Below are 129,624 nucleotides of genomic sequence, written 5' to 3'. Positions count from 1 at the left end.
TGTCCATCACTTTGACTAGAACTCACTTAGGCGGCAGTCTGACTAGTTCAATTCCTACACAAAACTCTTCTATCTCCTTCATCATTGTAACGTTCACCATCACATTTGCCTTATTCTGAAGTATTTTGTTAGCTCATAGCCCTCATACTCTGGCTATTAAATCATGCCCTCTTCTCTGCCGCCCACTAGAAAGACTTAAAAACACAAATTACAGTCCAAACTTGCTTGTCAAATACTGCGTAAACGTCCAAGTCATATAAACTCAAATACTAAACCTTTCTTACGCAATGACAGCGATCAAATTCGATCCTCTTAAATATTGGTTCTTACACAAAACGGAGATGAGCTACTTATATCTTGCATGTAGCATCATAGCCTGAAACTCAAACTTCTGATAACTTGAGCCTCAATGGAGAAACCTGCTACTGCTGCTGCTGACCTCTATGATAAATCCTTCATTCAGCCGTCGATGGAGAAGTTTGGACCAGATTATAGTGAAGATAATAAGAAGGTAATAGTAAGTTTACATCTACCATTTTCTTATAATCGGAGTTATTCATAGATCACTTGAATAGAAATTTCACATGTTCAACTACGTAGGAAGGAAGCCTATCAACTAGTCTGGTGAGCAATGGATGCGTGGACTTTCGCGGAAATGTTGCGAACAAAGAAACAACTGGAGGGTGGAAGGCCTCTCCGTTTATCATCGGTACTTATCTTTAATTAGTTAGTTAATAGGATTTGTTGCAAGTTCACCTTAATATTGTGAACATTTCATCAACTGATTTTTGCATAATTTGCATCATTGCAGTGAATGAGGTAGCAGAGAGGCTCGCTTTTTTCGCGATTGCAGTGAACATGGTGGCATACTTTGTGTTTGAGATGCAACAATCGTTACCGAATGCAGCGACTCATGTAACAGATTGGATCGGAGCTGCATACGTTCTCACTCTTTTTGGAGCTTTTCTGGCTGATGCTTACTTAGGCCGCTTCAAAACCATCATTATTTTCTCTTGTATTTACGCAGTGGTAACTAAATCTTTTTGAACTTCGTTGGGCTTGGCTCCGTTCTCATACATATAAGCATGAGGACTTATCGTCATGGGCCTAATTAAACGTACTCTTTCCATTTTACAGGGAATGGTTTTGTTGACTGTGTCAGCCTCCGTGGACAGCTTACGTCCCGGTCCATGCACGGCAAGACCATGCAACAAAGCAACCGACGGCCAAACATTGTTCCTGTACGCTGCACTCGGCCTCATAGCCCTCGGAACCGGTGGCATCAAACCATGCGTCTCGTCTTTCGGGGCTGATCAATTCGATGAGGCTGATTTTGATGAAGTCCAAAAGAAATACTCATTCTTCAACTGGTTCTTCTTTGGCATAAACATGGGTGCACTCTTGGGGATTACACTACTCGTTTACATACAAGACAATAAGGGTTGGACTTGGGGTTTTGCGATCCCAACAGCTGCAATGGTTTGCTCAGTTGTCATCTTAGCTGCCGGAATTCCCAAGTATCGTTACCAAAAACCAATGGGCAGCCCTTTTACCAGGTTTATTCAGGTCATCGTTGTCTCATTAAGGAACCATTCTAGAGGTGTTGAAGTTGGAAGCCAAGCAGCATTATACGAGGTCAGGACCGTGGAGTCTGATATCGTGGGTGCGCGAAAGCTACCTCATACTACACAATACAGGTAACTTACGTACTCATATTTAACTAAATGAAACATACACTTTCACTATATATATCGAGTTATATATTTTACAGTATAATTTAGTAACTGTAGCTCTATATCTAATATTTGCATACTTTCAGATTTCTGGACAAAGCAGCTGTTATAACAGACCTAGAGGACATCCAAAAGACTCGTTGGTGGCTTTGCACAGTGACACAAGTTGAAGAATTTAAATGCTTCGTTAGAGTCCTCCCTATATGGGCATCAACCATAGCTCTCTCCATCTCCTTCGCTCAGCTCTCAACCTTTTTCATCAGCCAAGCTGCCGTAATGAACCGCAAACTTGGTCCCAACTTCGAAATCCCTCCGGGTTCTGTCCCCATCTTCAGCGCCATCAACGCCCTCATTCTCGTTCCTATCTATGAAAAATGGATGGTTCCGATCATACGTACGCGGACAGGCCACCACCGTGGCATAACATCGTTGCAAAGAATGGGTGTCGGGCTCTTCATCTCCATCTTTGCTCTGGCTTCAGCCGCTTTAGTAGAGAAGAAGCGTCGAGACCACTACTCAAAGCCGTTTAGCATGAGTGTTTTCTGGTTACTTCCACAGTTCTTTCTAATCGGTGCCGCTGAGGTTTTCACGTACGTTGGCCAGTTAGAGTTTTTCTACGACGAAGCTACGGATGGTACGAGAAGTATAAGTAGTGCAATGTTCCTGAGTGAGATAGGAATAGGGAGTTGGTTAAGCACGGCGCTCGTTAAGATCATAGAGAGTGCAACTGGTGGAGATAAAAAAGGGTGGTTGAGAGGTACTCTTAATCAGAGCAGGCTTGATTATTTCTATTGGATATTGACGGGCATTAATGCCCTGAATTTCTTGGTGTATCTGTTGGTTTCACGGCGTTATAGAGGCAAACGTGGGAACGGCACAAGTGTGAGAGACGGGGAAGATGTGGACAACTGATCATGAGTTTGAACTTTGAAGGGGGGGGGGATTTTTAACCTGTTTCATGTATTGAATGTAAGTTTCTCTGCATGTAAGTTGTTGTTATTTTTATGCATTTGAGGTTTATACTATAGTTACACATTCTTATGAATATAAAATTCTTTTCCATAAGTCTTGTGTCTTTCTTTTTCCTAGATGGATGGACTGTGTATTATGGATGTCATTCACATCATTAAAAGAAAATCTACATCATAATAGAAATGCATGCTTTGAATAAAGTTTCCAATGTTATAATTATGGAGCAAATATAGAATATCTTAACATACTCTTTAATTGACGATGTGATATTGAGCTCAAAACCACAATCATATAAGGAATCTTACCTACGATTTTGTCACAATAAACTTTTACCCGAGCCGAAAAGGTCAAAAGGTTTAGAATTAGTTCAACCCAAATCTTTTCTCATTTGTTAAACGAAATGTAATTGACTAATAGGGTATATATATGGAAAATGTTATAGCGTAATATGACGGCATATCCGGCGCCACAATCCCACGTGTCATGCACGTCACCTTGTTATGTCAGTAATAACAATAATCACAAATTTCATTTTTGAATAAAAAAAACAATTTTATCCTTGTTAATCAACGGCTCTAAATTATTATAAACAAAATTATAGTTCTTTTTTATATCATTTATTTTTTCAAAATACTTTCAAAATGTAATAGATATATACAAAGTATGCTTGAAATATATAGATATATGTGTGTGTGTTTGTGTGTGGTGTTTATATCGTAATTGTATTAATTAATTATATTCATTAATTAATTATAAACATAAATTAATTAAATAAAAAAGTTATGAATCTTTACATATTTGTCACTAAAAAAGATTAACATCAACATAATTATATTAAATATGATATTAATTAAGATATGTATATTTTAAGAAAAATAATATTTGTTATCTTACATTTAAATTTCAGAAAAAGACTAAAAGAATTTTACTAAAAGTTTTATCTTATATGTTTTAATTATATTACATCATCTAAAATTTAAAAATAAATATATTATATACATATATATATATATATGAGCGTGCATACAGCATACACATATTTCAATTATATTTTCTTAAATTTTAAATTTTAAATTATATTTTAGAAGCATTATTGTGATGAAAAATAAAAAATGATTAAAATAATAAAAACAATTATACTAATTTAAATTGTTTGATCAACAAGATATAATTTTATTTTTAATTTAAAATAATATTTCTTATGGATTTGTTTATTATGCACCGATGTATGTTAATCTCTGATCCCACCCGCAATGACGCCCATAGGATTTCGAGGTCATAATAATTTTCATTAGTGTATCATAGAATTTTTCCAATCTATTATTAAAAAATGCTATTATTTCAACCCTTGTTAAGAAAACCGAGCTATTATTCCAAAGAACAAAAAATGCTTGACATTGGACGATTTGGGATACATAAACACAATGTAGACAATGCCTTTTTGTAGATCAAACCATACACCTAACATAATATTAAAGCATTCTCTGTGGTCCACATAGCTGACAATGATCATGATACTGATCCCCTCAGATCTCCTCTTTGATTTCCCCTCCCTCCCCGACTAAGAAAACGATTGAGTAAAAGTGCAAAAGCAACAAAAGAAAGGAAGAACACCTTCATTACACACTGAACATATCATATATAAGCTACTGTAGTACTGGTACTTCTTTTGAGTTCCTCCTCCTTTTCTTGAAGGACAAAAGCTGCATGTCGTCAATTAAAAGATTTAAGAACGAGGTGACCGGCATGGATGAATCAGACATTTTCTGTGGAAGGAGGAATGAGTGGTTGAGTGAGGGACGTCTTGGTTTGGCTTTTCCTGTTGTTTGAGTGCACATTATCACTAAGAGTCGATTGAATCGGAACTCTTAAGCTGGCCGCAGCAAACTTTCTTTCTTCGCTTTTACCCCACAACACAGCGTACAGTCCAACTATGATCAGCACCGCTCCGATGATCCTGTACGACCAAAATTACCATCCAATATTATTACCATCAATATGCATGTATATATGAACATTTGCTCAACTTCCAAGCCCTGATTCACTGTACTAATTGATGTTTGATTTAACTCTTTGTTTCTTTTAAGAAGGGCGTGCGCGTGTGTGCATTATTACTCTATGAATATGGATCAAAACATATGGGTCTGGATGTGTGTGTAGGCTTGTAATCCTACAACTGGGATTTTGCTTCATGAATATGGAGGCAATAAGGGCTAGCTAGCTAGGAGAATGATGGAATATGATTTTATGAATGGAGCCGGGACTACATGGTTAGGGCTTACCCTCCCAAATAGAACTCCTCGCCTAAAGCGACTGAGGCCATAATAGCGACAACGAGAGTCTGAACAGGTTGATATACAGCAACGAAAACAGGGCCCCCTCTGTCGATGCACCATATCTGTACAGCGAATGCGATCCCTGACGCAACCACTCCCTGCAGATTAATTCAAAACTGCGAGTTAGTGAATCACTATCTATCATCATCATCTCACTTTCGACACCCACCACCCTCCATCCTGCATTATTGCTACTCCACAGAAACATTTTTCTCTTTCTCAGAAATATCAGGGAGCCTAGAAACTACTGGCTCGCACAGGAACAAGGCACCCCTTTTGTTCGTGAGAATAGAGTTGAACGACGATCTTTGTGATCTGACAAACTCCCCTAACTAACTCAGAAAATGACACAAAGAGCTAGACGCCATGAGAGAGATAAACGATTTCGATCGACAAAGTATATCAAGGAGATTGAGAGATAGATTTCTATAGTACTGACCGCATATAAGATGCTGAAGACTTCTCCACCATTGTGGAAGATCCAAGCCTGAGCGTCTCTCTCGAAAACCGCAGCGATTATGATGAACTGAATAAGACCAAAGAAGCAGGTGTAGGAGGTGACAGAGAGCCGGGCCGGGTATTTTTTGAGAACCGGTGCTTGCAGGACGAGCCAGCCGGACCACGAGAGACAATGGCCGATCAAATAAAGGCAACCGAGAGTCCAGCTCTTACCCTTTGCATCACCAAGTACTGACATGGCGCTAGTAGTAAAGCTCGACATTGATGTCATTGATGATGAAGCACTGCTCATAAACATTGTCTCCAGTGGTTTTGTTGGGCTGTATATGGCCGGCCCTTTGTATAGAGTAATCACTGATGCTCCGGCCACACAGAAAATAGTTCCGGCAACCTTTGCAATGCCATCCTTGCGGTCTAGTCTTACTTTCTCGATTCTGTATGTATTGGCAAGTTACAAACAAATTAATTTGGGATATGAGCAAAACGGGAAAAAGAAAAAAGGAAATTTTTTTTTTTTAGAAATTAAAAAAAGGAAACTAATTGATTGTGGCTTAATTAACATACCTGAGTAAGGCTGCCATGAGAAAGGTAATGGCTGGAACGGAGTTTTGGATAGCGGAAGCAAAGGTGGGTGATGTGTTGTCTAATCCCAGCAAGTAGAATCCTTGGTTTGCTGTTATTCTGTTTAGCAACAAAAATCTCATCAGTCAATTAATTAATCTAATTAGCAGAAACTAATTTACTCGTACAAAAAGGCTCTCTTTGGCGTCCGAATGTGTATTTTTCTTTTCTCATACCCAATAAGCGCAAGGCAAAAGAACTGAACGAGAAAGTTGAGATTGATCGGAGGCCTGTCCTTCCTGATAATCACAGATCAAGAAGACTGTTAATTTCTAATCACATAATATTGTAAAATTATGCTAATTTTAAGAATACGCAAAAGGAGAGTTGTAGCTACGTACTTTTCCAGAAAATAGGCAAAGGGGAGAAGGAGAAGCAAAGCGATGATGTTCCGGTAAACCGGAAAGACAAGCTTAGAAATCCCCATATTGAGAGCAAATCTAGAGACGACATGGAAACCGGCATAGCCGAACTGCAAGGCCAGCATGGCTCCATGAAGCTGAAACTTCTCAGGCACCGAGCACCACACCCTCTTGTCAGAGCCACCTGGTTCGGCCATTTTTTTTCGAATGAGTGAGATCGATTAAACTTTAAAGATGAGGAAGAGTGATGGATGATGAGTTAGGGTGAGAATTAGAGGGTATAAATACAGAAGGATGTGAAGACTGAAGGTATAGGTGCTGACCCTACAAGGGCCCTGAAAATAAGTAATGTCAACTGTTGCTAGCCTTCATATGTTTTTGGCTGTCTCCCACATACACATATATTCCTACTCACTTCTTTCAAATATCAGTCACTCCCGGCTGACAAGACAACCCTAATCAATCGCGCTCCACACTATTATACATTACCTAATTTGAATTAAAGAATTTAACATACAGATTTGTGAGCATCTCTAACCGTTTTAGTATAAATCTCTATCATACATGAGTAAATCACAGACTCTATAAAAAAAATTATCAACTCCTTTTATGTATTTTATTCGAAAAAATTAAATACATTCTACATAATTTAATTAATATATGAGAATATTATATATTTATTCAAATTAAAGAAAATCAAAATTTTGATTTTATTAAATTTTTTCTTTTGTAGGAAGAAAGAGTGTATTGTAAAGACAAGTAATCAAAATTTAAAAAAAAATCAATAATTTATACAAATTTTGATAATTCAAATATAGAGATTTTTATTATCTCTCTTCCGACTTTAACTTTTGTGTATGATATGTAATTACATGATCTGAATTGGGTTGACAAGAAGGATTAGGCCTATCACCCTCCAATTCGGTATAAATCGGGTAATAGTACGTGTAACAGATTAACAGTTTCTGTTTTGGCACCACGCTATTAATGATAATAATTAAGCCGCCGTTGAATGCATATTTTCGTTTTAGGAAGAAAGATGGCGTGCACGAGGGGGAGGTGGAAGCACCATGCGGCATCATCCTTGATCAAAACCCTAAAACCCTACCACATCCACATATCCATTCCCTACCACCCTCAATCACAAACAGGCCAGCTTTATTTTACAACATTTTTCTAGCATATATTTCAATTATTTATTTCCTTTAATCATATAGGGTCATCATCATGAAAGTATAAATAAATCAATTGAGAACATTACGTTTCCTTTAGGGCGTATTTTAGTATGATAGATAGCGAATACAATTGTATTAATCTATATCGGCCGTACGTTCACACATATATTGACACTAGAGTTATATCCTTGGAATGATGTTTGCATTACCTTCAATTCCCTGCATGCCACAATATTGTATGCATGTATAGGTTATCAATTGTGATAGAGCAATTAAGTCGATTGGCGATTTAAGAAACTGACTAATATGCTAAATTGACTATACATGCATAAGGTATTTGAATATATATTCATCGGACCTGTCAAACTAGTCATTGCAGTATCAATCCCTTACCTTAATTTGGTTATCATAGTCAAAGGCTAGGACCGCATTCAATTTTGCATCCACAAAGCATGCTTCCATGTTTGTTTTCCAAAACTGTTCATTAGAGTTCAAAGTTTCTAGGAGATAGAAAGCGTTTTGATATGATTCATCTGAGCACCCATTTTACAGTATGCATGAACACAAGATCAAAATTAACCAGAGTATACAAGTTGATTAAGAATCAAGGGGGGCCTAGCAAGAAGTCATCTTTTGGATTAGGGTCACGTTTGTTTGAGATTGGAAAGGGAAGGAACAAACATGTACATTCCGTTTTCTTATCTCTAGCTAGCGAACTTAGGACCATTGGACTTTTCTTTTCTAAAAGAAAAGGTTGTAGCCAACAAGAGGAATCCCCTTCTTTTCTGCGCGCGCTTTTCTTTTGGGATATACACCAGCACATTTTTAAAATGACCTACAGAACTTAGAAACGTTAGGTAAACCTAAATTAATTGAGTTAAAGCTTCTTTAACTTTGATCTTATAATTAAGATTGATGATCCTCCTCCTAAGCAAAAACCCTAATCAATGAAATAGTGCTATTCCACTAAGTTGATCACCACTCCCACTCCCTCCAGGGCCGAGCAGTACTCCGATATGGAAAATGAAATGAAGCCTCTCTTCACTTTAAGAGACATGTTGCCGGCCACCCCTTCACTTGAGACCACCATCATTTCTAAAGCAAGGCCTGCCTTGCCCAGGAAGAAGATCGAATATATTTCTAGCTTTTCTGGATTTTCAAAAGGTGTTTTTTTTCTGACAGAAGGAATTTGTAATAATACTTGATTATTGTTCTTGGTTCATAGTTAATAATAATATTGAACTGCAAAAGTTAAGAGGAAGGACACGGGGGTCTGACCCGGCCTGCATGAACCGGTCGGACAACACCCTGACCAAGCCAGTCGGGTTGCTAATTACATTTGCCCTATTCACATATTTTTCATTTCTTTCTTAATAGTACGTACATGCCTGACAGCTAAATTTAGATTTGCTTTGCACGAGCGAATCTTCCAACCCAGTTTTTGGTCGAGACCCCTTTGACTCCTTCTCTTTGACTCCTTAAACACTAATTTGATTCTTCTCCATCAATAATATCTCAATACTGTTGAAGAATACATAGATGTACACACTTGATTAGGAAGGCTTCACCAAGCTTTTCTGGGATACTGGATCCTGCTGAGCAGAACTGCAGATATCTTTCAAGTTTCAAGTATGTATGGCAAACCTGCTGAGCTTTATGTGCGTATAGTTATATGTTATGGATATATCCTCAAATAAGAAATATCTATCCCGTGGGATATACTGATATACATACGATTCGAACTGTGGATATATAGATCGATGTGTATGTATATATGCAGAATTTTAGAGCAGAGGAACTTTGAGCTGCATATACTATACCAATCTGTGTTCGTCAAAAGAAAGAAAAAAGACTTTGAATTAACGTAGTGGGTGCAGCAATTATTTGCTGAAGAAATAGATCGTTATTGACAACGCTGTGTGTGGCACTACTAGTACTATGTATACATCATATATATCTTTTTACATTTGGTAGGGAGGCTTGCTAAAGTCTTTTTATTGTTTGGTTAAGAGGAACATAAGCTCTCTGATTACCTTGTTCTACTGATTGCGTACATGGTGAGTTGGTGACACCAACACTACATGTGCATTACTGGACAGCTAGCTCGGGTTTTCATAATCAACGTACATCTCATATTTAAGAGCTTGGAAACTTTAGCTAGCATGCAGTTTTGAATTGATTCAAATTATTAATGCTAATGATGTTGCTAATAGACTTATTAAGTGTAAGTAATGTTAGCATGGATTAAGGTAAAAACCCCGTAACTATTAATGCTAATGATGTTGCTAATAGACTTATTAAGTGTAATTAATGTTAGCATGGATTAAGGTAAAAACCCCATAATTAATTAAGATGTTGGAAAATCTTGGGAGGCAGCCATAATGAACTGGTTGAATGCAACTAGAGTCGTCTTCCTCATGCCTTCAGTTTCATGTTTAGCACTTCCGAGATAAGGTGTGAATCTTGTCTTAATTTTTCCCATATATGGCTAGCGAGCTAGGTGCTCTTGTACCTCGACCACACATATAAATGATGTTAAGTCGCCTTCAGTGTTTAGCTAGCTAGGGTTTCCTTCAAATGAATCTCAATACATAATTTGGTTGTGTTACATATACTTGAATAGTCCGATTCAATTTTTAGCTTTATAAGACAAACAGAAAAGAGATGTCTATCTTCATCGATTGTATAGGTTAAATTGTGGGTCATTATAGAGTGAATGCAACTTAACAAAGTGGTTCATTACGCCTGCTAGTCATTCGGCTATCACTCCCATATAGCTACAGTGCGATTAAAAAAAGGAAACTCAAACCTAATTTAGGGAATTAAAGTTTAAGGCAGCCTTGATTATTGACTAAAGTAAAGTTTATTGGCCCTTGGGGTCTTATATATGTGAATTGTGGCCATCTGCGGGGGAGCGTGTGAAGAGCCTAAGAACTGCTAAGTCGGGGTGCCCTCTTAGTAGTCAAAATAAGAAGCCTAAAAAAGATAATAAGAAGCCAGTGCCTTCAGAGTATATTGAGTTTTCAGGTATCAGTGATGACTCTAAGCCCTATCTCTAAGGGCAAGGTGAAAGTTTAAATTTCTTTTGGGTTTGTAATCTGCTTAATTCCTTTTTTGGGTTACGGATGAGTCATTTATGTTTTTTCATTTTTTTAGTTTTTGGTTGTGTAAGTTGTTTGTTTGGTTAGCCGCTTTTCCTGTTTTATTTGGGGTTAGTTTTTGGTTTTTCATGCATCGGGTTTTAGTTTTTAGATAGGTGGTTTATCATATATATCACTTTGGTGTTTTTCACAACAAAACCTTGTCTATCTTTCAAAAGTAATAGCGGGTGAATATGTTATGACTACTTGGTTTACGCGTGCGCATTCATCGAATAAATTAATTCTTAAAAAAAAATATATATGTGTGAATTGTGGTGGTAAACTGGTAATGATTTGTGGCATACTATCATTATTTATATGGTTATACGTTTATCATGCTTGTTCTTAATCTTTACTCTTAAACATGAAATTTGACTGACATATGTTATATATCAACCGCCGATCAACTAAATTTAGACTAACCTATGTAAAAGCTTTAATAAGCCAACAAAACATGTACAAGGTGATGATTTGAAGTCACAAATGACTAAACACCAGTGGGATTGTCCCATGCACTAATATTTCCTAAATTTCCGGGGATTCTAGCTCAAATAATTAGGATACAAACTCGTATCTTACTGTAGAAAAAGTGACTACCAAAATTTCGAAACAGTCAATTTGTATGAGCATTGAACTAACGAATCAGATCGATAACGCCACCAGCTAAAACTTTTAGAGTAATATGGCAAAATTGTTTGAAATTCTTGTGCAATAGGGCGATATATGTTCATTGGATCGATCACTAAAATACAGCAAGAAGAAAAAGATTTAAACGCCTATATATATCTTCATGTTTGGCAAGTGAAATCAGTGATGAGCCAAACCGATTGATCCAACCTTTGGAGAGATCCGTGTAGCTTTATGTGGGTTGGCTGATTCTTTTCAAAATATTTCAGTAGCTAGTGAGAGTGAGAAACCCACTAGTGTCTATTAGTGATGATCTATCTTTATTGCTTTTGTTTGGCATCTTTTGGCGCATAAAGTGATTCCCACTCCCCGCTAGGGCTGGATTTTTTGACACCGAAAAAATCGAAACCGGCCATAACCGAACCGCACTGAAACCGAGAAACCGGAACTGAACGGAATCAATGCGTCGGTGTCGGAAACCAAACCGAACCGAGTAATTGGTGCCGGTTATCGGTTTTATGCTTTCAAAAAACCGGTGGAAACCAAACCGAACCGATAATTGACATTTAATGTTATAACTTGTATTTGATGAACATATGTAATCGATTGGGTGCTTATGCAAAACATAAATTTGGTAATAAATATATACATGTATAGATATGTGATTTTGTACAAGGTAATATATGATTTTGATTTTTGTATGTGTACAATTATGCATGCAGAGATCTAATGTAATGTTTTTAGGTTTTGTCAACTAGCCCTCATGTTAAGACAAGTCTGAACATCTGGTGATGAAACTCACGGGGTTTAATGTTTATTTTGGTTAACTTGTTGTGTTTCAGCAAAACACTATTTTTGTTTACTTAATATTTGAGTTCTTGATATTTGGTGAATATAACTTAATTAAAGTATTGAACTTGTAGCTTACTCCTTTACTTTTAATATTTTTATTTTCACTAGTCAAGTACGAAATGTCAATAAGGATATTAGGTTTTGTAACCGAAACAAAACCGAAACCGAACTAAATTATAGATTAACCGAAACCGCGGTTTCTATGTATATTTGTCGGTTTCGGTTTTGGAAAACATGAAACCGAAAATTCGGTGTCGGTTTTCGGTTAGTGCTCATAAACCAAACCGTTGGCACCGAATCCAGCCCTACTCCCCGCAAACACTCATGTAAACATTGCAAAGACACTAAAGATATATGCATATTGCGTGAATATACTAGTTAGTTAATTAGTGTGAAACTATAACCAGCTAGTTATTTTGTGTTGGAGATCGATCGACGATCGCGACCCTACATGATAATTAGATAAGGGTTCATGCAGATTTTCATCAACTAGTTAAATTGCGTGTCTAATAGTGCAAAGAATGAAGAATTGCGACCAATTCGCTATCAATCCATCAATGTCATCAGTTGCCTTCCTCCGATCCCTTTTTGACCGGAAAATGTTCCATAGTAAGTGATCGATCAGGGTTTTTATACAATACGTATAACGTATATAAAACAAAACCTCTTGCAATATGTATGTTTCTTGGACGTCAAGGAATTTGATACACTACGTGGGGGAAGTAGCGAAGTATCCATTGTGTGCTAAAAGCCTAAAACACGTTTTCTCATAGATCGATATAGAGATGACAAAAACGGTATCATCTAAACCAATAATGTCCCCATATATATAGATTATCCATTTCATTTCTACCTACAATATATGAAGGAGGATATTAATCTGGTAAATCTACGTTGTATGGTAAGAATCGAAACTCGAGTCGAGCCCTAAACCAGAACAAGAAGCTGAAAGAGGAAGACATGTTTTACCGAAAGGTTCCTGTGTCATTGGCATCTTGTAGGGTTTAGATTTGATCTGTGCAACATGCTGTGGCAGACCATTTCCAACAGAGAACCATCCTTGAGATTTCTATCGACGTAGCTTTATCATCTATCTTCATTAACTGGTTCGCCACTTTTGGTATCCACGTTCATGCGAGTGACAGAGTTTCCATTACGCTTCACTTTCAATTGCACCATTGTGGAAAAGAAGAACAAGAAGAAGGCCGGCTAGGGTCCCAGAACTAAAGGCATATACATCTCAATAACGCACTAGTTCAGACTACTCTGCCTTATTAATGTGCATGGAGTTGGCCGGCCTCATTCATCATCGATCACCATCATTCCTCAACTTGATCATGAGGATATACCTTCCTCAGTTGATCGATCATATATTGATCCTTGATAAGATAGCATTGGAATCTTTTGAAACCAAACTAAAGGTGCTTCAATAATCTTCCAAAAATAGAAGATTCCTAGTTTGTCAAAATCCGACGTCCCCTCTTTGCGTGATTCTTAACATTTGACAAGGGCCGAACCTCAACGTATTTCTAACATGGCATGATGTCGATTAATGCAATTGAATTAAACCATGCCACTCCGGCCGACAAAGTAACTGAATTATCTACGATTCATTTTCATATCCTTTAATCAGTTAGATGTTCATTTTATTTGAGGAGGAACGTGTTTTGTTACATTACATGCAACTCAAACCGTTGTACATGTAGCAAGACTACCATGTACTAACATACTTGTGACTATATGGCTACTCTTTTCTTGCTTAACGATTTTAATTTATATGTTGAACTTGGCGAGCTTATGTATGGATTGGATATTCGGAATTAGATTAAGTGTGAGCTTATTCGATCACTTAATTAGCGTGGAACTAAGAAAGGGTAATGAGTTGATTCGAGCTTATGAACAAACTTTAGGTGATAGTGGTCGAGAAGGATTCCTTAGGTTATCTTAATTCATCACAAATGTCCGTGGGAGAAGACTGAGGTTCTATCTATCTCGGGAAGAGATAGTGCAAGCAATGATGATATTTGAGAAAGCTCACTAATCAGTCTACGGTCGATGTGTACGAGTATATCACACTCATTTGAGTAAGAGATATGCATGTTGCTTTAGTGGTGGTGCTAAATAAATCTTCAAACAAGTAGGGCTTACCGTCTTAGGTCTTTGATGTTACATTACATGCAGGTTGACGCAAACTCATTAGAAGCTTATTGAAAAACTTGTTATAAGCATGCAGATATGCGAATATTCATTTGATTGATTGATATGTTCTGTAACTGTGTTCCAAGACAATACGAGACTTTATTCCATTCCATCCAAATTTCTCCAGTGTAGGCAGGCCACATATGAAGAGGCTTGCTTGATTGAGAAACCCTTACAATTATTGATGCTTTCCACTGTTTTTGATATATCATAGTCACAGCGGCCTAATATTTGAAAATGTTATTAAAGTTTGAACGTAGTAGCACAATCACGGTTGCAATTGCGTTCCAAAACGTGTTCAGAATCCGATCCATAAACTGACGAACCCTCCCAAGTAGTCCAGCTCGTGGTTTCTTCTCCTTGCTGCGATTGTTCGCGAGGCACTGTGGCAGTTAAATGGGATTAGCCCCCAGTTTACTGGTGAAATCAGTAGTAGCAAACCAGCTGGAGGAAAATAATATCAGTGGCATTTGCATTTATAATCTTGTAACGATTTGATTACATTATAAGGGTTGTCGTAGCAAGTATTTCAGCTATCCTCAAACTAAAATACTACGCAAACCAGTATTATGGATTTATGGGTGTACACGTTAAATCAAACTGATGCTCGCCCTGTAAGTTTAAGGAAGTGTTTCTATCACCCGTCAGATCAAGAGAATATAACTGTGAAAGTTAAAGAGATGAAATGGAGACTACTTCTCGCATGTTTAAAGTTCTGGCTTGATGGTGTGACTTTCTCGTACAATTCAGGCGACCTTTCTTCCGCAATTGGGAACTTGCGGTTGTTGAAAGGGAAAGCGGATGATGCTTAGATGGCAAAGAATACTTATTCCGCAGGTGTATCATCAACAGATTTCTTATACTCTGGCTTAAGCTCATAAGTACCCTGGTTGGTTCCCCTTTTGTTGTATACACACAGCTCATTTAGTATCTCTTTCAGGAATTGCTGCGGATGAAACCATCAGACATCAATTAGAACGGAAACATTAATACATAAGCAAATGGGTAGAAAGGTAAGAAGACATACTGCAGGTTGATCAGTCTCTTGCACAAGCTGCTTTAATGCCCAATTTGGTTGTCTCTCAAATAACTTGAACATGATATCCTCCAGTTCCCCGCGATCCCTTCTGGTCCTCTTGACATCTGATTGTTTAACCGGAACAGGTTTCTTCTTATCCTGGCATATCAAAATTCAAATATTATTCTTTTTTGCTTCTTCAAAGAATGTGGCCAAAAGGGGAGCTATCATATCTGAACCTAAGATTTATATCTGCATTTAACACATCCGCACTCTACGACTAAAATGAAAATTTTTCATTTTAGTCGTTCAGTTTCCATCATTCTGAAAACATATTTGAGTAGTTTGGTTGGCCGGAGACATGAAGTGAGATTGTGTTATGTTTTGCGTAAATCACACGATCACCATTGGAAGCTAGAAAGTTTCTATGCTTAAAGAATGTATCTGTGGGTTGGACTTGCCAAGCTAACAGAATGAACTCTCAAAAACAGTAAGAAACAACAAGCAAATGGGACACACTTCTGATATTCTAGCATTAAATTGTGCAAAAAATGGAATGAAGAAAGTTGATACCTTGGCATTGGTAGAAATCAAGCCGATCATACCAGGCATGGGCCTCATATGTACTCCTCGGTCATTGTCGATCACCTTTCAACCAGCAAGAGAGAATATGAGATGAAATAAAAGATTTCGTAGAAATTTAGAATTGAGCTGCCATAATAGAAACATATGGAAGATATGGCTACCTGTATTTGTCTATTCTTGATCATGGACTTATTAGTCCTTTCTCGACACATCTTCCCATACTCCTCAAAGTTTGTACCATGGGGCTTCATGTCAAACTTGTGCTCAACTTTACCTTCAACAGCAATCTTGCCTAAAATGAAGCCAAATGTCAAGAACCATTATAACACAGCAGTTATAAAAGAAAAGGGAACCGCTGAAATGTGCAATATATGACACAGGTTTGAATGTTTGATAGACATATGGAACCTAAATAGTCATTACTCATTAGTTATTGCTTATTAGTTATTAGTTCTTACTAACTGTGAACATTAGCCAAGTAATGGGACTCCTAAATGCATGTTCATGATTTTCGATGACAAAAGAGTTTAAACCACCAACATAGAGATGGCAAATGTCTTCAACAAGACAACTTCCATAAGCATAACAAGTAATTGTCATATACCTGTTTCAAGTGTGTAGTCATTCAATATGAAGCAGTCATATGAAAATTAATAAACCTACTTCAACAGCTCGACAACCGATTGCGCATTTTATCTAGTATGCACATTGTAGCACAGAATCTACGTATAGCAGAAACCTAGTTTCCATAGTAAACAAGTAGGAGTACTAGTCTCTGTACAATGCATCGGAACATCTAATTTCTGAACCTCACCTTGATTTGCCTCAGAGAAAACACACATGGGAACAAAGTCTTTCGACATATTCATCGAATAACTCTTCGGCTTCATCCCTACCTCAGTCTGCGCAACCTCCATTTTAAACTGAATGCAAATTGTCGAAGGCATAAGCACCACATAAATAAGAATTCGAGCACAAGTATGCACTTCAAAACCAAACTCAGTCACAAACAGCGAACACCTACTGATCAAATTGCAATACAAATTTCAATGCAGCTTTTCAAATGTTCTAAGACAACACATAACATTAACCAATCAAATCGCAATATAAATTAGGGTTTTATTGAACAACACAGAGCTAATGTAAGAACAATTACTCTAATACTAGCTCTAATTCACCGAAATCTTCTAAGAATCAACCGATTGTAGACACAGTGAAACTTGAAGAATCAAGAGCACGATCGAATTGAGGGAGAAGAAGTGACTACCTGCACGGCGGCGGTCTCATCGGTTTCGAGCGGATCAAGGGAGAGGACGACTTTGGCGACGGGGTGAGGATCGGAGGAAGGGTGCGAGTTCCATGACTTGGCCACCACCTGCGGCAGCTTCATCAGCCACACAAGCTTATCGGCTTTCGCTGTATCCAAGCTTTTGCTGCCGCCGCCATGGTCCTCCTCCGTCTTCACCTTCTTCGCCGCCGCGTGGTCGTCCTCCGACTTCACTCTCTTCCCCGACGGCTTCTCCTCCATCTCCGATAAGCTCACCGGAGCTTGATTTGACCGGATTTCAACTCTAGTTTACCGCGAAGTCAAAATTGGCGAGTTTTTGCCTCTCCGGTCTTTGCAGCCTCTCTGGAGGTTTAACCGAACCAGAAGAGGAGGGTGTAACATTCGGTGCGTTTGGACACGTGTCCACCTAGGAGTGGCTATCTTGGAAGGGTAATGTCGGTTTTTTTTAACTTTCCATGAAATTGTTATACCGGTAAAATCACTCGCGGACTCGGGCCTTTTCCTCTGTTGTGGATCAACGGATTTGGGCTCTTTCCACAATCTAACAGTGCCCATTACCAACAACTCGATGAATGTTCTCGATCACTAGCCCAATTGAAGACCTTGTAATATTTAATCAATTTGTAGACCAGCCCAAAGACTTGTGAGAGATCTTACATATATTTTTGTCAGCAATAGGAAGCAAATACTACTCCGAGCCATTCCCATGAAAATTGGGACCCCTAGATAAGTGAAAGGGAGACTACCCAACCTTATTCCAATATACGTTTGGTCTTAGCATTGTTGTTTTAACTAACACACTTTGACAATTTTATTCACATACTCAGTAGCTGACCGTGAAATTTATTCTCAACTACGGTTTGATGTAAATCAAAGAGTTGAAAACAAAATAACTCAATTTTAAAAAGATTCTCCTCATTCTTGAATTTACGTCAAATGGTATTTGATCATGAATTCCATAGTCAGTCACTGACCGTGTGAATGGAAATACACCATTTGATGCCCTCATTGCTTAGAGCCTTTTTTTTTTTTAGAAAACATTGCTTAGAGCCTTAGGTGTTAGTAAATTCGAGAATAATACTCTAGTATAAAAACGCTAAAAATGTCAATCCTCTTTTCTAAGTTGTTGAATTAGTAGCTTTGATGACTACTTGCATGGTCTAATCTTGAGATGAAAATTTTTGAGTGGCCGTGGAGGAATATGTTCCACGATAGGTTTCCTTGACCGCATGCCTCCAACGTGAAAGTGAAAGTTAGAACAGTGATGTAATTTTGACTACTTCAAATTTTGAAAGAAACAATTGATGCTCTCAAGTCTCGATCACCACTCATGTGTGATGTACACTCTTGTACGTGCCAAGAGTCATCCAAATTTATAATTCAAATTCAAATGTGAAGTGAATAAAGAATGGCAAACCTCATTATCTTTCCATTCATGAGAGGCAGAATTTCAAGCAAGGAGCAAATTGGAGTGATCATACATGAACAAAAAAGGAGGGAAGTTTGAAGAAGACAAGCAACAATAATGGAGTAGCGCCAAGCCGTCACTATTGTTTTACATAAAGCCGTATGAGGCAAGACACCCAAACCAACCCCATCATTTTCTCCTATTCGTTACCAATCTCACCACTTGGTGACAAATACTCGTACCACAACAAACCACGTGTCCCCCATTTTACAAATTTCTGGGAAGCTCACTATGTCACCCGCACAAACCCCACAAATATCTCATCACAGTTTATATCCCTCATCTCCTTCCCCACTCTCCAACTCACTACAACAATGGATTACAATCATCATGCTCTCCTCCTCTCCCTATTTCTCTTCCTATCCTACACGGTCGCGTCCACCGCTGACGGCGGCGATTCACTGATCCGACAAGTCGTACCTAGGGCCGGTGAGGAGGATGACGACGCGCTCCTCCACGCCGAGCGTCACTTCTCAAGCTTCAAAGCCACGTTCGGAAAGAGCTACGCGAGCCAGGAGGAGCACGACTACAGGCTCGGCGTCTTCAAGGCCAATCTCCGCCGGGCCAAGAGGCACCAGGGGCTGGACCCCACCGCCGTCCATGGGGTTACGAAGTTCTCTGATCTCACTCCCAAGGAGTTTCGCCGGAATTTTCTCGGGCTCAAGAAGCGTCTCCGGCTGCCGGCCGACGCTAACAAGGCGCCGATTCTTCCGACGAATGATCTTCCCGCCGACTTTGACTGGCGCGAGAAAGGTGCCGTTACTCCGGTGAAGGACCAGGTACTACCGTACTACTGTAACGAATATGTGATAGTAAGATTAATCAATTAATTTTTGGAATTTATTTGATGTTTATGGAGTAGTGATTGTGTGTTTTGGGGTGTATAATAGGGTGCGTGTGGATCATGCTGGTCGTTTAGTGCGACGGGAGCACTGGAAGGAGCTCATTTTTTGACAACAGGGGAGCTCGTGAGTCTCAGTGAGCAGCAGCTTGTGGACTGTGATCATGAGGTTTGCTATCTCATAATTTTACAATTACCCTATATATAATTTGCTTCAAAGTATTGAAATTCATAAAACATAATTTGATCTCTGCTTTAATCAATTTGTAAAACATAAGGGCTGAAGCTTTAGCTAATTGCTTATTCATTATTATGTTCTGATCCTAGTTAGTTGATTTGACAGTAGTGTAATCAGAAACACAATGTATAGTATGTTACTGATGGCATAATAAGTTGATCCATAATGTGTCTGAATTTCATTATATTCAAGTTTTTCCTGTATGGCCTTGGAGTGAGTGTACATTTGAACTTATGAGTTTCTAGCGGGTTGGAATTACTTGCCTTTTGAAGCTTTTGTCTTTCAAGAGCAAATAGAAAGCCTAGTGTTGATCGAGATGAACCCTTTTAAATTATTCTTGCTTGAATTATGAGCCTCCTTACAATCCTGTTGTTGTTAGGACTTAGGTAGATTGTGATCTCAAGAAGGATTGATATGCATTCATTTTACAATGTCTGCTAAACATTTCAGTACTGGTGTTACAATATGTGTTTGTTTAGAATTATTGGTTGCTTGCTCATCTTTAATGGAACGGTGATGCTCTATTTAGATATGATTATTATGATGGTGTGGCATTTTCATATAATGAGTATGAGACTGTACATTTTGCAGTGTGATCCAGAAGAATATGGTTCGTGTGACTCAGGCTGTAGTGGTGGACTAATGACCAATGCCTTTGAATACGCACTCAAGGCTGGGGGTTTGGAGCAAGAGAAGGACTACCCTTACACTGGCACCGATCGCGGTACCTGCAAATTTGACAAGAGCAAAGTTGTTGCTACTGTCTCCAACTTCAGCGTTGTTTCCCTCGACGAAGATCAAATTGCTGCAAATTTGGTACACAATGGTCCTCTTGCAATTGGCATCAATGCAGTGTTCATGCAAACATACATAGGTGGAGTCTCATGCCCTTACATTTGTGGAAAACGTCTGGATCACGGGGTGCTTCTGGTCGGTTACGGCTCCTCTGGATATGCTCCGATTCGATTCAAGGAGAAGCCTTACTGGATCATAAAGAATTCATGGGGACAGACCTGGGGAGAGGAAGGGTATTACAAGATATGCAGGGGTCATAATACTTGTGGGGTTGATAGCATGGTCTCTACCGTTGCTGCTATGCACACATGAAACCAGAACCATTAGGAAATCAAGGAGTTTATTTACTGTATTAGACTTGTGGGGCGTTTGTACATTATCTTATGATCACCTAGACGATAATTTCAAAAGGATTTGTAATAAAGTCTGGTTATCTGATGTTGAACTTGTATAGTAAGACTCTTTGTTATGCTATTTTTTATGCTAGGGTTTGATGTTTAGCGCGTATGCCATGACTCTCTACAGTATTAGCTCTTTTATGCTTGAATGGCTGAATCCTTTTACCCTAGTTCCCGTCTTTCCGAACTGGTTTAAAAGTTGCTGAGTTAGTCCGTTCACTGCCTAGGAAAATCTTATTGGTTCACTGGTTAGTACAAGTACATTTTGGTTCATTGTTCCTTTTCGCAATCATGTATTCACAAGCACTAAACCCAAATATTAATTGTATCTGATTCACTGTTAGTAACATCTTGTGACATATTCATTCTCACCACTCAAACATTTCAATACTTCCTAGCACTGTAAAAAAAGTCCTTCTGGTATTCCAAGCTGATCACCCTGCAGCTGGAGGTCATGAGCTGAATGCCTGAAGGATATAACTTTTGCTTAAATGTGATTGGTGGGTCAGACCCTGTTGGGCTTGTTTGAAACCTAGTATGGTAAAAAAACGAAAAACATCCTACTTTCGGCCCAGAAAACTTTCTGCGGGTTTATGGACCCGAACAAGTATGTAAGCTTTGACGAGACATAATGACATTTAGGCGGCCAACAATCTGCTTTTTTGGTAAAGAGTCTCAAATCTAATAATGTCGAGGGACACCATGAAGGCATGAACTGCTAGTCATACCCACAACTTGACGTTGGACCCAGCCTACCCTACAAATGATTTCGATGTACCTCAACTACGTAATTTCTTGGAGGTATTTCTATTTTTTTGGATTGAGAATGTTAACAGAAAGTGAACAAGCACATACATACGAATTGAAGGTTTTCATTCATGATCGATGATTGAATTACGATATAATAGCAACACCTCATTGCAATTAGATATAATGATGATTTAAGCACGTATGAAATATACGTAATCTTCTACATCATCGTTTAGCTAGGTCTCGTTACATCAGTGCGCGCGGGAGACTTTTAATGATGATACATAATGATAATTTTGTATTACAATTTGTTTTCAAACTCTTATGATTTGTTTTAATGTGCGGTACGAAACAAAAGATGTATTCTGCTGCATCCGATGGACCTAATGGTCAATCTAGGAGAAGTGCATGCAAATAAAAACGGAATGTATACCAACCTTTTGCCCATGAGGGTGAGGGATGAGTGGAGCTGGGGGTTTGCTCCTTTCAGGTAAATATATATGGAGCTTTAATTTAGAAATTAAATTATGATAGAGAAGAAAGGGAGAAGGACAAGGATTTGGAGTCAATAGCAAGAACAAAGCTCTGGGCTCGAGAGCAAAAGAAACACAATAATTGGAACTTCCACACAGAATATCATTCATCTACGTCCTTTCCCTCTCCATCAATCTCTTTCTCTGGTCTTTTCCCGGGAACCCTAGCTGGCTCTGTTTTATTTCTTTTCCAGTTTTACCTTCCTGATTCTCAATAAATGGCCTCGTTCGAATGTTCCTAATCCGGCATCAAAAATACTCGCCTAATCTAGCTCATGAATCGAGATCCATGCATGTAATCGAGATTTGATTAAGCCAGAGTGTTGCCTTGGCTAGGGTCGCGTCTACTTTTCACCCTAGTTTCCAAAGTTAGGTTTTAAGATTTAGGGTTTCTTTCTTTCTTTAAGTAAACACTTTGTTGTTTGTTCAGTTAGAAAGTCGAATACTCGCACTCACCTCTCTCGCCACCAGAGAGTCAAGGGCACCGTACGGCGCAACTTCGGCTAAAGGCGGCCGGAGCTCGAACTTTTGAATTGTTCTGATATATAATTGAAATTCAATAATTAGTGGGCACTAATTTGGGGGATTCACGTGACTGTCTTTCATGAAAAAGGCGATTTTCTCATTACTAATGCCAGCTTTTGTCAAATGCTTTAATCTTCTACCACTCGCCTTGCCAAGCCAAGATTTGCTGAAGTACACTCCACAGCACGAACCCTATTTCCTAATTCCGATCCATATTGGATATATAGGTTAATGAGCTACCAATTGGTAATTATCGACTAATTGTTCGAGTACGCAAGGGAATGACATATGAGCGAGTTCTGCGATCAATTAACATAATTCAACTCGTTCATCAAAGGTATCAGATTAGAGAAAAGTAGAGAAGATTGTTAAAAAGAAAAGATGTGTTTAATTTGGGTCTAAACGTGTAGCCGGTCTAAGTTGATCAGTTGATATACATAAAAGATCAAATATAGATTGTTATTACTCTCATTTTGCAGATGGTTAGCACAAATAAATAAAAGTTAGTCATGTTTAAACACTTAATAGAAGATCGTAATAAAATTTGATATCTTTAAGAAACACATGCATGTGAGTTTTGTTTTCTTGGATATGTACATGCGTACAATTACAAAATCTGAAATGTATAGTTGTCCAAAATAAGTGATAGATAGCTGGAAACAAATAGCATCTAATCTCATCTTTTATGTTTCAATAAGTTATCCAAGCAAACAAAAACATTGGTCAACTCTACAAATTAGTGGACAATCTTTTGTTGAGTTAACAGTGAATTCTCGTATAACACTATAACGCTGTATTTGTTTGAGGGAAAGACAAGATTATAGATTCATTAGGTCGACAATAACAGGAAAGCAATTAGGGATTCAAGACCATTTTAATCATTTACTTCATTGAACAATCCTACATTGTTTAGTAGGGAGCTTATTTCCAGGCACCAAGGTGCTCCATCCACATGCCTTGCACGTGTTCCGTTAGTTGATGTCAAAATGAAACGGAGAAGTCGTATTTGAATATGTGATTCTACCTCTCTCACGGTCTCACCTCCATCCCCATTTGCAAACAGAAACTGTATCAATTTCAACCGATCAATGTCTCAGAGCTCACCTCTTTCCTATTTTCCATCAATCAATTAAATCAATCTCCCCAATCAGACCCGATTAACCATCAATCACGACATCAGTCGATACTCTGATTATTGCTTATTCAAACATATATTGAAAATTTAGAATTCTATAATTTCTTCTTCTTCATATTTAATCATGGCCATCAGGTAAGGTAGAATTGCTAAAGTCATATCCGATCCTAAACTCCCAATTCCTTTTATTTGGCCTTTCTCCTTCTCCTATTGCCTCTCAACGTAGGTCGTTTACGTCACCAGAAGATGTATCTATTGTCTCTATTTCTGGGTTTTAATTTCCAAACAAAGATGAAAACTTCGACAAAAGTTTGGTAGAGAGTAGAGATACATGTGCGTTCATTATGAATCAAGTAAAGCCATTGAATAAGAAGTAATTGAAATCGAAACATGAGGAATAGAGAATTTAAGCTGATTAATTGATGCGGGGCACTAACACTGTGTATTGAGTGTGTTGTGCATAAACCCATATTCTTTGAAGAACGAAGAATACATAAATCTCTAGTTTTTTTTTCGCTAGATTCACCTCTCTTAACGCCGTTAGCATGGAAGTTGTTGCTATGTATAAATTTAAAACATCAACGGCTTAGATTAAATTTTGGTAGTTGGTTCACTTAAACTTTGGTGCCTTGAATAAGTTTCCTAATAAGTTTCCTATTTAGTATAATTTCACTGTTTAGGGTACGTACAAAAAAACTAACGAAGAGTAAAGAGATATGAGTTGATATCAAGATTCCATAATATCATAAAATGTACAACGCTACTTTGACGAAACAATTGATCGATCTTGCTGCTTGCTGGCATATAACCAACATTTGCTCTGGGGTTCACGTCCTACACATAAGTACTAACACATAGGAACAGCCCATTTAAGCCTAATTCCGTTAAATATAGCCATCAAGCTTGTTGACCTTATCATCATAAGTGATTCAACGATCTCTAGCTCATCACCCCACTACTGTACAAAAACCCCATTTTTATCGTATCGATTAGTCAATCATAAAATGATTACCCGAAGAATTTTTGAGTGGAATACGAGGGCATTTAGCACAAGAGAACAAGACCCCCACAATTTCGTAGAGCTCGAAATTACGTTACCCTAAGAAAATGTTGTTTATTTTCATCAGAAATATATATTTTGTAGGATAATTAGTTTTACGCGTGATCGATCTGGGGCTACCAAAACCCTCGATCGAATGCAGTACATTATTGGCTAAAATTACACGTGGCGTGTGTCGATAGGATTGTGATGCATGTCCTCTTTTGGGAGGTAAGATTGGCTGGTGGAAGAAATGGGTAAAAAAGAAAAAAACTTGATAATTCATAGGGATGGTGAGAAAAAGAAGAAATAGTAAGCGGTTTTTTCGGTGTAATAACCGACACGTGGACGTATAGTGACCGTTCCGGCCTCATCAACCGGAAGAAAGACCAGAGAGGTGAATTTGCCATCCCTTTCTTGTTCTTTTAATCTAAGCTAAATCAGTACTGCTGAGTCTGAGTGAGTCTCTCTCCCAGTCACTCCCAGTCTCTTATCTCTCCCACACTGAGTCTGAGACCTTGTGTATATGTGACAGAGTTAGAGCTAGCAGAAAGAGAGATAGGTTTTCGTTTTGGCGTAGTTGTCTTAAATGGTCGATGAGGGTAGAGTAGTGAGAGAGAAAGAGAGAGAGAGTAAAGAGCAGAGTGGGTGCAGTTTCCATGGCGGCGTTGCAGGGCTCTAATTCCGTGCCATTATTGCTTAGAACAACGACACCACCAGAATTGAAAACCCAACCCTTCATCAATAACAAAACTACTACTTAGTTTTTCCTCTTCTTACCCTAAAATATTCCCAAACAATTAACCCTTCAAAAAAGCTGCCAAACAAAACCCAGACCTCCCCACCAGCATAGCAAAGAGATCACATAGCTAGATTTACACAGTACTCTATCTATTTATTTATCTATCTATCTATCTCACACAGAGAGGGAGAGTGATCAGTACCAGATCGGTCGGTTGACTCGGTTCAAAAACAGAAGTCGAAACCCTGGAAAACCCGGGTGTCAAAATCACTGATCCTCAATCAAGATTTGGGCTTCTGATATGGATTTTTACCCCAAATTGAGGTTATTTTCGTGTGCGAGAAATGGCTGGGTTCTTCGGTAGCTTAGGGGGAAGAGATCAAGGGGGGAGACACAAGCAAGACGGAGACGATGAGAGAGGAGGAAATTTAAACCTTTTCTCGTACGGGAACGAAGAGATCTACAACAACAAGGGGGGTTTCGAGTTATGGCCACAGTATCATCCTCACCATCCTCATCATCATCAGCAAAGCTTGAACTACTACGCGTTTGGAGTGGATCCTAGCCGTAGAAGCAACCATAACAACTTGGAGGGCAACGTCTCGGATGACTCATCTTCCGGGTTGAGGCTCACTGTGATGCAACAAGGTAGCGCTGGTGGTGCCGGTGGAGGTAGTGGTCTAGGATCAGGCGGAATGAATTGCCAGGATTGCGGGAATCAAGCTAAGAAAGACTGTCCTCACTTGCGGTGCCGAACCTGTTGCAAGAGCCGAGGGTTTCAGTGCCAAACACACGTCAAGAGCACTTGGGTTCCTGCAGCAAAACGTCGAGAGAGGCAGGAACAGTTCTCTGCTCTTCAGCAGCAGCAACAACAGCAATTACAGTTTCCGAAAAGGCCGAGAGATAATCAAGCAGGAGGTTCTTCTCTAGCCTGCGTTCGTTTACCCACTAACACGTCTGGTAAGCTTGTTGTTTACAATACAAACAAAGACTAATTAAATATGCACTCATACGATTTTCAGACTCCAAATTTGGACACTGGCCATCAGTAAATCCATGACAGAATTTCCAAATCCTGTTCAGTTTTCATGTAAAGAAAAAAGGAAAAACAGTAAGAACTTATGGCAAATCAGAACTTAATATCACTAGGAGTTGGATACATCCCATCAAATCCATATCCTTTGCGTGTGATAGAAAGTCCACCCCCTCCGGAACATAGTCCATATAAGTCACACCCACTCTGCTGTCTATCTTCTGTGTTCATTCTGTCACTGTTTGTTGGTAAAACTGACGAAAAGAATTCCATGAAATTCTTTGCACTCATACACTACTAACTGCTCCATTACTTTCCCTTTTGTTTCTTTGACAATTCGTTAAATATCATGAAAATAAAAATTAGGGTTGGAGCTTGCACCATTTCCAGCAGAGGTGAGTTCGCCAGCCGTTTTCCGGTGCGTGAGAGTTAGTGCAATGGACGATGTCGAGGAGCAGTACGCGTACCAGACGGCTGTGAACATCGGAGGGCACGTGTTCAAAGGACTTCTCTACGATCAAGGACTGGATGGTCATTACACAAGTGCAACCACCGCCGGCGAAAGCTCCTCAGGCCAACAAGACGGAGGAAGCGGAGGAGGGCATCCTCATAATAATCAACAGCAACTGAATCTTATAACTACCACAACAAGCACAAGCACCAACCCACCTACGGCAACGTTGCTCGATCCAACTATGGTGTTTCCGACTCCGCTGAATGCTTTTGTTGCTGGTACGCAATACTTCCCACCTCCGAGGTCTTAGAAAATAAAACAGCAGGGGCCAGCTAGCCATTGGGTCGGCTTCGTTTTTGCAACTCAATCTTCATGTCTCAGCTACTAGCTAGCTAGAACTAATATTCATTGTTCCTCTATTAATTGTTATGGCTTTCGATCATCATCGTAGATCATGTTAATTTTTAGCTTTTAACATGCCCTAGGAAACTGGAGATGATAATGATGATGATGATGAGAACGATATTGGGATGTTTGGTTTTGTTCCGAATTTCAATTATGGTTAATTAGAATAATTTAATTATGCAAGTTTGGCCTGGTAATTATTGTTTGTGCAGCAGCAGCAGCCGCTAGCTTGCATTATAATATCTGCTGTGTTTCCTTGGTTGACTTGTGTATTGTATTCTAGAAGTTCTCTTTTATTGTACGTCTGGGTTGGATATATTGAATGCGGTTTCTGGTGGTGGTGAACTCGAAACCCTTCTTTTCCCTGTTTATCCGGTGTCTTGCTGGAAATGTAAATGGGAGGACAAATAGGTTTCGTGTTCGGCTAACCATACATTTTAAATTCTTATGTCAAAACATGTCTGCAAAAGAAAACAGAGAATAATGAACGGTGCAGATATGCAGAGCCTTAAGATCTCATGCAATGCCGATTGGCAAGAGTGAAGATTGATTAGTTACCTAAATGTGTAATTTACAGAGACATTATATGACAACTACTTACCTGCCAAAGCTGTAAAATTTAGCAACTTGATATAGACGTTCGTGGATGGGAGTTAATGCACCTGAAATTAACCGATCAGATGCATGTGAACGTTTATACATATGCATTGTCTTTGTAATATGTGGGCTATGTAGCAATTGAGATATAGGGCTGAGCGAAGGAGGTACTTATATGTATGGAAGCTACTAAATGATGGAACCCTAGCCTGCTAGATTTGGTAGTAACGAAAGAAACGTACACCTTGTCAAAAAACTTCCATGCTCTTGTAAATTCTGACTCTTATCATGTGCAACCTCATTTCACTCTCTCTTCCTCTCTCTTTCTGGTTTCCATTTTGTGTTTTGCATTTATTTGTGTTAACTATAATCTCTCTCCTTATCGGGTACACAGTATTGGCACCTAAGGAGCTGAAATTGATATTTCCTATCTTTTAATTAGTATACGCTCTACATATGTTAATGAGCAGCATATACAATATGTAGAACTTACGGTTAGCAGGTTAAGATTGAAGATCGAATCTGTCATAGGAGAGCAAATCTAATCTAGCTGGAAATTAGAAACTGGATCAATGCATGGGGAGGAAATTAAGCTTCTTTACAATTACTGACTAATGTGATCAATGCCTGTATGGTATAATTAGTGAAACATTTGAGATATATGAGTTGGCTTAACTATGTGTGTTGCCTTTATCTGTAAGAGTATGACAAATGTAGGAAAAAGCTGGCCAGATAACTCATGCAATTGTTATTTTGTTAACATATATATGGTAAGGTGCTAAGGTATGGTGACGGAAGGCTCATGATCATGGGCTTGAGATGTTGCTTGCATGATAAGAACGCACATATATACGTAGGCGATCTCTTAAAGTGATAGAGCTACTTCATGAATTTATACTAATTATATAATTAGGGGGGGAGCCAAGATTTATAATGAGTTGAGCTAGCAAAAAATTTATAATTATTTATGAGTAATATATAAAAATTTGAGATAATATAGTATTTAAAATTCAAGTTTTTTACACTGCAAATTAACTTTAAAATATGTTTTTTTTGTAATTTGAAGTGAGCTATAAATAACTGTAGCCTGTAGCTATGCTATGAAGGATAAGAATTTGAGTATCTCGGGAAGTATACATACAATATGTGCACTAATTCTAGCACTGAACTATATTATACTGTTATTGACCAAAAAGAACTATATTATACTGCATCGTTCAAGGTTGAGATACGTGATATGTGTATCATCTATATGGTCCAGAAGTACTTCAAATTAAGTTCTTAACTAATGTGTAGATCGAGAAAGATGAATCATGTTTACTAACTATTAATTAATTTCTGACGATCGTCCACTTAAATCCACTGGTTTGCTCTCCTGGTGTGCGAGGTCACCAGTCTCTGTGTTTATGGAAGGACCTTCATTTTAGGTCAGGAAAGATGGGGGGTGGGGAACCGAAAGAGAAAGACGCAGTATTCTAATTCGTACTGGCTGGTTTTATAGATATTGATGATATTGCAGTAGCGAGTTACATAAAATGTCAGTCAAACAACCGTGCAAGCTAAAAAGCCTTGGTTAACTTGGAGTCTGGACATAGGCCGGCCAGACTATATAGCTATCTGATTTGACTTCCACGGTATACAGTAAACTTGTGATGATCATTCAAATTCTTCATAATGTAAAAATACTGTTCAGTGACTTCAGTCTAGACCACAAGAGTATAGTAGACCTGCGAATCCCTTTCATGTGCTCTCCGATAGCAAACTGTCAAATATATTTAAGTTCTGGAAAGTATATATGCAGATGGTTTTTCAAGCATTGTTTTTCTGTTTCCCTGAAAATCGAAAACTATTTTGAGATAGAATTTTACATTGGTTAAATCAGTAAAACTATTTTGAGATCACAGTTTTTTAACTCACTTATAGTTCAATAATTCTTTGGAGTAAGTAGTCCGTATCACACTCTTCTGGAAAAGCTTTTAGCATTAAGATACAGTACTGTATTGAATCTGGGTCCGTCATTGTGCTTAGGATAGGAACCTCTGTTCTGTCAATTTTCTTCTTTGTATGTCTGTTACTCTGTTATGTCATTTTCGAAATATAGATGAAGTGATGAACTGACTATGACTCTAGTGACCCAAATTAATTTGTATTAAGAACTGGGGACACATGCATAAATTAATCAGATGAAACATTTTTCTGTAACCCCACAGAAGTTCAATATAGACGTTAACGTTGAAGGCTCTACGTACTCTTCGTCATTTAAATTCTCTGGGCATCTTCTTCTCTGACTTCAATGTACCTTCACTGCTTGTGATGAACTTAATATATTGGTTGGTATAGGATTCTGTAAACAATAGAGTATAGAGTATAGAGGGGTATGTACCGTAATTAGATGGGACAACTCTTTGAATATATGTTTATACTTTATAAGCAATCAATCACCCTTGTTTTCTGGCTTTGTTCATAATAATATACACTTTCAAATCAACTACCTCCCGATTTAGCTAGGTCACGAGTCAAGGGATTGTGAAGCTAGCTAGAGCGACAAGCTAGTTAATGCGTGTTTAATAGTAGTAATAGTAACAAGTGGACCTAGGTAGTCTCATTACTCATGTATATGCATATATGGATAAATTGGACACGGCATGGATCTACATATCATATAAAAAATACAGGAATCGTCCTGTCGGAGTTCCGATCAACTTATCATACTTAATTGCCAATATGGTTCATCCAAATCGAATGCTATTGAGAATTGAGTATTGACACTCGGTCTCAAACTCAGTGAGCTGCCTTACCCTATACGTACCATGGTGTACGCCAAGTAGCCGATCGCAATGCAACTATGGTTAATCGTACGTGGCAGCGATGACTATAGCCAGTGGAACTCAACTTGATGCATGCATTATATCAGCTGAATGCAAAGCCAAGAGAAGAGAGGGCAAAGCTAATTATGGACCCTAGAAACCACGAAGGTGGGCAAATTATTAGTTAGCTGTCTCGAGCGTGGTCGATCTTGACTGACTGACACGAAATGGGCATGATTACGAGTTGTAGATCTCTGATCTGATGAATCGAGTGGTTGATTATCCTTTTCTAGATGGCCAAAACCCTAGCTGGCTAAGTAATATTTATGACAATGTATATAATGGGATTGATCGATCAGTAGTGTAGTTAATGTTTGGGGTTTTCGTTTAATACATAGGCTCTTCAGGGCTAGTGGAGCCTTTAGCAAGGTAGGGTTGCGGCCAGAGCCAGACGCATGCGAGTGATCCGATTGCTCGATTTCTCCGTTAGTTTATGAATCTCTTTGAATCATCTATGTATATATTTATATATCTTGCGCTTCTCTTGTTGCTAAGCTAAGCCAATCTAGGTTTATAACGTCAGCGTGGTCCAAACAAGTCTGTGTCTCCTACATAGCTTTGCCGCTATGAACAGTCTATATATTAGCTGTAGTTAATCCTTGTGAGTTTCTGTGTGAAAGCCGTAATGTCCCTGATTGATATCATTGTCTGCTAGCTACTAATTGTTTCAGTGCAGAGGTTAATTCATTTTCCACGAAAGTAATTAAAACCTATTGGTATGTAATATTTAGAGACCTTTCCTTGCAGCAATTAGGGTAGCTAAGCAAATTCAAACGGATCGAGACGTCTCTCAACTTACCTCATCCTCATCGATCTACTACGTACTCTGTCTCTCATTTCTATGGAAAGAGATGGGACAGAGTACAGACTAACAGAGGGGGGAGGTGATGGTGACCCAGCGGTTGTTAACTAGGTGTTTGTTGCCGGCCATTTCGATCCTCAAGATGTAGAAAAATAAGCAGTGTAGTTGGGTGACATGGTTGCATTTAAAGAGCATGAAGCTAATTTTTCAAACAACAATTGGATTGATTTTCATGTTGTCACACTTGTATCACAACTAGATAATGAGTAGGTCTCATGAGCCTCGTCGTAAGCTAATTTGAAACGGTGTATATGCAAGAAGACGAGAAGTATGAGGTATAGATATGAGGAGTCAAATTAAAAGCCCTCTTTACCTATTAGGCTAATCTACTCTTCCCCACCCAACCGATCCCACTCCACGGCAGTTGGAAATTCAGTAGCTGTACGTGTCTATTTTTCACATGCATTTGGGTATGATTTAAAATTTGGATTTAGGGGTCCTGCTGCTTCCGGGGACCTTTTTTTAGAAAAGATTTTCGGTGCTTCATCAGTTGATTTAAGGATAATGATGTTCAAAATGGTTATATATATTTGTGATCATATCATTGAAACTCTATCCAAAACAGTTTCTTTGTGGATGATTCACTGATCGAAGTACTAAATCCAGATTCTCTTAATGAGTATATTGTCTCACTTTTACCTTCAATGATCGAGTGTAAATGACTCAAACTCATACCTGTAGTTTAATTACCTACTGGTAGTTCTTTCTGCAATTCATATGACAACCTTTCCTGATCAGGCGACCGATGTTATTCTCTCATTCTGTCTTGAATCCTACAGCCACAGTGACCTTGTCAAATTATGTTCAAAGGTTTCTTTTGTGGATTATGTATTTGTTCATACCACAAGTCCACAACAACAGAAGAATGCAGCCCAATTTAGCGGGCCTTCTGATTGGCTTTGCTGTTGGGTTATTGGGTAGTAAACTCCTTTACTTCCCCGGTCCCTTTAGTCTTTACTTGATACAATCACCGATACTACGTTGTCCCAGACTCCCATCTCCCAACTCAATATGTGAAATGTTGTTAACATTGTCACATTGGGTCCTATCATAATTTATAAGCACAAGACTTGTTTGAGTTATAATTATTATATACCAGGGTAGTTCCATCATTTGCTTATCGCAATCTAGTCATATAACTCATGTAAACCTACATTCTTCATCCAAAGTAAACGCATATTTCAAATCAACAAATCCTAAATCCTTTCATGCCACCAGAGGCCTTGGTTATGATTTTGTCGATGTGGGTCATGTCCATTTGCTTCCACATTTCCTAGTTCGACCCAACTTATCATAATATCTTGCTTGACCATTAAAAATTCTTGATCCAAAAAACCATTTAGAGAAAATCCACTCTGGCCTAAAACTTGTGTGTCATAGTCCACATTTTTCAACACTTTTCTTTTTAGAATCATTCTTTCAAGTTCTAAACACAAATTCCGAATCTCAATTCTCATAAATTGTGAAAAACATGTGCCAAATATTAGTCATCAACTCTTCATTGAGAGCGACCTAATTGTGGGTTGTGAGTTGTGACTTTTGACCAAGTTTGAATCACAAGCCAAGTCCGCTTCACCCTTGAAGAGTCGGTGCAGACGGGGCAGTTACGTCATTCCGTCGTCCCTAAGATGGCGCGTCGCCGTCGCGCGCGTATGAACTTTCAAGTTTAAACCAATGGGCTTCCATCTCCAAACTCACCACACTCTATCAAAAAGCGCCACGTAACCGCACAATGTAAAAGTCAAAATTAAGTTCTCGTTTCTCCACCAAAAATGGTAGTTGTCGCCGTCGGGTAAACGCTTGAGGAATAAAGAAGAAAAAAGAAGAAGGAAAAAGCACGAATCATTTTGAGCCCCAGACTCGGATTTTGATCTGGGTTCGAATTAGGTATTAGAATAGAAGCAACCGCATTCTCTTCTGTAGCTCTCGTTGATATTCGTTTCTGTTAGAAACAAAAATGGGGACGGAGAATTGCTGGCCGACGATGGATCTGCTGCGGTCGGAGCCAATGCAATTGGCGCACCTCATCATTCCGATTGAATCGTCTCGCCGCGCCATCTCGTACCTCGGCGAGCTCGGCCTTTTTCAATTCAAAGATGTTAGTCCCTCTCTCATTTTTAACCGCACATTTTGGATTTTGTAATTTCCATTCATTTCATTGGCTGCATTTGTTTATGTCTGGTGGTTGAAGCTCAATGCGGAGAAGAGCCCGTTCCAGAGAACATACGCCGCTCAGGTACATTCCTCGAAACTCAATTTTTCACTTGTGTAGAAGGTGATTATGTAGAGTTTTGTGAACAATGCCATAGGTTTACTGCCTTGGTTTTGGTGTGAGGAGTTGGCGCAATGCGAAATCGCTGTGTCGAATTTGAAATTGATGTGATCTGATGGTGGTTGTGTGTAATGTAGATCAAACGATGTGGGGAAATGGCTAGGAGATTACGTTTCTTCCGAGATCAGATGAGGAAGGCGGGGTTGTCGCAATCTACAATGTCTTCGATGAGCAATGATACAGATCTCGATAGCTTGGAGGTAGTTTTTAAGAAGTTGATTTTTCAGTTTTCAGTTTTTTGAGACTATTGTAGTGTATATTGATTAAGTTTTAATTTGGGGGATTGTGGCCAGGTTAAACTTTGTGAACTTGAAGCTGATCTATTGGAAATGAATGCAAATAATGATCAATTGCAACGCACTTATAGCGAGCTATTAGAATACAAGCTTGTACTGCAGAAGGTACAAATCCTTTTATAACTGATATTGCACTGACTCATTGTTTGCATTTACGTTGATGTGATACTGAAAATTAGTTTGCCTCAACCATGATCACATTATCTCTGATACTTCTTACTAGACGGCTAAAGTTTTTCACTTATTTCAGGCTGGGGAGTTTTTTAATACAGCTAAAAGTAGTGCCGCAGCTCAGCACCAAGAAATTGAAGTGCAGCCCATGGGTGAAAAATCCATTGACAGTCCATTATTACTCGAACAAGTGCAGCTTTGTAGTTTTCTATTTCGTTTTGTTGGTTATTGTTAAAGTTCTTTTTCCTTTTCCCTTGAATGATGCTTAAAGTTTCATTTGCTGTAGGAAATGACTACAGATCTATCTAAGCATGTAAAGCTTGGGTCTGTGAGTGGTCTTGTTCCAAGAGAAAAGTCTATGGCCTTCGAACGGATTTTGTTTCGTGCCACCAGGGGTAATGTATTTCTGAAGCAAGCTGTAGTCAATGGCGCAGTTGTTGATCCTGTGTCAGGAGAGAAGGTTAATACCCAACTGTCATCTTAATGTTCCAAGATAAACTTTTAATTATGGTTATGCTGACAATGCATGGGATTTACATACACCTTTCTTCTCTTTGTTCTTAGAATTTTTTCTGCACTGAATGTTATAATCTAAGGAAGAGTTCCTCTTCTGTATGTACAAGTGTTAATAAAAAAATAAAAGAAAGAACTAAGCGTTAATCAGACAGAACTTATTTTCAATAAAACAAATCAGACAGAACTTAATGATTTACTTCCTCCTATCTATGATGCGTCTATTTTTTTTCTCTGCTTGGTGTGTTTGTACATAAATGTTCTAGATTTCATTCTCTTCCCACTAAAATGGTTAATTTTTCACAACTCCTCCCCCCTGTTCCGTATAGCTTTTCTTTTGATAATTGATAAATTACTGTTTACAGGTTGAGAAAAATGTGTTTATCATCTTCTATTCTGGAGAAAGGGCAAAGAATAAAATTCTGAAGATATGCGAGGCTTTTGGAGCAAACCGTTACCCATTTACAGATGACTTGGGAAAACAATTTCAGATGATTACAGAGGTACATGGTGTTCGTTTTATATACCAAGAACTTTAGGATAATACAAATGTTGAGATCTATTGACTAGTGGTAATCATGTATATTTGAAAAACACAGAGAGGACATATTTTCATGTCTTCCAAATAGTCATTAAGATTTTAATATGGTCAAGAGTTCTGATTCAGTAGCAATAGCGTGGTCACAAGGCATCTAGAATCATCCTGCAATCCACTAAATGGTGATTGAATGGTCTCATTTTCTCACTAATACCAGCATAAAAGGAAAACTTTTATTGCTTAAACCGCATCAAATAGGTTTTTGTCTCACATTTGTGTATTTCTAGAAAAGTTTTTTTAACTGCAGTTTTATTTTTATACGAAACTAAAATCACCAAAATCTCAAGCATCTTGTGCCCATAAAAAGATAATAGTAGCATTTTTGCGAACTAGCGTGAAGCACAGTGATGTGGATTAAAAGCTGAGCTTGGCAGATTTGTTAGACATAAACCATCATGTCCTAGTAAATACAGTAGTACACTCCGTTTTGTCTATTTGTGGATATTACGTTAAGAGCAGTCACAGTACAATCTGAACTCTATAACTCCTTTAATTTCTAGGTGTCTGGAAAAATATCAGAGCTGAAGTCTACCATTGATGCTGGACTTTTGCACCGTAACAGTTTATTACAGACAATTGGCCATCAATATGAGCAATGGAACCTTCTGGTATGTTTAGTTCTTCCAATTACCTACCGTATCTCCTTTCATTATATGATCTATAGATTGATGCCCATGTGAGTTTGGTCATTACCACCGAGTATAATTATCCTTAAGTTTAATTTCTCCATGACGTGATAGGTGAAAAAGGAAAAATCCATCTTTCACACCTTAAACATGCTCAGCATTGATGTGACAAAGATGTGTCTTGTTGCAGAAGGTTGGTGTCCTGTATCTGCATCAATTCAGGTTTGTTTTTGTTGTTCTGCAACAATTTCGTGGTGAAGCACATAACATTGTATTTATGCAATGCATCTTGGAAGGAATATTTATAAACTGCAAGTCTGAATTTTACAGATCCAAAATGCACTACAGCAGGCAACCTACGATAGTAACTCTCAAGTTGGGGCCATATTCCAAGTTTTGCACACAAAGGAATCGCCTCCAACATATTATCGTACAAACAAATTTACTACTATTTTTCAAGAAATTGTTGATGCATATGGGTGAGTTAGATGTGTAGGTTATGTTTCTACAAGATGTAAAACACATGAAGGGGTTATATACATGGAATAATTTGATTCAAGTACAATATTCACAGGGTTGCCAAGTATCAGGAGGCTAATCCTGGTGTATATACCATTGTCACTTTCCCTTTCCTTTTTGCTGTGATGTTTGGAGACTGGGGGCATGGTATTTGCTTGTTGCTGGCATCACTATATTTCATCATCAACGAGAAAAAGTTTTCTAATAAGGTAATGGTGCATGGCTTTCTGAAAGCTGATTGTCCACTCTTTCTTTGTAATTTGCATCGCCATGCAACTTCGACTAACTTAGGTTTGTTGACTGCAGAAACTTGGGGACATTATTGAAATGACATTTGGTGGTCGTTATGTTATTTTTATGATGGCACTGTTCTCAATTTACACAGGATTGATATACAATGAATTCTTTTCAGTCCCATTTGAACTATTTGGGCCTTCTGCTTATGCATGCCATGACTCATCTTGCAGGTACGCAATCTATCTGAGATACTTCAATATAGTTTTGGTATATCGTCCCCATTTGAGTTCATTAATAGTTTGTCTTTGTATTTGCAGGGATGCTACTACAATGGGTTTGACTAAGGTGCGTGACACATATCCATTTGGTTTGGACCCTAAATGGCATGGTTCCAGGTCCGAATTACCCTTTCTAAACTCGTTGAAGATGAAGATGTCAATCCTACTAGGAATGGCCCAGATGAATCTTGGAATTGTTTTAAGTTACTTCAATGCAAAATTTTTTGCAGATAAGCTGAATGTATGGTAAGCTATATTGCTCAACTTGATAGTTTCTGCATGTTAATTTATTATGCATCAGTATGTAGTATTAACTTTAAGTAGAGTAGTTAGCCTAATATTCTCAACTTAAAAGAGATTTTGAGGTATTGTATCTCTAATATGTACATCCAAACTTTTTGGTTTGCAAATACATGTATACTACTCCATGTTCCCTCTTGTTAATCAGTCTTCTGAACTTCTGAAGAATCAGGCATGTTTAAGTGTTATGAGATTCTAAATTTCAACCATCAATTCCTCATAACTATGTTTCTGTAGGTACCAATTTGTTCCTCAGATGATATTTTTAAACAGCCTGTTTGGCTACCTTTCACTCCTTATTGTTGTGAAATGGTGCACTGGTTCAAAAGCTGATTTGTATCATGTAATGATATACATGTTCCTGAGTCCCTTCGACGATCTGGGTGATAATCAGCTATTTTGGGGTCAAGGAGTTCTTCAGGTTTCATTCTCTTTTCTTCGATTATGCCAAAATTTCTAAAATAGTAATGATATTATATAATGATACTGATCCTAAAACGTTCCCTGTTTCTAATCATCAGATTCTATTGTTACTATCCGCTCTTGTTGCCGTGCCATGGATGCTGTTTCCAAAGCCTTATATCTTGAAGAAGCAGCATGAGGAGGTATTCTCGAAATTGTAGTGTTTCCCTTTATAGTCTAAGATATGGTTCTTGTGCCTAAACTCCCTCATTCATGAACTGGAATTCTCTTTTCTGTACATCCTAATGATCCTTTTACAATTTTTTGATACCCTGTTTCCTCAGAGGCACCAAGGTCAATCCTATGCGTTGCTCCTGACTGGGGAGGACCCTCTTGAAGATGACCAGGAAGACCATCACGACTCAAAAGGTCATGAGGAATTTGAGTTCACCGAGATCTTTGTACACCAACTCATACATACAATAGAGTTTGTGCTTGGAGCAGTGTCCAATACTGCTTCATATCTACGATTATGGGCACTCAGGCATGTGGCTGAAACTTAACCATTTTATAGCATCCAAGCTTATTTAGGCATCTTAACCTTCATGGACATGTGTAATTGTACATCTCAAATAGTTATAGATACTTCAGTTCAGTATTAAATGATGATCCTCTTGCTTGTCCTTTCTTTACTGTGTTCAGCTTAGCACATTCAGAGTTGTCCAGTGTATTTTACGACAAGGTTCTGCTTCTAGCTTGGGGGTAAATTCTTTCTTTCCGTGTCTTTTCTCCTGTTACAGAACTTTGAGATCTCAAAAGTGCCTAGTCTTGAATGAATCTCATGGTATTTGCTACTGCAGGTACAACAATGTCTTCATTCTGATCATTGGCGTAATCGTGTTTATCAGTGCAACTGTTGGAGTGCTACTAGTGATGGAGACCTTAAGTGCCTTCCTGCATGCCTTGAGGCTTCACTGGATGGAGTTCATGAACAAGTTTTATGAGGGCGGTGGTTACAAATTCTACCCGTTTTCATTTGCTCTACTCAGTATCGAGGATGAAGATTGAAACGTTGCGATTTTTTATTTGTACAATCCTACAAGTCTAGATGTAAAATAGAAATGTATTGATGTGATTCATTGTACACAGAAATATACTGTGGACTGTACAATACGAACTGTATTGATGTGATTCATTGTACACAAAAAATATACTATGTACTGTGTAATACGAAGTTACGAACTGACACAATGTATTCCTTCCACGATGTGGAGTTTTTGAGAGTGAGGAACTGTATTAGTTTAAGAGTGGGCCTTCCACCGTGCTACATTTAGGTCTAGACTTGAGGCCCATTGATATATCTTTGTTCGGTCAGTTTCGTCTTTCGTGTGGCGGTGAGGGTCAACAGTTGATTAGACATTTGAAACTTGAAATGACTTTTCCCGGAGGTTTGATCTTCGAACAACGTTAACAATGTGCAAGTTTCAAGAGAACAGCTTGCAGCTATATGAGCACACGCTTTAAAACCCGGGGAATATTACACCTCCTAATTAACCAAAAGAACAATGATTGACTTCCCTAGCTTTTACCAACTCGATCGATCTTACATTGTCGGAAATCAAAAGCTGCAAGATTAGCTATTGTCGAGGTCGCCAATGAACGAAATTAACGACTCACGACTTCTGAAGAATATTATCAAATATAAACCGTGTTCTTTTGTATTCCGGAGTACTATTAAAACCCTAGCAACATGAGTTGTGTTCCGGTTGATAAAACGGTCTAATAAATACGAGCTACAGTGAGAAGATCGACTTGTATGTTTGTGGGAGGAACTAACCTAACAGGCCTATCCTTGATCTTCGAGTCTCTCAATTGCTCAGTTACATCAAAACGGAAAACGGGGGATCGGACTACTCTCTAGGACGGAAAGTGTAATGATCATGGCGTATATTGGTCCCCACGCACGTCGAAATGCGAGCCAGTGAAGCAAAGCAAGAATACCATCTCCAAGTTTAGCTCTTCTTCACCTACATGTGAAACACCAATCCACAAACCCATTCCATTCTTGGTAATGTCTTTCTGGTTCTCTATCCACACATTAGTTTCTCTTTTCTGCTTATTAGGTTCTTCTGTGATCTAGAGCTAAGCTAATTCTGCAACTCAGATCGGTTTGGAAGCTGCTCATTCAGATCAGCCAAGGGTACAATGGCGAGAGGTAAGATCCAGATCAAGAGGATAGAGAACGTGACGAATAGGCAGGTCACCTACTCCAAGAGGAGGAACGGACTCCACAAGAAGGCCAAGGAGCTCACTGTTCTCTGTGATGCCAAGGTTTCTCTCCTCATGGTTTCCTCCTCCGGAAAGCTTCATGAGTACATCAGCCCCTCCATCACGTAATTGAATCCTTAGCTCCGAGATCTCATTCCGGTTATCAAACCCTAGCTTCAGTTTTAATTATGGTATTAAGTTTTTGTGTGTAGGACAAAGCAAGTCTACGATGAGTACCAGAAAGTTCTCGGCATTGACCTTTGGAAATCGCACTATGAGGTGAACCGATCTCTCTCACACTATCTCTGTATCCAGCTTTAGTTCTGTAACTAATTAAGCACATTTAATATGTCTGTAATCATTTGTACAGAAAATGCAAGAGAATTTGAAGAAACTAATGGAGACTAATAAGAGTCTCAAGAGGCACATCAGGTAATATCTATAATTTACAGTATGTGGGGGAAAAATTTAAAGTATAATGAGCTTGATGATCTAGTTCTAAACTTTGACATATATAGGCAAAGGCTGGGGGAGTGTTTGGACAATATGGGATTTACTGAGCTGCATAGTCTTGAGGAAGAAATGCAAACCGCTGTGCAAGTTGTTCGTGCTCGCAAGGTTGTACATATCGATCTTTAATTGTCCCTCCTTTTGTCGAGAAAATCTGTAGATCATAGTGGCTCTTATTATTTGTTTTCTATTAAAGAAAAATATTTACTGAATGATCAAGAATTACAAAGATAGGAGTAGCTGCATATTATAAATTTTATTTATTAATTAGATTATCATGCTTAAAATCTCCCCTAAAACAAGCGTATTGATAACATTTCAAATTAATATATGGCTGCCGTATAGCTCACTGGGTTAATCAACCAAGGATGTTGAGTAATTTCATATCCAAAGTATTAAGTATACTGTGTGATATAGGTGCAGCAAGTTTAGGGTTTAATTTAGGTGAAATTATAGGTGCAGGCTGTGCCGCATGTTAAACTCAATAGCCAGCTGTAAGTTCACTTTCTTTTCTTTTCAGTTTTTGTAGTAAAGTTTCACTGCATAGTTTGAGTCCTTTAGTGTATTGATAGTATGGGGATCAATTGCTGCATTTTTCGACGAAGTGTCTGTCTAATGTACTCTTTGTATTCCGTTTCGCTTCAATCAGATTGATGGCTTTGTTTTGGTCACTTCAATGTTAGATCATTTTACTAAGAGCCTGTCTACTTTTCAAGGTTTTATTGGAACATAAATAGGTGATTCACTGATTTGGAGATTTGATCGCATATATATATATAGGCGTAACTGGATAATATATATGTATATTTCAGTTTCTTCAATCAGATTGATGGCTAACATATATAACATCTGTGATGATTGACAGGAGAAGCTGCTCAGCACTCAGATTCAGACCAAGTCGAAAAAGGTAATCATGCATATTCACCATATCGCTAGGCATATATATATATGGTTGGCAATCCTTTTTTCGATGATGCATGGTTGGCAATCCTATTGTCCATTGACTCTTTTGATGTGATAATTAATATATATGTATCTAGAGCAATCTGTTTCATTTCTCTCCATTACCTGATGACAGCTTCGGAATGCAACAGCTTACAACAGGAGAATCTTTGAAGTATGCTACTCTTCAAACATGCATATATGTTAATCTGTTTCGAATTCTTTGCGCTATACATACATAGTTACGTACGTTAGATTAATGTGAATGCTTTCTTTAATCTGTATTATTCATAGGATTTGGAGGATCCGCACTACGGATTGGTTGATGATGGAGGGGAATATTATGATCCTGTCATTGGCTACTCAGCAAATGGAGACCCTCACAATGTATTTCCGTTACGGCTGCAACCTCCTTATCATCACCCTAATTATCTTCACCATGGTGGAGGTTCAGATCTCACGACCTACGCTTTGCTCTGATCGAGTATTATGCAAGCTGATCGATCAGGGCGAGAATATTAATCTTCAGTCGGCAATGAAGTTCAACCTGTGGTGGAGTATGCATTCTACGTACTGTATTAATTAAGACTAATATGACATTAAGCTTTTTAGCTAGATAGTACTACCTGTGGTGGATGTTATGAATGTTATATTGAAGGGACTGGTAGATATAGACGCATGTAGAGTACTGTACTGCGTCCATGAGATTCTTACTTGTGCCTAGTAGTTTCGATCATAAACCTTCGTCTTTTGTAATCTGTTTGGTATCTCTAAGTGGATTCAATTGAAGATCGAGTTCCTGCTCGTGAATAAGCAACTTTGTTTTATGTAGACACTCTAAACATCTCATACGTCCAAAAAGTGCATACGGAGTTTTCGAACTTTATTTTTGTTATAAGAAAAAAAAATGTATAGACCGAAAACTAAAATAGGAAAATTAAAAGAAGAAATGACTAAATGCATCTTCATCTTTTTTTTTCCTAATTAATTTTTCTAACTCTAAATACTAATAAGTATTAGAGTTACACTTAGTCATTTTAGAAGGGCAAATATAATCACCCTAATAAATAAAAAAACAAAACAAAAAGGACAAAAAAAATTAAGGAATAGGAAGCAATAAAAGCAGTTGTCCTCGGAAGAAGGGGCTATGCGGTCAATGGTCAAACCCCGGGCACTGAGCAGGAGAGTCCTCGCCAACCTCTTTCCCTTTCTTCTTCTTCTTCTTCTTTTGCTTCAATCCAATTCACTAACCCCAACTCTCCCACACAACCGCCGCACACCCGTCGCCGCCGACCGCCGAATTGACCACGTGTCACTAAACCTCTCTAAAACCCTCCCCCTAACCCCTTCCGCCTATATTTTCCGCCACTTCCTTTTTTCCATGTTCGAAGAGGCCGAGGCGTAGGCATGGCCGGAGACGCGGCTTTGGCGCGAAGCTCCCCCGTTGGGGATTGGATTCCGGCTGACGATGTTTTGCTCAAGAACGCCGTTGAGGTTAAAATTTTGAGTTTTTATCTTGTTATTTTCACCTATCAATTCATATAATTCGTTTTGTTACGAACAAATTAATTTCTTTTGTTACTGTGAAATTTGAATTCATGAGCTTTTTTTTACTGTGGTGCATGAATTGTATTGAAGAATGAGGCCAGTTTTAGGTTTTCTGATGATAAGTTTAACTGTGTTTAACTGTCAATTCCAAGCAATAGAATGAAGAAACTGATAGAATTTCAGCTGCATTAGAGTTCATTGTTTCCGGTTTCGCTGTATCGGATTAATGACTACTTGCCTCTATTAGGTGTGTCTGGTTAGGCTGGATTGTCCTGGTGTCTTATTCAGAGATGAATGAGAGTTTGGTCTTTTTCAAAGTGTTCATTTTTGAACCAGTTATAAGTTGTCATATAAGCTACACAGATGCATTATACATGTGCTAAACAATGATACAAGTTGTTCCTTTTCATGAGAACCTATCTAGGGATGTAGCATGTGCAAAAAACATGTCATTCTTTTTGTTATTTGGTTTCGCCAGACGAGTTGATGTATTGATAGGAATTTTCAATAGTTAGATTATGAGAGGGCTATGTCTTTAAAGTTATATCTATCTTGGGGCTAGATGTATTCTTTTGTTCTGTTTGCAGGCCGGTGCTTCATTGGAATCACTTGCTAAAGGCGCCGTTCATTTTTCTCGGAGGTTTACCGTGCAAGAACTGCAAGAACGCTGGTACTCTATCCTATATGATCCAGTTGTGGCTGAAGAGGCTTCTGCTCACATGACTGAGTTTGAGTGTTCCACTCCAAATTTTGCAACAAAGTTTAATAGATTAGGAAGTTCAAAAGAGAACACATGTGTCCCTGGAAAGAGAAAAGCTGAAAGTGTTCACAGTAGTTACCATGCTCTGCGTAAAAGGATCTGCAGTGAGCCATTTGACTCCATGGACCTCAATTTTATGCTTACTCCCAACGGCAGTAACTATATTGTAAATGGAGATGAGCCTCTAAATGAACACGTCATGACTGGAGGTCCAATCCCGAATCATTTTGGACTTGACGGACCAGATTTGGATAGTACTTTGCATCATACCTTTCCACACAATCTGATGCATGATAGCACTGCTATTGATGGTATTGAAATTGTGAATGCATTTCAGATTGGAGGATTTCAGAAGGCTACTGAAGAAGATTTTTTAGTTGAGCAAGATAATCTACATGAAGAAATTACTTACATTGAAGACAATTTGCCTAACACAAGGAATAAATCTGAGGTGAACGAATTCTACCAACCAAATGATTTGCCAGATTGCAGCATCTTCAGTGCTGGTGTTTTAGGAATGGAACCTCCCTGTTCACTTGATCAAATTAATAATGACAAGGTAAATATGTGTTCCCCATTTGAAGGGAATCAGGTTTTTAATCTAACTGCTTCAGAAAGTAGTTCGTCATTTCATGACTTGGAGTATTCAACTCAACTTCCTGAACCACATATCTGGAGCAGAGATCCAGCAACTTCCATGCCATTTGATGTTGGTGACAGAGAGAATGATACTTGCACCAGAGATTCGTTTGAACCTTTTGACGATATTAGTGCCAAGAACACTGCAAATTCAGGGTATGATGTTGACCTGGGGAAGGAAGTCAGTGCTGGTGATTTCAAGAGTCCGGGTATTTCTGAAGATTATTTGGCAGAATTGTCCAATTCCCTTTTAAACTTTACAAACGAGGAAGAACTCATGTTCAAAGATGAGATTGATAAGTCCTACTATGACGGTCTGAGCTCACTTTTGATGAGCTCTCCAATGGATGATGTTGAAGAACACATGATTGATCTAATTCAGCCTGGGACATCTATGACCCTAATGTACCCTATGAATCCCTCTTGTGCAGATCCTGCTGTGGCAGATGACATAAGAGGGTCCATTACTGGTGATATGAATTTTCATCCAGAGACGATGATGCAATCATTTCCAACAGCTTCAAATTCTCAGTTTCCTGAATATAAAGACGGAGTTGTATGTTGCACATTGAATACTGAGGTATGGGAAATTCCATGCAATGATGACGTGTTTCTTCTCAAGCATGTGTCATTGTCATCAATTTCCTGTAAAGTAAATGAATCCAGTAAGCCGAAGCCGAAATGTTCATCTGTTAAGGATCTCACAGTTGATCAAATTAAGGGTGATACTGGGACATGCTTTATGCAAAAAGAACAAAGGAATTGCGGAAAATCTCTAAGATCTTCTCCAGCTAATGGATCACATGGTACAATAGAGATGAGTTCAAAATCACCTGTTTGTAACATTGAGCTGCCGGAGATTGACCCTGTCGATGTGCCTTCAACAAGTGCATGTCATGTCAGTAGTAATTGGGGTCAAATTGATTCGGCTGAAGCAATCACAAATCCTCTTCCTGGAATTATGGAGGAAGACATTAGAGAATTCTCACGTCTTGATCATGATTGTGTTGGAAGCTATCCTCAGCCATATGCTACTGAATCTAATTTGGAACCTGATGCATCAGGTACAATTAGAGATCATCAATCATTACCTGCAGAAGTTACGCAAATGGATAATGCTGTCTCAGAACCAGATGTAAATCCAATTACACCAGATTTTGAGGGTCTTCTTGAAAGTGATGATGATATACCATGTTGTTCAGATATAGAGGCAATGGTGAGTCCTCAAATGTGTACTATCTAGGATAAGTGCTTCATTTGCTTTTCATTGTCTTCGCTATGTTTTGATTTCCTTATTTTGTTCCACCTGCAGATACTTGACATGGATTTGAATCCAGATGACCAAGAATTGTATTCTGGTGAGGAAGGTAATACTCGATCAAGCTTTTATTTGTCCGATGAGTTGATGGCCAGCTAACTATTTTGATATGTAGTTACGATATACTATTCGCCAATAACTAGTACAGTTTGCTTTATGTGTCTTTATCCTTATGAAATTAGGTTCTTTGGGTCGGCCGTATCTTGTAATGTACAAGATGGTAAGTACTCCATGAAGTAGGATTATTTGCTGTCTACACTAGTTTGCATCACAGCAGACAATACCTGCAACACTCTCTTTGAAATAGCTTCTGTTGATATGGAAAAAGATGCATTACATTGCTATTACTGGGTGCAATTGGTTTTCTTTATTTATTATTATTCCAGATTATATATAAAGTTTTTATCATACACTCTCCTTTTCCTCCTATTATCCTTTGAATTCACTATGTAAAAAGCCTTGTAATACTGAGTTCTCTTTATGTAGTCTTAAGATATCAGGGCGAGGACACTAAGAGAGCAATCATGAGATCGGAGCAGGGTGCTTATTCGTATATGCAAAGAGCCATTGCATCTCACGGAGCATTTGCAGTATTGTACGGGCGCCATTCGAAGCATTATATTAAGAAGCCTGAGGTATTGGAATTGCTCTTAAAATTCTGTTCGATCCAAATTGGGACCCTCTCTCTCTCTCTCTCTCTCTCTCTCTCTCTCTCTCTCTCTCTCAGGGTGGGTGGGTGGGTTTGGGTGGTTGAGCTTGGAAGATACCCATAAATTGTTGATTGTGATTACTCAGTTTTAACTTACTCTTCTAAATTGTAAAAGTGATCTATCTAGGTAAATACGCATTGGATTATTATTACTATTCTTTACAAAAGAAAAAATTTTGCCAAAAAAAAATCAATAGTAATGGTCTTGATATTTTAGTAAATAAACTTTTGATTGTAAATATGGTTTCTGAAATTAGTTTTCAAAATAGGTTGTAAGAGACCAGAGTAAGCTATCATGTCACAAAATTTGTCCAACTTAATCAGTCAATCAATCACATGGGTTGGAGGTCTGACTGTATAATAATTGGTCTCCGCAGGTGTTACTGGGCAGGACAACAGAAGATCTTATTGTTGATATCGATTTGGCAAGAGAAGGGCGTGGTAATAAAGTGTCTCGGCAACAGGTAAGAGTACAGATACTTATTATCCATGTCGCTGATACCATTATCCTTCCAACTGGTTCCAAACTTCAGATGTGTTGATATATATTTTACATCTATTTAGAACTCGGAAAACTCATGTGTTTTCACATTATTCTGTCTAAATCTTGTATTGAATCCTAAAGAGGCGTAAGTTTTTTGTCGTATTGAAATGGCTACATTTCCTTTTTCCTTTTCTTTTCAGGCAATATTAAAGATGGATAGAGATGGATCTTTCCTTCTGAAAAATCTTGGGAGCTGTTCAATCTCAGTAAATAGCACGGAATTAACCCCTGGACAGAATCTACGCCTTAGTTCCAGTTGCTTGATAGAGGTATGTTCCCGACAGTTCCTTAGCCTTTACCTGCACATGATTCAGATTTCTTGGGTATTTTATTTGCAAAGCAGTGCAGGCCTGCATGCATGTGAGTCATTATAGGCCAGGCTGTTTGTAGATTATAGTTATATAATTGAAGGATCTTAGGCCATCTCTAACCCATCATTGTTAAGGGCTAATAGGCTATGATTTAACATTTCTCATCTGTAATGTCTTTTAGCCTTTGAGTGGAGAACAAATTTCATTTGTTTATTTAATAGGTCCCCACATTTTATTAACTACATCTAATTTAAATTATAATTTTTTATTAATAAAAAAATTAATGATTAATATAATTAACTTTAATTTTGATGATTAATACAATTAATTTTAATTTTTGTTGATTAGTATAATTAATTTTAATTTGATGATTAGTACAATTAATTTTAATTTTGATGATTTGTACAATTAATTTTAATTTCTATGATATATACAATTAATTTTAATTTAATTGTTTAATACAATTAATTTTAATTTTGAGGATTAAAATAAGAATGATTTGTACTTAAATGGATTAAAGAAAACAATAATATATATGTATATAACTATATATATATAATAACCCCACTATATCCTTTTCTCTATTTGAAGAAAGTGGTCTATACAACCTCACTATGTATATACAAGAGAATATGTTAAATATATACTATCATGTTAAATATTATTGAATGAGAGGAGTGAGAGCCAATAATAATTTTAATTAAAATATATAATTAAAATATCGGAACTAAGCTCATTTCTTAATTGTGAAAACAACTTATATACTTGAAATAAGAATCTAATATAAAATTATAATACTTAAATATATGATAATAACCTCAAGCCTTAAAATATAATTTATGGCCCTATGGGTTTGAGACGATTGAGTCATGTCACCGAATAATAGTTCAACTTTTTAGGGTTAAATTTTTAGTCCTAGGGCTATTTTAGCCTTTCCGGTTGGAGATGACCTTAAGCACCTATATCATGTCAAGAGACCAGAGTCGAAGAGCACTAATTGATATCATAGTTAAGTTTCTATGCTTGTCTGAATACGATCTCCTTGTATGGTTAACTAAATATTTCTTTTCCCCCTCTTTTCCAAAAATGATCAATTTGCAGATACGGGGAATGCCATTCATATTTGAAATGAACCAAACTTGTGTGAAGCAATATCTAGATAGCGTACCTCAAGGTTAGAAGAAGACTACATCCACTTAGGTCGATGAAGGTTCCATGAATGTGATGCATGCAGAGGACAAATTTTTCAGCACCTCTTGGGCTCCCTACTCCCTAGTTGATTAACCACTATTTTTTCCTTTTTCTTTTTCTTTTTCTGTTTTGTATTACTTCTGTAACTACTGCTGATCAGCTAGGTCTTTCTTTTAACCTCCATGTAACAACAGAGAAGACGCCTGTTGAAGGCTGGGATTGCAATAGAAGCCATTTTTGTTCTTATGTTCACTTCTCTAATCTATGCTGTTTATGTTTGGGAATTGAGGTGTGGGAAGAACAGGACTCCTTCGATTGAGAGAATAAAGAAAATAAAATTGTAAAAATTGGAATGGTGAGGATTATCAGTAACTCCCCGGCTCAGGCGTGCGGACCTTTCTGGTTTTGAGAAGTACGAGTGTGTGACTCAGGTAATTGTTCGATTGTGTGCTAGCTCTTGGGACTTAGAGAGGCAAAGAGAGAAGGCGAACCCCATTTAGGGTCCTAATTTGGAGCTACCTAGCCTGGGCAGAAGAGACAGCTAGCTAGTTGCAGAAATATAATAGTCTAAGTGCCCCCAGTGGAAAGGAACCTAATGTCTGCAGAATGAAGAGCATTCTGTGTACAAGCTCGGGGCAAAAGCCTTATCCTATTCAGATCCTATGTTCATATTCAATTCATCAATTACAACATATATTTATATATTGTCATATACATTCAAAACTACATTCCTCCAGGAATTGATAAACTTGTAAAGATCTCTCACTGACCCCTAGCTGAGGATCCTTCTCGTCTTCTCGATCTCATGCCCATGCATTGCCCATCTTAACCTTATCATGGTGCTTCTGAGTTCTGAGATCTGACTTCTGAAAGTTATATATGGCAGAGTTAATTTACTCTCATCAATCTGGATGAAATGAATGCATGATGCCCTAGTCTGGAAGGTCCCAGAGAGGAGACTCCTTCACTGACTAGATAGAATTTATTACAATTTGTCTGTGTCTGAACTTTCACTTTCGATAAACACAAAGCCAATGTCTTCGATCACGTTGGGTTCGCAGAATGTAAGCATTAGGGAACAACAACTTGTTGATCGGTTGAACCTTCGAGTTTTACCACTACGTCTTTGTGCTAATGAACTTAAACAGTAAATGCGTGGTGTCGGGGTCAATTACTGTCAATCATGGGTTCGTTTAACTTTGAAGTTTGATGGAACAAATGTGGTGTATTAGAATGAAGTAATTAAAGGCTCAATCAATCCCAGGCTTACAGCTACCGCATTCTATATAGCTTCATCATGAAAATTCGAATATCCAGATTCCAGAGATATAATATATCTTGATCGAGCATGTTGCAATACTTTTTGTTAATGCAGATCTGTTTTCAATTCCAGATTGCCGTCCAAATGAGAGGTATAGGAATCAAACTTAAGCTGCAGATTCTCTCGTCGACTCTGATGTATTAATTCTTAATTTTATCTCAAGTCTTATCATGCAGACTTTTCTGCACTATTTCGGATATGATACCGGGATACCGATCGACAAGCCCCCTGTATTCCTTCTTGATTATGTCGATCATCTGATCTCAATATGCATTAATATTCATTTTGGCAGAACAGTGTTGATTTAGTCCTTGTCTTTGTCGTTTAGTACCTGCAAATAATGTATTATATTATTTATATATAACCTTCATATGCCATGGTTTTTAGAAAAAAAGACCTAATTGTGGCTTTTATCAAGTAATCATAGACATAGTTATGTCTATTTTAACACATTATCGATCATTTTCAAGAACATATTCTCTTTCATTATTTTGGGATCGTTTCAATTCACCCTACCTAAGTAGCTCACGGCCAAATTTAACCCTCTATGAGAAAGATTTACTATATATACTTCCCTCAAATCCTAAAGCCCTAAAGGCTGTTTGCAGATACTCAGATAGATAACTTTGGAGGCTAGCTATATATAATGCGATCATTCAGTCTGAGGTTACGCGATGATTATGGCAGTGAAGCTGACAGTGAGCATGGCAAGTGAAGCTAATGGTATGTACTTTTATGCAAACGAGGCGAACAATGTATAGTGGGAATGACAAGTATAAGGTTCGCAGCACATGCTCGCGATTCCATGCAAGTGAGGCTGCGCATGCATGAATTATATGTAAGTGAGACTAGCTAGAGATCGATGGCGATGCCCGCGCTTTGCATCAAGGCTAAGTATACAATAAAATGATGTGGTATTGCATGATTAATCCCATGGATACCAAATTAAAAGAGAAAAAAGAGATGCCCTCTTGTGTATATCATAGCCTTAAATAAACAGTTTCAGTGCGCAGCAAAGTTTCAATCTTCCAATACATTGTCCTATATATTTACATAATATATATTTCAGTCGTAGCAATACCAACCAATCTAATATATTTTCCATCCAAAAACTCATCTTAGATATTTTGATTAAATTGCATGGGGAGCTAGCTAGTTAATTAGCATTTCTAATTAACAACATTTAACTCGTCTTGAAACAGTCTTCGATCTTGATAAATAGATAAATTAGTTTCATTATGATTTACTCGTACTTGGGTATCATTCCTAATAATGGTAGTCTTTATTCTCCTCATCCATCGACCCTAAAGTCTCTCAAAATTGTCCATCATGGATTCGACATTTTAATGCAATAAAAAACTATTTAGAAAGAAATATAAAATTACTAAAATTAAATATAGTATATTTATTTTCTTTATTATTGGTTTTGGACTATAAACTGAATATTAGGTAAAATGTAATATATATTTTTTTTCACCCATTACATTGAAAAAGACAACCTTTGCCTAGCTATGAGTCGTTATTGGCATGACCCGAATTCAAATTGTAATGTGGTCCGAATATACCTATGCATGCACCAATAATTAAAGCAGGATTATTGGGTGTAACGACGTTCTGCCCATGCTGCCATTTATTGATTTATATATGCCTATTATGAAATGATAATAGAGATCAAATGTTGGGACATATGAAAAAGATTGGCCAATGTTTTTAAATTCTTTGCATTTGAGTTTTGATGATGGTAAGAATATATCTTTTTGGTAAGAATATATCTTTTTGGTAAGATAATTGGTTGGGTGAGCCTCTTGATACTAGTGTTGGAGTCAATGGCTCTATTCGACTTTATGATAAGCTGAATGATATTATTGTTGATTCTCATTAGGTTCTCTCAGTATATTTTATTTCTTCATTCCCTCAAGCAGTAGAAAAAATTGAGCGCATTGCTCTGTCTAATGTAGACACATCTTACTCTCTTTTATGGCCGCACTTCTCCTCAATAATTCTGACAGCAAAAGAAGCTTTTGTTTTTTTCTCAAATCATGTTGAGCATAGAGATTGGGGTAAAGTGATTTGGAGTAAAGCAATTCAACCCCTCAAAACTCTTGTTGTTTGGAAGGCTCTTCATTCCCTGATGAGGTTTTACAACGACAATGTTTTTCATTTCCATCTCGTTGTTCCTTTTGTGAAAGTCTTGCGGAATTGGGTACACATCTTCTTTTTGCATTGTTATTAAAATTATGGCTTTATGGAAATTGGTTTGCCTTATATTTTCTCATTCATTCTCGTCTTGGGGTACCCTTGATGAAGTATTTAACGATGTTGGTGTTTCAGTGTTCCTTAAACCTAAACGTCGACTTTGGTTTCTAGTCTCCTATAATCTAATTTGGTTTATTTGGATACTAGAAATCTGATGCGTTTCGAATGTAAGATTTTTAATGTGTTGGAAGTCCAACGTCATCTTTTGGAATTGTTAAGAGAGTATGCTCTGCATTCTTTTCATCCTTACAAGAAACATTACAATATGTCTATTTTCTCTATTCTTGGTATCTCATAACTGTCTGTCAATGCTACCAGCTTCATCCCGTCCTTTAATTAAGGGTTTCTTGGCTGAGGGTTTGTTATTTGCTAGGGGTTTTTATATCTATGGTTTTGTATGTGTGAGTTTACACATGCCATATTGAATTTTTGTTTATCTTCTTTGTTGGAATTTATCAAACATATGAACTCAAGTTCTTTTATAAAAAAAAAAATCTTTCTCAAATGAAGGACATATACTTTAAATAAACCACTGTTCCGGGAGAATTACTATTCTACCCTTGTGTGTGTCTTAGCCTAATAGGTTTCCTGTTAGGAGATAGATTAGCATCTCCGTAGTAGATTAGGACTCCGAATCCTACGGGATTGTGGTGTTGTAAATGCCTATATATAGGCCCCCATATCATTCAATAATATACAAGTAATTCATCCTCAAACACGTTATCAGCACGAAGCCCTAAAAACCCTGAATCTTTTAGAGCCTTCCGAAATTTTTCTTCCTTTCCTCCGCCGCCGCAAGCTTCCTGCCGCCGCCGCAGCCCCTGCCTGCTGTCGCCGCAACCCCCTGCTGCCGCCGCAACCTCCTGCCCTCGCAGCCCCTGCCCTCGCAGCCCCTGCCCTCGCAAGCCCCGCAGCCCTGCAGCCCTGCAGCCCCGCAGCCCTGCTGCGCACCGCTCGCCGCATTCGACGCTCGCCGCATTCGCCGTTCGCCGCATTCGCCGCTCGCCGCATTCGCCGCTCGCCGCATTCGCCGCTCGCTGCATTCGCCGCTCGCCGCATTCGCCGCTCGCCGCACTCGCCGCTCGCCGCACCTGCTGCTCGCCTCAAAGCATTCAAAATTGCTCGCTGCTCGCCGCTCGCCGCACCTGCTGCTCGCCTCAAAGCATTCAAAATTGCTCCTCCCGCATATTCACGCAAGAGACGTGAAAGTCACAAGCAAGGACTTCGCTCAAGAGAAGCTACTCCCGTATACTACAAACCTCCCAAGGTAAATTTTTATAAACGTTCCCGCTTTTGAACGTATAGATATATTATATCGGGCGCTATTAGCCTTCTTTTTGTCTTAATTCCGGCCTTTCTTATAACGCCGATGAGACTATAGAGGGATGGGTTTCCCCTCTTGGTCGATGTTTTCTGTGTGACGGTCCTGGGGGAGTCACGATTGTTTTGAAAGGGAAGTTAATCGATTTTCGTGTGATCGCCTGAGTGCACCGCTGTTTTGGGTGCGATCATGAGTATCGCCGCTTGCATCGATTTTTCATGTGACCATATACGTCACCCCTTCTAATTCCTATTATACTTGAATCTAATCGATTCCGTATTCGTTTTGTAGATGTCATCGCCATCTCGACCGGAATTTGGCCTTCTTGATCTAGAAGGGAAGGAATACCACCGCTGGGTTTCCGACATGGAACTCGCGTTTGAGAGCCGAGGGATTGAAGGCATGTTTGCCGACCCTCCTGCTGATTTCCCACCTATGGCTAAGACTCAGACTCTCATCTTTATGAGACGTCACATCCATGCAACTCTCAAGAGGCAATACTTGAACGTAAAAGATCCTAAAGAATTATGGGACAAACTACGCTTGCGGTACAACAACGTTCATGATAAGCTTCTTCCTGAATTGACCGTTAGATGGGATAACATCCGTCTATTGGACTATAAGAGAGTGGATGATTTCAATCAGGATATGCTATGCTTACAATCCGATCTTGGCACCGTTGGTGTCATCAAGACCGACTTAGATCTTCTCAATAAGACATTGGACACGTTTCCAATCAACTATGAGGTTCAAGCTCATACGTACCGCACTCATGTAGAGGAAGGGAAGATCCGGTCTTTTGCCGACTTAATGGCACTCTTAGCTAAGAAGGAGAGACATTCTGAAATTCTCCTCAACAACAACAATAGACCTGTTGGCACTAAAAGAATTTCTACGCCACAGGCTAACTATGGGAAAGCTCCTAAGCAAAAGAATCAATCAAGGAACGCTCCATATCAGCACCAAAATAACAACTCTCGTGGTGGGAGGCAACAAGGCCGATCTCGGCCTCGGTCCAATACATGGACCCGTGATGGTGGCGGCGCCGCACCCTCAGGGGGAGGCCGTCCCCGTCCCACACTCCAAGGAGGCCGTGCACCTCCTAATGCCTCCACTTCCGGTAATGGCAAGTCTCCATGCTTCAAATGTGGCTCCTTTAAGCACTTTAATCGCGATTGTCGCGCTAGCAAAGAGATGATCAAGGCTTACTCCGCCTACAAGAAGTTTCTACAACCCGAATCGAACCATGTGGATGAGGACCATGAGATCGAGACTCACCATATCTCCATGAAACCCGAGCCCCTTGCTTCTAAAGCTAGGCCTCCGGTTGCTACCATGGATACTCCCGACTTTGATTAGTCGTTTTAGCTTCTTTAGCTTTATGATTCAAGTATCGTTATGGCCAACCGCCATTGTTATTTTCATTGACTTTGTAATAGTCTTTTGATTTTGGAATTAAAAGTTTATGTGTGATGTATTAAAGATTGGCATTCAATAAAATTTCTCACTTCTTGCTTACAAGACGATCTCTTTGAGAATTTTATTTATCCGACACTTAGCATGATGATCAACGTGTGCAACTCACGTGGTTTTTAAATTGGACGCTTTTGGGTTACATGGGACCCCAATAGCACTACATTGTGAATTTGGAACTTAAAATTCGGAAAACGAACCTCGGAACGTCGAAAAACGACGTCGTTTTACCTTGGCCGGCCCCGGTTACTATTCCGGCGTTTCCGGCACGTTTTGCCGGCGTATTCGCCGTCTTCCGGCCATTTCCCGGCGTTTCCGGCACCGCCACTCGGCTACTGCCGGCGTCCCCTGTCGGACCTGAAGTCCCGGCCTCCATACCGGCCAGTTTCGACAGCCGCCGGCCAGTTTTTCCGGCAATAGGTGTCGGCGGTTTTCCACCGAGTTTTTCGACGATTTTTCGTCGTTTTCTCGTGATTCTTCCGGCATATTGCAGCAGCCCCTGCTGCCACGTTTTCCTCGTCCAAAATTCACCTGGTTTAGAGTTCTTTTGACATGGTTTTCCGGTTTGTTTTTCCGGTTTTCTCCAAGTCCGTTATATGCACTCACCGGTACTCTTTGTGTGTGTTTCCACACCATTATTGGATGGTTTCTACCACCCTCGTTTACTGTTTGGTATTTCACTGCTTCAATACCATGATTTCCAACTCTTTAGTTGAAGAATGTAGTACTATTGCCATGTGATACATTCGATGGAATCGCGCTTTGTTCCGATTCCCTTTCTTACAATATCCTACGGCGTATTGTATAGAATTGTTCCCGTGTCGCTGACTCTCTTAATTGTCATTTTGTAGATGTCCCGCGGTGAAATCGAATGTCTAGCTGATTGCGGAACCACCCATACTGTCCTACGGCACAGGCAGTTGTTCACGGATCTAGTGTTTTTGACTTCTTCGATGACTACAATGATTGGCTCGAAATCCATCATTCAAGGAAGAGGCACTGCTTCTTTCATGTTGCCTAATGGTACGACTCTTAACATCGTAGACGCTCTTTATGCGCCGAAGTCTCCCCGCACCTTGCTAAGTTTTAAGGACATACGTGCCAATGGTTTTCACCTCGATACTTATGTTGAGAATGGAGAGGAATATCTTTGCGTTACCTCTGAGAAAGCAGGCCATCGCCGCATCTTAGAGAAGATGAAGAGTCTTGGGAATGGTTTGTATCTTACTTCCATTCGGATCTTTGAATCATATGCGGTTGAACGCAACTTTTGTGATTCGGACTCTTATATGTTTTGGCATGCCCGTCTCGGGCACCCTGGACGTGATATGATGATTAGAATTCTTAAGAATTCACATGGTCATCCATTTTTCAAGTCCCGGAAGCGATTGGAGGATCACCTCACCCGTGCTCCGCACGGTGAGGCCGTGCCGACCCATGCACCTCATGGTGAGGCCGAGCATGCCTCACTCGGCAGCTCCACGGCTTTCATGCCGTCGGTGGCGGCATCCCCTCCTTCACAGGAGCTTGTGATGCCTCCCGTGCTTTCACATGCCTCCATGGCAATTTCTGATGCCCATCGCTCGTTTTGCAAAGCTTGTTCTCTTGCTAAATTTCAAGGAAGTCCTTCTTTTGCTAAGGCTTCAACCGAGAACATTCCATTCTTACAACGTATCCAAGGTGACATTTGTGGACCTATTCAACCAGAATGCGGACCTTTTCGATATTTTATGGTATTGGTTGATGCATCGATGCGTTGGTCACACGTCGCATTGCTATCCACAAGGAATGCTGCATTTGCTAAGTTATTAGCTGAGATCATCAAACTTCGGGCTCACCACCCCGATTATACTATCAAATCCATTCGTTTGGATAATGCTGGAGAATTCACCTCCAAAACTTTTGATGATTACTGCATGTCTATTGGGATCGAAGTTGAACATCCCGTTCCTCATGTTCATTCACAGAACGGTCTAGCAGAGGCTACCATCAAGCGTATTCAGCTTGTTGCTCGGGCAATGGTTATGGGTACTAACCTGCCGGTCTCTGCGTGGGGATATGCAGTGTTGCATGCAGCGACACTTATTCGTTTCCGACCCGCGGCTAACCAAGCGTTTAGTGCGTACCAGATGGTAACTGGTTACGAACCCAATATTTCACACTTACGCATCTTTGGTTGCGCCGTTTATGTGCCTATTACGCCTCCGCTGCGTACTAAGATGGGTCCTCAGAGACGATTAGGTATCTATGTTGGCTATAATTCCCCAACGATTGTCCGCTACTTAGAACCAAGCACCGGAGATCTCTTTACTGCAAGATTTGCAGATTGTCACTTTGATGAGACATGCTTCCCGTCGTTAGGGGGAGATGGGAATGTTATCATTCCAAATGAACGTCAGGAATTGACGTGGTGTGTCCCCACTATGTCTCATTATGATCCCCGCACTGCTCAAAGTGAGTTAGAAGTGCAACGCATTATCGACCTCCAGAAAGTCGCGGATTCGATGCCCGACGGCTTTGTAGATATTGCTAAAGTGACGAGATCAAACATACCCTCTGCGAACGTACCGGCACGGTTGGATGTCCCGAAATACGGGCGTGGAAGACAAGCTCCTGGACCTAGCAACGTTGGCACCGCCCCTGACAGTGGGACGGAGGCCGACGGCGGCACCACCGTACGCCGTGGTGTTGCCGGCGCCCCTTGTGGCGACGATGCCGAGATAGCCCGGCATGGAGCAGCTTCGGCCTCGGCTCCTCAAAGAAAAAGGGGAAGACCGATAAACTCTAGGGATTCAAAACCTAGAAAGAAGCGAATGACTAAGGCACAGCGCGTCATCAACGATGAATCACCATCGTATGAAGTTGTCTCTGATTACAGCTATGTCCATGAATCAACTCAAGTGTTTCCGTGGGACGCTATGGAACCTTGTTTGATGCTAGAGAACAACGAAATCTCAGTGAACTACACAAGTGAGCAGTCGGTCCGAAACCGAGCCACCACATGCATTGATGACGTTTTCGCTTATTCCGTCGCACTTGAGATCATATCTGAAGACGACGTTGAACCTCGCTCTGTAGCTGAATGCGAACGCAGAGCAGATTGGCCGAAGTGGAAGGAAGTAATCCAGGCAGAACTTGACTCATTAGCGAAGCGAGAAGTCTTCGGAAAGGTTGAATTGACTCCAAGAGATGTCAAACCTGTTGGACATAAATGGGTCTTCGTTCGTAAGCGTAATGAGATGAACGAGATCGTGCGTTATAAGGCAAGACTCGTGGCGCAAGGATTCTCACAACGACCTGGTATTGACTATGAAGAGACTTATTCTCCTGTTATGGACATCATTACCTTCCGCTACCTTATTAGTCTGGTAGTGTCCGAAAGACTAAACATGCAGCTTATGGATGTGGTCACAGCTTATCTCTATGGGGATCTTGACGCAGAGATATACATGAAAGCTCCTGAGGGACTACCTTTACCTCCATCAAGTGCCTCCAGACCACGGAGTGCTCATGCAGTCAGATTACGTCGTTCGTTGTACGGGTTAAAGCAATCCGGAAGAATGTGGTACAATCGGTTGCATCAATACTTGGTGAGAAGGGGTTACAAGAATGATGAACTATGCCCATGCGTGTTCATACGAAAGACAAATTCCGGATTCGTCATCGTTGCGGTCTACGTTGATGACATGAACATAATCGGTACTCTTGATGAGATTGAAGAGACCGTGTCTTATCTGAAGTCGGAATTTGAGATGAAAGACCTAGGGATGACGAAATTCTGTCTCGGCCTTGAGCTTGTGCATAGGGCCGACGGCATCTTAGTGCATCAGTCAAATTACACGCAGAAGATGCTTCGACGTTTCAATATGGATCTATGCAGTCCATTGTCTACTCCCATGGTCGTCCGAAGTCTAGATATCCAGAAGGATCCCTTCCGTCCTAAAGAGGATGATGAAGACGTTCTTGGTCTTGAAGTTCCATACCTTAGTGCGATTGGGGCACTATTGTATCTTGCTCAATGCACTAGACCGGACATATCTTTCGCAGTGAACTTATTGGCTAGATTTAGCTCCGCACCCACGCTACGTCATTGGAATGGAATCAAGCATTTGTTTCGATACTTGAAAGGTTCCCTTGACATGGGATTGTTCTACCCCTATTGCAGAGAGAACACCGCCACGGTATCTCCCCACACCACCGCCGTCGCCGACCCCGGCCTTGCCGCCGTACGCCGCAGCGATGCCGCCGGCCGCCATGGCGTGGAGACCGTGCGCGGTGCCGAGAGCAGCCACCGGTCCCGTGCAGCTCTTTCCCCCGATGCAAAGACTCCAAACAACTTATTAGTTGGTTATGCCGACGCAGGGTACCTCTCTGACCCTCACAAGGCTCGTTCTCAAACCGGTTATGTGTTTACCATTGGGAATACAGCGATATCTTGGAGATCCACAAAGCAATCTCTTGTTGCTACTTCTTCGAATCACGCGGAGATCATCGCTCTCCATGAAGCAGTGAAAGAATGTGTTTGGCTACGATCACTTGTTCGCCATATTCGTGATTCTTGTGGATTAGTCTCTACAACTGATCAACCTACGTGCATTTATGAAGACAATGCTGCTTGCATAGAGCAGACAAAGTTAGGTTTCATCAAGGGAGACAACACCAAGCATATTTCGCCTAAGTTCTTCTACAACGTTCAACAACAGAAGTTCTTGAATGTTCAGATCAATCAAGTGAGTTCAGAATCCAATGTTGCGGATTTGTTCACCAAGTCTTTGCCTAAATCTACTTTTGTGAAACATGTGAAGAGCATTGGCATGCGTCGTTTATCGGAACACTAGAGTTTGGTAGACTTCAGGGGGAGTCTACATCACATGTTAAGATCCTTAAGTAGTTGATGCGTTGTGCTCTTTTTCCCTTCGATCAAGCTTTTGTTTTACCCAAGAGGTTTTTGTTTTGCTTGACAAGGTTTTTACCGAGGCAACGATGTGTGCACCATGCAACCTAAGCATGCGACACAAGGGGGAGTGTTCCGGGAGAATTACTATTCTACCCTTGTGTGTGTCTTAGCCTAATAGGTTTCCTGTTAGGAGATAGATTAGCATCTCCGTAGTAGATTAGGACTCCGAATCCTACGGGATTGTGGTGTTGTAAATGCCTATATATAGGCCCCCATATCATTCAATAATATACAAGTAATTCATCCTCAAACAACCACAAAATTAATCTAATATATAACTGTGACTGTCATCTGCAGAAAATGTAAGGAGAGCTAGCTAGGCAGTCGGGAAAAGCAACACGGCAACATAATGCACACTTACATTTATGTCGGTAATTATTAATCCGAGTCTGAAGTGATCGACCTAACCTAGTTATTAACCTCTAGATCTTCATCCTTCAATTACCAAGCTGTAGGTTAATCCTGGGCTCCTAGCATAACATCAGCAAGTGATCGAATGTGTTCTTATCAAGTTATCATAAGGAAGAAAAAAAATGGAAGCGCTTGCATTATGCATCATTGATTCCGGCCTCGATCAACAAACCAACTTTTGAACGCTGAAAAGTTTTTTAGTTAGATTCGTCACATTAAAAATCTCTGAGTTGTTATATAATTAATCGATCTCTACATACAAAGTTAATATTGATCATAATTATGTAATCGTGAAAAACAAACAAATGCATGTGTTTTAGATTATTTCGTGTATCGATCAAAAGACGCTAAATCTAGCTAGTCCACAAGACCACAAGTTAATCAAAGTACGAATAAGTATGTAAATTTTCGGACTTATTTTAGATTTTTAAGAAGACTCCCGATGCCGTATGTATTTTTGAGATTGCTTTTGAAGTCAAAACTCATCCCCACTTACAAACATTATGAACATACATATAAATCTTCAACCAGACTTCAGATATATTCCATCCCAAATTCCCACCTCAAAGAAAAGCTCATTGTTTGATCACTTTTGCAACAAGTTATTGCCTATGATGCCATGCATGATGCCACAAGAGGAAATAGCTGCGATACAGTCGATCTCGGGTGGTGTGATCTCACTTTCTATATTAATCGATGCCCTAATAAAATTCATATTCCTCTATGATTTTCGAGGTTTAATTTAGTTACGCGGACTAGTCATGGCTGGTGGCCTGGGAATGGACTAGCTGTACCAACTTTAAAAATTACCAGCAGCTTCGAGGCCTTCTTGTTCTTATAAATTAAACAAGTTCTTGCTAGATTTCCCAAGTGCGCAACATGGGCAAGATAGCTAAAGGTCCCAGAAAATTGGTTTATACTCCAACCCTACCACTATTCCTGGAATAATCCAAACCGATTTACTTGGAGTACACAATGATTTCATTAGTTTGACTTTGATATAGAAATGCATGCTCGGTCATGGAGCTTATCCGTACAAGTTCATAGTGAAACTGGGGAACTGTAATTTTGACCAGTAATTTAAAACACCCTCCACCTTCCCGGCTGCTTTGCTTGCTCCTCTGATAAAGTAGGAGAGAGCTAGTTGCATAAATAATCCTTACAGATTTCCCCAGATATCGTTGTCAATATTTTATTACCTACTAATTCAGTGTCAGTGATCGATGCCCTTTATATTTATTCTCCTCTGGTCTTACCTCATTTGCTTCCTTCTCTCCCAAAATAAGTACCGTTCAACCCAAATCTACCTTTCAGTTCTGTTCAATCTAGCAAGGCCAGTTCCAGTTCGTCTTCATCAAACATCGTTGGTTTTCAAAAGTCAAAACCACCGATTACATATGAAGATCCAGTGTGACGTGTGTAACAAGGACGAAGCGTCGGTGTTCTGCACCGCCGACGAGGCAGCTCTCTGCAACGGCTGCGACCACCGTGTCCACCATGCCAATAAGCTCGCGTCCAAACACAAACGCTTCTCGCTGATCCACCCCTCCTCTCCCAAACAGTCTTCTCTCTGCGATATCTGTCAGGTATTTTCTTTTCAACCCTATAACAGATATATACTCTGTTTTGTTTGTGATTTGATGAATCTGTCTCTGATTTTTTTTATGTCGGGTTTTGTAGGAGAGACGAGCTTTCTTGTTCTGTCAGCAAGACAGAGCAATTTTGTGTAGAGAGTGTGATGTTTCGATTCACTCTGCAAATGAACACACACAGAAGCATAATCGCTTCCTTTTCACAGGGGTCAAACTCTCTGCTACCTCTACAGTTTACGAGTCTGCTGCGGTTACTGATCCCAAGCCTCAGCCTTTGATCAACAATAAGAAGCCAGTTATTCCAGTCTCTTCTGCTATTTCAAAGCCACCTTCAGTTCCCAAGGTTTCAACTTGTAATAATAACAGTGCTAAAAGTGGTGGGGGTTTGTTACCAAATGATGGGGTTGGATCAATGAGTAGCATATCAGAGTACTTGACTGAGACTCTTCCGGGTTGGCACGTTGAAGACCTTCTTGATTTTTCGTCTAACCAATCCTTTGGTTTCTGTAAGGTTTGCATTGATTTGATTGGTTTCTATCCCTTTGGTTGGTTTCAGTTAAGTTGTGTTTTCATTTTATCTATGGATCTGACTGGTTGATTGATTTGCAGGCTGACAATGGAAACTTACCGTTTTTCGATGATGATATTGAAAGCAATCTGAGTTCTTTCTCGTCAGAAAACATGGGGATTTGGGTACCTCAGGGATCCGGACCAAATCCTTCTATGCAACATTCACAAATGGGATTCAAAGATATCACAAAGGAGGCTGCAAATATGAATATGATCAAAGGCAACTATAACAACAACTACAGGTCAATGTCGAACGTCGACGATAGCTTCACAGTTCCGCAGATTAGTCCTCCTTCTGTTGGCTCCAAGAGGTCTAGACCTTTCTGATACAACTTGAACTTCCAACAATCCCGGTTCTTAGATCTTTTCGAATGTTAATTTCCAACGGTTGTAATTTTGTCTAATGTATCTTTCGGTTTTTCCAACTTATTGTATGAAGGCTGCTTCATCAATCCAGATGAGGTTCAGCTACTTCTTCCTTGCACTAGTCCATTGTAAATATCAAAGAGTTTCTGCAGCTTGCTTTTGCCTATCAAATTTCATTTAATTATCTCATGTATGTAAATGGAAAAGCTGCAAACTTTGGTGTTAGATATGTGTGAAATTGCAACAACTGCAACATAGTGGTAGAGCTGCAAGATCTCTATGCTAGTTGGGTTCGGGTTCGAATCTAATAGTAGAAGAGTTGTTGCAAGCACGACAATAGTAAAAGTTCATATATGAGTGTTGAAACTCGACAAGTCTGAGTTGTAAGATAAGTCATGTTCACTTGAGAACCCTGTAGAACATCTTCAGTATGGATATATTTGATAATGGTAATGATGTGGAGGATGAGAAAGAACATGGAGGCAAAAAGGGTTGGCCTTGTCCTATAGCGAATGCAGAACCATTGCTATTTAAATAGGCAAGTGCACCATCACTTTCATTACAAAACTGATGGTCGATTTGAGTGCTCTGATTTTCTACCAAGTCCTCAATCCTCAACAAAATGCTCCACTCTGGTCTCTGCTGCTAATTGCAATAGCCTACTCTTTTTTGCCAGCTAAAGTTGGTTAGTACTTGCGTAAGATGGGACACAAATTATATGCCTCCATATGAGAGGAGAGTCCCTTTCCTTCAAAACGTCATGGCAAACGTAGGTGGTTGTGAATATGAGCCGAGACTCCCCACCTAATAATGAAAAAGTGAGTACTTGACTGGTAGAATAGATAGGCTGATTACTCCCCCAAACAAAAGAACAAAAAATGTTGTTGGAGAGGCATATTCCTCAGTTCATACGAGGCTTGCGATATATTCCAGTTAACATCGATGTGAATGATACTATGATAAACGACGTGGTCATCCGTCATCATGAGGGACGAGGGAAAGAGGCAGGCATTGAGTCGTCGAGAATGATAACTTCTGTCTAATTTTGTCGTTGCTGCTTGCATTGTACGGTCAAGAACAGAAAATCGTTACTAGAGGATTTATTGTCCGGCCAAGTTATAGCCACAGGGCCTGTTTGTCTCTCAAGTTTCAACTTTGAGATGAATACGTATGAAGGTCTTTTGATCATATAATTCATAGTTTCATACCTTTTGTTGCTAACGACAGGAAATATCGGCCTTCCCTTCACTACTTCCTCAACTAACATTATCCAAAACACAAACCGCAGATATACATAAAATTCAATGTGGCAAATCATCTTTTATCTTATGTGATGGTTAAAACACTTAAGCCTGATCTGCACAAGAAACCCAATTGTATATTTCTTACACTGTAAATGAATGATCTATTGAAGAACACATAAGCAATACAAACAACTTTGGCTCATGCACAATGCTGATCACCAGCTGACATTGTTATCTTGACAAGAAGGTAACTCAGGAGCGTAGAAACACAAACAGAAGCCAAGTAAACATCAGATGGTGGTTTTAAAACACTGCAGCCACCTTGCTCGCCTGAACACGTTCCCGCCTTTCTATGTAGTTAAAAGGGAACCAGCCTGCTTTTCCCTTACATTCACCTTCAGCCCAACCGTTGTTTGAAACCTGCTCAAAAGCACAAGAAATTAACCTCAGCATGAAAGAGGGAAGAGAGAAAGGAAAAAGAAGCCCAACATGCAAGGAATAACGATGGCAGTACCTTCCGCACAACAACATAATCCCCAAAAGACAAACTCAACTCCACATCAGTTACGCCTTGAAATGTGTACATAGCCTGTAGCAGTTAAAAAGGAACAATCATTAGAAATTAACCAGTTAAAGAGGACTAAACCATAGCATCAAGCACACAAATATTTGTACCTCTCCTAAGAAATAGTCCCTGACGTCTGTTGAATCATCATGGGTCTCAGAAGTAAAGTCATGGTTGACCTCTTCGTATGAGGGAGGTGGAGGCATTGTATTCGCTGCAGCTGGACTGGGTGATGCTTCAATTCGCTGGTGTTCTGACAACATCTGTCCAATAAATAATGTCTATCATCTCTATTTACAAGTAGCAGTAATTCTGAAATAAATGAACTGGGGCCCTAGAAAGAACATGTCCAAGATGTGTCATACCTCGCCTTCAAGCCGATCAAGTATCTGGAGGACAGTCTGATGATAATTGCGCTCTGCTTCAACCTTGAATGGGGGAAGGGGGAAAAAGATGACAGTCACAAGGTTAATTTCCTTTCTCTTTGTAAAAGAAAACACTCAAGTAGAAAGGGATGTGAATGATGTACCATGGCAATAAGTCGCTGAAGAGTCAACCTCTGTTGTTGAGCTTCTACAGCTGCCATTGCTGCGGCTGCTTCTTTACCCAATATGGCAACATTGGACTTTAGCTCCTGAAGTTTGGCTTCAGCAGCTTCTAATTTCATAATTACATCCACATTACCAGCTGATTCCCGTACTTTGACTTGGCGTCTGGCAACATCAACAGCCTATCTGGATGCAAGTTAGAATACAAGGACAACCATATAGGAGTAAAACGAACCCAGTTGCCACTCATAAAGCAACATTAACTACATATAGATACCCATCTAATTTTGAAAAGCATCAAGTTAGAAGCATGCAATTTGAAACTGTTCCTATAAAATGGTCACAAAGGCAGTTGGGGTCAAAAAGCAGCGATAGAATAATAGAATACATATATCCAGCATATCCGCCAACTATGTAAGCAAATATTAAACTTTATCCATATTCGTAGACAGGAAACAGAAGATGCTGGTCATTTACCTGAGCTTCAGCTTCTTGTCTCATTCTACTGTATCTTTGAGCAAGATGTCGAGCATCCTCCAAAGGTGCACCGACTACCATCGCTCTTAACGGCTCTGCAACCTAGAGAAAACAAGTTAATAAGTTCATTACCATAGAAAAATGTAATTATACAAGCATGTAGGATGACATGGGCTTAAGAACAATATCTCTGGAAACAGACACAAGCAACAATAAGTTTCCAGAAGATATTATCTAGCTTCACAAGTACATTTCACAAGATCTTAAACTGATACCCATCAGTTCCTTTCCTTAATGAGGGGTGAACAGAGCAATCTCCAACCACAGCACATCTAACTAGTAACAAGGAAAACCACTATCCAACCAGCTGCTAAAAATGTTTCTCATGGTAATATCTAAAATTCATGGAAGGCATATAAAACACGGGAATGATAGTCCAGTTGTTGACATTATGTATTATGTAAATTATTCCAGAAAATCAAAAGCACCCTAATAAAGGACACTAATAATCAGCTTGTGTGAGTTTATATTCTATCTACTGACTCTGGAATGTGCATTTGATTTTTGCTTCGAGCCCACAGTATTAACTATTGCTATACCTGTGTGCCAAGGGCTTTCAGTAGAATTCCACACTCCTTTTCCATTTGGGCACGAGCTCTTCCAAAACTCAGTGCAGCACGGGATAATGTGTTACCAGTGGTGCAAGTTTTTTCGGCACCATATTTCCTACTATCTTCTGATAACTTGGTACCTGTGGACAATGTTGTATTCACAAAATGCATAAAATAACCTGAAATTGTATCTGAATGTGCAATAAAGAACATGAAACAAATTTTACAGGAAGGTCACCTATTTCAACTAGCTTTGAACCAGTTACAATATAACCTTCCACACCACGCACAATATCCTTTTGGTAATGCTGTCAGAGAGAAAACAAGATAAGACAAAGAGGTAATGTTAACCTATCATCACCCCTAAGTTTAGAAAAGAGTACCAACCTTGCCAGCACGAGTTGATATGAACAATTTCTCGAGCTTCTGATGCTGCTGGAGTTCTGTTTCGTCGACAACATTATCCGAGCTTCCATACATACCACCAGCAAATTGTTTGAATACAGCCTGGAAAAATTCGTCAGAGGTCTCTAAATCACAACAACATACCATCGACTCATTGAGCCACTACTCACTAAGCATTAAAATTCAATAACCATCTGATTTTAAGTATCTAAAATGTTCCGAAAACAAAAATGTCAACCCCAGAAAGCCTAATCTTGGACACTTTTAGGTAAAAAGATATCTTCTTCAGCCACCTTTCTTTTGTGCTTCACTTTCTAATTAACCAAGTACAATGTATGCCAACAATAAATAACACATATTTAGTGAAATTTAACCCTAATCAGCTCGTAAATAGCAACAACATGATTCGAATTCCGACTCCGAGTTTGAGCTGAATCAACTGACAGCCCGCTTACAAAACAAGAAAGCTGATTATCAATCTCATATCTACGCCGATTCATCATACAAATTGATTCACAAACAGATTCGATTACAGAGAATCAGATTGTTTTGATTCGCACAAGAATCGTTCTTCTTCGTTGAATCTATTTCCAAAGTGAAATGAAATCGAGAGAGAAAGAGAGTAGTACCTGCTGCTGTTTCGCGACCTGATCTCTGAGCTTCCGGATTGCTTCCATGGCTGGTCGGAAAGAATGGAGGGTTTCAGCTCTGGCTTAAGTTTGGAGGAGACGACTGGGTTTTTGGAGTGGTTCAACTTTCAAATTCTGCAAACCACAGTAAAACTGTGGAGGCTGATTTAGTCGTATTTATATTTCTGGGTAATTAGTTAGTTATCCTGAAATTGACCGCCACGTCATTGCCATCATCGTGGGTATTTGTTTTCTCTGGGTTACTTGAATTGAACGTCAACTTTGCGTTCGTTTCATCGAGTGCTTGTTGCTCTTTAGTCTTTACAACTGTTCAACATCAATACTAGTGCGAATCTCGGTCACACCTTGCATGCGAGATTATAGATTGATCAAGTTTTCTTTGAGGCTTCTAATGTCGTTGTATTTGATCTTGTTAATTCTGGATGTCCCGGGGATTCAGTTTGTAATTTTCTTTTCTTGTATAAAAAAATGTTCAACTTCAACAAGTTCTTTTAGTTTTCTTTTTGGATCTACCCCTTTGCTTTTGATTGCTTGATATATTGCATTAGCACACGAATGTCACGTCGATTACACAAATGCATTAGGAACCTTACAAGGAGGATTTTTTTCTCTCACTTGCCTAATATACATAATTGTTTAACAAGATAGATGTGACAGCGAGATCATTTCAAAAGGCAATCCCTTGTTAGAATACAGAAAAAGAAATGTTGAGACTTGACTGTTGTGCAAATGACCACTACATACTTGAGTTGGTTTTCTCAGAAGTCTCGGAAGAAATGGGAGTTTTCTCACAATGTCACGTGTGCAGTGCACAAGAATGAACATGATAAAAGCGCGAAAATTGAAAAACAGAGAGAGAGATTGGGGGAAATGGAGGGATTCGAGAGCGATACTGTACCAATCTCATCCCTGAAGGTCATGCTTGATCAGGTAATAGAGCTTTCTTCTTCTTCTTTTTCCGATCCAAATCGCAGTGATTGAAGCTCAATTTTCGATCGATTCGCTTTTGAATTTTCAGGTGAACGAAGAAATAGAGGCCAACATTCAGATAACACGGGAGATCGAGTCAGAGATTGTGAAATGCTCTGAGTTCGAGAACGCTCTGGCGGCGAAAGAATCCGATCTCACCAAGACGCTCTACGTGTCGCACTTTGAGCTCATCGGAACTGGAAATCATTCACTTTTCTATGATTGGTCATGAATGTTTACTACAAGCATAGAAAGGGTTTGGTCAGATGAATGAATGTGTGCATGCTCTCTAGTTTGCAGTGGGTAGTAACCGTAATTGTAGAGGATCATGGCATCATGTTGTCATTGCTGTGTACAATACCTGCGTTTTTATCATCTTTAATTCTTTAGAGTTTTGGATTTTGGAAAAAAAGAAGTGTTCTTTGTCCTCATGACTGCTTGAGCTCTTTCATCTGACCGGTTAGGGGGCCGATAGTTTTGATGTGTTTTCTTTGATATATAATTTTTCCAATGAAAACCATCTTATTGAGAACTAGTTAAGGATTAAAGACTTAATTTTTAATTAGATATGTTTTTTTTATTATATTTTTTCATCTTAACCGTTTAGATTTTAGGTCTATATAAGTAGATTATTTGTACAAATTTTCAGCCAATTTAGTAATGGTTAATGTATCAAAATAGATCAAATTAGTGAACGGATCAAAATTGTTAAACATGAACCGTTCAAGTTCATAATGAGTAAATCACATTTATGAATGTCTTAACGATTTTCAATTTGAACAAAATTTTACAAGAATGATCTACTCATATATATCTACAAACTAAATGGTCGACATCTAAAAATAAGATCGAAAAGTTGGTGAATCTATTTAGTGCTCAACTAATCCTTAACAAGATGGTCATCATTAGAAATATTCCCTTCTTTGATATGCTCATGTCTATTCGGCTTGTTATATGATCACATTGCAATAGCTCGATCAGAAGACGTTTGGTTTTTTCTTTTTCAGTAAGTTTGTATGTATGGATTGAAGACGCTGTTCCATCCCTTCATTCATATTATGAATGCATAGGTTGATGTCGGGACAAGGGATTGTGGATAAAATGCTCGAAAATTGTAAGATGGGTGTCATTATCATGTCATGGGAGAGTTTCCGATTGGATGGTCACCAAGTGTCGTTGGTTACTGGACCTTGGTTTATTTCGTCCCAGTATGTGGGATGTTAATCTGTCACGTGCAAACCTAAAAATTAGGTTGCACGTGAGGGGACGTGTTGGAGAGGAGAGATCTCACATCTAAGAAGTGACAAAGAAAATAAAGCTTATAAGTGGGTGGATAATAACCAATTGTACCGAGGCCTTTTGTGATTAAAACCCAACACCTGTGAGGTGGCTAAGTTGAGACAATATCGGTACAGTTGGTCCACGGAGCACGCTTGTCGCTGTTTAACATACACTACTCGGATTCTTCTTTTTAAAAGTCTGCAGATCCTGTATTGGTGAATGCAATGTGAAGAGAGCTGCGGTGTTGATGTGTTTTCTCAAAAGGTAGCAATCTATACGGGAACAACTAGAGCTCAAACTATCTCCTAATGATCCGAAGGAAATGCTTTGTTTGTTTATTTTATAAAACCGAGGACACCAGCTATGATTGCATTCACTGAATAAATGACCATTTTGCAAGACATATGTCAACACAGTCTTGTTCCTGAGGTCAAATATTGATAGTTCTCATTGTGACCTTCAAAGGAAAACCCCAAATTAACAATTTGTTCATGTTGGAAATGAATTTTGATTCAGAGCTGTAAGTATCGAGCATCAAGTACGTGGAAAGAGACTTCAGTGACTTCGTCACAGAGCGCCGATGTATCTATTTTTTGTATTAGAGGATCCTCCTTAGTCGTACGAAAGTAGGTATGACTATTTTCCATTAGATTGCTGCTCTTGTGCTAAGCAGGCGTAGTTCTGATGACTACAAGCACAAGGTATTAACAATAAGCTAAACAGGGAAATCTGGTGTGGCTGTAATACTTTTATTAGGGTCCTTTTGTTTGGCATTGCAGTAAAAATATGTGCATTCTGTGGAGCTAAGAGAATCAAGATAGTACTTGCAAAACAGAAAAAGAAAGATTAAGCATAAAACTAAAAACATGACAGAGCATACAAAAGTGATATATAGTAGAGAAGAACTTACAGTACAAAAGACAAATGATGGTTAACAATGAAATCTAAACCATAATCAGAATTAAAACACAAAAAGACATTGAAATTAGTACAAAAGATGTAACAAAACAAGTTCAATGGAATGCTTAGAAAATGAAACAGACATGATCTAGGGTTTGATGGAACTGGAAATTAACTAAACATAGAGGGAACGATCTCATCGACGTCGACAGTGAGCCTTGCACATATCTTGGCAGTCATAGTAGCAAGGCCCTCCACAGTGAAGAGGGCATTCCAATCTCATCCCTTGACACCTCCCTTTCCTCATGCATTGTGCAAACTCTCCTAGCTTGTAATGATCCTCACTGAACCTCCCTGTCCCCCGGTACACATGACGATGATGCCTTTTTCCTCCTCCATTTCCACCTCCGCATCCCCATTTCCACCAACCACTCCCTCCTCCTCCTCCACCCCATCCCCAACCATTACCTCCACCACCACCGCCACCTCCTCCTCCCCCACCTCCACCACCGCCACCACCCCAACTCCACGAATAGCCTCCTCCTCCTCCTCCTCCTCCACCTCCTCCACCCCCATTACCACCACCACCACCACCACCTCCTCCTCCTCCTCCTCCTCCGCCACCGCCACCGCGACCACCTCCTCTTCCTCTATTCATCCAAGAATTTTTGTTTTTGCTGTCGATGACAACTTCAGTAGTGTACGAAGAGCTCTTGTTTCTTGCTTCTGTTGTGTTGCCTTGATCAAAAGTAATAGGTACAGAACTAGCATTGCCTCGAGCAGTAACATTTTCCACCTTACCATCAACTTGTAAACCAACAATGGCTATGGAAATAAACAATATGACCCATAACTTCCTCAGTGTATGCATGACTTCGTAGAACGTACAAAGTTTATTGGAGTTGAAATATGCAAGATGTATGAGCTGGGTGACCGTTGCATAGTTCCAGTTATATAATGCAAGTACCAACCACAAAGGTGGGAGGAAGATACGAGCCGTGCTCTTGACAACTTAGACTTTTGTCCCCACTCGACTCATATCTAAGGAAACCTAGTCCCGCGCGCTCTCTCTCAACTTCAAGCTCCCCGTCCAAAAGAAGGAGATGCCTTGCGTCTCACATTTGTCCCCCACCTGTGATATGCAGTAACTAATGAAGCTAGGCTGGATGCTTGGCCTCGCCCACTAGTATGGCACGCGCACAGTTAGCAAGACCATCTCAGACTACTAACCTCGATCTACCAACTGTTTTCTACTGTTAATAATCGAGTTCTTTTAGTAATGTCGTATCGGCTCCATTAAGTTCGGTTTGAATTACTGAGAAGGATGAAGGATCCGGTTCATCTAAAGTTAGACAAATTAATCGAATTCTTACTTCGCCGCAACTGATGGCTTCCTGCATATTCTTCTACATAAGATTCTAATAACAATTTACACAGATCAGTAATGACATGCCCTACAATGCAATTACATACTGATGTACTCATTGCATTATGCTTGGCCTCTAAGCCTGCTGGGGATCGAAAAAGGTATATAAGTATATTACTATACGTACCAAGCAAGAGTAAAGTACTAGTGGGATGGCATGGGGTCAGAGTAGTGGTATACCACTATACCAGCTACAATTACAATATATATATACAAGTTTGTTTCCATCATCTCTATGTTAAACATTATTAAGCACCTAATATCTGGTAGTTATTGTTAATAATGTTTAAACATTATTAGTGCAAAACAAAGAGTAAACTTCCCTGTGGTGTGCGAAAACAACAAAATTCTTCTATATATGATGGGAAACTGCAAGTGTACGTTGAAAGTTGGAACGTAACTGGATATCATTGAACCTTTTGTATGAAGTGACCAGCTTTGGAGTCGTAAATGATCATCCAGACGACGGGACCAAATGCTCAGGCACTCAGTTAGGACCGGAGCAAAGAGAAACCAATAGACTCATGCTAAACCATTATTGCAACAGAAATGTGACGACTCTGAGCTGAGTTCCACAAAACTATGATGGAATTGATGTATGAGAATTTGGTAGTAAGGAAGCTTGATCCCCAAGAGTCCCTTCTTGCTTCCTTAATCTGACGCTAGGTCATTGTCAACATTATATTCTGTAGTTTTATAACAAAAACGAAAAAATGCTACCCACCTTTGTCAAGTGGGAAGAGTCTTACTCAACTGCTTCAAGGGGTTCACAATCTTTTGTTAAGTAGTAGCTACCCACCCTTGTCGAGTGGGGTTTCCCTTCTAACCCGAAGGGCTTAGGGGACTCTCCAACGAAATGGAGACCAAATGAACAACAACTGAATCATTTCAACTTCAATGCCATGCTTAAGCTTAGGCAATATCTACATTGTTGTAAGTACTTATAAATATTAACATAATACAATTTTTTGTCAATATGGGATTGCATCTGCTCCAATTCCGAGCATGATACTGAGATGTTACCATCCAAACTTTCTGCCTAAGCTTCATAACCATCAAATCTAATTTTCGAGAATGTACGGTCATAACTGTCACAATTACACAATATACATATATGGAATTCATTATGTTACAATATATTCATACAGAAACTTGCTTCCTAGTTCTTGGAACGTAATTAAGGGTTGGGGCCAAAGATGCTAGAACTCAATTAATTGGACTGCATAAATTAAATAGCTAATCCTATACAGATGAAAGAAAAGTAATCAAAATTAAAACACAAAAGAATTAGGAAGAAGGGATGGAACTGGAGATGTATAACACAATTACTATGTATCAGCCGAGCTGTTTTGTTCCTGTGGTGTTTTATCTTCTGTATTTTCTTTTCTGAAAACAGGGTAATAAGACTCGAGTTCAAGCAGCTCCAAGATCTGTTTCGTCTTCCAAAGATAGGATGAATGGCCTTCTACAAATTGTGTTACATCAACCTACAATGCGAATGGGCAAGTAAGTGAAAGAACCACTAATGCAAGTATAAAAAGCTAAAATGGAATTAGAGGACTTGCATTTTCGATGCCACGAACATTGACAGCTTGAATTCCGGCCAAACCTTGAGATAGTAAACTGTCCACGGTAGACCACTTAGTTCTATCAGTTTCAGAGCTAGCTTAAGCTTTTTATGCACAAGTAGCGACCTGGTTCTTTAATACAGAACATTTTATAAATTAATAGAATTCATACCTTGCGCGGAAGGCAACTCCTAGTGTCCAATCATTTGTAGAAAAAGCATTCACAAATCTCCCGGCCACCATCTGTGAATGGGAAATAAGGATTAGTGTTACCAGCATTAAATAAATCGTGCAAACCAATCAAAAGAAGAAATTATGGAAACATTAAAACAGATAAGTCTACCTTCCGAGCATCTTCCCAATTTTCATCTTCAATTGATACTGGTGCTCCAAGCAGGACAACCCTTTCTACCAGACCAGCTACAGAAGTGCAGAATCAAAAGTATACTTGAGTTAGTTGAGTACATAACGACTAAAAATTGCATGTGGTAAGATGAATCAGCAGATGATGGTTACCATTGTTTCCTTCTGCTTCCGCTAAATATTCTAGACATTTAAAAATCACTCTCCCCCCAAGTGAAAATCCTATGAGCGTCACCGGCCTGGACCATCAATGGAGACTACAAGTGAGTGATACATAATTACATATAATGCTTTTATGTTTCAACAGTGTTAAGGGACATGTCTTTTACCTGTTGCCTTGCAGCCCGTTCATCAATACTTCAGCAAGCATCTTGCCAGCTTTATCTGATCTGAGCCAGAAAAAAGAAAGCAATATTAGTATTTTCCTCTCCCACTCATATTTCCATATTCAAGTGCATGATAACAGTCCCATGGTCAAAATTTGGAAGCTAATTATATATGAAACACATGATAAGTACAACAACTTAGGCTGACCAATTGCAAGAGGTAAATTGCACCACAAGAATTTGGCGCCTTAAATGAATAAGTTTATTGTGGAACTAAAACTTGAAATTTACCTGTCAACTGCAATTGCCCATTTGCTATCTATAAGATCAGATGCAGTAATCAAGGTTGCTGGCATCGCAAATGCTGCTACAAGTGCGTTTAAGACAGTCAGCATGGCACCTTCTTTCATCAACTCAAGGGCAATTCCTGCAACAGGATACATTGTTATTGGTGGTGGATATGCCGATAGTCAATTATAAAAGGTGACAGGTATGAGGTTATGGAAGTACTTGAAGTCAGCCAGTCTTGAATTGCAGTGCTCAATGCAACCAAATTCTTAGACTCCCACCACAGTGCATACCTAAGAGTTTGCTACATCGATCAATACCAATTACATAGCCATCAATGATAAGTTGATAACTCAGATCCTACCCAAGGCTTAAAAAAGGACAATACAATTTCATTGGAAGAACTAGCAAGTTCATAAAAGGGCTGCTTATAAGCATTGGCCATCAGCATTCCGATAGTCTGCTAGAAATGATCACTGTTCGAAGGTAAGCTGATCCTGCATTGCAGTGTTCAGTGCAACTATATTCTTTATTAGATGTCCACTTATAACTTTATTAGTACCCATATATTCACAGCTTAAAGTCTACATGTGGTACACTGTCTAAGCCATCCCAAAAACATCCACTTTAAAATGAAATAGCCATGAAGATTAGACTAAAAATGTTTTATTGTTTACATCTCTCAGATATGAGCATGTCCAGCATATCAAGTTGAATGGTTGAGGATCAAAACATAACCAAACATTAGACCTGATGAGCTTGATAGACTAAATCCCCTGAGCTGTAAGTATATTTTCAACTGATAAGTATTAGCTGAAATTACTTCCAGATACACAATTCCATCTTATTCTGAAAGGAAATAGAGAGACTAAAGTTATCATAGTCTTTGATGCACATAATATGATACAGTTTCTTACCTCTCCAAGTGGTCAGTGTAGCCTTCCCAAGGCCTTGCAAAGTCTTCATCCTCAAAAACGAGTCCTGAAACCACTATTCCCACTGCTAACCGCTGAAAATGTTTACTGAAATCCGTAAGCATTTTCATTCATACAAGAGGTCATGCCGAAAGTATAATTTGATTTATTGTTACAAAATCATATGAATCCCTCAGGAACAGATCCCCCCTCTCCCCAAGTAATTTAGAAATAACAAATAAAATGTCAAACTTGAACTCACTCCTTGGTTATAAGTTCCTTCAACTGCTTTGAACTCAAATTCTTCAATGTTTCCGGTTCTTCTAGCCATTTTAGTCCCAGTTAGACCAGCTCCAGCAGCTGCAATCACCGAAGAAAAAGACCAAATGAAAAGTATCACAGAGAACCTGATAGACATTGCTAACTTGCATTTTAAGGCAGACACTACTCACGACAACAAGTTAAAAACACTAGATCCGACAACTTCCAATAAAATTCAAATATCAGAAACATATAAAATCACTTTTGCACCTCCAAATGATGCAGCGACAGCAAGAGAGCCAGTAATGGACCCTGCGGCAGTTGCTGCAGCAGCAAAACCAGTAGCTCCAATTGCAGGAATAATGCCACCCAAAACAGGAGCTAAAGCACTCAATCCTTGCGCAATTGCAGGAGCAGCTAAACCTGTGAAAGGATCAGAACAGAAACAGAATAAGCCTTCTGTCTTTTCTGTCCTAAGATTGCATCGCAAGAGAGCTGTGTGACCATTACAGATTGACAGATCTCATACCACCAGTGATAGCCATCAAGGTTCCTCCTGTTAAAGCAGCTGCACCAATTAGACCTCCACGCTTCCAATTTTCCCATGAGGCATCATCATTTTCTTTTTTCTCTCCATCAACACCTTCTGTCTTCGCTTTGTTAGCACCCTCTTTTAAGGAAGCCATGAAAGAACAAGCAACCATCGTCTCCATGACTTCCTGCAAAATAACGTTTTAGGCATAAATGACCAAAGTGACACAATGACCACCAGATAAAAATGCTTATAGAGACACACCACTTTTAGCCATTCCACCCCAAGCCAAGTTGCCAGCAACCTCAATGCAACGCGGTGTCGAGCATCATACCCGTTCCTCACTTTATCACCACTTTCACTGTTGTCTGCCACACAGGCTGACAGAATCACATAAAGAACCGTTATTTTCTTCTCATAGCTGAGCCGCCTTCCCTCTTCAACAGGCACGTCAAGGCGTTTGGATTCATTTGGATCTTTCATTTCAGTGGATATCACAGTAACTGTCCTCTTTGGGGCCTCATAATCCTTGTCAGAGACCTCAGACGCTATTTCAGTTTCAGTACCGGAAAATTTTTCACGACATTTAGCTTCATATTCATAATTGTCACTAGGATCCACCGAACGAGCATCAGCACTTTCCTCGCTACGAACCATGGTATCAACAGTTTTTGTCAGAGCAACTTCCTTCTCAGTTGTCTCAGCTGAAGGCACCTCAGCTTTCTCCTCTTTTAGTAAGGTCAAGAACTGAACCAAAATAACTACATTAATACAACACGCAGCTAACTACCAACAACTGCAATACATCACTGATAGATATTCTTGAATAATGATACATTCACCGATTTTAATAGTATGAAAAATGAAAGAAAAAGTTCGTAAGGGAAGGAAGAAAAACACACACCGCTCCTACATGATGCCGAACTTGTGAAGAAGATCCTGCAGTTTCCTTCAGCCCCTTCCATGATTTGTCCTCCACCCCTAAAAACCTAAATTTCAACAGAAAAATAAAAACTATAAAATGTAAACTGTTCCATCCACATTCAATTAGACCAAGTATGGTGTGCTTTTGATACCTAAGAACTGGATATAGCAAACCGGAACTCTCGTGGATCCAGAGTCCAGGATCGTCGGAAACCGTCACGCTCCGACCGACGGTGGAGGCGTCGGCGATGGTCTCCTCCTCGAGAGGAAGCAAAGCATTCAACGGCTTAGTCTGGTGGATCTGCGTCTGGTGAAGCGCCAGAGCGAACAGAGCTCCGGCGGCGTAACGCTCAGTCTGCGTGAGCACTACCTTGGCCTCCATAACCGGCGCTGCTTCGGGTTTATGAGCCACAGAGCATCGAAAACGCAAGAGGTTAGAATTAGCTAACGGAATTAGAGGTTTCAATTGGGTGATTCTCATTCAGAATTGAATCCAAGTGACATGAAACTAACTCCCAAATGAAACGTGATTCTCCCGCCTTTAGTTGTGAGGCTGAGGCCTGAGATTGGTTTAAGCACTTTACGCGGCCTTTACCTCTTCAACCGGACACCGGCATTGCCTTAACCGGCTTTTTCTCTTCTCTTCTCTTCTTCCCGCCGCTCGCGGGAAATAATACTCCCAGCGACCGACGCGTGGCATTGGTAGTGAAAAGCATGAAAAGCATGTCGGTGATACGGAATTCAGTATTCGCATCGTATAACTTAATTGGAATGGTGACTGTTAATACAAATAGAGTACTGTATTGTGTAGTTGTAACTTGTTTGCCATTTATGTGGTACTTAAAAGTTTTGTACGTGAGAACTAACAACGAGTAAATTACAAGAAAGAGCTTGTAGGGTTTGCTTGGAAGATACCCGGATCTCAACTACTAAGTAACATCATAATCAATCAATTTCAGTATAAATAATGTTAGCTAGATCAGTAACGACTTGTTTACGATAAAATTTAGCAACAAGTTTACTCAGTCGTATATATTAATGAATCAACAACAACTATAATAGAGATTATCATACTTAAAAGACCATTAAACTGCAAAGAAAAACCTAGATGCTTAATAATCAAGGGTTTTCTTAGAAATAAATAGCTGATGCTAAGGTGTGACCTAAACTTATTCTTTCATATTTACTTTTGTAAACAATCTAAATATAATCTAACATATTAACAATGCATTATCATTAAACATTAAAATCTAACGGTTAAAATTAATCTCAACGGATATTAACAATTTGAGCAGCGGGATTTGTCGGAATTACCGAGGGACGCACATGGTTGGGCTTGGGCCCCGATTTTTTATTTCGGCAAAAATGATCATGATGTGTACGACGTCGTTTGGGGCGCTGGTACATTTGTAGGGTTTTGTACTCTTCTCTTTCACTGGGCAAGGGTTTTGTTGGGAGTCTTCTTCTTCTTCTTCTAATCTTCTTCCGCAGTTCAACTCTTCTTCATATCCATCAGAATTCCAATCACCAGTTCACAAATACCAAGAAAAACCTTCTCTGATTCACAATGGGCAAGAAGAAGTTCATCGACAAGAAAAAGTCCTCCACTTTCCAACTCATTGCCCGAGACTCCTCCGATCCCAACTACGACGACTCCCCCGGCGGCGACCGAGTCTTCGTCCAAGTCTCCGGCCGCCCCACCGACGATTCCGACTCCATCTTCGCCGACGCCCCTGACGACGAGGAAGGCGACCACTACTACAACCACCGCGCTTTCGGCACCTCCTCCGCTGCGGCGCCTCAGCCCCTGCCGGAGAAACTGAGGAAGGAGATTCTGGACCTCGGGTTCCCCGACGACGGTTACAACTACCTCAACCATTTGAGGGAGATTAAGAACACCGGCGGTGGCTCCGCCTATTACTCCAACCCCAAGGCCAAGCCCGAGCAGCTCCCGCATGACGTCAAGGTGAGGTCATTCACAGCTCATTTTCTGTTACGGTTGTAACAAACTTGTTGGAGAATGTGATATGAATGAATTTGGTGTGGAATTTTGCAGGCGTATGATGCTTCGAAGTTGCGAATTTCGGAGAATGAGGCGCCGGATGAGGAGGCTATCTACAAGGTGGCGTCTAAGACTGTCAATGTAAGGGTTCAGAGAGCTCTCGATCCCGAAGTGCTGGCATTGCTTGATGATAGCGATGCTGCGTCGCGGTTCGGTTCTGAGGATGAGGATTTGGAGGAGGATTTTGTGGTTAAGGCTAACCTTCCTGATGGAGAGGAGGAGGAGGAAGAGGAGGATGTGTGTGTAGGTGGTGAGCCGAGTTTGGTTGAGCAATCGGAGAACAAGAATGTGAGCAATGAAGCTGGTGTGGTTTCGAGAGGAAAGAGCGGGTCTATGGTGGATGATCCACGAGCTAGGAGGGATGTGGATGATGAATTTGATATGGTGAGTTGTTTTTCCTGTTATATTTCAGTTATGTGGTGTTTGTAAGCTTTACAGTTTGAGTTTTATGAAAATATATATTTGGGTTTATGTATGTGCTATCTCACATTTGTTTACAATACAAATAGGTTTTAAGTCGGGAGTATGACAATGATGATGATGACGAGGACGACGACTATGAGGGCGGTGATCATGATGATGAATATTTTTACGGAGATGAAGAGGATAAATCCATTGAGGAGAAGCTCAAGAACGTCAAGCTTAATGACTGTGTGAAGGATGACTTTGAGCTTAATGAGTATGAGGTCCCGGGAGACAATGAGGAGATACAAAAGACGAAGCAGCTTGGGAAAATATATGAGAATGAAGATCAAGAGGACGAGGTGGTATTTGTAGAGGAATCTAGTGATGAATCAGAAAAGTGGGACTGCGAGACTGTTATTACTACATATTCAACTCTGGAGAACCATCCTGCGAAAATTGGAGCCCCAGAACTAAGTAGAAAGAAGAAGCAGCTTTCGGAAACTGTTTTTAAAGGCTTGGATGCCTCCAATAATTTGATAAAGCTTGGAGGGAAACAGAAGCTGCCTGTGGACTTCTTGCCTGGTAGTAGAAGACCGGCTGCTACAGAGAAGGTAGAAAAGATGGAAGATGTAGGTAGCTTGAAAACTGAGCAGCTGAAACGGAAGCAACATGGTCAGGAGTCAAAAGAGGAGAAGAAAGAGCGGAAGGTATAGGGCTTCTATTTGTTATAGCTCATCTTGGACAAAATATTTCATTCATCATGCCTTACCATTGAATAATCTATGTGCCAGCTTATGAAAAAGAAATTTCAGGAACTGTCATCTAAGAGTAAACTGGGAGCATGAAACTTGCATTCAAATGTCTCTTGTAGCCATGATTTTGGCATTTACAATTCCACGAATTTCACCTTCTGTTGGTAGTCGTGTAGGTATATTTCTGGTGATTCTTTTATGCTGACTTGAGTATACATGAGTGCAGGCGGCTGTCAAAGAGGAAAGACGGGAAGCACGGCGTGCTAAAAAAGAATTAAAGGAACTTTACAAGGGTGAAGCGCAGCATGCTCAGAGAATAGCTGCTATATCTGGCCCTTCTTCTAAACGTCTAATGTGATTGTGCTGATTATCAAATGGTAATTGGAACGGAATCACCATTGCTTCAAAATCATACTGCTAATTGAATTTGCGTAGTACATGTGGTTTCTTCTAGGTGGGGCTTGAGAATGCACTGGATTTATGTCAAGAACTGTGGCATCCATGGCTTCAGCTTCCATGGTTTGAAGCATGAATATGTCATCAATTTTGAGAGTGGAAAGTAGTTGGTATATGTTAACATCGAGGCAAATCTATGTTTCTGATGCTTTGGGATTCTATAATATATACGAAGTGAGTTGAGTTCTCTAATCTCTAGAATGGTATGTAATCTGGCTGGAGTTGGAAGATAATTAAATTGTCTCTTCCAACTTTCAGACAAATATCATTTCCTTTTGTCTGGAAATTTCAAATGTATCCATCAGATTATTTTTCTGTTATCTTATTCGTTTTTCACAATGATACTTGGTGACTTTTCTTGCTCACCAATGATGGTAGGACATAAATTTCTTTACTCCTGCACTTCACTTCTCTTTTCTATATACACCTATAGTCCCATATGATCATGAGAATGCAACATCTTCATCAAAGGAGATTAATGTTTCAACTTCATGCTTGTCTTGGTATAAGACAAGCAGCATATTCCCTAGCTATCTGATTCAATGTCAATGCTACACGTATATGGATGATGAACCAAAACAAATAGACAAGTATTCATAGATGTGAAACAACTGGTTTATTTTTGTTCCAACTTCCAAAAGACCATTTTAGCAAGTACAAGGATAATCTGCCTAATGAGGAATTGGAGCCATATTGCCCTTACCGAAACAGGGTGTGGGATTCCAGATACCATAGTCTTCCAGAACTATCTCCGACGGCCCTGCCTTGTAGTCTTCCTTCCCTACCGGTACCTGGTTTTTCAGCTGCTGGGATGGAACAGATGATGATGATGCTGGAGCTGAGGCTGAAGCTGGAGCCGGAGATATTAATGGTGGAGGTAAAGCCCTCGCTCTTGGCATAATCCCCAATATAGACGTCATGATCATCATGATGCATAAAATGTGCTTCACTGAGCTAATTGCTACTGTTAGCATGATGATTCCGCAGTAGCTATGGTTATAATTCGAATATCTAACCTCAGATGCATTTGGCATTGTCATCAACAATAGCCAATAGTACATGCGAAGTATTGATTCAACTATGGAAGGAATTCATTCTTTCTTCCTCATACCAGATGGATGACTTACCGTGTTTCTTGCATGCATCCAGTGCTTTCAATTTTTCAACAGAATGTATACACCACTCAAAGATTCTCCCCAAAATTTTAGAAAACCTAATCAAATGCCCCCACTGCATTTGTCAAAGATGATGCTGCACATACCAGTAGAGCGCTCAAATGCAATTCATGACGAGCATTTTCAAATGTTCGTCTCTAAAAGAAATGTACATCTTTATTTGTGCTCTTATAAAATATATGACAGCTTAATCTGCTGCTAGCTTTCTCTGTGCTCATCATTTCAAAGTTGTACTTGATCGTCCTTTAGAAGTCTTGTAGATTTATATACCGTAGATTTGAAACACTAAATTCTTAGAACAATCATATCCACCACTTGTAAAACAAGACTCGACTAACTGGACTACTGGAGCGAATAAAGATAAGTGACCAACGTTCTGTTATTTCAATTAACAATCAATATGGTTACATAACGAGCATCCTGTAATACAATGTCTACAATAGTCATAATTGTCAAAGGGGAAAGCAGAAAATTCATCTCCAATTGTCCACAAAACACCGATAAAATCATTCTACAAGAACATGCTTTATACAAATGTGGATATAACAATGAAAGAACGTCTCAGAAAGTGTTATAGTTACAAGTATGAATTGAACAGATGATATTGGCAGAGAAGGACAACAGAAGCGGAAACGGAATCCATGAAAACAAAATGTATTATACAAGGGCATGATTCCCATATAACAGTCATGACGTGAGCTAGATATTTCACACTGAACAACTAGAAAATCAAGAAGGATTATACAGAATAAACAAAAACAGAAAACTGATTCTAGCTACAGGTCATTATGGGGTAAATTAAAGCACTTGCACTTGTCTTTCATGGCTTCACTCTCAGTTCCGTACTCTCTGAACTTATACTCTTCCTGCTTAAGGGCAGGAGGAACCTTTCCCTCACTGTAGCATTGATTGCATAAACTGAAATGAGATTTTATATCCTTAAAGCGAGACCCAATAATTGGATAGCGGCAAACTGAACAGACATGATTACCATGGCGATTCCTGTCTCCAGTTTCAAGCTTCAACAGCGTGGACATGATACCGAAACCCCAATCAGGGTCGTTAAACATGACAAGAAACTCTGTGTAAGACATTGTCGAAGGATCTGTTTCTCCATGGAGTTCTAGCATCTCGCTAACCCCGTGAGAAGGGACATATATAGCTCTCAACATCTTCATATATTTAGTTGCGTCAGATTTTCTTATCTGAGCACCACCACCTTCATTCACAGGGCGCCACAAGAGCGCATCAAAAGCAATTCGCTTGCGCTTTTCAGGCGAACCACTGCAAATAGGGGCTAGAACAGCAAAAAACATGCCCAAGTCCACCCGTCCTGCACCTGTATCATCAAAAACAGAGAGTATCCTCTCATTTATGGCTTTCACAGCTCCTTGAAAAGTCTCGGGCTTCAGGAAATTAAGCAACCTGCGGAGAATTTCTTCCAAATTAGGCTTGCGTATGGACCTCTGGGGAACACCAGTACCTGAATATGAAACTGGTACATCACCACTCATCTCCTTTTTGAGGAGTTCCACATCACAACGACTCAACCTGGTAATCCTCTGAAAAGCCCTAATCTCAAGTGCAATAGCCAAATCCTGCCTCATCGTTGTCTTCTCCCCAACTGCCTTAAATTTTGTAGCTTCCACAGTCACAAAAGAACCTTCCCCACTGGCACCCCCATTCCCATTCCCCTTCAGCTTCTTCTTCTGCAGCTGCTTCAAATGTGCAATAGCATCATGCAATTCAACCCTGTTGGTCATTTTCAATGCTTCCTTCAAAGCTTTCTTAGCATCCTCATTTTCCCTAGCCCCTAACAACGACACAGCCCTGTTAAGCTGAGCACGCCAATGGTTTGGCCACACAGCCAAAACCCTAGTATACATCTCCGAAGCTCTCTGGAACCTTCCCAAGTCCATATAAAGCCCACCCAAATTGTACAAAGCATCAACATGGCCAGGTTTCAAATCAATAGCTTTCTGAAAAACCTCAATGGCCCTCTCATCCTCACCCAAAGCATGCAAAGCCGAAGCCAAATCACAATGTGCATCAGCATAATCCGGTTTCATAAAAATAGCCTCCTCCAAGGCCTTCACAGCTGCCCTATACTCCCCAACCCCAAACAGAGCACTCCCCAAAAGCTTCAAAGCTCTAAAATGCGTTGGACACAGTATAGCAGCCTCTCTATAATACTCACAAGCACTTAAAACCATACCTTCCCCTTCAAGCGAAATCCCCAGGTTCACATAAATCTGCGGCAGCAAATACGCCCACTGATTCCCACCAGCCTCGGCCGCCTCCAGCGCCAGCAAGAACTCCTCTTTCGACTCCTTGTACCTGCCAAGAACATACAAGCAATTCCCAGCTCGGAAATGCGGCCTAACATCCACTGGCTGCAGCTCACAAGCTCTCTTGAAGCTCACCAAAGCCTCCCTAAACAGCTGATGCTCGTACAAAACTCTCCCAATTGCCATATGCCCATCGAATGCCTGCTCCCTCGACCTAGCTCCGTCGGCACGGCTTCTCAGCACCCCCAATTCCTTCACAAACAGAGCATAATCATGCCCAGACTCCTCCCAATACACTCGCTTGTCCGAAATCTCCGAAGATGCCCCCAGCTCTCTGGACCAGCCAGCCTCCGAATACGAGTCCAAATTCTCACCCTTCACTTTCCCATTGTTCCCGGCCTGCTTAGCCTTCAGCCTCTTGATTAGAATCTCCAAATCGTCCACAATCTTCCACGTGTCGTCGAACACGATGCCGTGGTTGGGCGACACCGCCCACGCCGCCGTCCGCTGCTTCTTCTGCGACTCGGCGGCGCGCTCGGCGACTATGGAAGACGACGAGGCCTCGGACGCCACTGTCGCCTCGTCCACGCTCATCTCCAACCCCAGCGCGTCGAAGTCACGGTCGACGTCGCCGGCGCCGTCGTCGTAGGTCCTCAAGAGGCCCTCGTACGTGAGGCCCTTGTCGCCGTCGATGAAGTCGCCGTAGGTGCGGAAGACCTCGTCCAGAATGGCATTGATCTGCTCGTCGCTGAACTTGACCCTAGGGTTGACGGCGACGACGAGCGCGGCCATTTCTTCGCGGTTGAGGCCGCCGTCGTGGTTGAGATCGAATTGGTAGAAGATTCTCTTGACCTTCTCTGATCTGCTGCCTCTGGACGCCATTATACCCTTCTCTCTCTCTCTCTCTCTCTCTCTCTCTCTCTCTCTCTGGAATTGAATTCCTTCAATTTGGTTTGGTAGGGTTTGGAACAAACAAAGAAAGAAAAGAGGAAATTGGTATTGGCCTAAATAAATGTGCGAGTCAAATTCAATAAAATGCTGTAAATGGAAAAAGGGAGTGAGGGGGGGGCCAAGGAAAGGACTAAATCACTGGGGGGTTTAAATTAGAAGGAGATTAACAGAGAGATGGATCTGGCTATGGATAAGCCAAAAGGGGAACCAGAAGAGGGGGAGAGACTATTGGTTTTTTTCTCTGTTTTGTTTCTTTATTTGATCTGGATTCTTTTACTTCTGGGTGAAATCAAGAGGGAATGAGTGAGAGTGATGATGATGGGTGGTGGCACAGTGAGAGGCTGTCATCTTCATCTTTTCTTTTCTTTTTCTTTTTTCTTTCTCTCTTTTGTTTGTTCAAGTGTTTGTGGGCTGGACTTGTGGACCGGTCTGGTTCTCTGGGCCGTCGAGGAGGTCTAGGTTTTGTATTGCCGACGATCGGAATCGGAAAATATTTCATAAGAACGCTCTAAGTCTAGAACTATCCGGTTATGAAGCTAATCGATTAGTTTCTAAACATTCAGCGTACCAACTTTTGGTAACATACTAATATTTTCACTACTCAATATTTAGTTCTTTACGAGTAGACCAAATCAGAGAAGTTTCAGTTAATATGATTATTGTTTTAGTATTTATAATTTTAATTTATTAATTATAAATATAAACAGTTCAAGCCAGACAGATTTAGTATGTCCATTAGCTTAATCTAGTTCTAGAGTGTTTCAAATTCACACGAGACGGAATGGTGGTTTGTCCGGACTAAAAATACTTGTTGAGTCCTATCATATTTACTAAAAAGTTCTGGATAGTATTAGTTATAGATTAAGTTATACCATGTCATACATGTTGTTTTTATCTTTTTTAAAAACAAAATCTTATCGTTTTATCTTTACTGCTGTTTAACGAACAAAACCATGATGACAAGATTTAGTTACCTTCACTTAGAGAAAAGTATGTGTGGGCTTTCATAGCAACATAACAATAATGGGACAAATGTACTGTTTAGATGCTATCCGAATAGGCGAGCATTGAGCTGGATCAAAATAGTAAGTTCGATCATAGTTTCGGACCTTTCTTTTGGGTTTGGTTGTCACTTCGTATATTTGGGGTTGTTAGAATCCGGAGCGAGAGACGGGGGAAGCAAACGGTTATTTGGCCACCGTTGCTATATCCTTCTCTCGCTGCCTTCATTTTCAGGCCGGCAGCAACCCCTTCTGGTCTTCACGGTTCGGCCAAAACCAACATTTCCAGATTCCGAGTTCCCTTCTAGAACGTTTGGCCGTCCCGTCACCAGAAACAAATACAAAGATAATACCAAAAGGGTTCTGTTCTGTTCTGTTCTGTTCTCTCTTACGTATATATCATCTTGTTTTGGTTAGTCTAATCTTCCTCGCTTTTCTGTTATAACGCGCTATACGTACATTTTGTTCCGCATTACTCCATTTTTGCGTTCGGAGTTAATCACAGAACAATAAGGAAAGCCTGGACAGAACGAAAAAGAAAACGAAGAAGAAAAGGAAGAAGGAAAGATCGGGATGAAATCATCTGTTTGAGCATTTTGATGAGGTGACGTACGTGCTCTTGTGGTTGCATCTGATCGAAGCTGGGAAATCTGAAGCTGCTAGGGCTTTATTGCTTGTTGTTTGTTCCGAAAGAAAATAAGCAATGGCGATGGAGGAGCTTGTGAAGGAAGAGAAGATTCTTGTTTCGGTTAGGGTGAGACCATTGAATGACAAGGAAAAAGCAAAGAATGAGGTTTCAGATTGGAAATGCTTTAGAAACACTGTCATGTACAACAACAACACCACCCAAGCTGATCGGCCATCTTCTCCCTCTGCTTATTCCTTTGGTAATGCCCACAAACATGCACTTTGTTCCATATCTAGTCATCCCAAACATGCACTTGTTTTCGAATTCATGTCTTGTTTCCTCGTGGATAGATAGAGTCTTTGGCAACAACTCTTCTACGAAGCAGGTGTATGAAGAGGGAGCTAAGGAGGTTGCTCTTTCAGTCGTCAGCGGTATAAACTGTGAGTGATCATCATCTAATTCTTGTTTTAGTATCAGAAAATGTATCCAAGGATGTTATATAGTTTGACTGAATTGTATCATGTGCAGCAACCATTTTCGCCTACGGACAAACAAGCAGTGGAAAGACGTATACTATGAATGGAGTGACCCAATTTGCAGTTACAGATATATATGATCACATGGAGAGAGTAAGTAATGCTTAACAACATTTGAATTGTCAGTATGTTTCTAGGGACCGGCTTGAACATCTATATATTTCAGCAAAGTGACCGAGAATTCGTGTTGAAGTTCTCTGCCATGGAAATATATAATGAAGCAGTCAGAGATCTCCTCAGCTCCGAGAATGCTCAACTTAGGCTCCTAGATGATCCAGAGGTGAGTCAATTTATACTTCTGGCAGAAATAGTTCTATTGAATGACACAATTTTTCACTAATACTACATCAACAGAAAGGTACAGTTGTCGAGAAACTTTCAGAGGAAGTTCTGAGAGACCGGAACCACCTGGGGGAACTTCTTTCTACCTGCGCAGGTAAGTCACCTGTGCTAGTTTAGTCTCACTGTATTAAGTGGATTATATGTAACAATACTCTCAATATGGTATCTGATAATGCAGCTCAAAGGAAGATAGGAGAGACCTCCTTGAATGAAACTAGTTCTAGATCCCATCAAATTTTGCGACTGGTATGCTTAATTGGTTTTTCATGTACTTAGATAGTTACATTTGAATTTGGCATGAGTTTGAACTCTTCTGTTGGAATCGACAGACAATTGAAAGTACTGCCAAACAATTAAAAGGCCTTCAAAGTTCCGGCACTCTTGCTGCTACAGTGGTATGGAAGTACTTACCTTGCCTCACTAGGAAACTTATATAAAGTTCTTAATATTAGTTTACTAATAGGAATGAAAATGGAATTCGTTGTGCAGAATTTTGTTGATCTTGCGGGAAGCGAGCGTGTTGCTCAGGCATTATCAGCTGGTGCAAGATTGAAAGAAGGGTGTCACATAAATAAAAGCTTACTGACCCTGGGAACTGTAATACGCAAACTAAGGTTTTAACAGTTTTTCCATTTACTGAACAGAGTTCTTGTTTTGATTCTGAAACCTATACACCTTTAAAATGTTTATGAATTGAATCTAATGTCATTAATTGATGCAGCAAGGGAAGAAATGGACACATACCGTACAGAGATTCCAAGCTTACACGCATACTGCAAAATTCTTTGGGAGGTAACGCTAGGACGGCCATCATTTGCACCATGAGCCCAGCAAGAAGCCATGTTGAGCAATCAAAAAACACCCTGTTCTTTGCAAGTTGTGCAAAAGAGGTTACTACTAATGCAAAGGTCAATGTGGTAAGGTCGGATAAAGCATTGGTAAAGCAATTGCAGCAACAATTGGCAAAAATGGAAAATGCTTTGAAGAGCTTAGAAACAAATTCAATGAAAGAGAAAGAACTTTTGCTGCAACAGGTGAGGGGTATTAACCTCTGTGTGTAATCTTATACATGTAATCCTGTTAGTTGTTGATTGAAATTTTCTGATAAAAAGTTCTAAACCAGAAACGGGTTTGTTGCTGCATTATAGTCAAGATGCTAATGCTTTCATTATTTCTTTTTATGTTACATTATGCAGATGGATAAAGAAATAAAAGAATTGACTAAGCAACGTGATCTTGCTCAATCTCGAGTTCAAAATTTGCTAGAAACAGTTGATGAAGGCCAATTTAGAATAGCTGAAAATCCAGTACTGGAATCATCAGACATGGATGTAAAAGCATGCAATCCAACAGATAGTACTGATAGACCTAGTTGTTCCTCGAATTCCAGCAAGTATTTCCAACGGCTATCTGAAATTTCTGAGGAAAATTTTCTGCTGGATGGTATTGATCCAAAGTTTGAAGGTTGGGAGGATATTGCAGAAAGATCTCAAGCAGAAATCAAAGATACTGCACAAAGCTCTCATGCAGAACCTGTACAATATGCACGAAGATCTCACGTAGGACCTCAAGATATTGCACAAAGCAAAGACACTGCACGAGAGCTTCTTACAGAATCTGAATTCGAAGATGTCTGCAAGGAGATTAGATGCATTGACCAAATCGAAGAACGCATGGACAAGAATAAAGTGCCAATATTGCAGCAGATGGAAGATGCCGAGTTGAAAAATGCTAGCGCAGAGTATGAAGCCTTGCAGAAGAAAATACAGGATTTGCAAAGGACGATTAACACTCTTGTGAGTCTTAATGGCCCTCTGGATCAATCTCCTTGTTCCTCTGAATCCAGCTCTGCAAGCTTAAGCTTCGCCAGAAGTAGAAGTGCCAGGGCAGTTCTCCTAAGTCCTCTATCTATCTCATCTCCAGCTAAGGAGACGGTACAAAATGAAACCCTAACACCTGCTCAGTTCAAATCAAAGCAAGGTAAAAACATTGAAATGTCACCCAAAGAAGAAGTTCAAGCTCCTGCCGTAAGAGCTGCCACGAATACAGAGGAAACTAAAGAACCTGAGGCAGAGGAAGACTTGCCTGATAAAACACAAGAAGTCCCTCAGCAGAAGGTGCCGAAACCGAAGCGTGGAAAGCTACCCCGAAGAGACTCTGGTCGAGAATCTCTTTTGAGTCTTCAAGTGGAGGCAGAGGCACGAGTGCCTGAAGAGGAGGATCTTGTGGAGGAGTTACCTCAAGGTTCAAAAGGCCTGCGATGGAAGCTTTTTAAATCAAAGCAGCCTGGTCCTAAATCAGTGGTGAGTTCATCTGTGAAGACTTCGAAAGCTTCTTCTGTTTTGAGTGCTCCGGTGGCTTGGAAAGTTATCCAGAACCATTCGGAGTCGGATTTGGAAGATAACGTCAGTGTTCTCAACTTCGATGACGAACTTAGAAGAGACAAACATGAAAAGCATGTACGACGACCGAGGAGGGCTGGCCGTATGGACACTACATCAGTACAACGAGCACTGAGAAACAGTTCCGATTGGCGGTCTGAATTTGAAAGACAGAGGGCAATGATAATCGAACTCTGGGATGCTTGCTACGTGCCACTAGTCCACAGATCCCATTTCTTCCTTCTTTACAAAGGAGATCCATCCGACTTTCTGTACTTGGAGGTAGAGCTTAGAAGACTAACCGCTCTAAAGGAAACATTCTCCGATGGAAGTAACAGAAGTACCGTGAGTGATCGACATGTTCTCACGCCAGCTTCAAGGTAAAGTTACAGAGTTCAAAAAACTCACAAGGAACTTCAAACTGGTAGAACACAGCACTTCACTCACGAGCAACACACGCCCACCATACTCATATTTGAACTTAATCCTTTTGGATTTAGACACTAGTCTCATGTTATTTTCTGGTTTGAAATGGGAAACAGTCAGAAGGCTCTTAAGAAAGAGAGGGAGATGTTAAGCAAGAAAGTGCATAAGAGGTTCTCAAGAAAAGACAGAGAAAGGCTTTACCAGAAGTGGGGGATTAGGCTGAACACGAAGGAGAGGAGCCTACAGTTGACGAACTACCTATGGACGAGCACGATGGATATGGGACACATCAGGGAGAGTGCAGCACTAGTTGCGAAGTTGATTGGCCTTGCAGAGCCACTTCAGGCTCCCAAGGAGATACTTGGAATCAGCTTCCTATCACGACCCGTTCCGAAGAAAGCCTCTTTCTGGCGCGACACCATGTCCACTCTGTAGAACTGTTTGCTCCACGTAGAACAAGATGATTGTAGACATAGCAGCCCTAACAGTGATGCTGATCGTAAACAACTAAATGGCAATATATAAGTTCACTATGATTAATTGATAATTTTAGCTTCCAGTGGTTGATGTATCCATGTTTGCTAGATTGGATCTTCTAACCAGTCATATTACATATACGAAGAGAGACAAAAGGGAGAGTGCGGGGGAAGAAAGGATGGAGTGAAAATTTATTTTATTTATATATATCTTGCTAGTGACAACATCTATAAGTTTAGACAAAATTACACCTTCGATATATAAACATGTTCAAGGACAAAGCATATCATTTACAGTACCTTACATCATTATTCAGGATTGGAGGACAGCTCCTTCAGTGATTTTCCATCCTGAGCTTGAACAAGACATCTCATATCTTGTAGTGTACGTTCTGCTATTCGAGGCATCATGCTCTGGATGGAGCACATCAGTTAATTGGGCTAGTTCTTCAAGAGTTGCTTCCACCACGGCACGCTGCCCATCTAGCGACACTGTCACACTGTCGATGCTCAAGTTCAAAAGGGTGTAATTATAGGACCAATTAAGCTGTTCAATTTCAGTCGCACGATCTGTCCATATATTCAACATCTCACCATCCAAGACCTGTCAGTTTTTGCAACGTCAGGCAGCATAGACACTGAAACATTCTTTTGCTGATACATCATGATTCAATGTAATTAACAGGTCTTAGATACAGCACATGAAATAAGTAATCAACAAGTGTTCCAACTTATTTACATCCTAAGACTCCTGTCTCCCAAACAGCTGTTTATACTGCAACTCTGCAAGTCAGTACTTCTGCTCTTTGATGTTAAATGTATGATCAAGACATTGAAACTTTAATGTACAATATAAAAGAACTATGTAGTGTTATACCAACTCTCTGGAGGTTCTAAGAAATCAAAAGAACTTCTTTAATGAGGCCTTAAATGGTTCCAACTTCCAAGATATGGTAGCTCTACAAAAACTAAGGCATTCTCACCTCTGACAGTTTATCCACAGAATGCCCAGGTCCAAAAGCCTGAGATTTTATGTTCTGCCATTTTCGAACAAGACCTTCGGCAATTTGTGCGTCCATTTTGGGTAATTCTTCTCCAGACTTAACACCTACCAGTAAGCCTGCATGTTATACAGAAGCTTCTAGGGTGAGCTGGCATATGAAACACCATATAAAACTAAAATGTCCTAACATAAAATTATACTAAATGTCTTATATTATGTCAGAATTAGGGACATAGGAAACAAAAGGTGCATCTTTGTGAAAGAGAGTGGTTACAAGGAGAAATTTCATAGCTAGTCAGAGAACCAATGTTCAAGATCTAGGTGTTTGTGATATAAGGAGACTTCATCAGCTGTGAAACTGAATGCTTATTTTTGTGAAATCGTGGGATAAAAACAGAAATAAGCCTTACAGCTAGATAGTGGCCATCATAAGATTCATATGGATGCTTGATTTTATCAGTTGGCTGAAAAAGTATGTTTCATTAACACAATTCAAGTAGAAAAAGTAAAGAGACCAATAAGTATATATGTTTCAGACATTAGCTGGTGAAATCGTGAAAATAAGGCTTCAATAATGGTTTGGATATGCAATAAAACATGGTTTAAATCAGACCTGAACTTGTGACCTCTGATGCAGTCTCTGAACTAAGTTCTTTACGTAGATTGGATGTGCTATTCCTGCCAGGTACATACTTCAATCCAACAAAAGTCATTAGTCCAATTACCACACCAGCACACATAATCTTCACACTTGCATCTTTAATTTGATCAGTAATTGATTCTTCTTTGAGTATATCAACAGAACCATCTCTTCCAGAAACTTCAGCAACACGGACAGAATCATCTTTGTAGGATTCTTCCATAGGGTATCCACTGTCTTCAGGAAGAAGAGACAAATTCATCTCATGATCTTGTTGAGATTCCATATTCTTATCTCTTTGACCCAGAGGAAACACCTTACACAGGGCCTGAATTGCATTGCACTTGACATTATCAAGAACCGCAGTAGCTTCTGCACCTATCCTTACTATGGCTGCTGCTGCAGCTAAGGGTGAGCCATTAGTTCCATCCAGCCTTTCTAAGTATCTCAAGACTGTAGGATCATCATAATAATCACCAAGGCTGAACTCAATATCTCTGGTGTCTCTAAACCTGGGGAACACCACCTCCATCAACCATGTCTCCAATAGCTTACAAAGTCCTGGAAGATCATTGGCATCATCATCCTTGGCGTTCTCCAAGACAAAATCGACTACAGACGGATTTCTAAATGGTGAGTTATTATCGTCTAGGCCCAACCATGTGCGACACACATCAAGATCCCCAAGAAGAAGTGAACAGAGGCCCCTCTCCAAAGCAAAGTCTATCTCATTATTCTCAGTGGTTATATAGGTGTTAGCAGGGTGTCCTACAGCTGATACCTTATTCTGCTGAAGTTCCCAAAACAGGTTATCAGCATCTCGAATGTGATTAGGTTTTTTACCAACAAAGGCTTGAGCAACAAGCGCAAGTGCCACTCCATAAACTTCAAAGCTTTCAGCTGGGATGTTTTTTGGTGTTGATACATATAACTCCACCTTTCAACAACAACAAAAATGAAAAATTAGACGATGTAGCAAGAAGCAAGTAGATCATGGGAAGCAATTAACAGGAGATAATGAGACAACCTACCTGCTCAGCTGCAGTCATCCGTAAGAAGACCTCATTCAGAAAACTGTCACGAGTGAATCCCCCAGCTAGAGCAACAGCTCCACCTCCTCCAACAGACCACAATATGTTGCGGACACCACGCAGGCCCTCTTCCCTTTTCGATTGGTACTCTTCATCAAGGGGCAAACCTAGAAGCTCCAAAATGCAACGCGGGGTGATCTCCTCCAGCGTCTCGTCAATTTGTGCCTGAAGATCAGGTGCAAGGCTACTCGCACCTTCCTCCTACAATGTGTAAACTCAAGTGTTAATAAAGCATCAGACCATATGATTAACATTAGTAATGCATATAAACAACGAATGCATTACCTGCAAGAGCTTCAAAGCCCTCTCAAGCACCTCACATCCCTGAACAAAATCCGGCGGCGACAATGCCATTGCGTCCCTCGACATATCAACATAAGCAAGAGCCATCACCAAAACCACATCCTGCTTGAACGATTTCGGCAGCCTCTCTCTCAGCAAGCTCTCCCCAATTTCAAGAACCAGCTCCGTCTTTCCAGCCTCCTGCAGCACACAAAGCGCTCCCGGAACCTACAAAATCAACATTCACAGTCTCACATTATCTCCAATTACTCCACATTTTCGACACGAAAAAAATCACCGCGAAATTTGGATTGAGTGAGATAGAGATAAGAGTTTGGAATCTACCTTATCCCAGGGAACGTCGGTGAGGATAGTTCCGTGTTGGTCATCAGCGAGGGACTGATTGTACTCTCGACGGGAGGTGGGGTCGGCTAGGGTTTCACACGCGGCTTGGAGAATCTGTCGGCGGCTGAGTAAGGCGGCTTGGGAGAAGCCGTACTGAGGTGGCTTGGAAGCCCTAGCGTCGTAAGCTCGGCGAATGCCGTCGGCGAGGAAATGGGACTGGGTGCCGAGGAGCTGGTAGAAATCGAGGGGGATGGAGAGGCAGCGCTCGTCAGGAGGAAGAGCGAGAGTGGCGGTGGCGGAGGAGGAGGAGTCGCCGACGAATTGGAAGTCGGAGAGGAGGCGGTCGGCCCATTTGCTGGCGGAGCAGAGAGTGGGCTTGAGGTAATGGGGTTTTCTAGGGGCGGAGAGTCGTGGAGAGTAGAAGGCAATGCGGAAGGAGTGAGTGAGGGTCTCCATTGTTGGACTTGGGGAGAGTGTGTGCCTCCCCTACGCTTAAACCCTCCAGCTGGGTTTGACACTATCATTACCCTCCTTTTTTTTGTTTTTACTGTCGCATTCTTTCATGTGAGAGTGATACAGAGAATTATAGTTTGCTTGTTCTCTTGTTCGATGATCCGTTGTAGTCTAGTTGGTCAGGATATTCGGCTCTCACCCGAAAGACCCGGGTTCAAGTCCCGGCAACGGAATTGATTTTTAATGCACTTACACATTAATTGGGCTGATGGTTGTATGTCAAGTGCTCAGTTGTATTGTGTTGATGCTCAGCCCAATTAACTGCAGGATCTTTGATTGATTTTGGCCCATTTAAGTTTTGAATTACAATTTTCATTTTTTGGCCCAGTTAACCTTTCCTACACACTCAGGACACGTTATCGAACCATTTTAGATATATTAACACGAAATGATAAATTAAAATAATAATATACGGAATGGTAAAAAACGTAAAACAGTAAAGGAAAAAATAAAACAAAAATTACAAGAGATAAAAAAGAAAGGTTAACACTATTTTAGTGGGTAGTGAGAAGTTGAATATGTGCAAATGCACGGGTAAACAGGCACGGATCTAGGTGTGGATTAGGGTTTGCTGTAACCCACATCATTATTTTTAGAGTGAAAATTTGAGTTAAATCAACTATAGCTGCTCATGAAAAATTGAGTCATTTGCTCTGTTATTATAGTTTTTGTTGCTGTGTTTTTTATGAGTTTATTTGCTTTGTTTTTCTGTCAACACAAAGTATATATGATAATTAATTTCATTTGAAAATCTCAATCTTCTATTTTATTACAACAAGTGTAAACTATCTTTTTTTTTTTTGAAATTATTACTGTTCTGCTATCAAGTTATTTAAAAAATAATTTAGCTTCGCCAAAACTTAGTCCACCTTGTTATTAAATCTTAAGTCCATCCCTATGGGTAAAAGTCTAGTCTTATTTATTGAAGGTATGTGTGGAAATCTGTACGTTTAAAGTACCAAAAGGAAAAGGATGAAAAATGAAGTCCCATTCATCCAGCATTTCTTCATCCACTGTCTTCATCAATAAGGTCATCAAAGTCTCATATATTCAGGAACCGCCTTATTTTCAGGGAATTTCATATCAATCAGCTATTAAAATATATAAGAAATGCAATTGCGAATTGCTTTTTTGTCCACTACTCATTGGACAAGTAAACTCAATCTTGCCATCTTGCGACACCTTAAGCTGAGATTAAAACCCTTTGACCTGGTTAAATATTTGCTGCTTAGTTCTAAATTCCTCACTTCCTTCTAATGTCAATTCCACTTTGTAATTCCCATCTCAGAACTCCATAACGTTTGTCTTATAAGGGTTGCTGGTTGGCCTGCTCTTGGACTCAGCCAACTGTTTATGTTTTGCATTTAGCCTTGTTAACTTACACACTTGCATTTTACAGCCACAAGATCACCCTTAAATCTCCATCATAGACCAATTAGGCAATTATTAACGAAACCAGATCAGCTCTGGTGTTCATGTTAAACTAGTCTCATTAATATCTTTTCATGAAATCAATCTACAACATAACATAAATGATGTTATTGAATAGATTAGCTGATCAGGTTACACTAGTCTGCAACATCATTGTGCATGAGGGCCATTTCTAAGAAGTAAGAAGAAGAGGTCTCAGCGCCGAAAGAAGGTGACCTTCTCTTCTAATTATCACAGACACAGACCCAAGTCACACTCCCACGTCCTTTCCCCCTTTCTGTTTAGAAAATCAGAAAAAAGAGGTTTATATACAAAGTTTTGGGGAAGAGGGAAGCAAAAAACCAAAGCTAGCTTTGCTCTCTCAGAACAGAACCACTTACTCGGGTCGCCCACCAACGGCGTCGCTTTTCCGTTCCCGTCCTTCTCTTACCCTTCCCCAGAAAACCAAGAAAACCCCACCTCTGTTTTCCCCACAAAAACCCAAAACCCCATTCTCAGTTTCCACTCACATTCTTTCTTTCTTTCTTTCTTTCACTCTCTAATGGCAACGGCTAGTTTCTTCTTCTTCCTGATCATCCCAGCCCTCTACTTCTCCGCCGCATTAACCGCCGGTCAACCCCTCCTCTCCGAAATCCAAGCCTTGACCTCCTTCAAGCTCAACCTCCACGACCCCCTCGGCGCACTCACCGGCTGGGACCCATCCACGCCCTCAGCCCCATGCGACTGGCGCGGCGTCGTTTGCTCCAACACCACCAACCGACGAGTCAGCGAACTCAGCCTCCCTCGTCTCCACCTCGCGGGTGGACTCACCGACCAACTCGCTTCCCTCCGTGACCTCCGGAAGCTCAACCTCCACTCCAACAACTTCAACGGCTCCATTCCTCCCTCTCTCTCCCAATGCGCGTCGCTACGCGCCCTCTACCTCCACGCCAACTCACTCTCCGGCGGCCTCCCGCCGGCCGTCCTCAACCTCACCAACCTCCAAATCCTCGACCTTTCTCACAACTCCCTCACCGGAAAAATCTCCGGCGACATTCCGGCCAGCCTCCGGTACCTCGACCTTTCCTACAATGCATTCACCGGCGACGTTCCGGTCAACTTCTCCGCCGGCTCAAACCTCCAGCACATCAATTTCTCCTTCAATCAGTTCACCGGCGGCGTTCCGGCGACCATCGGCCGGCTGCAGTCACTGCAACATCTCTGGCTGGACTCGAACCAGCTCACCGGTACGATTCCTTCAGCCATTTCCAACTGCTCCTCTCTCATACACTTCAGCGCCGACGACAACGCGCTCCGTGGACTAATTCCGGCCACTCTCGGCGCCATTCCGAAGCTTCAGGTGGTTTCTTTAGCCCGGAACAGCTTATCAGGCTCAGTTCCCATTTCTTTATTGTGCAATGAGAATGTGAACTCTTCTTCAATGAGGATAGTGGATCTAGGGACTAATGCGCTCACGGGAATTGCGCCGCCGCAAAATGGAAGGTGTTCAGGTATCTTGGAGGATGTGGTTCTTAAAAACAATCGCATTGGCGGCGGGTTTCCGGCCTGGTTGAGCAATGTGACTACCTTAAAGATCTTGGATGTTTCTGGAAACTTGTTTTCGGGTGGATTGCCGGCTGAAATCGGCAATCTTTTCCGGCTGCAGGAGCTCCGGGTGGGTAATAATTCACTGATTGGTGAAATTCCTACCGAGATTGCGAGGTGCAGCTTGTTACAGATTCTTGATCTTGAAGCTAACTTCTTTCGGGGTAAATTTCCGTTGTTTCTGGGAGATATGAAGAGGTTAAAGGTGTTGTCTTTGGGTGGGAATGAAATCTCGGGTACTATCCCGGCGAGTTTGGGAACACTTTTGGGGCTGGAGTCCTTGAACCTGAGTGGTAATAATCTGACAGGGGAAGTTCCGGTTGAGGTCATGCAGCTAAGCAACTTGACTAGTTTGAACTTGAGCAATAACAAGTTTTCGGGTGATGTTCTTAAGAATGTAGGAGCATTGAGGAGCTTGCAGGCCTTGAATGTGAGCAATTGTGGGATTTCTGGAAGTGTCCCGGCAAGTATTGGAAGTTTGATGAGGCTTGCTACACTGGATTTGAGTAAACAGAAGCTTTCTGGTGAGTTGCCTAGTGAGATTTTCGGGCTGCCGAATTTGCAAGTGGTTGCTTTGCAAGAGAATCAGTTATCAGGGGATGTTCCTCAAGGTTTTAGTAGCTTGACCGGCTTAGTCTACCTAAATCTCTCCTCCAATGCCTTTACTGGTGTCATTCCAGCCACTTATGGATATCTAAGGTCACTAAATGTTCTATCTTTGTCAAAGAATCGCATTTCTGGTGTGATCCCATCCGAACTTGGAGATAGTTTGAGCCTTCAAGTACTTGAGCTTAGTTCTAATCAATTGGGGGACAATATTCCAGTTGAAATGTCTCGGCTATCTAGTTTGGAAGTGCTGGATTTAGGTCACAATAGGTTGACAGGTGCAATACCAGAGGAAGTTTCTAAATGCTCTGCTCTCACTTCATTGTTGTTAGAAGGGAATCAACTTTCAGGTCCAATACCAAACTCCTTGCATTTGTTGTCAAACCTTGTGGTGTTGGATCTTTCCTCAAACCAGTTAAGTGGAACGATCCCGGCAAATATTGCACTCATTCCACACTTGAAGTACTTGAATTTGTCGAGCAACAACCTATCCGGTAAGATTCCAGAGCCACTAGGTTCTCAATTCAATGGTTCTGTCTTCGCAATGAACCCGGATTTATGTGGGAAACCATTGGACAAAGAATGTGGAGATGCTAAAAGGAGAAAGAGAAACAGATTGATTTTATTAATTGCTGTGGCTGCTGGTGGAGCTCTGCTTCTGTTATTGTGTTGTTGTGGCTATGTTTACAGCCTCTTCCGCTGGCGCAAGAAGCTTAGAGAAATGGTCACTGGGGAGAAGAAGCGTCCCAGTCCGGGACGAGCAAGCTCAGGAGGAGAGAGGTCTGGTCGTGGGAGTGGAGACAATGGAGGTCCAAAACTTGTTATGTTCAATAACAAGATTACATATGCAGAGGCATTAGAAGCAACAAGACAGTTTGATGAGGAAAATGTGTTGAGCAGGGGAAAGTATGGACTGGTATTCAAGGCTTCATTTCAAGATGGAATGGTGCTCTCAATTCGACGCCTTCCTGCTTCTTCTCTTGGTGTGATCGACGAAGAGGCATTCCACAAAGAAGCCGAAGCTCTAGGCAAGGTGAAGCATCGAAATCTAACAGTTCTCCGAGGCTACTATGCAGGTCCTGATGTAAGGCTACTCGTATACGACTACATGCCTAATGGAAACTTGGCCACTCTGCTTCAAGAGGCCTCTCATCAAGATGGTCATGTACTAAATTGGCCAATGCGGCATCTCATTGCACTCGGCATTGCAAGAGGGATAGCTTTCCTGCACTCAGTCTCAATGGTTCATGGTGATGTGAAGCCGCAAAATGTTCTCTTTGATGCTGATTTTGAAGCCCACTTATCGGAATTTGGATTAGACCGGCTAACCATAATCTCACCAAAACCGTCCTCCTCAACATCTACCGCAGTTGGTACATTAGGCTATGTGTCACCCGAAGCAATACTAACCGGCCAAGCAACAAGAGAAGCCGATGTATACAGCTTTGGAATTGTTCTATTGGAGATCCTAACCGGAAGGAAGCCTGTGATGTTCACCGAAGAAGAAGACATTGTGAAATGGGTGAAGAAGCAATTACAGAGAGGTCTAATCACAGAGCTGCTAGAACCTGGACTACTTGAGCTAGACCCGGAGTCATCAGAATCAGAAGAGTTCTTGTTAGGAATCAAAGTTGGACTCCTCTGCACCGCTCCTGAACCACTTGACAGACCATCCATGGCTGACATTGTGTTCATGCTTGAAGGCTGCCGCGTCGGACAGGACATTCCATCGTCGGCTGACCCAACTTCACTGCCTTCACCGGCCTGAAGTTTTCTTCATTACTTTTGTTTTTCAATCAAGAAAAACGTTATCATTGTACTAGGTGCTTGTGATTGATTATATTAATTCCATTTTCTTACATTTGCTTCCTGCTTTTGCCCAACTACATGATTACATTGACCTGACGGCGCCGGAGGGCCACTGAATCTCCGGGGTCACGTTCAGTAAAGATTTTCCGGTAATCATGTCAGGACGAAAGGGACTTCCTTAACCCTTTAATGAGTATTCTCCCGCCAAATAAGTGGCGCTTAATCCGTGCCACGTGGCGGGTTTGGGAGTCTGTGAGTGGAGAAAGTAGCCGTTGATGCGACAGAGGCGCCCTTATCGGAAAAGACAATGGGGTCCTTGATATTTTTATCGGCAAAGTGTTGACCCCCACGTGGCCCCTGACCGGACCGTAGAACCAATCGCTTTATACAGTACGTGAAGCAATAATACGAACCATGGGGACCCCCACTGTATCAGAATAGCTAGCTGAGCAGAGAGGACGGGATTTTTTTACAGAGATTATAGAATCCTTGTGATTTTGATTGAATAAAACAAGGAGAGAAACAGAGCATCCCACATTCATTTCTTGGCTCACGAATATCAGCACAGCTGCTTAGCATTCAACTGTGCACGACGTGTCGTTTTCACCTTCACTCCGGCGGCCCTACCCTCGTGGGACTCTGATTCCGACAGGGCATTCAGTTGGGAGCTGACATTTGGTGGCAGTTGTGGTAGCTCATAGCAATTACTCACAGGCACACAGCATGTATCGATTTAGATGGTTTTTACTGCCTCTAATGAAACATGGAACTTTCAGAGCTCCAACGCTCCTCAGTATGAAATTGTATGGTAGCTTCAAGTTTTCAACAAACTTCTTTCATGTCTGAGTTTGCGATGGTCCGAGTTTTCAACCAAGTTGTAACTTGTGACAATTGAAAGCTCGGAGCATCGCATACTCTCAAGCACAACAGTTACTGCTGTTTAGTGAGTCTGTTAACACCAGACCAGCTAATTGATTTCAACTCCAGATGAGGGCCATGCTGGACCGAGCACATATATTCACAAATCACAACTCAATTACAAATATAACTAAACGTCAATATGACGAAATCATGATGTGAACAACATAGTCGTTCAAAATGGAACAGAATGGATGCAATCTATTAAAACAGCCACTGGTTACATCTTAGACGTACAGAGACAGTAGGTTGGTATTTATGCATACATGAGTATAGCAGATACATATACTCGAAAGAATATAAAGACTGAATTGAATTTGGATGAATCATCTTAAATATAGAGATACAGAGATCGTGTAACATGTACAAAGGGAATGAATGCATAAAGCAACTAAGTATTTATTTCAGGCAGCTGTCAAACCTTCAGGAAAGGATTCACTCTCAGGGTTAGGTGACAGAAATCTACGGCAAGCGTAGAATACAGCTGAATGGAAACCCTCAGGATTGTCTATGAATACAAAGTGTCCCGCCTGCAATTATTCATGGAAAAACTTCTAATGATACAAACCAATCGATCAAATAGTAATTATTGAAAAGCAATATAAGCATACACAATAGAGGGAGGAAGGAGGGAGAGAGTCTGACCTCAGGAACTCTAATAATCTCGCACGGGACCTTCATTTCCTTGCGAGCTTCTTGAGCCCCTTGATAATTCATCCAATCTTGATATCCATAAATAAAAGTCGTTGGCACTTTCCACTCTGATGCACTGTACATCAAAGGGGACAATTTAACACAGAATGAACTCTCAAACTCATACCAAAATAAGAACGAAAAAGAAACCAGTAAGTAGAAACAGCATACCTTTGAAGAAGTGGCTTCCGAGCAAAAGCCCCAAAAGAAAAAATATATTTCAAGCATAACTCTCCACTGGCTTTGGCAGCTAAAGTATGGTATACGTAATCTTCAATTGAAGAAGATACTATCAGTGATCTTCAAACTATGAAAGAGATATACAGAAAACAACTTAATACATATCAACCTGTTAGCAGTTGGGATTCATGTTCATTAAGGGTGGTCCCTGCTGCACGAGCGCCAAATCTAGAATTCGTGTAACCCCGAACAATCTTTGGACCCCAAGGTCCTAACCCTCTGCAAATTAAATAAACATGCTATATAAGATAAACACATCTTTCCTTGTTTCATCCCTAAATGAATAGTTCCCAACTTGCACAATGGATACAAAGCAGAAAGAGAAGTATCGTATTCTCAAACTAGCAATAAGTAAATGCCAAAAGAAATTGTTAGTTAGCCAAGGATAACTCTCTAGGGTAACAACTAGAGGAAACAAAAGACCACCAAGACATATAGGGTAAGGGTAAATATACAGTACAAAAACATATCCACAAATCATAAGCAGAGACAAACACTATCAACTAGATGCAATTTTGTAACTCTTCAAATGCATGAATCTCTCAGATATGCATTTCCATAGATGCCGACTTAAAGGGTGTGAGAGTGTGACTTAGTGTTTCGTATGCAATGGCGCATGTGGCTAGAGTCAGCAAGAAACTTGAACAACAGAACATGAGATGCATAACTTAAATGATGGACATTAATATATCACCAAGAATATTACCCTTTTTGCCAATTTAATATATAAGTGGAAGGAAACATGAGAAAGAAAAGGTATTTACCTGATCAGTTTCTGAGGAGTAAAATTTGACTCCCACAAATGGTTAATAATTGCTCCTTTCCATGTTGTTTTGAATTGCATAATCCATTCATTCCTTGCATCTTCTGCTGACGAGAACCCAGCAGAACCGACTAAAACTAAATGCTTAATGTGCTCCGGGTGCTATTGCATAAATAACATCAGTGTCAAAAATATACCCAAGTACTGCCTGCCTAAGTAAAAATAATACCAATGGGGAATGACCAATACCTTTAGAGCATACTTGGCAGCAACATAACCACCAAATGAATGTCCGAGTAAAATAAAGTTACTGAGGTTTTTGGCTTTCCGCCATTCTTCCAAAGAATCAATGAACCAAGCCTCGGTTTCTGCTTAGCCAATTCCAAATTTAATCAAAAGACAAAGATACATTATACTTATCGTCAACATTTGGTCAAGAATCACATCATTCATCCTTAATCCTTATACACTCATATCTAAAGTTCATCAGTTCTTATGACATAGTCGACTTACCTTCAGTGCTTTTGCATGTAAAATCGGGTCTACTTGATCCACCCCAGCTGCAAAAAATATCAAGACAATAATTTGAGCACACAATGTCTGATATTGAGAATTGAATTTACAATAAAGTATGAAGTTTTTTATAATTCTTAAATCAGTTGGAAGAGAACAGTTCCAATCTTTCACATTATATTACATACAATGCCAGTGAATTAAGCTTTTCTGTATATAACTAATCAAATTGAAACATTGCATTGAAGCCGAAAATAGCTCACCCTAGCTGATCAATAGCAATGACCCTGAACCGACTAGCAAGAGCCTCAAAATTTCTAAAGAAGAAACCTTGAGAAGCCCCATAGCCATGAACCATGACAATAGTGGGAGAGTCCTCTTTGCTGTCAAAAGTAACCGTGTTGATAAACCTATCCTCATTACTCGCAGACCTAAACCACCTCACCTTCGACCCGGGCGGGCCGGACCCGATATTGACCCGCTCCTGAACATACGGAGTCCTGCGAAACCCGACCAATTCTCAATTTAGGGTTTAATAATCAACCACCAATCATAGCAAATTAACCAGAATTCAGTTATCCAATTACGATTTCAGGGAATTGAGATTGAGATTAGTTAGGTATACTTGACAATAGAGAGGAGGCGATTCTCGGCGGCAATGATGTGATCAGTGGAGGTGGGGATCCAACGGAGGACGGAGGGCCAGAAAGACTTGGACTTGGCGGCGGTGGAAGGAGAGGACCGGAGGTCGGAGGCGCACCTGGATATTTCTTGGGCCATTCTGGAAGAGAGTCTACGAAGGCTCATACGCTAAGTTTCTGTCAAGGGGGATTTTGGTAATAACGGACACGCTAAGCCACGCGCTGTAGGAGGGAGGTTTATAGAAGAAGAAGAATAAGCTCCCGCCGCCGCCGATGTGCGCGCCTTTTTGACACGGACGATGAAGAGCTTCGAATGGAAGGCAACTATTCTGGCCGCGTGGGATTTTATGCGGCCTCGCTTACGTGATCAGTGACTGATTATGTGGAGCAATTAAAAACGTTAGCCATGACGTAACAACGAAAACCTCTCAAACTAGAACCTAGAAAGCAATGGGCAACGACACCATGGTTGACTAGAAGATTATATTTCTTCCTTTCCAAGTAAAGGATTTCAAAGCATTTACTTAGTGCTCGTCAACGGGTTGGGCCGGTTATTTTCACAAATATGAAAATCTAAGCTCACCCACCTAAAAAACGGACATAGCGGGCTTTTACGGGCCGGCCTTTGTTTGTTTTTACGGGTTACATAAATACTCTTATTTAAGAGTTTGAAACAATAAAAAAATTATTAAAAAACATTCTAAAAAAAAGTCACAAATAATTTCTAGTTTCGAAATATTATCGATCGACACCAGTAGATGTGATCGATATATATATTTTAGGGACCCTGTAAAAATTTTGTTCATTTTGAACATGGTTTGACCGTTCGTACTTATGGTCAACCAAAAAAGAAGCGTTTTGACAAATTAAAACCTTATTGACCGGGATTTTGCCAAATGAGTTTTCTCGTTGTGACCACGCACGATCGGTGACAAAAATTAGGTGATTTCAAATATGTAAACAGCTTTCAGCATTCGTATCTTGGTAATGTGTCCTCCCTTATGGCATATTATTGGTGTTTTTGGTTTACCGTAAATTCTGACGATCAAACGAGGTCCGAATTGGATGAAATTTTTACATGATCACTAGATATATATACTGATCACATCGGCTGGTGTTGATCAATTTCAATAAGTTTACTTACATAGTTGATTCATAATGCGATAGTTTTATTCTAAACGTAAAATAAAAGGTTGTGATGCATTAAGGGACACTTTGATGATCGACAATTCTAGTTCGAAATATGGTCGATCGACACCAACGGATGTGATCAATATATATGTTTAGGGATCCCGTAAAAATTTCGTCAGTTTTGGACATGGGTTGACCGTTCGTACTTACGGTCAACAAAAAAAAGAAGTATTTTGACATATTAAAACCCCATTGACCGGGGTTTCACCAAATTGGTTTCCTGACTGCGACCATGCACGATCAATGACAAAAATTAGGTGATTTTAGAAATGCAAACGGCTTTCGGCATTCACATCTTGGTAATTGGTCATCCCTTATGACATATTAGTGTTATTTTCGGTTTACCGGAAATTTTGACGGTCAAACTAGATCCGAATTGGATGAAACTTTTACAGAGTCACTAAATATATATACCGATCATATCAACTGGTGTCGATCGGTCCCAAGAAGTTTCCTTCATATAGTTGCTTCATAATGCGATAGTTTTATTCTAAAACTAATAGAATATGCATGTATAATATTTTATTATTTGACGGGCTTTTACGAGCCGGGCCTTGCAGGATTTTAGTCAGCTGAGCCCACGACCCTGGCCGGATTTCACATCTCTAAATTAAGTCGGGCCCTCTACCCACGGAAGCAGGTTTTGGCAGGCTTTCTTGCGGGCCGGGTAAAAGCCCGTCGGGCTTGCGGGCCTCCGCGGGCTAAATGATGAAGCGATTTACTTTCGTCAGTAGAATTTAAAATGTGGAAAACTAGTACTCTGAAAGACTTTTTGAGTTTTCTCCAAGAATGTCAAACTATCGATATGCTCCAAACCATGTTGAATATTCCAAGAGTTATGGGCTGCAAAAATCCGTGATAAAATTGATTGGTTGCATACATGGAGATGTAGTTGTGGATCTAGGATTGAAATATTACCTGACCTAATTTTAACGGACAAAAAAAATTTGCTATAATGTATATATTTTTTAATTTATTAAAATAACAAACCTACATAAAATGTATTAAAAACATTTTTTTACTTGCTCGAATGATGATCATCATTCATCTTGAAAAATTCATTATAAAATTCATAATCACTGGACAAGTAATCCGCCCATGTGTAGATGATTAAAATCAGTCTAAATGGTGGTTGAAGCAATATAAACTAGAAAGCATGTAATACACGACATAATGTAATCTTAAATATTCATATGTTTTGATTATCATGCATCTGTACTTACACTTCACCCATTATGTCATGTGTTTTACTAGGGCTAGGCATGGGCCCAGACGGGCCGGGAGTAGATGAATCTCAGTCCTGTCCCGTAATTAAAAATAAAGGACGAGATTATGTGTTTCTAAAAGTGATCATGCTGGATCCGTGTCCCGTTCGAGATCAGGACGGAATCGGGACTAAAACGGGGCTAAAATGATATTTGTAAAATAATGCAATAATTATCTCATAATGAAAATAAATAATTAATCAATTACCATATACACTAAAACAAGTTCAATTCTACTTGTTAATTAACTTTAGAGGCACATCTTGCTTAAATCCATTACAGGACGAGACGAGATTAAACGAGACTTATTAAGTTAATCTCGATCTCGTCCCGTTATTTCAAAACAGGACGAGATGTACATTTTTCAAACATGAATCTCGTTCTCGTCCTTGTAAATTTAGGGACGAGACCGGGACGGGACCATGATTTCGGGACCAAATGCCTGGCCCTAGTTTTTACTACAAAAAATGAGAATATGCTAAGTGTCTGGGTTTGGATTTTAGAACCTCTTGATTAGGCTAGCTTCATTATGTAGAATCTTACTATGAATATGTAGGATAATAGAAATGATTCAAAAATTAAGTTTCTCCCGTCTCACTCTATGGCAGCATAAAGGTTTAGTCGTTTAGATCCCAAATAGATTGAGTCATTGAGATTCTAAATATGATGGTTAATAGTCCACTAAAATTTTATATCATGTACCAAACTAATCAAAGTACTTATCTTTCACCTGAAGTACCTAAGGGTATGTTTGTTGCACAGGACTGCTACAGCTCAGCATAATTTCTACAGCAACGTTGTCTTCCTCCAACCTAGCTTATTCTATTGTAAGGCTTGTCTCATGTTCGTGCCGTTGGGACTAAGGAGCAAACCAATAACCAAAGCAAATACAATCAACAACATAGCCCAACAACAGAGCCAAATTATTATTGGAATAAGTCAGAATCATAAAACCCAGAACAATGTTTCTTCTTTCTTCATCTTCAACATTAAAAGAAAGCCATAAAAATTCACTACCCAGCAAAGTATCTACATGGAAGAAAGGTGAAATCGATCATATAGACTCGTCAACATTTAGAAATTCCAAGCCAACATTTGTATCAATTTGCAGCATCAACTTCCTTCATCCCCAATTTTGCAGCTTCACCCTCCATCCCCAATTTTGTAGCAAACCCCAAAGCTTAAGTCGCGAGGCACCAACACAAGAAAAATAACAAATCAAAACACGAAACAACACCGTGAAAGAATCCGACAAAGGCAGCCCAAAATCAGCGAGGAGGATCCCCTGATGAAGCGCCGCATTTCCACCTGGGTCGTCCCTACCAACGACAACGCCGTCAATAGCCGTCTCCGGTGCCTCGACGAGCCTATGACGTTATTCGGGGAGTCTAAGATGGAACAGCGACAATGATTCTGAATCCTGATTAAACTAGACTCGACACAGCTGAAGAAAAATATTAGAAGGAAGATAGATGTAAGAGGGGAAACGACGAGAGGCCTTGGATAGCGACATGTTATTCAGAGTCGTTGTGAGACCAATTTTGGGGGCCTTTGGGATTCCTCTAACACGCTCAGTGGAGTCCCATGTGCTACCAAACACGGGTTTAATTTCTTTGGACTGACCAAGGTTGTCTTATGGAACACAATCTCATGTAACAAACAGCCCATAAGTACTTATCTATTCCAGATCTACTATATCACTGGATCTAACATTACAAAAAGCGGAACATACTATGAATCAAGCTACTGTATTGTTAGTGTAAGGCTTACTTCATTTATCAAAGTTTTTTATTCAATTCTTATCAAGCCATTACAAGACTTGGAATTGTAATAAAAGATAGAATTAAATCAGATAATATAACTAGCAAAACAATATTCCATCTACCGCCAGCCAGCCAATCCAAAGGTAGAATATGAAGAATATAACATAATGCTACAAGAAATAATATCGAACAATTAATGATAATTTGAATTCTCAGTACAGACCAGTCTGATGAAAATTGACAAAGGATACAAATTTAAAATTTATTCAGAAGTAAAACTATTTTGCTAACTCTAATTTCTACCTTCGGTACGTAAATACTACCAATCCAGTAGGCATCGATCACAACAAACAAGAATCAGCAATACTACTTCCAAAAAGAAAGAAGAGCTTATACAAGAACAAGAGCTTGTTCAATAGCGGCAATCGAGAAATCCAACCAGCACAGCTAATTAGTCAGCTCTTGACTGACCTGCTCGGGAGGAAAGAATGATACCAACAATGAGACCATACAGAGCAAGGGCTTCAGCAAAAATGAGAATGAGGATCATCCCAACAAAAAGCTTTGGCTGTTGGGCATTGGCTCTGCAAAGTAACCAAAACACGGTCAAAGAAGATTTCAAACCTGAAGCAATCATATATTCAAACCAGTGATTACACTCTTCCATCTAAATTAACAAGTCAAAACCAGGCATCAAAGAATGAAATCAGTGATTTGCAGATGTACTGTTTGCTACAAATTTAGGAAGCAATTATCTGAATAAACATAGTTCCTGACACATCTCTGACCTAAACTAAAAACTTATAATCTGCATCTCCAAGATCACTTTAAAAACTACTAAACCATGTGCACAACCAGCTCATTATCCTAAAAAAAAATAAGAAAAAATATATTCATTACATTGTCTTCATATTCATCAAGCAGCAAATCCAATGCTTATGAGTTTAAACTCAAATTACATTGCAACAACTAATAACAATAAATCCTAAACCAATACAAACCCCCTCAACAAACAAACAAATCGATCAAACAGATACATAGAATCATAATCGCAAAGAGTTTATACGCAATTACATATCGAGAACTAAAAAAGCATACCTAACACCAGCATCACCAACAATGCCGATAGCCATACCAGCTGAGAGCCCAGCAAGGCCACAAGCGAGACCAGATGAGAGATGAGCGTAGCCATCAAACAAGTAATAGGATTTCGCCTTGGGGTTAATACCGGTACTGATAATAACAGCGATGATAAGGCCGTAAATGCCCAACACTCCAGCCATAACCACCGGCACGATGGACTTCATGACCAGCTCCGGCCTCATAACTCCCATCGACGCCACTCCTACTCCACTCTTCGCCGTCCCGTACGCTGCTCCCATACCTGCGAAGACAAACAAAAACCGATCAGAATCCCTAATCGAGAACACGCCGTTGGGATAGATCTGAAGCGTACAGGAGAAGACGAGGGCCGCGGCGGCGCCGAGAAAGCCGAAGAACGGTGCCGTTTCATCGCCGCTGAAAGCTGTGGAAGCCATTCTCGACAAGGTAGATGATCGGATCTGGAATTTCTGAGGATTTCTCCGACTCTTGGAGGGTATTAAAGAGCTTTTAAGCGTCTGTGTTTCGATCTCAGCCTCAAAATGGATGCCCGTGCTTTTACGATTATGCCCCCGATATTATAGGAGTCACGGGCGCACCATGGGCTCCGTTTTAAAAACTTGGCCCGTTTGTTCAGTCAAAAGCCTGGCCCAATTTCGCAAACGCACGAGAATCTTTTTAGAGCATGAAACTTTGGATATTCCTGATTCCTGAAGAAGAAAGGAGTTTAATAAAGGAAAGGAAAACATTCATATTTCTAAATCTATTAGTTTAGAGTAAAGTAAAGCTGCATAGCATCCATACAAAAATGTATATCACAAATGCAACGAAAAATGTCATCTACTCTCCAAAATCACTTTGTAAACAATTTTAAGATCAGCAGCATGTTTTCTAACATAAGTGATTTTCGACACTTCTTTTGTCGCCCAAAAGCTTTTTGGTTACATTCACCAGAAGAAGAAAAACAGACAAAGAGCAAGGGAGAAGAGACAGGCATGTCCCACCACATCCAGTGGGTATCAGATGACATTACAATGATTACATAATACACTGCAGAGTTCTCTCCCTTTGTATGACAGTAAAATCTACTCAAATTCCATACAATTTATGCACAAAGAATGACAAATTTCAAATGGTAAGGTGAGCATTTAGAGCTGGTAGAAAAAAACAAGGTGGCAAAAATAGCTAAAATTGATGGCAAGTAAAGAGCGCTGACATTAATCCTTAAGATGTTATAAGCCGATAAATTCTGCAAGCATATAATCAGAAAGTCCACTACTGTAAATGACATCCTAGATCAAATATCACAACTTGAAATATTGACCGAAGGTCAACAAATGAACACATCCAAGTTAAAGACATATTTTCCAAGTCCAGAAAAGAATCATCTGTGCATCAGAACGCAGTTTAAAACTACAGATGACGGAGATATACATACCTCTTGTACTCAGAACAGCCAACAGTAGCTTTCCCACCAGCCTAGCAAAAATAAAACAGAAGGGTGATCAGATAGCTCGACAGAAAAACAGATGAAAGAGAATGGATGTTCAATAAGCTTGGCTGATTCAAGCAAAAGATCAAGTCCTGCAATTCATTCTGCAACTCCAACATCAAATCTAAGTTCCAGATGGATAAAATAAACAACAATTACAAAATATGTTGATATTTCCCTTCTGGATCAAAATACACTCACAGAAAAATGCTGTAGTCAGTTAAAAGCTGGACACATTGAAAGTACTAGAGTAAGGCTAGCATCCTCACCCAAGGAATGCACTCAAATAAGACAAAATCCAGTAAGCAGAAGCTTCAGCCCTCAAAAAGATGCGTATAACGTGAGATGGAAATTTACTTGGGGGAACAGAAAGTAAAATCAGTGATCAATGTTAAATAAAAAAGGTAAACATCACATATTACTTTGGCCATCAAAAACTGTTTATGTATCCTTCTCATTAGTAGTCACTAGCACAATCCGAATCTGTACACATTGAAGACTATCATAAAAAGTCAATGATTATTAGTTTCTCCTTGATAATCCCTGAATAAAAATTAGGGTCTGATATCTCAATTTTTCACCAGCACATCCTTGATGGATGGCAACTTTACAAGCCATTCTCTTAGAGCAATCTGCTATCATCACCATACCCTATTGATGCCTGCAATTGGAATGAGAAACCAATTTCTTGTGCTTACTCCCGCTTGCATCTGGAAATGCTCATTCCTGGTGCTTACTCCACCAGTTCTAATTGCAGTTCAAGATGCCCACCAAATATGAATCAACCAAACGCAGCAAACCATGCCCTTTGTTCTGCAGCACCATCACAGTCACAAAGAGCTTGTACGCAGTTTAACCAGGGAACCTGATGTGATATATCTGTACCCCAATGCTGCCAGCAAAAGCTGTGAATTCATCCTTGAACATCATGCGGACTTCTGCACTCTGTACAGCGGTGCTTCGAAATCACATATCAATTATCCAGTATCAAGATTTCACAACAGGCTTCATGGCCATGTGCTTCTCAATCAATTTATCCACAAAGGCACGAATCTGCAAATAAGGAGGACTTGGTAAGAAGAATTAAACATCATAAAAAAAGAAGTGAAAGGGTATTAGCAACAACATTTCCATGAACAATTTCAAGATAGCAAATATAAAATTCTGATGAAACTTTAAGGTGCCAACAATTAAATATCTGTTGTTTTATGGGTACTCACTCATGCAAGCCAATTTCAGTCGAGTAAGAAATGAAACAAGGGCAAATATTTAACATATTGATAGATAGATCTGATGAAAGTAGAACCTTGTTTCTGCGCTTGAAATCAAGAAACTCGGACACAGCCATTGCTTTCTCTGAATCAGTGGCTTGCTCCATGACCTGACAATTGAATCACCAAAGAAAAACTGAGACTAATCTATCAAAAGGAACAGTTGCAGACAGCACAATTCAACATAAGTGCATCATAATGTTCCCTGCAAGTAAGGTGTTCTTTTCGAATTACTACAACAAGAAGGAATGTGATGGAGTAATATTAAATGGCTAACCTTGGTAGCACCTTTCTTCATGATTGACTTATATCCCTCTCTATCAATCTTTTTAGCTTTATAGAGGGGCATAAGCAATGAAGCTACATAATCAACAACTGCGTGTTTGATTTGGTCTGCTCCTCGACGATGACTTCTCGATGACCCCTTGTTAACAGTAACTTGTGAAACAGAGCTCTCATTTAATAGTCCTTCATGCTTCCAGCTTAGTCCTTTCGAAGTTGTATTTGAATCTTCCTCATCCTTTACATACGAGTCAGGATGGAAGAAATCAAGATCAGCTGCCGCTGCTTGAGATTGCCACATCTCTATGGCATGGTAGTCTTTTACCCCAACACTACCAGCAGTATCAACCCATGCTTTTGTATAGATACTACTGTCGACAGCAGCACTCTCTCCTGAGTGCTCACGAAAATTCAACTGACTAGCAACCTCATTTGGATGGCTCTGCTCTGAGAGGTTATCGATTGACTTTCTCGAACTGTCAAGATTGACACAAGCAGCCGAAAAATCAACAGACCAGTTCCTTACTTTGCAGTTCCTCGAGTCAATTTCTGATATGCAATCTTCTGTACCCAGAACACCACCAGACCACTTCCTCCTAAAATCATACTCATCCATTTGAGGGTACTGATCCCGTCGAGCAAACTTATGAAACGAGGGAATCTTAGGAAGCTGGAGTAAAGAACTGCTCTTGGCTTCTGAAGATGCATATGCCTACAAAATGCAACAATAAGAAATGGGAGAAAGGAGGGGGGGGGGAGTGTATGTAAGGAAGATGACAGAGAAAACAAAACCTTTGCAGCTGCAATAGCTGCTGCACGTGCTGCTTCAGCAGCAGCAATGGCAGCTCTTTCTTCTTCAGTCATAGCAAAGTCGTCATCATGTGGTCTGCCTGTTGAACCCCCGTACCTTGAGGAATTTGCTCTTTCAAGTTTAATGGTTTTGCCATTCACTTTCTTCACATTATGATTTGAAGGCAAATGGCTTCCCATGGATGCAGATTCCTGTCCTTTGTGCTCAAAAGCACCATGATACATGTGTAGTGGTGGCTTTCCAGAAGATGAGTCTCTGACAGTCTTTCTCTTTAATGAATCTACACCACTGGCTTGCTTTGATAATTTCAGTCCTCCATTAGAAGCTTTTTCTCTGCGGAAGACTTCAAGCCACACGCTAACTAGCTGACTTGCAATAGCACGTATATCACGGCTAGTATGTACACAAACTTTCTCTCTTATGGTTTTCCCAATGCCTATACCACACAAACAGAAAGATCAGCTAATTTTGAAGAAATACATATGTTATTAAACCTCCCAATGTAGTAAACCTCTCCTACAACGACAAAAAGGTTGAGTAACGTATCTATATGCACTGATGCACATGATTATTATATGTTAATAAAATTCAAGAACAACAGACAAGTTCCCCATTTTGACAATGAAATGCAGACAATTAAAAGAAATACAAATTAGTTGAAAAGGCTAAAGTACATAGTTCATAAGCATAAAGAAGATGGAAATTAAATTCATTATTATTTTCAATTATCCACATATCTGTACACATACTTCCATACATTTACATAAACATGGATCACTGGAAAGTACACTAGCTATAGCAACAAATAAGTAGACAATTACCAGATAAGCGCACGGCCAGTAAGTCTGTTGACACAAGAACAAGAAGACGCACACAATGTCGCAAGAGTTGAGTCCCTGCTTTCCCCATTGAATCCTGTTATAATTTACAAAATATATACCTTCAATATTTATCTAAGAAGCAAACATACTGTCAACCCCCTAGGTATGCATGAACAATAATCAAATCCAATAATAACTGGAAAATAGATAATACTCCTGCAAATTACCAGTATCCACGAGTTTAGCGTGGTTAGCCCCTCTTTGGTGCCAGCGAAGGACTTCAATGTTTCAGCAGGGAGAGTCAATAGCTCTTTGACCAGATGCAACCTCCCTTTTGTAGATTTTGCATTAAAGAACAATTCCTGAAGTAAGGACTCCTTGTTCTTGTAAAGGACTTTGGAAAGCTCGACGGCATCAAGTCTCCTTGTTATGTCCCAAACTTCATCCTTTTCAGAGGCAGACTGTCTCTGTATGGACTCCATGGCTTCTGCTTCTGCTGTGTAATCATATCCGGTTGTCAGTATGTCAATTATACGCACTGCCTCTCGAAGCCCACTCATCATTGCACCACCAACAGTATCAGGATGCTCCTTGCACGTAGCTTCGCCAGCGAAAAATAGGCAGTTATTAACAGGTCTCCCTAGTATATCGTAGTCTTTTCCAGAAGCTCCAACAGCAACATATGAGTAGGCACCGTAACTGAAAGGATCCCTACCCCAATCTGTCACAACTGATGCAACTGGATCAGGTACAGAAGCCACTCCAAACAATTTACGTAGAGCCACTAATGCATGGTTAACATGATCGGAAGAGCTCATCTTTTGGCCTTCTATAGCTGCCTTACCAACCACTAAAGCTATAAGAACAGGAGCCCCAACAGTTTTCTTGATATTCCAAAACATAAAGCACTGACCCCTCAGGTCAGTATCTTCAGCAGTTGCTCCAAAGTAGTCCACAGAGTCATCCCAAAAGACATCTGGAAATTCCAAAACTACTTTATTAAGAACGCCAAATCCAAGCTGCATGATAGAAGAATGTTTCCACTGGGGCAATGGTGGAGAGAACTTAATAGTTTCTGCTTTTAAGCACCCAAGAGGCACTGTAATCAAGACTGCATCTCCAGAAAAGATGCGCCCATTTGATGTGGAGACTTTGACTTTGTTACACTGGCTGTTATTCAATTCACTATTCTCGCCATATGAAATATCAGTGACTACATGATCCAAGTGAATGCGTAGGCCTTCCCCGAGAGACTCAACAACAGTGCTGTAACCCCCTTTAATCATACAATGAGCTCCCCCAAAGCCACCATAAGCATCATCTTGGTTCCAATTGGGGAGAGATACCTCCTTGAGTGGAGCAGCACAACCATACTCCAAATTAGCAAAATGCCAATCCATAACTCTCCTCTCAAGAGGACTCAATACTTCTGGCTTGGAACAACTTTTTTCAGCAATACTACCATCAATATTTGTTCTGGCGTCATCCCTTGGATTATGCAATTCTATTTCTTCAGCACTCCCTGATTGTGCCATACGACGCCTTTTAAGGACATACTCAAAACCTTCCTCAAGAGACATCCTTTCTGCACGTTCTCCCTTCTGTGCTACAAGCAATACCATATCATCAAGAAGGCTGTTAAACTCTGCTTCCAATGCTTCATCCAGATCTGCAGGAACTTTTTGGCCAGTTTCGATATCATAAAGAGGGCAATCACTGTTCAATACAGTCAACTCAAGGCCCAACTGAGCACAGACCAATGAGGAGGGATCGGGTCTTCTTTCTGTTGCCCAATCAGCCTCAACACCAGTAATAATGCTAGCTCCAAGATCCACTGCCACTGATAGAGATGACCGATCTGTATAAACACGACCTCCGATTCGACTCCTAGCTTCAAGTATATTGACTGAAAACCCTTGACGCTGCAAGTGGCGTGCAGCAGTTAAGCCAGCAGGACCAGCACCTATGACGATGATTTCCTTTTTGTCTTCTGGACCACATTGCAGGGTGTTATTACTTGGTAGATGATCAAATGGTGTCGACTGGATACTCTGTGATTCTTTCTTTATCACTGGAGTTACAATAGGGACGACTCCACCATCCAATATATCACCAGATGGATCACTACTTGAAACATCCAGATTGTCCGATCGACTTTGGAACCTTGCATCACCATTACAGTTCTCTAGGTAGTCAGTTTGGCATTCTCCAGGAATTTTTGCATCAAGTAATTCCAATGCCACTGCTCCAACATGTGCATTGTCTTTTGTGGCTCCCTCAGTCAAATTTTCACTATTATCTGTAATTCCATTCTCAGTATCAGTAAAAGCATTTGAATTCTTAACCTGGCCAATGATAAAGGAAACCCCATCCTCTGAGTCAGCAACTGAAACCCCAGAAACTTCCTCAAAAGGTTTTTCTCTGAGAATTTTATAGTCATGTTTAGAACCATCTTCTGCTTTATCCTTCTCGGCAGCAATTCCAACATTTATATAACCCTGTAAAAGTGTTTTGCATTAATTCATTAGAGAATTAATATACAGCCCTAAAAGTTATGGGAAAAGGATTAGGAAAAGAATGCATAGACTGATCAATCTTGGCAAAGGTCAGACCGTCAGAGGTACAAAAAATAACAACAGAGATACTGATTACTTTACTTACACTGAGATCTAGAAAAGCATAAATATTCCTAATTAGGGAAGCACGCCCTGGTTCATCCACACAGGCAGGCTCTGTTACCCCACAGTCGGTGAGAGGCAAAATTCGACTGACATCTTTGCTCCACAGAGCTAAGATCTGATTCCTGGATTGCACCCAAGCATATTAATTTTAGTGAACATGGTTCAGCTCATCCATGCAGACAAATTAACCACATGAATTGAATTGACAGCTTCAACAAAAGACTCAAAGTTGTTCATCAAAAGAAACAGAAACCAAAAATTGCAACTAGATGAGTTACATGACCACTGAACAGGATACAAATTTTATAAGCGAAATGAAACATCAAAAGGTCAAACAGGATTCAAGCATTTGAATTGATAAATATCATCTAACATCAATATACTTGCAGAAAGATGCAAAGCATGCAAAAACTTGTCACCATCCGGTATTTCAACTGGGTTTCAGAATTATTAACTAACCTGCATTCCAAGTAATCCTGAAGCCCACCTCTGCGCTTCAAAATCTCCTTAAATTTAATCTTCTCAACGGGACCCGCAGTGTGAGCTTTAAGACCCGCAGACACTGCTGCAGCCCCACCACTTTCAGCTTCTGTGCCAATACTTGAAGAGGAATCAAACTTCACTCTCGCTCTATTTGAATTGTCACTATCCAATCCTTGATCATTGATCTCCCAATCAACATCCCCCTCATAAGCCATGTCTCCATGCCTGCGTTTCCTAACATTCCGTGGTGCACGCAGGAGGACTTGCTTATCGTCTTTGTTTCTAATATCAGGTTGAAATACTGTGTCTTCTGGGAAACTCTCATTCTCATCTAGTGTTGTGTATAAAGGGGGAGAAGCTCCATCCACCTCTTCATTACTAGTAATATAATCATGTTTTGGAATAATCTTCTCTTTTGATGCTTCATCAGAAGACAAGTCTTCACAATAGCTTCCCTTCTGAACGGAGGCAGTTTGCAAAATTTCTGCTTGATTACTAAACTGGATTGAAGATTTCTGGCAATCAGTTGTGTTGGCATTCTCTAAATGCAAAGGTCTGGAAACAAGATCTTTCCCCTCAGTGTAAGCAACTACACAATCACGGGGAGTTTCTCCCCCTTTGAGTTCATCCGGGGAAAAGTTAGATTTGTTCAGCAAATCATCATTATAATGAGGAATCAGAATTTGGTTTCCAGTTGAAGAAGATATATCACAGTCTGCGCCAGAAGTGCATCTAGCTAGAACATCTTTGGACTGAATGGACAGAGCATCAGGAAAGCCCCCTTTCAAGTCATGGTTACCAACCGCAAGAATTTCCCCCTGCTGTTCACAACTTGTTAAAGCACTTGAGTTTGTCACAGAGCAGTGCCTTATTCTGTTCTCAGAGGTTTGAGTATTTTCACTATTTTGTGTGTGCTGGCTCTCTCCATCATTAGGTTTATCCAAGCTACACGGTTCCTCCTGAACATTTAAACCAGAAGGATCCACTATGGGTTCATGCTTTCTATCTTCAAGTCTCATCATCTCATTTCGAATAGAATAAAGTCCTTGAGACCTATCGTCATTTTGTCTGTTGCAGTCAGAATCCTGGCAAATTCTGTTTCGTTCCTCTATCTTATACTGATCAATGACTGAATCTAACACTTTCAAACCAGCATCAGACAGCAAACCACCATCAAATATTGGTTTTTCGTAGGTAAGTTTTGCAACAGAAGTATGGCTCTGCACAGCCACAGGTATGCTATTTCCTCCAACATCTTCTGAACTATGGTTCAATCCATCATCCTCCAGATCCTGAGAACCAGTCTTCTCTCTAAGACTTGATGAGGGATGAGACTTCTTAGTAACACTGGACTGTGCCTTCTGAAAAAATACCGACAACGAATCTTTCATATGATGATCTGGAGAACTATTAGAACCCTCCCCAGATACCAGTCCTGAAACCTTGGGTCTCTTTCCCTTTCCTTTAAGCTTATTTTCCACTTTCACATCCCTAATCACATTGCATCCATCATCATCACCCCTAACCACACCTTTCTCAATGCTCCTCGACACTGATTTCCCGTCGGAACCCCCATCCTGATCTGAAGACTGCACAACATCCAAACTAGAACTCCTCCTTCCCCTCGCCCCGGAATCCTTCTTAGGACCCTTGAGCTTCTTCCTAAGACTCGCCAACGTATCATCCAATCCCCCAAAATCACCCTCTCCAACCTCCACTTTCTTCCCCCTCTCCCCCACCAAACCCAGCTTAACCTTCTTAGGGTTCCTCAGCCTCTTCTTCAGCAGAGTCCCAATCGGCTCATCGTCGCCATCCAAATTGAGATTAACCATCATTAACTTGGATCTCTTCCTAGCTCTCAGCCTCTTCTCGTCTCCATCCATCTCTTCAACCCCAAATTTCAAGACAGCACACCCTCCCTTAACCCTAAACCAGCTTCAGTCCCCGAATGACGAAAGCAAAGCATTACCTTCCACTTCTCTAGTCTCAGAAAATTAAGGCACATGTTTAAATTCCACCTACAATATCGAAAATCCAAACCAAATCCCAACCTCCATGGAATCGCAGATAATCACAAACACAACAACACAGCCAAATCCTTCACAAACTCTATCAATTTCTGAGAAGTTCGTAAGCCCTGGTCTGCCTCTAGCTTAATCGAGAGAATCTAACATTGAAAAAAAAAAAAACGAAAACGAAAGAGAGAGAGAGAGAGAAATTAAAGCCTGCCTAGGGTTTATGATTCAGTATGCTAAGCCCTAGCGAATTGAATAGAGAGAGAGAGAGATGAGGTGAAGGGAGGCTGACCTGTGCGAGCTGAGAAGCTCCGGTACGGCGGCGGCGGTGATGGATTAGCCGGAGGAGAGTGAGGAGGTGCGCACGTGAGCGTTGGGGGTGTGGAAATTGAGAAGGACGAGTGTATAAAATGCGCCGCGGGTAGAAATTAAAAAAGAGGAAATAAAAAGGGAGGGGGCACAAAATAAAATAGGAAGGAGGGAACGTAGCGATAGAGGGTTTTTTGGCCCGACACGATTTGTGTGTGTGGGAAGAAGGAATAGACGAAATCCGGACTCCTCCGGAGACCGTGTTTGGACTTGGAGTTTTATTACTTTTATAGATATATAATAAATAATCTTATTTATTCGTGATATATTTTTTTTATATCGACTTAAATGCAACTGAAAAGAAAATGAGTATATGAATGTATGAGAAAATTGTGTTCTAATGGAGAGATGATGTGTTGGCTTTCTGATCGCTATTGCGTTCTTTTGTATCCACATTATAATAAACGTTGCATATAACATAGTCTGTGCCACATGTATGTTCCTTTACATCATCACACCTTATACAAATTTGGTTTATTTACAGGTGTGTAACGAACTTGTTTATCTCACAGTGTACTCTCTCATTTGCCTGATTTTGGTGTTTTGTCAATGACAATGGACTTGATCTTAACTAATGGCACATGGGGCTGGTATTGTTGAGGTCTCCATGGCGACGACAACAACGTAGCAGTTGTTGTGATGTTTGGTTGCATAGCGTTATGAAAATTGTTAGTGAACCACTTGAATACCCTCGTTGGACTAATTAAGGCCTACAAGCATTTTAAGATTTATTGGGCTATTCTATTTTCTATATTCGGTATATTATTCGTCTTACTTCATATTTTTATGGGTCTCGATGTTATTTTTCTTTATCCTTTTATAAAAGATCGATAAGTGGACTAGAACTTTGATTCCAACAAACATTTGGGTTCGCTAACCAGAGTTGTTGTTTTTCATATACGTTTACATTTAATATGCATGTTCTTCCATTAATGTTATACTGTACCATAAATTGCATAATAGATGACCTCTTTCAAGATCGTAAAAAATGAAAAAATTGTAATATACATCAATGTATGATATACATCTCACATCTGACGGTCGATATTGTTTTGTGAATGGGATCAGAAAAATAATATCCGTAGTCAACCGTGAAATTTATGATGTATATCATATATTCAACGTAAGGCATGTGTGGCATGGTAAATAACTTGAGTAAGCGGGGGTAAAGCAAACTTTACTCGCCTAAAATATCTTATGTGTACCCGGTACACACTCCACGGCTGATCACACAAGCAATGAACAAACAGAGACGGCCACCGCCGGACCCAGTGGCTGTGCTGAGAGGCCACCGTGCCTCTGTCACCGACCTCTGTTTCCACCCATCTCAGCCTCTCCTATACACCTGGTACCATTCTAATCCAATCCCATACCTCATCATAGATTCTAAAGTTTCCCCCATCTGATTAAATTTCCTGCTTGCTTTTCTCTTCCAGTTCCGCAGACGGTGAGTTGCGGATTTGGGACACTCTCCGGAATCGGACCATAGCTTCCGCAGGGTACTTCATTTAGTTTCATTCTAAATTTTCGTGATGGTTTGATTTAGTTTTCGAGAGTAAAAGAATGAAACTCGTGTGTGTGTATGTGCAGTGTGCATAGCGCGGCACATGGAGTTGCTGCTGTTGCTTGTAGCTCTTCAATTGGAGCTGACAAGGTGATCAGGTGATTTTTGTGTTCACCTTTATTTGTTCATATAGTGGTTAGTTTTGTAGTTTAGTAAAAATGAATGAGATTTGAGAATGTATTTGTAGCCAGGGAAGGGATGGAACTGTGAAGTGCTGGGATGTTGGAGATGGAGGTTTATCCAGGTTGTTAGCGAAATTTTCTCGTGGTTTTCGACTGTGGCTATTTTGAAATTGTTTTGTATTCTGTTGAGAACAAGAATTGAGTGTTTTTGCATGCCTACATTTTTGCCTTGCAGGACTCCCTCTGTGACGATCGCGACGAATGCTTACCACTTCTGTAAGCTTTCGTTGGTGAAGAGACCTCATTCTTGTTCTAAGGAAGTTGACGGTGCAAATTGTCATGAGGGAGATGAGAGGGAGAGTACTGATGCAGGTAGTCTGGATGATAGTGAAGAAAAGGTCCAAGGATATCTGTCTCAGCAGTGTAGAGCTGAGGAAGGTCTGTCGAGATTGGTTGGTCTGATAGTCAAGTTGTAAATGCATGTGGTTTGTAGTGTTATACATGCTGTGACTTATTTGCTCTTAGACAGTTAGAGGCTTAAACAATAACGGGCAATATTCCTTTGAAACAGAAGACACTGAAGTTGGAGGATCTAAATACATTGCTATAGCTGGAGAGCAGCCATCTGAGGTTTATACACAACCTTGATTATGTTTGCTTTGTTACCTCATTTCATACACTTGATTGTTCATTATTTTCATGTGGTTGAGGTGCCAAGGTTGAGATTTGGGATCTTACTACTGCAGAAAAGTGTACACGGCTACCTCAAAGCTGTTCTGCTGGCATCTCAGCTATTTCTACCAGGGAAAGAGGTCACTCACTAATTTCATTGACTTTCCACTAACTATTCATCCGGGTAGAACTGGACTTACAGTAACGAAGATAGGGCCCTTAAATGTATACCACTATGAACCAAATAATTTGAATGGAAAAGATTATTAGTGCAGAAATATGTTTACTAAGTGTTGATATTAATGCCTGCTTGCATGCACAATAAATTGTCTCCAATAGAGAAATTCATTTCTGGAGTACATCTGGAGTTTTGGACCATTGCCTTCATGGTTTTTTTTCAACCTGGAAGCTAGAGATATATCCATTTCTCTTTCATAAGGATCTCATAAAGGTCTTTTTTGTGGGAGGTTTTTCCTTGTTCAAGTAGCCTAGTTTGTTAGTTCTGTACGTGTACTGTAGGCAGGTGGTTCAACTATGATCATATGTGTACTGATCCTACAATTGGCATCATAGCTGAACACACATTATGTTTAATTGTTGAAGACTACCTTGGACTATCACTTGCTGTTCCTTCTTTCCTGTCAGTTCATCCAAATTTTAACATTGTAGTCATTGCTTCTTGGTAGGAATGTGCATGGCAGTTCAAGCATTTTCACCATTGGAATCACAGGGATTCCTAAATGTCGTGGCTGGGTATATTCTTCTCATCTCACTAGCAATCTAGTACAGCTATGACTGCAGTGGAGATGTTATAACAACATAGTACGCAAAGCTGCTATATCATTGTATTGTAATGTAATGGCTTTGATACTAATTGATAAATTGGTTTCATCAATCATCACCTCTGAGTGTGGTACTCGTAGATTCATGATGTCTTATATATTGTTAATGACAACCATATGCATAAGAATAATCTTTACAAAATAATATTCTGCATTTGGTTTTGGGACTTCAAATTCGTAGCAAGTTTTGTGTTTATCTTATATGTGAGTGTGTTCGTTTATTCTAGAAATGTTATTCTAGAAGTTATTGAATGTTTTTGTACATGATGCAGTTATGAGGATGGTTCCATGCTTTGGTGGGATGTTAGAAATCCAGGTGTTCCACTTAAGTCTGTCAAGTTTCATTCAGAGCCAGGTATGGGAGTTATAATCTGAAGAATTTGATCGCGCCTTCTCCTTCTATTCTTCTCATGTTCATCATATATTACTTTCTGCAGTTTTAAGCCTATGCGTTGATGAGTCATGCAACGGTGGTATCTCAGGAGCTGCAGATGAAAAAATTGTGCTGTATAGTTTGGATAATTCCATAGTAAGTTTCCTATCTTTGAGAGTTCATATTCCTAGATTTATTGCATCTGAAGTCTGTTAAACTCTTTTGATGGGTAACAGATGCTCATTTTGAGGACTTTTAACAAATTGATAGAATATTCCTCTTTCATACATAAATCTGATGTCATCTCTGTGTCATGTCTTCTCCAACCTAGGGTTCATGTGTGATTAAGAAAGAAATTAATTTGGAGCGACCTGGCATATCAAGCACCTCTATTCGACCTGATGGTAAAATATTTGCAACAGCTGGCTGGGACCACAGGTTGGGAATCAATCTTCCTTTGTTTGAGATCAGAATAATATGTTCTAGTGTCATGTAATTAGTTGTTGAGTGTGCACATGCAATTCAGCTATAGACACTGCAGAAAAATATATTAGATAAAAGACATAGAATAATTTGTAATTTCTATTCTCTATTTTCTTGCAAGAGCCCAAATTCTAATTCATCTTGGTTGCATCAAGGCCATATCATCTCCCAAAATCTACATTCTCATGTCTCTTTTTCCATTTTACCTCTTGATGGCAGAGTGAGAGTATATAACTATCGCAAAGGAACGGCTTTGGCAGTATTGAAGTATCACCATGCAACGGTATAGTATTACTCTTGGCAGATGATATCAATTTAAAGATTCTCAGTTTGGGCATTTTTGCATTTGTGCATATTTTCTAGGATAGAGTTTTTGGTCCTATACACATAATATTGAGGGCCTGATTATTTGCATGTATTTTTTCTTGTCTTTTGCAGTGTAATGCTGTCTCTTATTCAACAGATTGTAAGCTAATGGCCTCTGCATCAGAAGACACAGTAGTAGCACTTTGGAAACTCTATACTCAAACCTGAGAAAGATAATAGTTCGGCGAAGATATGCATTAGAATCACATCAAGAATCAGTAAATGTTTCTGTTTCTGTGTATATTTTCTCTAATATGTCAAAATTGTTGGAGGTTATGTTACATCCGTCCATGTCATCTATAGAAGACCTAGCCTCTGCATGACCATTTGATTCTCTATATCAAACTTTTTACTAGTGTGACCAACGTTCATCTTCAGTTATCTTTTGATATTACTAAATTGGAGTAACTGCAGCCAGGGACGTAGTTGAACGTAATCTTTGAATTTCATAACCATAGACTTTGATAAGATTAGGTTTCCGTTTCTCTCAACAATTCATTGAGGAACTAGTGATTACAATTGAATACGAATAAGCTTGTCCGTTTCTCTCAATAAATCAGTCTATTTGTTATGCAACTTGTGACAGCTTATTGATGAAGATCCTTTCAGGCAATCAGCAATGCCCAAGGGCTAAGGATCAAAGTCCCAGAGCAATTGTCATTCTACAAGGCACTGCCTCTTCCTTTCACCCAAAGCATGTAGCCTATGTTTGTTGCTTGTTCTTAATTTCTGGTCCCTTTTACTGTATGTGGAATGTGTCTGGCTTGTTTTATTTCTTTGTAATATCGATAGTAGATTGATTATGTAGATAGTTTTAGTAGCGTAATCAAAGTTGCCTCACTCAGTTTTGGCACCAGTACGAATTGCATTGATGTTTGTGGGGTTGATGTGCTAGCTGATATGCTAGTCGATATGCTAGTCCTTCTCATTCCCATCAATCCCATGTGCTACACTATTGTATGATATTCTTCTAGCAAATTTCAGATCTATGATTGAAAACCCCAACATTGTCTTCCTGGCCCAAAAGGTCATGGTGGTGTTCTTTGATAGTTCTTCATTTGTTTGTTTTTGCTAGGTTTTACGACACATGATTAACATGGAGAAGAGATTTTGACCACAAGCTAGAGTATCACTGTAAGTTCAAGTGATCAAATGTATGAAAAATGCCTAACAAGTAGCAACGTTTTTGGTGTTACTTACATTTCTTTACATTCACAATTATCACGATTTAGCTTAATGCCGTAACGGTTACACTTGATTCTTGTAACTTTTGCAACCTTGAGAGCTTGTACGTTTTCCCTTCAAAGTTTAGGTCGAATTTTCTGATAAGCAAAATGGTTATAGGTCATTTCAACATCTTTCAATGTACCATTACAGAGGTTTACTCCTAGTCTCCTACATAACAATTTTCAGACCAGTTGAACAAGTCAGGCACATCAATGCAGAATTTAAGTAATATACGCTAGCGTTAAAGATAAGATAATCATCTAATGAACAATAATCGTGTTCTTAATTTCTTCATCAAGTCGATCGAGCATACTGTGGGTGGAAACAGCGTGCATACCTAACCATTCTAGTTCAAGTTAATCCCTAAAACGTGATGATCCTCGTGACAACCTTTCAAAGCGAAAAATAAAGAGAATCAAGCAGAACAACTGAAAAAGGAAAATGAAAAAAATGCAGACTTTTCTTTATTTTCTTAATTTCTTTGGTTTAGGAAAAATTATTAATTAGTCTTGTACATTTTGTGACAGCGATGCATTTGATTGATATGTTAATTATGTTATATATATATATATAATTCAATATTTAGGTATGCTATTTAAGATTATGTCTACAAAATTTCATCTAATATAACAATGGTTAGAGATTTTAAAATTGAGATTTACACAAACGGTTCATGTAAAATAATTTTAATTCATTCATTGATTTAATCTAATTTCAATACATTAATGATGTCCGAATTATATGAAATTTTGTATAGATGATCTTGAATAACATACCTAAATATTGAATTATTTATGGTGAAAAAATTTGACCGAAAAATGTGCTAAAATTGGAACTTCACTCTTTAATTTCAGAGTGATAACATATATATATATATATATATATATATATATATACATTCTCTATCCAGAGTGAAGCTTCACTCTGAAATTACATAGTGAAGTTCCAATTTTGACACACTTTTCGATCAAATGTTTTCACCATAAACGATTCAATATTTAGGTATGGTATTCAAGATCATCTCTACAAAATTTCATCTAATTCAGACATCGTTAAGGTATTGAAATTAGATTAATTTAATGAATGAATTAAAACTGTTCAACGTGAACCGCTCATGTAAATCTCAATTTTGAAAGCTCAAACCATTGTCAAATTGAATGAAACTTTCTAGAGATGATCTTAAATACCATACCTAAATATTGAATCGTTTATAGTGAAAACATTTGACCGAAAAGTGTGTCAAAATTGGAACTTCACTCTGTAATTTCATAATGAAACTTCACTCTGGATAGAGACTATATATATATATATATATATATAACTCAATCAAATGACTAGAAAAATAAACTTTATCCTCTAGAAAACGTGTTATATCTATATTTGAAATTAAGAGAGCAAAACGTATTCTTGGTCCTCAAATCCTCATATAAAAATACATATTAATTTCTTGCACACTATGTAATAAGCTATTTCGTTCCAACATTTGGTTTGCATTGTTCTCATCCATATGGTTAAGTCTCCCTGTGTTTTTTGATCCATGAATCATCAAGACTGATGGCTTGCATATATGGTTTAGAAAAGTAGAACAGCAACACGAAGAATGATTGGCAAAACATTAAATTAAAGAGGTAGGTAGTGATGAAACTAGCATACCTTAGAGTCTTAGACTGAAACAAAGAATATTGAGATAAAATGTGATAAGCTGATAATTAAAGTCATCGAGCACCTATATATTGGTTAATATTCAAGTGTATAATAATTCTGTATATATAAAGTTGTAAGCTGTATCAAATTCATTATGAAAGTATATTGTAGTTGTACATATATAATACCAAGAAGACGTGCAGGGTTTTTTTTTTTTTCCACGTCTTGAAATGTCATAGTTAATTAGCCAAATCGATTGTTCATTATTGCTAGAATATATAAGATCAGAAAAGGGAGAATTTATATATAAATTGTAAACCGAGTCGAACTCGATGTGACTCACCAACAAGATCATATATAGATCGATGGAAGTCATGGAACAAACTTATTCAGCCCCTCCTGAAACTTGATGTCTTCTTGTTGATTATATTAATCAATATAATCGACTATGGACTAATTAAACTTGATGCCGCAATCTCATTCTGTTGGGTATTGAGCTTGTTTCATGTACAACCTTATTCGGTGATCAATGCATCTTCGCAAGTTTTTGTTCTTCTATCTCTTCCCGGCTTCCCCATAATATAAAACAAAATTGATCAATTATTTATGCTTTACTTACGTACGCAGATGCATGCTTTGTCATGACTCGAGAAAGACCTAAACCAGTTGCTATAGAATCTATTTTTTTTCCAGTTTGTCAGCACCGAAACACAAACTAAAATTGAACTAACATGCATAGGACAGTTGCATCCTTGTGTGTATATGTCACCTTTGCATAGTATGAACGATCGGCCTGAAAAGAAAATTCTGATTGCTTCAAAGACAAGCAATAAGCTTCGTGTGCCAAAATGATCGAGCAAACATAAATTATCGAGGCCAGGGTCACAGGGTGCACCAACTGCTGAAGCAAATCCACGCTTGAGGCTTTGGAATATGACAGCCTCAGATGCCTAACATATTAAGCAACTAACTTAAACCAATCAAACTTTTGGCATAGAAATGACAAGTTAACTATTTTCCTATTAATCCATGCTGTAATGAGTCCGCTTAAAAGTCGTTTTTGATTCTGTTAATTAGTGATCGATGGGGTCAGCAAATACGTACTGCTAGGCTGCTAGCTATTCACTTAAAAGAATGAACACGTCTTTTTTTATTCCCATGTTACCTATTGTCGTGATCTTTTGTCTTGCATGCCAAACCCTTTAAATCAATTAAAATGAATCATTGATCATTGAGTAAGAAGTACTGTATTGATAGAATTTAATTAGATTATAATTTAAAATCTTCATCGCAAACTTCATACGGGCAATTGAAACCTTAACCACATCGCGAGATTATAAGTTTTGTCTACTTTCATTCCCTTTTTGTAGGCCATGGTTTGGTCGTTTGGATCTTGGGATCGATCAAGGAAATACCCAATCGACGGACTATTGGTGTGACCTAACCATGCCATTTGTTAATTAGTTAGGTTCAAACATTCTAAAATGAAGTAGGAAACACATCCAATTAGAAGAATTAGAAGAATATTTCAGATTATTCCGAAGGTCCGTATTATACCATAAACGCATAGTTTTAAATCGAAATGAATATATCCATGATCACCAACAAAATGCGATGGCTAATAACCTACGCACAGAAATACGCCCCAAACGGCGCCATTAGATCGATAATTAAGTTGAAGAAGTAAAAGCGGCACCGACTAAATAGTAGAAGGAAAACGACTCTCAGGAGATGACGAAGGATTGATGCATGCATGATTCGATCGAGCTAGCTGGGTGCCTGGGTTAAGTACGTACGTGCTTCCTTTGAAGCTAGATACGCAGACAGCTTCTGGGAGTTCTGGTCTTCAAAATTCGCATGAAGATATCATCGATCAATAATGTTACGTAGCTGATCGAGGTCCACCTTTAGAAGTACAGAACTACTCGATTCGTCTTAAATTGGTAAACTCAATCCAAATAGATGCACGACTCTCTGCTAAGACTCATCACATATCTAAATAAAAGACTAGAATTAGGACAATGTTTCCATCGTCGGGCGCTATACTTCAGATCGATGTATCCATATAATAATCTTTCTTTCAACAGTATCCATCTAATAATCTTGATTATTAAACTTAGACGCGTACGTACGTTATACACAGCTAGCCCTACCACTGTTTCGACTATTATGAACTTGTCATATATTTGACCGGTGCCGGAAAACTGAGTTATTATATATGAATGCACTCATTCAAAGACTCAACAGTAAGGACC

General features: G+C 39.8%; 21 protein-coding genes and 1 non-coding gene across 26 annotated transcripts; 12 read left to right on the top strand and 10 right to left on the bottom strand.

The window, feature by feature from the left end:
- Positions 1-409: 409 nt before the first annotated feature.
- Positions 410-2,645, top strand: LOC126782334 (protein NRT1/ PTR FAMILY 8.1-like). Its single transcript, XM_050507554.1, has 5 exons — positions 410-511; positions 601-709; positions 812-1,029; positions 1,138-1,697; positions 1,820-2,645. Exons 1-5 carry the CDS (start codon positions 410-412, stop codon positions 2,643-2,645), a joined length of 1,815 nt encoding a protein of 604 aa, XP_050363511.1.
- A 1,479-nt stretch (positions 2,646-4,124) lies between these two features.
- Positions 4,125-6,724, bottom strand: LOC126782336 (protein WALLS ARE THIN 1). The gene is made up of 6 exons (XM_050507556.1): positions 6,463-6,724; positions 6,298-6,360; positions 6,065-6,181; positions 5,481-5,934; positions 4,988-5,139; positions 4,125-4,662 (listed from the first exon to the last, which is right to left on the bottom strand). Exons 1-6 carry the CDS (start codon positions 6,678-6,680, stop codon positions 4,461-4,463), a joined length of 1,206 nt encoding a protein of 401 aa, XP_050363513.1. The 5' UTR covers positions 6,681-6,724; the 3' UTR covers positions 4,125-4,460.
- An 8,197-nt stretch (positions 6,725-14,921) lies between these two features.
- LOC126805560 (uncharacterized) lies at positions 14,922-17,703 on the bottom strand. The gene is made up of 6 exons (XM_050532356.1): positions 17,347-17,703; positions 16,894-17,002; positions 16,241-16,371; positions 16,068-16,142; positions 15,504-15,653; positions 14,922-15,422 (listed from the first exon to the last, which is right to left on the bottom strand). The coding sequence occupies exons 1-6, from the start codon at positions 17,605-17,607 to the stop codon at positions 15,303-15,305; spliced, it is 846 nt and encodes a 281-aa protein (XP_050388313.1). The 5' UTR covers positions 17,608-17,703; the 3' UTR covers positions 14,922-15,302.
- A 1,412-nt stretch (positions 17,704-19,115) lies between these two features.
- On the top strand, positions 19,116-21,216 carry LOC126805559 (cysteine proteinase 15A-like). The gene is made up of 3 exons (XM_050532355.1): positions 19,116-19,614; positions 19,726-19,845; positions 20,506-21,216. Exons 1-3 carry the CDS (start codon positions 19,150-19,152, stop codon positions 21,019-21,021), a joined length of 1,101 nt encoding a protein of 366 aa, XP_050388312.1. The 5' UTR covers positions 19,116-19,149; the 3' UTR covers positions 21,022-21,216.
- Positions 21,217-25,561: 4,345 nt separating this feature from the next.
- LOC126782585 (protein SHI RELATED SEQUENCE 1-like) lies at positions 25,562-27,901 on the top strand. Its single transcript, XM_050507860.1, has 2 exons — positions 25,562-26,791; positions 27,231-27,901. The coding sequence occupies exons 1-2, from the start codon at positions 26,176-26,178 to the stop codon at positions 27,626-27,628; spliced, it is 1,014 nt and encodes a 337-aa protein (XP_050363817.1). The 5' UTR covers positions 25,562-26,175; the 3' UTR covers positions 27,629-27,901.
- Positions 27,902-33,857: 5,956 nt separating this feature from the next.
- Positions 33,858-39,587, top strand: LOC126785371 (V-type proton ATPase subunit a3-like). The gene is made up of 18 exons (XM_050511035.1): positions 33,858-34,147; positions 34,241-34,285; positions 34,459-34,581; positions 34,675-34,782; positions 34,928-35,038; positions 35,135-35,308; positions 35,727-35,864; positions 36,460-36,567; positions 36,700-36,807; positions 36,916-37,064; positions 37,160-37,313; positions 37,411-37,571; positions 37,659-37,865; positions 38,157-38,340; positions 38,441-38,524; positions 38,666-38,865; positions 39,024-39,083; positions 39,182-39,587. Exons 1-18 carry the CDS (start codon positions 34,007-34,009, stop codon positions 39,387-39,389), a joined length of 2,463 nt encoding a protein of 820 aa, XP_050366992.1. The 5' UTR covers positions 33,858-34,006; the 3' UTR covers positions 39,390-39,587.
- Positions 39,588-40,526: 939 nt separating this feature from the next.
- LOC126783534 (floral homeotic protein DEFICIENS) lies at positions 40,527-42,521 on the top strand. Its single transcript, XM_050509016.1, has 7 exons — positions 40,527-40,714; positions 40,802-40,868; positions 40,960-41,021; positions 41,108-41,207; positions 41,965-42,006; positions 42,178-42,216; positions 42,336-42,521. Exons 1-7 carry the CDS (start codon positions 40,527-40,529, stop codon positions 42,519-42,521), a joined length of 684 nt encoding a protein of 227 aa, XP_050364973.1.
- Positions 42,522-43,205: 684 nt separating this feature from the next.
- Positions 43,206-49,355, top strand: LOC126782591 (uncharacterized). The gene is made up of 7 exons (XM_050507865.1): positions 43,206-43,535; positions 44,177-46,204; positions 46,301-46,355; positions 46,793-46,941; positions 47,393-47,479; positions 47,700-47,828; positions 48,972-49,355. Exons 1-7 carry the CDS (start codon positions 43,449-43,451, stop codon positions 49,047-49,049), a joined length of 2,613 nt encoding a protein of 870 aa, XP_050363822.1. The 5' UTR covers positions 43,206-43,448; the 3' UTR covers positions 49,050-49,355.
- A 12,457-nt stretch (positions 49,356-61,812) lies between these two features.
- On the top strand, positions 61,813-63,479 carry LOC126782512 (B-box zinc finger protein 20-like). Its single transcript, XM_050507770.1, has 3 exons — positions 61,813-62,386; positions 62,481-62,903; positions 63,002-63,479. The coding sequence occupies exons 1-3, from the start codon at positions 62,024-62,026 to the stop codon at positions 63,287-63,289; spliced, it is 1,074 nt and encodes a 357-aa protein (XP_050363727.1). The 5' UTR covers positions 61,813-62,023; the 3' UTR covers positions 63,290-63,479.
- Positions 63,480-64,619: 1,140 nt separating this feature from the next.
- Positions 64,620-67,965, bottom strand: LOC126782264 (SH3 domain-containing protein 2-like). The gene is made up of 10 exons (XM_050507480.1): positions 67,808-67,965; positions 67,161-67,280; positions 67,012-67,081; positions 66,762-66,913; positions 66,163-66,264; positions 65,667-65,867; positions 65,503-65,565; positions 65,248-65,400; positions 65,087-65,161; positions 64,620-64,992 (listed from the first exon to the last, which is right to left on the bottom strand). The coding sequence occupies exons 1-10, from the start codon at positions 67,853-67,855 to the stop codon at positions 64,876-64,878; spliced, it is 1,101 nt and encodes a 366-aa protein (XP_050363437.1). The 5' UTR covers positions 67,856-67,965; the 3' UTR covers positions 64,620-64,875.
- Positions 67,966-71,122: 3,157 nt separating this feature from the next.
- On the bottom strand, positions 71,123-71,849 carry LOC126784338 (glycine-rich RNA-binding protein 10-like). Its single transcript, XM_050509806.1, has 2 exons — positions 71,573-71,849; positions 71,123-71,479 (listed from the first exon to the last, which is right to left on the bottom strand). The coding sequence occupies exons 1-2, from the start codon at positions 71,847-71,849 to the stop codon at positions 71,175-71,177; spliced, it is 582 nt and encodes a 193-aa protein (XP_050365763.1). The 3' UTR covers positions 71,123-71,174.
- Positions 71,850-73,495: 1,646 nt separating this feature from the next.
- On the bottom strand, positions 73,496-78,219 carry LOC126785435 (uncharacterized). The gene is made up of 15 exons (XM_050511128.1): positions 77,733-78,219; positions 77,561-77,645; positions 76,921-77,403; positions 76,654-76,843; positions 76,395-76,547; positions 76,126-76,223; positions 75,867-75,958; positions 75,172-75,242; positions 74,953-75,088; positions 74,665-74,724; positions 74,489-74,574; positions 74,316-74,392; positions 74,145-74,215; positions 73,970-74,027; positions 73,496-73,891 (listed from the first exon to the last, which is right to left on the bottom strand). The coding sequence occupies exons 1-15, from the start codon at positions 78,059-78,061 to the stop codon at positions 73,733-73,735; spliced, it is 2,148 nt and encodes a 715-aa protein (XP_050367085.1). The 5' UTR covers positions 78,062-78,219; the 3' UTR covers positions 73,496-73,732.
- An 833-nt stretch (positions 78,220-79,052) lies between these two features.
- Positions 79,053-81,281, top strand: LOC126785436 (uncharacterized). The gene is made up of 5 exons (XM_050511129.1): positions 79,053-79,546; positions 79,637-80,026; positions 80,152-80,754; positions 81,026-81,176; positions 81,254-81,281. The coding sequence occupies exons 1-4, from the start codon at positions 79,148-79,150 to the stop codon at positions 81,155-81,157; spliced, it is 1,524 nt and encodes a 507-aa protein (XP_050367086.1). The 5' UTR covers positions 79,053-79,147; the 3' UTR covers positions 81,158-81,176; positions 81,254-81,281.
- Positions 81,282-82,926: 1,645 nt separating this feature from the next.
- Positions 82,927-85,761, bottom strand: LOC126785434 (uncharacterized TPR repeat-containing protein At1g05150-like). The gene has a single exon (XM_050511126.1). It carries the CDS (start codon positions 85,598-85,600, stop codon positions 83,207-83,209), a length of 2,394 nt encoding a protein of 797 aa, XP_050367083.1. The 5' UTR covers positions 85,601-85,761; the 3' UTR covers positions 82,927-83,206.
- Positions 85,762-87,379: 1,618 nt separating this feature from the next.
- On the top strand, positions 87,380-91,418 carry LOC126784337 (kinesin-like protein KIN-7F). The gene is made up of 11 exons (XM_050509805.1): positions 87,380-87,557; positions 87,649-87,738; positions 87,827-87,927; positions 88,001-88,114; positions 88,189-88,270; positions 88,355-88,422; positions 88,506-88,571; positions 88,666-88,790; positions 88,898-89,210; positions 89,373-90,937; positions 91,100-91,418. Exons 1-11 carry the CDS (start codon positions 87,380-87,382, stop codon positions 91,416-91,418), a joined length of 3,021 nt encoding a protein of 1,006 aa, XP_050365762.1.
- LOC126785040 (protein ACCUMULATION AND REPLICATION OF CHLOROPLASTS 6, chloroplastic) lies at positions 88,960-95,288 on the bottom strand. Of its 3 annotated transcripts, none has more exons than XM_050510618.1 (7): positions 94,821-95,288; positions 94,479-94,703; positions 94,134-94,394; positions 93,076-94,039; positions 92,443-92,579; positions 91,765-92,063; positions 88,960-89,039 (listed from the first exon to the last, which is right to left on the bottom strand). In XM_050510618.1, the coding sequence occupies exons 1-6, from the start codon at positions 95,274-95,276 to the stop codon at positions 91,773-91,775; spliced, it is 2,334 nt and encodes a 777-aa protein (XP_050366575.1). In that variant the 5' UTR covers positions 95,277-95,288; the 3' UTR covers positions 88,960-89,039; positions 91,765-91,772. The 3 variants fall into 3 exon arrangements, with proteins under 3 accessions (XP_050366575.1, XP_050366576.1, XP_050366574.1); XM_050510619.1 differs by lacking the exon at positions 88,960-89,039 and adding an exon at positions 91,453-91,464; XM_050510617.1 differs by lacking the exon at positions 88,960-89,039 and having other exon boundaries at positions 91,642-92,063.
- A 145-nt stretch (positions 95,289-95,433) lies between these two features.
- TRNAE-CUC (transfer RNA glutamic acid (anticodon CUC)) lies at positions 95,434-95,506 on the top strand. Its single transcript has one exon. It is a non-coding gene; the product is annotated as a tRNA-Glu (tRNA).
- Positions 95,507-96,825: 1,319 nt separating this feature from the next.
- On the top strand, positions 96,826-102,126 carry LOC126782599 (probable LRR receptor-like serine/threonine-protein kinase At4g36180). Its single transcript, XM_050507876.1, has one exon. The coding sequence runs from the start codon at positions 97,306-97,308 to the stop codon at positions 100,720-100,722; it is 3,417 nt and encodes a 1,138-aa protein (XP_050363833.1). The 5' UTR covers positions 96,826-97,305; the 3' UTR covers positions 100,723-102,126.
- On the bottom strand, positions 101,863-104,838 carry LOC126782600 (1-acylglycerol-3-phosphate O-acyltransferase). Its single transcript, XM_050507877.1, has 9 exons — positions 104,516-104,838; positions 104,154-104,390; positions 103,891-103,937; positions 103,627-103,745; positions 103,379-103,539; positions 102,724-102,833; positions 102,546-102,645; positions 102,327-102,450; positions 101,863-102,211 (listed from the first exon to the last, which is right to left on the bottom strand). The coding sequence occupies exons 1-9, from the start codon at positions 104,695-104,697 to the stop codon at positions 102,086-102,088; spliced, it is 1,206 nt and encodes a 401-aa protein (XP_050363834.1). The 5' UTR covers positions 104,698-104,838; the 3' UTR covers positions 101,863-102,085.
- Positions 104,839-108,894: 4,056 nt separating this feature from the next.
- On the bottom strand, positions 108,895-110,442 carry LOC126785266 (V-type proton ATPase subunit c4). Its single transcript, XM_050510895.1, has 3 exons — positions 110,207-110,442; positions 109,849-110,134; positions 108,895-109,334 (listed from the first exon to the last, which is right to left on the bottom strand). The coding sequence occupies exons 1-3, from the start codon at positions 110,286-110,288 to the stop codon at positions 109,202-109,204; spliced, it is 501 nt and encodes a 166-aa protein (XP_050366852.1). The 5' UTR covers positions 110,289-110,442; the 3' UTR covers positions 108,895-109,201.
- Positions 110,443-111,426: 984 nt separating this feature from the next.
- On the bottom strand, positions 111,427-120,136 carry LOC126785265 (lysine-specific histone demethylase 1 homolog 3). The gene is made up of 9 exons (XM_050510893.1): positions 120,000-120,136; positions 117,669-119,859; positions 117,190-117,331; positions 114,756-117,026; positions 114,529-114,622; positions 113,689-114,143; positions 112,892-113,608; positions 112,650-112,724; positions 111,427-112,396 (listed from the first exon to the last, which is right to left on the bottom strand). The coding sequence occupies exons 2-9, from the start codon at positions 119,573-119,575 to the stop codon at positions 112,331-112,333; spliced, it is 5,727 nt and encodes a 1,908-aa protein (XP_050366850.1). The 5' UTR covers positions 119,576-119,859; positions 120,000-120,136; the 3' UTR covers positions 111,427-112,330.
- A 1,145-nt stretch (positions 120,137-121,281) lies between these two features.
- On the top strand, positions 121,282-124,928 carry LOC126782633 (protein DECREASED SIZE EXCLUSION LIMIT 1). Of its 3 annotated transcripts, none has more exons than XM_050507922.1 (13): positions 121,282-121,424; positions 121,513-121,575; positions 121,667-121,738; positions 121,828-121,884; positions 121,998-122,200; positions 122,337-122,392; positions 122,481-122,574; positions 123,121-123,187; positions 123,549-123,631; positions 123,714-123,805; positions 123,981-124,087; positions 124,352-124,415; positions 124,571-124,928. In XM_050507922.1, exons 1-13 carry the CDS (start codon positions 121,315-121,317, stop codon positions 124,664-124,666), a joined length of 1,164 nt encoding a protein of 387 aa, XP_050363879.1. In that variant the 5' UTR covers positions 121,282-121,314; the 3' UTR covers positions 124,667-124,928. The 3 variants fall into 3 exon arrangements, with proteins under 3 accessions (XP_050363879.1, XP_050363878.1, XP_050363880.1); XM_050507921.1 differs by having other exon boundaries at positions 122,334-122,392; positions 124,571-124,907; XM_050507923.1 differs by lacking the exon at positions 124,571-124,928 and having other exon boundaries at positions 122,334-122,392; positions 124,254-124,399.
- The last annotated feature ends 4,696 nt before the right edge of the window (positions 124,929-129,624 follow it).

This window comes from Argentina anserina, chromosome 2 (genome assembly GCF_933775445.1).
Source record: "Argentina anserina chromosome 2, drPotAnse1.1, whole genome shotgun sequence".
In the NCBI taxonomy this organism is placed as follows: Eukaryota; Viridiplantae; Streptophyta; class Magnoliopsida; order Rosales; family Rosaceae; genus Argentina; species Argentina anserina.
Note: the sequence above shows the minus strand (reverse complement) of the source record. Positions and strands in the feature narration are given on the sequence as shown.

Excerpts from the sequence above, each read along its gene's own strand:
- LOC126782334 (XM_050507554.1), top strand. The coding sequence starts at position 410 with ATGGAGAAACCTGCTACTGCTGCTGCTGACCTCTATGATAAATCCTTC. Across the intron at positions 710-811 it reads GGCCTCTCCGTTTATCATCG|TGAATGAGGTAGCAGAGAGG; the intron begins GTACTTATCTTT and ends GCATCATTGCAG. Across the intron at positions 1,030-1,137 it reads TCTCTTGTATTTACGCAGTG|GGAATGGTTTTGTTGACTGT; the intron begins GTAACTAAATCT and ends TCCATTTTACAG.
- LOC126782336 (XM_050507556.1), bottom strand. The coding sequence starts at position 6,680 with ATGGCCGAACCAGGTGGCTCTGACAAGAGGGTGTGGTGCTCGGTGCCT. Across the intron at positions 6,182-6,297 it reads TTTTGCCTTGCGCTTATTGG|AATAACAGCAAACCAAGGAT; the intron begins GTATGAGAAAAG and ends GTTGCTAAACAG. Across the intron at positions 4,663-4,987 it reads GAGGAGTTCTATTTGGGAGG|GATCATCGGAGCGGTGCTGA; the intron begins GTAAGCCCTAAC and ends TTGGTCGTACAG.
- LOC126805560 (XM_050532356.1), bottom strand. The coding sequence starts at position 17,607 with ATGGAGGAGAAGCCGTCGGGGAAGAGAGTGAAGTCGGAGGACGACCAC. Across the intron at positions 16,372-16,893 it reads TTTCTCTGAGGCAAATCAAG|GCAAGATTGCTGTTGAAGGT; the intron begins GTGAGGTTCAGA and ends GCTTCATTTTAG. Across the intron at positions 16,143-16,240 it reads TCAAGAATAGACAAATACAG|GTGATCGACAATGACCGAGG; the intron begins GTAGCCATATCT and ends GCTGGTTGAAAG.
- LOC126805559 (XM_050532355.1), top strand. The coding sequence starts at position 19,150 with ATGGATTACAATCATCATGCTCTCCTCCTCTCCCTATTTCTCTTCCTA. Across the intron at positions 19,615-19,725 it reads TTACTCCGGTGAAGGACCAG|GGTGCGTGTGGATCATGCTG; the intron begins GTACTACCGTAC and ends GGTGTATAATAG. Across the intron at positions 19,846-20,505 it reads TTGTGGACTGTGATCATGAG|TGTGATCCAGAAGAATATGG; the intron begins GTTTGCTATCTC and ends TACATTTTGCAG.
- LOC126782585 (XM_050507860.1), top strand. The coding sequence starts at position 26,176 with ATGGCTGGGTTCTTCGGTAGCTTAGGGGGAAGAGATCAAGGGGGGAGA. Across the intron at positions 26,792-27,230 it reads TTTACCCACTAACACGTCTG|GGTTGGAGCTTGCACCATTT; the intron begins GTAAGCTTGTTG and ends AATAAAAATTAG.
- LOC126785371 (XM_050511035.1), top strand. The coding sequence starts at position 34,007 with ATGGGGACGGAGAATTGCTGGCCGACGATGGATCTGCTGCGGTCGGAG. Across the intron at positions 34,148-34,240 it reads GCCTTTTTCAATTCAAAGAT|CTCAATGCGGAGAAGAGCCC; the intron begins GTTAGTCCCTCT and ends TGGTGGTTGAAG. Across the intron at positions 35,039-35,134 it reads GTCCATTATTACTCGAACAA|GAAATGACTACAGATCTATC; the intron begins GTGCAGCTTTGT and ends CATTTGCTGTAG.
- LOC126783534 (XM_050509016.1), top strand. The coding sequence starts at position 40,527 with ATGGCGAGAGGTAAGATCCAGATCAAGAGGATAGAGAACGTGACGAAT. Across the intron at positions 40,715-40,801 it reads TACATCAGCCCCTCCATCAC|GACAAAGCAAGTCTACGATG; the intron begins GTAATTGAATCC and ends TTTTGTGTGTAG. Across the intron at positions 40,869-40,959 it reads TTTGGAAATCGCACTATGAG|AAAATGCAAGAGAATTTGAA; the intron begins GTGAACCGATCT and ends TCATTTGTACAG.
- LOC126782591 (XM_050507865.1), top strand. The coding sequence starts at position 43,449 with ATGGCCGGAGACGCGGCTTTGGCGCGAAGCTCCCCCGTTGGGGATTGG. Across the intron at positions 46,356-46,792 it reads ATTGTATTCTGGTGAGGAAG|TCTTAAGATATCAGGGCGAG; the intron begins GTAATACTCGAT and ends CTCTTTATGTAG. Across the intron at positions 47,480-47,699 it reads ATAAAGTGTCTCGGCAACAG|GCAATATTAAAGATGGATAG; the intron begins GTAAGAGTACAG and ends TTTTCTTTTCAG.
- LOC126782512 (XM_050507770.1), top strand. The coding sequence starts at position 62,024 with ATGCCCTTTATATTTATTCTCCTCTGGTCTTACCTCATTTGCTTCCTT. Across the intron at positions 62,387-62,480 it reads CTCTCTGCGATATCTGTCAG|GAGAGACGAGCTTTCTTGTT; the intron begins GTATTTTCTTTT and ends CGGGTTTTGTAG. Across the intron at positions 62,904-63,001 it reads AATCCTTTGGTTTCTGTAAG|GCTGACAATGGAAACTTACC; the intron begins GTTTGCATTGAT and ends ATTGATTTGCAG.
- LOC126782264 (XM_050507480.1), bottom strand. The coding sequence starts at position 67,855 with ATGGAAGCAATCCGGAAGCTCAGAGATCAGGTCGCGAAACAGCAGCAG. Across the intron at positions 67,082-67,160 it reads TATCAACTCGTGCTGGCAAG|CATTACCAAAAGGATATTGT; the intron begins GTTGGTACTCTT and ends TCTCTCTGACAG. Across the intron at positions 65,162-65,247 it reads GGGACTATTTCTTAGGAGAG|GCTATGTACACATTTCAAGG; the intron begins GTACAAATATTT and ends TAACTGCTACAG.
- LOC126784338 (XM_050509806.1), bottom strand. The coding sequence starts at position 71,849 with ATGCATACACTGAGGAAGTTATGGGTCATATTGTTTATTTCCATAGCC. Across the intron at positions 71,480-71,572 it reads AGGAGGAGGAGGAGGAGGTG|GTGGGGGAGGAGGAGGTGGC; the intron begins GTGGTGGTGGTG and ends GCGGTGGTGGAG.
- LOC126785435 (XM_050511128.1), bottom strand. The coding sequence starts at position 78,061 with ATGAGAATCACCCAATTGAAACCTCTAATTCCGTTAGCTAATTCTAAC. Across the intron at positions 77,404-77,560 it reads TTCGGCATCATGTAGGAGCG|TTCTTGACCTTACTAAAAGA; the intron begins GTGTGTGTTTTT and ends ATTTTGGTTCAG. Across the intron at positions 73,892-73,969 it reads ATGTTCGTGGCATCGAAAAT|GTTGATGTAACACAATTTGT; the intron begins GCAAGTCCTCTA and ends TTCGCATTGTAG.
- LOC126785436 (XM_050511129.1), top strand. The coding sequence starts at position 79,148 with ATGGGCAAGAAGAAGTTCATCGACAAGAAAAAGTCCTCCACTTTCCAA. Across the intron at positions 79,547-79,636 it reads AGCTCCCGCATGACGTCAAG|GCGTATGATGCTTCGAAGTT; the intron begins GTGAGGTCATTC and ends GGAATTTTGCAG. Across the intron at positions 80,755-81,025 it reads AGGAGAAGAAAGAGCGGAAG|GCGGCTGTCAAAGAGGAAAG; the intron begins GTATAGGGCTTC and ends ACATGAGTGCAG.
- LOC126785434 (XM_050511126.1), bottom strand. The coding sequence starts at position 85,600 with ATGGCGTCCAGAGGCAGCAGATCAGAGAAGGTCAAGAGAATCTTCTAC.
- LOC126784337 (XM_050509805.1), top strand. The coding sequence starts at position 87,380 with ATGGAGGAGCTTGTGAAGGAAGAGAAGATTCTTGTTTCGGTTAGGGTG. Across the intron at positions 87,928-88,000 it reads TATATGATCACATGGAGAGA|CAAAGTGACCGAGAATTCGT; the intron begins GTAAGTAATGCT and ends TATATATTTCAG. Across the intron at positions 88,271-88,354 it reads ACTTCTTTCTACCTGCGCAG|CTCAAAGGAAGATAGGAGAG; the intron begins GTAAGTCACCTG and ends CTGATAATGCAG.
- LOC126785040 (XM_050510618.1), bottom strand. The coding sequence starts at position 95,276 with ATGGAGACCCTCACTCACTCCTTCCGCATTGCCTTCTACTCTCCACGA. Across the intron at positions 94,704-94,820 it reads CCGACGTTCCCTGGGATAAG|GTTCCGGGAGCGCTTTGTGT; the intron begins GTAGATTCCAAA and ends TTGATTTTGTAG. Across the intron at positions 94,040-94,133 it reads GGATGACTGCAGCTGAGCAG|GTGGAGTTATATGTATCAAC; the intron begins GTAGGTTGTCTC and ends TGTTGTTGAAAG.
- LOC126782599 (XM_050507876.1), top strand. The coding sequence starts at position 97,306 with ATGGCAACGGCTAGTTTCTTCTTCTTCCTGATCATCCCAGCCCTCTAC.
- LOC126782600 (XM_050507877.1), bottom strand. The coding sequence starts at position 104,697 with ATGAGCCTTCGTAGACTCTCTTCCAGAATGGCCCAAGAAATATCCAGG. Across the intron at positions 103,540-103,626 it reads CTGCCAAGTATGCTCTAAAG|CACCCGGAGCACATTAAGCA; the intron begins GTATTGGTCATT and ends TTTATGCAATAG. Across the intron at positions 102,646-102,723 it reads TGAATCCCAACTGCTAACAG|ATTACGTATACCATACTTTA; the intron begins GTTGATATGTAT and ends CTTCAATTGAAG.
- LOC126785266 (XM_050510895.1), bottom strand. The coding sequence starts at position 110,288 with ATGGCTTCCACAGCTTTCAGCGGCGATGAAACGGCACCGTTCTTCGGC. Across the intron at positions 110,135-110,206 it reads CGCGGCCCTCGTCTTCTCCT|GTATGGGAGCAGCGTACGGG; the intron begins GTACGCTTCAGA and ends TTGTCTTCGCAG. Across the intron at positions 109,335-109,848 it reads GTTGGTGATGCTGGTGTTAG|AGCCAATGCCCAACAGCCAA; the intron begins GTATGCTTTTTT and ends GTTACTTTGCAG.
- LOC126785265 (XM_050510893.1), bottom strand. The coding sequence starts at position 119,575 with ATGGATGGAGACGAGAAGAGGCTGAGAGCTAGGAAGAGATCCAAGTTA. Across the intron at positions 113,609-113,688 it reads CAGCTATTGCAGCTGCAAAG|GCATATGCATCTTCAGAAGC; the intron begins GTTTTGTTTTCT and ends TGCATTTTGTAG. Across the intron at positions 112,397-112,649 it reads ATTTCAAGCGCAGAAACAAG|ATTCGTGCCTTTGTGGATAA; the intron begins GTTCTACTTTCA and ends CCTTATTTGCAG.
- LOC126782633 (XM_050507921.1), top strand. The coding sequence starts at position 121,315 with ATGAACAAACAGAGACGGCCACCGCCGGACCCAGTGGCTGTGCTGAGA. Across the intron at positions 121,576-121,666 it reads CGGACCATAGCTTCCGCAGG|TGTGCATAGCGCGGCACATG; the intron begins GTACTTCATTTA and ends GTGTATGTGCAG. Across the intron at positions 124,088-124,351 it reads ACAGCTGGCTGGGACCACAG|AGTGAGAGTATATAACTATC; the intron begins GTTGGGAATCAA and ends TCTTGATGGCAG.